This window comes from Pleurodeles waltl, chromosome 5, assembly GCF_031143425.1.
Source record: "Pleurodeles waltl isolate 20211129_DDA chromosome 5, aPleWal1.hap1.20221129, whole genome shotgun sequence".
NCBI classification, from domain to species: Eukaryota; Metazoa; Chordata; class Amphibia; order Caudata; family Salamandridae; genus Pleurodeles; species Pleurodeles waltl.
Genome location: NC_090444.1, coordinates 450,007,963 through 450,152,141, shown reverse-complemented (window position 1 = coordinate 450,152,141; position 144,179 = coordinate 450,007,963).

Genomic DNA, 144,179 nt, shown 5'->3' with positions numbered 1-144,179 from the left:
AATTCAGCTCCTTGATCACCTTCAGGTTACGTCAAAGTACTGACTTGGAACAAAAAGATATAAACTTATTTTGCCATTCGTTTGTAGTTGCATATACCCATTCAGGACCTGCGTAACCCCGAATTGCTATTCTCTTTGTCAACTTTCAATCACCACTTAGTTCTCCTTCACTTAATTCTTCTTTTCTCGTAGTATTTACTTCTTCCTCTATTGTTTTGTTTATGACTTTGGGGGTCATTCTGACCCTGGCGGTCGGTGATAAAGCGGCGGCCAACCCGCAAACAGTCCGGCGGTCAAAAAAATGGAATTCTAACCCTGGCGGGAACCGCCAACACAGGCCGCCACTTTAACACTCCGACCGCCACGGCGGGACCGACAAACAGCGCGGCGGTCACCGCCAACAGGCAGGCGGCAGACAATGTACCGCCTACCCTATCACGACTCACCAATCCGCCACCTTTTCCGGGATAAAAACACGGCGGAAACAGACTACGAACGGGAAAACGCTCACCTATACACACTCCACGAGGAAGGAGGACAGCATGGAGCCCGAATTACACATCCTACCAGCTATTGTCTACCTGCTCATCTACCAGGAGTACGAACGCCGGTGCAGACGACAACGGTGAGTACTGCACCTACGACACAGGCGAGGGGGGAGGAGGAAAGCTTACGGGCACACACATGCGCCATACACCCACCCCCCCACCACAAATACCTACACCCCAATGCAGAGCAACAAGTCAGAGTGACACCACAGAAACACCCCGGAATAATGCAAAGACACCATTTAAATGATCTATAAAATATATGTATAAATAGCTCCATTTAAGGAATGGCAAATATGCCATATAAAAGATACAAAAATAAGGAATGAACATAGTCCACAATATATCCATAGGCAAAAAGTCCTGCACATTCCGTCAAAGTTCCATAGTCCGTGGGCCAATGTGCACAAACACATGGGCAAAGCCCACACAGGAGACCAGATACCATTGGAGAGAACACTGCAGGGGCATTAGATGATAAAACTACAGGCACCTCAGGGGGAACGGAAGGGGGGGCACCTCAGCCACATGAGTCCACGACGCCAGATCCACGAGGGGCCTCCATGCCCACTGTCCCATCCTGGGGAGTGCAAAGCCACAGTCTCACAAGTCCCTACAGTGGGTGGCTTGCCCACTGTCCCATCCTGGGGAGTGCAAAGCCACAGTCTCACAAGTCCCTACAGTGGGTGGCTTGCCCACTGTCCCATCCTGGGGAGTGCAAAGCCACAGTCTCACAAGTCCCTACAGTGGGTGGCTTGCCCACTGTACCATCCTGGGGAGTGCAAAGCCACAGTCTCTCAAGTCTCTACAGTGGGTGGCTTGCCCACTGGACCATCCTGGGAAGTGCCAAGCCACAGTCCATCAGATGGATTACCGACTCCACTGTTATTGGAGGAGGCATGGTGCCCAGAGTGCTTCCAGAAGCCCTGCTCAACACAGAACCGGCACTGACAATGGGCCAGCGGTGCTTGAGATGAAGGGCCCAGCGGAGCGGTGCTTGAGATGAAGGGCCCAGCGGAGCGGTGCTTGAGACGGCGGGGCCCAGCGGAGCGGTGCTTGAGACGGCGGTGCCCAGCGGAGCGGTGCTTGAGATGAAGGGCCCAGCGGAGCGGTGCTTGACAGGAAGGGCCCAGCGGAGCGGTGCTTGAGATGAAGGGCCCAGCGGAGCGGTGCTTGACAGGAAGGGCCCAGCGGAGTGGTGCTTGAGATAAAGGGCCCAGCGGAGCGGTGCTTGACAGGAAGGGCCCAGCGGAGCGGTGCTTGAGATGAAGGGCCCAGCGGAGCGGTGCTTGAGATGAAGGGCCCAGCGGAGCGGTGCTTGACAGGAAGGGCCCAGCGGAGCGGTGCTTGAGATGAAGGGCCCAGCGGAGCGGTGCTTGACAGGAAGGGCCCAGCGGAGCAGTGCTTGAGATGAAGGGCCCAGCGGAGCGGTGCTTGAGATGAAGGGCCCAGTGGAGCGGTGCTTGACAGGAAGGGCCCAGCGGAGCGGTGCTTGAGACGGCGGGGCCCAGCGGAGCGTGCTTGAGATGAAGGGCCCAGCGGTGCGGTTCTTGTCCCGGTGGGGCCCGTTCAGCGGTTCTTGTCCCGGCGGGGCCCTGTTCAGCGGTGCTCCTCCCGGCGGGGCCCGTTCAGCGGTTCTTGTCCCGGCGGGGCCCTGTTCAGCGGTGCTCCTCCCGGCGGGGCCCTGTTCAGCGGTGCTCCTCCCGGCGGGGCCCGTTCAGCGGTTCTTGTCCCGGCGGGGCCCTGTTCAGCAGTGCTCCTCCCGGCGGGGCCCGTTCAGCGGTTCTTGTCCCGGAGGGGCCCTGTTCAGCGGTGCTGCTCCCGGCGGGGCCCTGTTCAGCGGTGCTCCTCCCGGCGGGGCCCGTTCAGCGGTTCTTGTCCCGGCGGGGCCCTGTTCAGCGGTGCTCCTCCCGGCGGGGCCCATTCAGCGGTTCTTGTCCCGGCAGGGCCCTGTTCAGCGGTGCTCCTCCCGGCGGGGCCCTGTTCAGCGGTGCTCCTCCCGGCGGGGCCCGCTCAGCGGTTCTTGTCCCGGCGGGGCCCTGTTCAGCGGTGTTCCTCCCGGCGAGGCCCGTTCAGCGGTTCTTGTCCCGGCGGGGCCCTGTTCAGCGGTGCTCCTCCCGGCAGGGCCCTGTACAGCGGTGCTCCTCCCGGCGGGGCCCTGTTCAGTTGTGCTTGTCCTGTGTGTCTAGGGAGCCAGACCTGGGCAAGACTTCCCGCTCATTCACCATCCGAACTTGCGGTCGCGGCGCCCTCCTGTGATGGAGTCCTGGGCCCGTGGGTGTCGTCCGTCACACCCGGAATGGGGCTGGTGGGGCCCTCCTGGGCAGCTCGCCTGCTGCCTGACTTCTCCACCCTGCTGCCCTTGCCCTCCTTCGCTGGAGCTCTGTGGCCCTTGCCTCTCTTGGATGATGTGGCAGGTGACGGGGCAAGGCTACTGTCCTTGGTGGCAGCAGTCTCAGGCTTGTCGCGCCAGGCCTTTTTCTTTTTTGTCCTCTTCCCAGGGGGGGGGCTGGCTGTCCCCTTGCTGCTGGCCGATGTTCCTGCCCTAGGATCTGGTGGACTCCAATAGCCCTGCACTATGGTCACAGAAGATGCAGGGCTGGTGGTGGCTGAGGTGCTTTTTTTAGTCTTACCAGATGGAGGGGGTGGGTCAGTGATTGGAACGAGCTCAAGGTTGGAAAGGAAAAGGACTTTGGAAGGACAGGGACGGGTAGGTGTAGTGGGTTTGGGAGTGGAGGAAGAGGATGTGGTTGTAGGAGAGTCAAGTGTGCTGTCTTTGGGTGCAGGTGCTTGTGACGGAGGTTGACGTGAGGTGGATGGCTGTTGGGTGGGTGGCTGCCTGCGTTTGTGTGCTTTGGAAGTGGGGGTGACAGACACACTGGGAGAGGACACAGGGGACGTGTAAATGGCAGTGGGGGTGGTGACTGCACGTGTGCGGACTGTAATGGAGGGTGTGCTGGTGATGGAAGTACTGGCTGATGGTGGTGTGCATGCAGGTGTGAGTGGAGACGTCACAGGGAGGGAGGCGGGAGATGAGGAGGTGGGGAACACAGAGGTGTTAGTGACTGTTGGCATGTCTGCATCTGGATGTTGCTTGGGTGAATGCTTGTGGGATCTGTGGTGCTTATGTCTGGATGAGCTGCCCTTGGGTGTAGAGGTGTGTGCAGGCTGGTCTGATGGTGTGGATGGGATAGGCAGAGGAACAGGAGACTGGGACTGGGTGGAGGGAGTCAGAAGAGGGAGGCTGGAGACAGGGACAATGGCTGCCGTCAGTGCTGAGGCCAGAGCGTTGAACGATCGCTGATGGGCAGCCTGACCCGAATGAATGCCCTCCAGGTATGCATTGCTCCGATGCACCTCCCTTTCTACACCCTGGATGGCATTCAAAAGGGTATACTGCCCAACAATGAGTGTCCTGAGGAGGTCAATGACCTCCTCACTAAGGGCAGCAGGGGTAACTGGGTCATGGCCTGCGGTGCCTGGGGCGAAGGAGATGCCCAACTTCCTGGGTGAGCGGGCACGGAGCGAAGGCTGAGGGGCTGCTGGGAGGGCGGGGCTGGTGCGCTGGGTGGCTGCTGTACCTGTTGTGGCGGTGGGCACGGATGTTGCCGCCACCACTAGGGAGTTCCCTTCCGAGGACGTGTCGGTGTCACTGACGTCTCCACGGGTCCCAGTTGTGGAGCTCCACTCGCCCTCCGTCTCACTGGTGTACTCGGAGTCTGTTGTATGGCCCTCTGGGTCCATGTGAGATGCAGCTCCCTCGTGCGCCGATGCCACTTTTCCTCCGCCTGATGATGCAAATGCACACATGAACAGGAAGACAAAGAAAATGGGGGGGGGGGAGAAATGAAGACAGGTTGAGTGCATGCATTGGCAACACCATTGTCGGAGAGGACAGACACAGAAGCCCCCTGAACTAGGCCGCGCAATGGGGGTACACTACTCAGTTATTGTGACTAGGCCTACGGGTCTATGGACGACAAATGCACACATGGGTGAGGCCGGACCATGGATAGCTGTACTTGGCACCCTACAGAGGTGGGGGGCGGGGGCACAGGGCCGTGTCTAACGGAGGGGCCTAGCCTACAGAATGCGCCCTGGCCTGGAGATAGCCACAGCCCTCCTCCCCCACCCAGACACCTTCACTGCGTGCAAAGATAGCAGAATGTGCTGATACTCACCCCCTTGTGTCTGCTGTGATGTCCTCACGCGCCCATCCAAATCGGGGTAGGCCACCGCCAGGATCCGGGACATCAGGGGGGTCAATTGGCGGCTGGCACCCCTCCTACGTTGGGAGGCCATCCCCAGCAGAGACTCGGCAGTCTTTCTGGTCCCGCGGCGGATATCCTCCCACCTCTTTCGGCAGTGGGTGCCCCGTCTGTTGTGGACCCCCAGGGCCCGGACTTCCTTGGCGATGGCACGCCAAATGTCGATCTTCTGATGGGCGCTGACCTATGTGACATGTACAGGGTGGTAAAGGACATCGCATCAGTTTTCTGCCTGGTCAATGTGAGTGGCCCCCCCTCCCCAACCTTGCCATGTGGCACATGCTCTCATCTTTCGTGCGTTGCACTCCTCATTCGCTCCCCTCCCCACCATCTTACATACACCCCACTCAACACAGGCATAGCCCATTCAACGTGCACACTGTGTACTAACCTGTTGGTCTGGAGGACCGTAGAGTAGCGCATACTGGGGGAGGACCCCATCAACAAGTTTCTCCAATTCTTCGGCAGTGAAGGCAGGGGCCCTTTCCCCAGTCGCAGCAGCCATTGTATCTCCCAGACCGAGGTCACAGCAGCACTTGCAGTATAGGTCCTCTCCTGTGGATGATCAGGTCTCGAGTGATTAATCAGATAGAAAATGGCGGTCACGCCCGCGGCGGTGCGTACCGCGACCGCCGGAGCACATCGTCATTGGCTCCTGAGACCCATAGGGTTCAATGTTAACCAATGCTGCTTTGCGCCGCGGTCTTTGACCGCCTACCGCCACGGTGTGCCACGCCAGCGCAGTGACCTCACATCCCACTGTCACACTTCACAGGTCAGGCAGCCGCCATTTCAAGGGCCCACATGGCATGATTTCTACTGCGTCACACAGGCCTAGGCCTTGCATTGCCACTCATACAAGCCTTTCAATGCATAGCGATTCGTGTACTGTGCAAGCTGTGTGAACTAACCTGTGGCTTGCTTGACTCTGTGCTCCATGTTGTCCTTCCTAGGCACCGTCCGCTGGGGCTTGCGAGGAGAAGGATGAATCCTCCCGTGTACCGACCGCTGGTGGACCTGTCGACAATGGAAGAACGACATATCATACTTACATACCGGCTTGACTATGTGCCCAGCTGGAGCCAGACCTGATGTCCCCCATCCGCCAACCCACGGGGATTCCCCCTCTGGTGCAGGTTCTGTCAGTACTCCATTTTTTGGCAAGTGGGTCTTTTCAGACAACAGTGGCCCTATCATCTGGGATGTCTCAGCCTATGTTTTCTAAGGTTTTGTCCAGAGTGTTGTCTGCCCTGATGAAATACATGCAGAGCTACATTATTTTCCCTGAGGTGGGCGAATTGGCTACAGTGAAGGGTGATTTCTATGCCCTTGGACATATCCCCAACATCATTGGTGCCATTGATGGGACCCATGTGGCTTTGGTTCCCCCCAAAGAAAGTGAGCAGGTGTACAGAAACAGAAAAAGTTATCATTCGATGAATGTACAGGTGGTCTGTTTGGCTGACCAGTACATCTCCCATGTAAATGCCAAGTTCCCTGGGTCAGTGCATGACGCGTATGTCATGAGAAATAGCAGCATCCCTTATGTGATGGAACAGCTACAGAGACACCGTGTGTGGCTAATTGGTGACTCTGGTTACCCCAACCTGTCGTGGCTACTGACCCCAGTGAGGAATCCCCGGACCAGGGCAGATGAACGGTACAATGAGGCCCATGGGCGATCTAGGAGGATCATAGAAAGGACCTTCGGTGTCCTGAAGGCCAGGTTTAGGTGCCTGCATATGACAGGGGGATCCCTCATGTACTCACCAAAGAAGGTGTGCCAGATCATCGTGGCCTGCTGTATGCTTCACAATCTTGCATTGCGACACCAGGTGCCTTTTCTGCAGGAGGATGGTCCAGATGGTGGTGTTGTTGCAGCTGTGGAGCCTGTGGAGAGTGAAGAGGAGGAAGACGACGGGGACGACACGGACAACAGGGAGACAGTCATACAACAATACTTTCAGTAGCACACAGGTAAGAAACAGCCACCCCAATTTACATTTACTTGAGGCCTCATGCGTCTCCACTGTCTGTGTTTCCCCCCAGTTCCCGTTAACTGATTTGTGACTTTCCCTTCCCTTTTCAGAGCTGTATGACCCACTGCCTGACTTCAGCTTTGTTTGCCAATGGACTAAAGCTTATTGAAATTGGTATGTTGTCATCACAAAGTAACTGGACATTATTGCACCGTTATGTGTAATACATTTGTTAAGAATACAAGCAGACTCCTGTTTTTTTATGTGGAATAAGTGATTTATTTTAAGTGCTACATATAGGTAAATGATTGGGAAGCGGGGATGGGTGGGGGTGGAGTAATGTCCATGGCAGAGTCCAGTTCTCAGTCGCACAGGTGCATTGTCCATATGCCTGTGGAAGGATGGAGCAAGGGCAGTTCAAGGTTGGACAGGGTGACAATGTGGGACAGTGGGATGACATCAGGGGGTATCTTAGGCTGGCGGGGGTCTTGCAATCCTACTCTGTCTTCTTGTGAGATCTCAGGTTCCGCTTGCGGGGTGGTTCTTCTTCTGCAGGAGGTGGGGTTCTGGTGGCCTGTCGTTGTGTGGGGGCCTCCTGTCCACTAGCGCCGGCGGAGGTGGTAGGCTGTTCCTGGCCTGGGCTAGTGACAGGGGCCCTTTGGGGTGCCACATGGTCCTGCAATGTGGTGACGATCTGGGTAAGGGCCAGGACGATGGTCCCCATTGCGGAACCGATGTTCCTCAGTTCCTCCCTGAACCCCATGTACCGTTCCTCCTGCAGTTCCTGGATCTCCTGGAACCGGGCCAGTACCGTCGCCATCGTCTCCTGGGAGCGGTGGTATGCTCCCATGATGGAGGAGAGGGCCTCTTGGAGAGTCGGTTCCCCGGGCCTGCCCCCCCCCGTCGCACAGCAGCCCTCCCAGTTCCCCTGTGTTCCTGGGCCTCTGTCCCCTGGACGGTGTGCCCACTACCACTGCCCCCAGGTCCCTGTGGTTGTTGGGGTGGTGGGTCAACCTGGGTGCCCTGTAGTGGTGGACACACCGCTGATTGACGTGTCCTGGAGACAGAGGCATGGGCCCGCTGGGTGGTAGCTGTGCTGGTGTTCCCAGAGGGGGTTGGGTCTGGTGTAGCCTGTGGCTGTCTGTGGGGAACCGACTGTCCATAGGTCCCCGATGGGCCGGGCTGGTCGTCTGGCTCCAGTGAGACAGAGCTGCTGTCATCGCTAGGGACCTCTTCTGGGGGTGGGATGGACATCTCTGGACCCTCCGAGGCGGTGTGCTGGCGTTCGGGTCCTGCAGGGGTATAAAGGTATGGTTATTGCTTCGGTGTGTGGCATTTCGTGTGATGGGTGGGTGTCCGTGTACCCATGTGCAGGCATTTCCTTCTGGGGGCTTTTGTGAGGGTGGCTTGTGGGGGTGATGTGTCTGTGCAGTGGGCATGCTTTGGTGATGGGTGTCCATGCTTTGGGGTCGCATGCAGGGCTTGGTGTTGGGATGGGTGGGTTGTGATGGTGAGCCTTTTCCTAGGGGTTGGTGTGATGGGGGAGGGGGTGAGGGTGGGGGGAAGATTTGGCATGCAGGTGGGGTGGGGGTGGGAAGCAGTAGTGAAGATTTGCCTTACCAGAGTCCATTCCTCCGCCTACTCCTGCGAGGCCCTCAGGATGCAGGATGTGCAAGACTTCCTCCTCCCACGCTGTAAATTCTGGGGGAGTAGGTGGGGGTCCGCCGCCAGTCTTCTGCACCGCAATATTGTGCCTTGATACCATGGAACGCACCTTCCCCCGTAGGTCATTCCATCTCTTCCTGATGTCCTCCCGATTGCGTGGATGCTGTCCCACCGCGTTAACCCTGTCCACTATCCTTTGCCATAGCTCCATCTTCCTGGCAATTGTGGCGTGCTGCACCTGTGCCCCGAAGAGCTGGGGCTCTACACGGACTATTTCCTCCACGATGACCCTGAGTTCGGCGTCACTGAACCTGGGGTGTCTTTGGGGTGCCATGGGGTGGTGTGGTTGAGGTGTGGGGTGGCGTTTGTGGTGATGAGTGTGGTGCGTGTGGTGGTGTGTGGTGTTTGGTGCATGGATTCTGTGTGGGTGATGGTGTTGTGTGCCTCTGTGTTGTGGGATTCTCTGTTCTGTGCTCTCTCTCTAGCCTTCGTCAATGATTTCGGGTCGTATGGGCTTGTGGGTGATGTGGGTGTGTGTTTTATATTGTGTTGGGTGTGTGGGAGTGGTGTTAGTATGTGTATCAGGTGTGTGTATTTCGAACTGACCAATGTTGCTGAGTTTTCCATGTGTGTGTGTATTTTGACCGCGGCGGTGTGTACCGCCAATGGAATACCACGTTTGAAAGACCGCCGCGTGGATTTGTGGGTCGGAATGGTATGGGCGTATTTCTGTTGGCGTGACGGTGGAGGTTTGGTCAGCGCCATTTTTTCGCTGACCTTTGGTGTGGCGGATTTTTGTGGATGTCGGGTTTTTGGCGGTTTGCCAGTTGCGGGTCAGAATGACCGTGGCGGTTTACTGCGGCCGCGGCGGTGTTATGGCGGCCTTCTGGCAGAATGACCCCCTAAATATTTTTTATTCCCTATCTGTGCCTCAGGCCAATTATGTCCTTTTCTTGATCCATATGTCAATATTCTTTTCAATATTGGGCTCTTCTCTTTCTCTAAGGTGTTTTCTCTTGATGGACCTACATCGGGCTCAGGAGGAGTCGGATTACTTTGACTTTGATCCATCTCAACTCTTTCCCCATCTTGGTCTGACACTTGCTCTGCCTGCTTTTCAACACCATCTGCTTCTGGGAGAACCTCTACTGAGCTAGGCCCTCGTCCTATATCCATTGAGATTGATCCTTCCGAACCCTCCAGTAATTCTTCACTCTTGTCTCTTACAGAGGTGATAGAACCATCTTCCACCAGCTCTGGTTCAATTTCAGGCTCTCTTGGCTCTTTTTCTGGTTCATGTGCGGCAACCTGTTTCACTGTTGTTGGTGCTCTCAACATCGCTTCTTCATGTTCTTGCGGACATACCACTCTTTTTGTGTGGCTCGCATGTATTTAGTTTGGAAGTCCCGCACTCTTCACAGCTGTCGTAGTTGTCAAGACCACCTGAAATGGACCTCTCCAGCTTGGCTCTAGGCATGTCTTGTGAACATGTTTTCGGACAACGACCCAGTCTCCGGCTTTCAAATTGTGCCCTGGATCATGGATGGGTGGCAGGGTGGTGGCCTGCACCTGCTGAGAGAAAGGGTGAACCACATCAGCCAGACCCTTGCAGTGGTCCAACACCATATCATCTTTAATATTAACCGGTACGGTGCCTTGGACGAGGTGATCTCGTCCAAGGCACTGGTTCCCGGATGCCTTGGACGAGATCACCTCGTCCTGCAACCGGGAACAAGTGGGATCGCTAGCGCTCCCCCAATGGGCCCCCCACCCACACTCCCCTGTCATGGATGGAAGGGGAAGCCCTTCCCCTTCCACCCCAACCTCCCCCCCTCGGCAATCCAATGACGTCAGCGCACTTACAGCGTGTCGACGTCATCAAATATTGCTGAGGGGCGCGCTGGAAGCCATTTGCTTCCAGCGCGTCGAGAAGAAAGGAGATAAAAGGTAAGTACTTTCTTCTTTGGGGGTTGGGGGGAAACAGACACGGGGGAAAGGAAAGGGTTTTTCCTTTCCCCCTGTGCCTATTTTCAGTGGATTCCTGCTCCACGATCGGGGGCGGGGCCCGCGATCGTGGAGCAGGAATTCCCACTAGGCACCAGGGAGGTCTTTTAGCTGTTTAGATTTGGGAGCGACCCCTTGGGCAAGGGTTGCTCCCATGGGGGGCTAATTTTTTCTAAATTTTGCCCCCCCCCCTCCCGGGACAGATCAGCCGATTTTTCGGCCGATCTGCCCCCGTGGGGGGGGGGGGGGGGGAGAAATCCACTAGACCCCAGGGACATTATGTTTTTGAATGTTTGGAATGTTTTTTAGGGAGCAACCCCTTGGGCAAGGGTCGCTCCCATGGGGGGCTAATTTTTTCTGAATTTCGGCCGCCCCTGGGGGCAGATCGGCCGATTTTTCGGCCTATCTGCCCCCAGGGGGGCCGAAATCCACTAGGCACCTGGGAAATCATTTCTGGCATAAATTTTAGGGAGCTACCCGTTGGGCAAGTGTCGCTCCCATTGGGGTCTAATTTATTCCATATTTCGCCCCCCCCTTGGGGCAGATAGGCCGATTTTTCAGCCGATCTGCCCCCAGGGGGGCAAAATCCACTAGACACCAGGGAAATTATGTTGGGCATGTATTTTAGGGAGCGACCCCTTGGGCAAGGGTCGCTCCCATTGGGGGGCTAACATTTTTTCTTATTTCGGCCCCCCCTGGGGGCAGAAAACCACTAAACACCAGGGAAATTATATTTTTTGTTTTAGGGCAACGACCCCTTAGGCAAGGCTCGCTGCCCCGGGGGCAATATTTTTTTTATATGTTTCGGCCCCCCCGGTGCTAGATAGGCCATGTTTTGGGCCGATCTGGCCTGGGGGTGGGTCGAAACCCACTAGGCGCCAGGGACTGTGAGGTGTGTGTGTGTTTTGTGTGTTTGGGGGCACCCCTTGGGCAAGGGTCGCCCCCCCCAAAGGGGGGACATTTCGTATTGGCCATCTCTGCCCCCCTTGCAGATGGGCCTATTTTTGTAGGCCCATCTGCCCCCAAGGAGGGCAGAAACCACCAATACGGCAGGGATTTTTTTTGGATTCCCCTTTATTTGTTTAGTGCTCGGGGTGCCCCCTGTATGCCCTCTTTGGCAAGGGTCGCGAGTTGTTGCCCATTTCTGCCCTCCTTGGGGGCAGATCAGCCAATTTTTTTACGCCCATAGGGCAGAATCCACTTAGGCACCAGGGATCCTGTGTGTGTGTGTGTGTTTTGTGTGGGGGGTGGCACCTTTGGCAAGGGTCACCCCCCAAAGGGGGCACATTAGTGATGGCCATTTCTGCCCACCTTGAAGGCAGATCAGCCTATTTTTTTTAGGCCCATCTGCCTCCTAGTGCGGCATAAGCCTCTGAGGCACCAGGGACAATTTCTAAGTTCTTGGTGGCGGGGTGTTTGTCAACTGGCGAAGTATTTGTATTTGTGATTATAACAGTTTATTTCTTTTTTTTTGTTCTAGTTCAAAGCTTTTGCTTCCTTTGCTGTGGATCCTTGCGGTTTTGGCAGTAGTTGTCCTGTGGTTTGCATAGTTGCATGTCTTAGGTAAGTGAAAGCAATTTACTGCAAAGGAGTATTGTTGACATGCATGAATGCCATGATTGTAGGTGGTGTACTAAATGCAGTATTGTGTGTGAAATTGTCCTTAGATTTGAGCACAATGATATTTGCGTTGTCATATGTCTAATTTTCTTTTTTCTTTTTAGTGGGATGTCATTGGTGTTTGCTGTGTCTGTGCAGAGTAGTTGCTGGTGAGTACCTTGTTTAGGCAAGGGAGTGGTATAGTTTTTTAGTACATAACTCTTTGTGATAAAGCTACACTTTGTTTATTACTTATTTTAGTACTAGTTGTTGTTGGCAATCAATTTGTTGTTAGTGAGGATCATGGCTAGCCGCAGAGTGACTGCTCAGCAGGGTGTTGGCATGCTCTTTGAGGCGTCTTCAGACCATGATTACGAGACTGACTCTGCATCTGAGGCAGAGGAGGAAGTGAGTGATTCTGGCAGTGAGTTTTCTGTCCGAGAATATTCTGATGAGGAAGCTACTCTCAGTTCAGATGAAGGGCCTGTTTTAGAGGAGGACATTGATGTGCCAAGAGTGCAGAATCCTGGGGCTGAAGGGTTTCCCATTAGAAGACCTGACACCTGGATTACCCCAAACATGGAGCAGCCACAGTTACCTGCATTTACTGGTCTCCCAGGGTGTAGAGTCAATACGGAAAACTTTTTGCCTGTCCATTTCTTTCACTTGTTTATGGACAATGTATTTTTGGAAGAGACTGTGGAGCAGACCAATTTGTATGCAGAGCAATATTTGAGGGACAACGCTGCCAGACGTAGGCCTCAGTCTAGAGCAACTCAGTGGGTTCCCACATATCTGGAAGAGATGAAAAAGTTTTTAGGTTTGACTTTTTTGATGGGGTTGATCAGGAAGCCGTCACTGGCTTCTTATAGGTCTACTAGTCCCTTGATGGCAACGGCTATATTTCCTGCAACTATGACACGTAATTGATATTTGCTTATTCTTCGTATGCTGCATTTTGTAGACAATGCTTTAGCCTTGCCGCGAGATGACCCTGATTGTGACCGCCTTTTTAAGATTAGGCCTGTCCTTGATCATTTTGTAGATCGTTTTTTAGAGGTCTATGTTCCAGGCAAAGAGATAAGTGTGGATGAGTCTTTGGTCCTTTTCAAGTGGCGTTTAGTTTTTAAGCAGTACATTCCTAGTAAGAGGGCACAGTATGGGATTAAATTGTATATGCTGTCAGAAAGCAGTACAGGATATGTGTATAATTTCCAGGTCTACACTGGTAGGGATTCCAGTATTGACCCTCCTGGTTGTCCGCCCACTTTTGGAGTTAGCGAAAAAATTGTGTGGGAACTTGGTAGACAACTGTTTAACAAAGGTCACCATTTGTACGTAGATAATTTCTACACCGGAGTGCAGTTGTTCAAGGAGTTGTTTAGAGTGGACACTGTTGCTTGTGGCACAATCCGTTCTAACCGGAAAGGATATCCAAGGGATCTTGTCTGTAAAAAACTTGAGAGGGGACAGTGTAGTGCCTTGCGGAATAATGAGCTGCTAGCTCTGAAATTTTCAGACAGGAGGGATGTGTACATGCTATCTACCATCCATGATGAGAGTACTTCCCCTGTGACTGTTTGGGGTGAGGTTGCGGAAGTGCGCAAACCTGCGTGCATTTTGGACTACAATAGGCACATGGGTGGTGTTGATAGAGTAGATCAGAGGTTGGAACCTTACAATGATCTTCGTAAGTCTTACGTGTGGTATAAATGTTGGCCCTACATTTATTTCATTTGGCAACTTTTAATGCTTTTATTGTGTTCGAGGATTGTTCACCTGAGTCAAGGATGACATTTGTTAAATTTCAGGAGTCAGTGATAGAGAGGCTTATTGTGGTGGAACGGGCAACAGTTCCTAGAGTAGAAGTGGTGGAGGAAGTGGCTAGATTGTAAGATCGCCACTTTCCAGATCACATTCCTCCGACTCCCAAAAAAGACTTGCCCACAAAGAAATGTAGAGTATGTGCCCGGAGATCAATCCGGAGGGAGAGCGGGGGCAGCCGGATGTACTGCCCCGAATGCCCTTCAAAGCCTGGGCTGTGTGTGCCCGGCTGTTTTAGAAGTTACCACACAAGGAAAACATTTTGGGAAATACCGTGAGCGTAAACGCCTGTTTTATATTTTCATATGTTCAGTTTCACAGTTGGCATTACTGTCATGTATTTAGTTAGAGCTTTTGTGTTTGTAGTTTTGTACTTATTTTATAATTAGTTAGTGGTTTCTTTGTTGTTTATCAAAAGTGATGGCAGTGTGCGTGGGGTGGCGCTTGGCTGGCGGTGTGCGTGGGGTGGCGCTTGGCTGGCGGTATGTGTGGGGTGGCGCTTGGCTGGCGGTGTGCTTGGGGTGGCACTTAGCTGGCGGTATGGGTGGGGTGGCGCTTGGCTGGCAGTGTGCTTGGGGTGGTGTTTGGCTGGCGGTGTGGGTGGGGTGGCACTTGGCGGGCGGTGTGCTTGGGGTGGAGCTTGGCTGGCAGTGTGTGTGGAGTGGCGCTTGGCTGGTGGTATGGGTGGTGTGGCGCTTGGCTGGCGGTGTGCTTGGGGTGGCGCTTGGCTGGTGGTATGGTTGGGGTGGCGCTTGGCTAGCAGTGCCAACCAAACGCCAGTCCACACACTCATCAGCTGGTGTGATTGCTGTATCAGGCATGTGGGAGTATGAAAGTGATGGGCCCTTGACTAGCGTTGTCTGTCGATGCAACTGTTGTAATGTGCTGGGCCCGTGGCTAGCGCCGTGAATGGTCTTGTGCATGTGATGTATGAAAGGTGTGTGAATGGACTGTAAAGCTGTTGGTGCCTTGCCGTGGCTTCACAGCTCACGAGCTGTGAGTCATTGGTTTAGTTTTTTGGCCTTTCAGTTATTACCATTGCATTTCACTTTTGTGAAATCTCTTGTCAATAAAATTTGATCTACTGAACCATCACTCACCCTTGTGCCAAATCCAACCAGTATGTGTGGTACAAATGACAAAACCTGCTCCGCTGTAATCAGGCGTCGCAGCACACTTGTGACACGCTAGGTGTCTCAGGTGGGACCCCGATGATGAAGCATGCCACCAACTTGGTTGGTGGGTGAGGGGTCTTTTTCACATAACCTAAGTGCGTTTCTTTTCACAATTTTAGTGTTTGGCACATCACAGACGTATGTGGACACATCAAAATGATATATTACAAAACTACCTGTGTTTGGGGGTGAGGGGGGCACCTATGTTTTTGGTCCTGGGTGCGGCCTTCATCTAGGGAAACCTACCAAACCTAGATTTTTTTTTAAACTAGACACCCCAAGGAGTCCAGGGAGGTGTGGCTTGCGTGGATCCCCCAACATTTTCTTACCCAGACTCCTCTGCAAACCTCAAAATGTGCTTAAAAAAGCATAGTTTCCTGACTTTCGTTTGTATAATCACCTCTCCAGCACAAAATTCCTACTCCCCAGCGTTCCTCCCAGTCTCCCAAGTAAAATGACACCTCAATTGTGTAGGCCCCCAAAAGCAGAGTCAGCCTAAAGATGTATAAAAGAAGAATATGTGCTTATCAACTCGCTGTAGCCTTTTTCTGTTGCAGGCACCTGGCCCACCCACACAAGTGAGGTATAATTTTTATTGGGAGACTTGAAGGGAACACTGGCTGGAAGGAAATTTGTGGCTCCTCTCAGATTCCAGAACTTTCTGTCACCGAAATGTGAGGAAAATGTGTTTTTTTAGCCAAATTTTGAGGTTTGCAAAGGATTCTGGGTAACAGAACCTGGTCATAGCCCCACAAGTCACCCCATCTCGGATTCCCCTATGTCTCTAGTTTTCAAAAATGCACAGGTTTGGTAGGTTTCCCTAGGTGCCGGATGAGCTAGAGGCCAAAATCTACAGGTAGGCACTTTGCAAAACACACCTCTGTTTTCTGTCAAAAAATGGGATGTGTCCACGTTTGTTGCGTTGCGGCGGCCCATGGCGTCTCCTGGCCGGGCCGCGGGGGAAGCTGCGGCCCGTGTCAAAGGTCGCGGGGCCTGCAGCAGCCCTTTTCTCCGGCTGCGCACTGTTTTCGTGATGCAGCGAGGCCAGAGGCCCAGAATTGGGCCTCGGTCCTCACCTCGCACAGCGCGTGGCCCGAGTATTGTTGTAGGGTGTCTGCGCCCCCCCAGCATCACTTACCGGTTACACGTTTTCAGGGACTTCCTTTTCCTCCTGCATGGATTTTGAGCCATGCCTTCTCCTTCCTAGCATGCCTTGCACCTCCCTTTTCCCTGCATGCATGTGTTCCCTTTGTACTATGGTATATTTTCCTATCTCTTGCTATAGCCCCTTCCCAATCCAAAATGGTGGTGTTACTTCTTCCTGTCAATCATTTCCTGTCTAGGAGTACATAAGGGGAATCATTTCTTCTTCTCATTGCGTTGCAACACTTCTGCTGTGGTGGTCACGCTCTGGCTGGTCTTCGCTTGGACGCCAGTTGTTCCTGTTTTGTGTTCAGCCTTCCAGTATTTCCAGCCTCCTGAGTGCTAATTCCTTGTGTCCTCCTTCTGTTCCAGGGAGTTCCTGTTGGAGGTTTTTTCCCCTTGGGGTTTTTCCTCTGGGACTTCTTCTGGAGGGCACGGACTGTGGTGGCGTACTATTTCAGCAGCACCGTAGCTACCGGAAGTGGTCGCCCCTACCTCGGTCAGAGCAGGACTTGCAGGAACCGGGGCCGCACACCATCCCTCTCCGATACAGACGGTAAGCCCAGGGTGAATTGTGACAACGTTGTGTTTTGGGGCATTTCCTGTCACGGGCGCTAAGCCTACCCACACAAGTGAGGTATCATTTTTATCTGGAGACTTTGGGGAACGCTGGGTAGAAGAAATTTGTGGCTCCTCTTAGATTCCAGACCTTTCTGTCACCGAAATGTGATGAAAACTTGTTTTTTTAACCACATTTTGAGGTTTGCAAAGGATTCTGAGTAACAGAACCTGGTCAGAGCCCCACAAGTCACCCATCCTGGATTCCCCTAGGTCTCTAGTTTTAAAAAATGCACAGGTTTGGTAGGTTTCCCTAGGTGCCTGCGGAGCTAGAGGCCAAAATCTACAGGTAGGCACTTTCCAAAAATCACCTCTTCTTTCTGTCAAAAAATGGGATGTATCCACGTTGTGTTTTGGGGCATTTCCTGTCGCGGGCGCTAGGCCTACCCACACAAGTGAGGTATCATTTTTATCGGGAGACTAGGGGGAACATAGAATAGCAAAACAAGTGTTATTGACCCTTGTCTTTCTCTACATTTTCTCCTTCCAAATATAAGAGAGTGTGTAAAAAAGACGTCCATTTGAGAAATGCCCTGTAATTCACATGCTAGTATGGGCACCCCGGAATTCAGAGATGTGCAAATAACCACTGCTCCTCAACACCTTATCTTGTGCCCATTTTGGAAATACAAAGGTGTGGTGTATTACTTTATCGGTGCCGCGCGAAGACGGTTTCCACGGTGATGCCGTGAGAGAATCTTCGCGCGAGCCCCGTGGGGAGAGCGGCTCGCGGAAGGGGGACGGTTGGTGAAAAGGAAAATGACAGAGATGCGTTATTGATGGCTGGGGCATTTATGTAATAAACTCACCTTTAAAGATCGGTAAGACTTTGTGGTAATTCAAGGCCCGATCTCACACTGGCGACGAGGATGGCGAAGGTGGGATAATTATTGCCCCAACATCAAAGGGAACTTCTATTACGGCAAACACGTGAGTCTTTCAATGCGAGGATCAATTAACAAGGAAAAGAAGGGAGTACACTGGAGTCGTGTTGAGGAGGTGTAAGACTCTGGATTTATTTGAGTTCCTGGAGGCGGAGTTTCATTTAAAGGCATGGAAGTGGAACAATTTTAAAGGGGAGGTTTTCCTCTCTACTCAGGAGAAAAGGCAATGATTTAAAGATTTCCTGGAGGCGTGGCTTTAACTTAAAGGGATAGTTGTGGAACAGTGTTAAAGGGGAAGTGTTGCACACTGTTGTACTGCATTTTCAAGGAAGGATTCCATTTTAAATGATGGTTTTAAAAGTTGAAAGATCTGCAGTATCAGTACACGGTGATAGGCACACCTTTCACATCTAAGCGCACTTGCCTGTCAGGTACATTGCACAGTGACAGGCACACCTATTGGAAGTGAGATTTTGAAGAGTTCAAACACGTATTTTTTAAAAATTCAGTAAATTTGCCTGTCGTGTATATTTGTACGGTGACAGGCACACCTTTGGGAAAGGGATTAATTTTATGAGTTTAAAGGCGCAAATAATTTGAAAATGTGTTTTGATGAATATTAAATAAGAATTTGAGGATTTAAGATTCTGTACAAAATAGCACAGGTAGTGTTTGTGTTAGTTATTTACAATTTTAATTACTTCAAAATGCAGAATGTAACACCCCCTCCCTTTTTCTTAAGCAGTCCAGGTGATCCTACATATTCTTGGTCTAAATGGAAGAAAATGTTTGTTCACTATGCTAGAGTGTGTGGACCGACACTCAGCGCAGAGAGGAAACACGCACTTTTAATGCACTGTTTAGGGGGTGAAGGTCAAGAGGTACTTGAAAACCTACCAGATTTAAGTCTTGAAGAATCTAGAAATTTAAATGAATACGAATTGTGCATTAAAAAGTTGGACAAACATTATATACCAAGAATCAGTACGATAATGGAGAGGTACTATTTTGGGAGAAGGGAACAAGGGAAAGATGAATCGGTGGAAGAATACATTACTAGTTTGAGAAAACTGGCAGCCTCTTGTAAATTTGGATCTTTAGTGGATGAAAGAATTAGAGATCAGTTTGTGCTTAGGTGCAGTAGTGACAAAATAAGGGAAGAATTGTGGTTAAAGGATGAACCACCTTTAGAAGAAGTAATTTTGGTAGCTAAAGGGGTTGAGCATATGCTTAAAGGCGTTAAAGAACTAGGTAGTAACAAAGTTATAACTGGTGATTCTACAAAGGTTGATGAAGTGATTTGTGAAGTAAAAAGTACAGAACTTACTACTTAAAAAAAAAAAAATGATGAGTTTAAGTTTAAAGGAGAATGTTTTTGATGTGGGAGAACTGGCCACAAAGCTAATGCTAGCAATTGTCCAGCTCTAAATGTGGTGTGCAATGGCTGTGGGAGAAAAGGTCACTACCATAGATGTTGTCGTAACAAGAATAAAAAATATGGCAACAGTAGCACCATGAAAGAGATTAAAGAAGTGTCTCAGGAGGTTGTTTTTCAAGTTAAAGCATGGGAGAAATGTAAGGAACATCCAAGTGAAGTGATGAAAGTAGAGGGAGTTGATCTGTTGATGAGGTTTGATTCATGTTCACAGTTAACAATAATTTCAAAGAAAAACTTTGACCTAGTAGCAAAGAAAGTTAGAGTTTTGAATAAAATGGATGTATGTCCAGGTGGATATGGTGGACAACCAATAAAAATGTTAGGATACTTTGAGGGTCATCTTGAACTAAAAGGGAGACATTTAATAGGAAAAGTCTATGTGTCCAATCAAGGGGACAATCTTTTAAGTTGGGCACATCAAAGGTTGTTGGGGGTAGTATTAAATCCCAATGCACAACCACAAGTGCAGGTACAGTGTGTTAAGGGTGTGGAAGAAGGGGTAATCTCTGAATTTCCTGGAGTGTTTTTGGAGACGTTAGGTTGTCTAAAAGGATACAGACATAGAATTAGATTGAAGAAGGGCGCCACTCCGGTAGTAGCCAAAGTGAGGAAAATACCTTTGGCGCTACAAGACCCGGTGAGGTCAGAGCTCAAAAGATTGCAGGATTTGGGCATAATAGAGGAAGTGGAAGCAACAGAATGGTTGGCACCCATAGTGGTAGCAAGGAAGGGAGATGGAGACATCAGATTATGTGTGGATCTTAGGGCTGTAAACAGAGAAGTTGTAGTGGACAGATTTCCTCTTCCAAATATTGAAGAAATTGTGTCCACGATTGGAGGAGCAAAATATTTTTCCACTTTAGACTTAACGTCAGCGTACCATCAGGTTGAGCTGGAAGAGAGTTCACAGGAGTTGACGGCATTCATCACTCCTTCTGGCGCTTTTAAATTTAAGAGGATGCCTTTTGGATTAGTATCAGCAGCTTCTGTTTTCCAAGGCATTATGCACAAGATTTTGGGGAATGTAGAGGGTGTGAAATGTTACCAGGACGATGTTTTAATCTTTGCAGATACAGTGGGAGAACATTGGGAGCGTGTAAGAGTAGTGTTGAGGAGGTTAAGTCAAGCTGATTTTACTCTTAAAAGGAGAAAATGTCGGTTTGGTCTAAAGGAAGTTGAGTATTTAGGACATTTAATCACAGGGGAAGGTGTGAAACACAAACCTGAGTTAGTCTCGACAATAAGAAAATTATTAGCTCCTCAAACCAAGGATGAAGTGAGTTCATTTTTGGGGATGGTAGAGTATTATGGGAGGTACATCAAGAACTTGTCTGAGAAGACTACGAACGTGAGACTTCTTTTAAAGAAAGGGAAGGAATTTATTTGGGACACTGATTGTGAAAAGGAATTTATTAAGGTTAAGGAAGAATTAGATAATGCTCCTTGTCTTCAGGCTTTTAAACCAGACAAGTCCACTTTTATTGTCACTGATGCCAGTGCGAAGGGTTTGGGTGCAATTTTAATGCAAGATGACAAAGGGAAGAAGTGTTTAATTGCTTGTGCATCTAAAGCTTTGAGTGGAGCTGAAAAAAATTACTCTGTAATTGAAAGGGAGTCATTGGCCATTCACTGGGCACTAAAGAAATTCAAACATTTTGTTTGGGGGACAGAATTTGTGGTGCTATCTGATCATAAGCCTTTAGTTGAGGTATTTTGCAACAAAGGTTTGAATTCTATTTCTGCAAGAATCCGGAGATGGATTATTTCTCTACAAGAATTCAGATTTAAAGTGGAATATCTGCCAGGGACGTTGAATTTTAGCGCAGATTGTCTATCCAGATTGGTTGTGGAAGATGATAAGGAGAATGGGAAAAGATTACAGGGACAGGAGGATAAAGACTATGAATTATTCTCTGATGTATGTGAAATTACATGCGGGGTGATATCTAAGCAAGAGTGGAAAGAAGCGATGAAGGATGATGTAGAATTGCGGGGGGGTGTGAAGCACTGGAGAATGGAAGATTTAGATCACTAAATAAAGGTGGTTTTTGATAAAAAATGAATTAGCAGTGGATAATGGTATGTTGCTGAGAGGCACAAGATTGGTTCCACCTGAAGTATTAAGTATTAAGGACCAAAATAATGAACCAGGCTCATGAGGGTCATATGGGAATTGTTAAGACAAAAGAAAGTTTGAGAGAGTGTTTCTGGTGGCCAGGAATGGATTTGGAGGTGGAACGTGTGGTTAGAGAGTGTACACAATGTTCGCAAAGTGACAAAGTATTGAGGACTCGCAATGTACCTATGTGTTGTAGGCAATTGCCTTCTAAACCCTGGGATGAGGTTGCTATAGACATTGTTGGTCCATTAGCTGGTGAACATTCTACCCCATATTTGATTGTATTAATTGATTTATATTCCAGATGGGTGGAGGTAAAAAGTGTATGTGATGTCTCCTCTTCCAGTGTAATGTGTTTCTTAGAGGACATTTTTAGGAAAGAAGGTTTTCCTAAATCTTTGCTATCTGACAATGGTCCACAATTTTGTTCTAATAGCTTTGAGGAATTTATGAGAGAGTGTGGCATCAAACACAAACAATCAGCAATATATCATCCCGAGACAAATGGCGCGGTGGAGAGATTTAATAAATTTATTAAAGAAAGTATCCAACTGGCAAAGGTGAACTCATTGAATTGGAGGACAGAGCTTTTGAAGAGGATCACAAGTTATCGATTTTCGCTGCATGCCACCACTGGAAAGTCTCCTTTTGTGTTGTTCAAGAAGAGATTACCAAATACCAAGTTGTGTCCTGGTTGGATGGAGTGGAGGAAAAATTGTTTCAATTTAGATAATTCTGATTGGCGGGACAGAGAACTAAGACTTTTGGAGAAGAGGAAACAAGAATTTGATGCAAGAAAAAAAGTTTCAGAAATTAAGCTAGCTGTAGGTGATGTGGTAAAGATTAAGGCACGCACAGGATGTGTAAAAAATTCAAGTTTCACAAGACCTTTTGTAGTGATCAAACTTTTTTAAAATGCTATAAAAACTTCTGATGGCAGAATTTGGAACATGAACCGAGTGGTTTGCATTAATGATGTGGTGCGACCAGAGTCAAGTATTGGAGTTAAAAGCAGTGACAGCTTGTGTGGTGATACTACGTGTGAAGGGATAAGAAGAAGTTGTAGGAGGAAAACTTCTCCTGAACACCTGAAGGACTTTGTTCTAAATTGAATGTAATTCTTTAACACCTGAGAGACTATTTTATAATTGGAATGTATTATTCTTTGATTTCTTAGAGCAATATTTCATACATGAGATAAAAGTTGTGGGGTCTCTGTTTGGGATGCAATCATCTTTTGGGAAACATTTACTGTAGTTATTGGTCTATGTTCATGATCTTTCATATAGTTATAATACTCTTCTATGTTGAAAAGTTTGTTCATTATAAGGGAGGGAGATGTGTGGTGTATTACTTTATCGGTGCCGCGCTAAGACGGTTTCCACGGTGATGCCGTGAGAGAATCTTCGCGCGAGCCCCGTGGGGAGAGCGGCTCGCGGAAGGGGGACGGTTGGTGAAAAGGAAAATGACAGAGATGCGTTATTGATGGCTGGGGCATTTATGTAATAAACTCACCTTTAAAGATCGGTAAGACTTTGTGGTAATTCAACGCCTGATCTCACAAAAGGTTTTCTTGATAGCTATTTTTCACTCTTTATATTTCAGCAAATGAATTGCTGTATACCCGGTATAGAATGAAAACCTACTGCAAGGTGCAGCTCATTTATTGGCTCTGTGTACCTAGGGTTCCTGATGAACCTACAAGCCCTACATATCCCCGCAACCAGAAGAGTCCAGCAGACGTAACGGTATATTGCTTTTAAAAATCTGACATTGCAGGAAAAAGTTACAGAGTAAAACGTAGAGAACAATTGCTGTTTTTTACCTCAATTTCAATATTCTTTTTTTCAGTTGTTATTTTCTGTAGGAAACCCTTGTAGGATCTACACAAATTACCCCTTGCTGAATTCAGAATTGTGTCTACTTTTCAGAAATGTGTAGGTTTCTGGGATCCAGCATTGGTTTCATGCCCATTTCTGTCACTGACTGGAAGAAGGCTGAAAGCACAAAAAATCGTAAAAATGGGGTATGTCCCAGTAAAATGCCAAAATTGTGTTGAAAAATTGGGTTTTCTGATTCAATTCTGCCTGTTTCTGAAAGCTGGGAAGCTGGTGATTTTAGCACCGCAAACCCTTTGTTGATGCCATTCACAGGGAAAAAAACACAAGCCTTCTTCTGCAGCCCCTTTTTCCCATTTTTTTGAAAAAACTAAATTTTCACTGTATTTTGGCTAATTTCTTGGCCTCCTTCAGGGGAACCCACAAAGTCTGGGTACCTCTAGAATCCGTAGGATGTTGGAAAAAAAGGACGCAAATTTGGAGTGGGTAGCTTTTGTGGACAAAAAGTTATGAGGGCCTAAGTGAGAACTATTCCAAATAGGCAAAAAAAGGCCTGGCACAGGAGGCGGAAAAGGCCTGGCAGCGAAGGGGCTAACAAGTGCATTGGCTGGAACTGCTGGTAATCCCATTGATCTGCCCATGAGGATCTCATGAGGTGAAAGCCCTGTCTTTCTGTCAGGTGTATTCCTCATCGATATCAACACCAAAGGCAATGCATCTGGCTATTTCAAATTCATAGCTGCACACATCTTTGTAATTCTTGATTTCAAGGTACCATTCATCTGTTCCACTAGTCCTGATGCTTCAGGGCGATAGCTAAAATGCAACTTTTGCTGAATGTTTAGTGCTGCACATAAGAGTTTAATCACCTCATTGTTGAAGAGAGTTCCCCCATCTGATTCTAAAGAGATCGGAAACCCAAAATGTGATATCAATTCCCTAAGCAACAACTTTGCTACTGTGAGAAAGTCATTCCTCCTTATAGGGTATGCTTCAATCCAGTGACTAAAAACACACACAATTACCAACACATACTTCAAACCTCTACACGTAGGCATCTCAATGAAATTCAATTGCATTCTGCTGAATGGTCCTCCTGCTCTTTCAATGTGGCTCAAATTGACTACTGTTCCTTTTCCCACATTTAGCTGCTGACAAATTATACAGTGATGACATGCCTCTGCTGCCTGCCTAAATTTAGGATTAAACCAGTCGATCTTGAACAAACGAACCATGGCATCCCTCCCAATGTGTGCCTGACCATGATAATAACGGGCCATTTGTGACAATAAACTATTGGGCAGGACCATCTGACCCTCCTCAGAAACCCAAATCACATCAGGACGTTGGACACATTTTAATTTGGACCAGAGTCATTTCCCTTCTTTGTCAACATTACTTTGCAATGTTTTCAATTCTTCCAAAGTATCGATCACTTTCAATGCAAAACTTGTACATGGGTTATCTTCTTCTGACATCAATTCCCACTTGTCTTTGAATGATATACAGTTCAATGTGCAAAACCTTGTGACATGATCTGCATATCCATTTCCCAGTGAGATGTAGTCCTGTGTCTTTTGATTTGCACTGCATTTTACCACGGAAATTTCTTCAGGCAACTGTATTGCATACAGCAATTCTTTTATTCTGTCGCCACAAATGACAAAAATCATGAACAATTCCAAATCCATATTGACTGTCAGTATAGATTGTGACTCTCAGTCTCAAGAAACATGGCAATCTCTAGTAAGAGCTACCAATTCTGTTACTTGAGCAGAATATACGCCTCAAAGCCAAGAACCTTCTAAGGTACCCATAATTGTGCACACAGCATGTCCTGCTCTTAACCTCTTAGCTGCTGGGCCTTTCCCCCCCCCCCCCAGTGCTGAGCCCTTTTTTGGCTATTTGGGGTAGTTCGCGCTTAGGCCTTCATAACTTTTTGTCCACATAAGCTATCCACGCCAAATTTGCGTCCTTTTTTTCCAACATCCTAGGGATTCTAATGGTACCCAGAATTTGTGGTTTCCCCTGGAGCAGACCAAGAAAATAGCCAAAATACAGTGAAAATTTCATTTTTTCCCAAAAAATGGGAAAAAAGGGCTGCCGAAGAAGGCTTGTGGTTTTGTCCCTGAAAATGCCATCAACAAAGGGTTTCTGGTGCTGAAATCACTATCTTCCCACCTTTCAGGAACGGGCAGACTTGAATCAGAAAACCACATTTTTCAACACAAATTTGGCATTTTACTGGGACATACCCCATTTTTACTATTTTTGGTGCTTTCAGCCTCCTTCCAGTTAGTGACAGGAATGGGTGTGAAACCAATGCTGGATCCCGGAAAGCTAAACATTTCTGAAAACTAGACAAAATTCTGAATTCAGCAAGGGGTCATTTGTGTAGATCCTACAAGGTTTTCCTACAGAAAATAACAGCTGAAATAAAAAAATATTGAAATTGAGCTGAAAACAACAGCCATTTTTCTTTATGTTTTACTCTGTAACTTTTTCCTGCGATGTCAGATTTCTGAAAGCAATTTACCGTTTTGTCTGCTGGACTCTTCTGGTTGCGGGGATATAAAGGGCTTGTAGGTTCATCAAGAACCCTAGGTACCCAGAGCCAATAAATGAGCTGCACTCTGCAGTTGGTTTTCATTCTATACTGGGTATACAGCAATTCATTTGCTGAAATACGAAGAGTGAAAAAGAGGTATCAAGAAAACCTTTGCATTTCCAAAATGGGATAATGATAAGGTTTTGAGGAGCAGTGGTTATTTGCACATCTCTGAATTCTGATGTGCCCATACTAGCATGTGAATTGCAGGGCATTTCTCAAATAGACGTCTTTTTTACACTCTCTCTTATATTTGGAAGGAAAAAATGTAGAGAAAGAACAGGGGCAATAACACTTGTTTTGCTATTCTATGTTCCCCCAAGTCTCCCGATAAAAATGATACCTCACTTGTGTGGGTAGGCCTAGTGCCCGCGACAGGAAATGCCCCAAAACACAACGTGGACACATCCCATTTTTTGATAGAAAACACAGCTGTTTTTCCAAAGTGCCTACCTGTAGATTTTTAGCCTCTAGCTCAGCCGGCACATAGTTAAACCTACCAAACATGTGCATTTTTGAAAACTAGAGACCTAGGGGAATCCACGATGGGATGACTTGTGGGGCTCTGACCAGGTTATGTTACCCAGAATCCTTTGCAAACCTCAAAAAGTGGCTAAAAAAAAGGTTTTCCTCACATTTCGGTGACAGAAAGTTCTGGAATCTGAGAGGAGCCACAAATTTCCTTCCACCCAGCGTCCCCCCAAGTCTCCCGATAAAAACGATACCTTACTTGTGTGGGTAGGCCTAGCGCCCGCGGCAGGAAATGCCCCAAAACACAACCGTGGACACATCCCATTTTTTGACAAAATACAGAGCTGTTTTTTGCAAAGTGCCTACCTGTAGATTTTGGCCTCTAGCTCAGCTGGCACATAGGGAAACCTACCAAACATGTGCATTTTTGAAAACTAGAGACCTAGGGGAATCCAAGCTGGGGTGACTTGTGGGGCTCTGACCAGGTTCTGTTACCCAGAATCCTTTGCAAACCTCAAAAAGTGGCTAAAAAAAAAGGTTTTCCTCACATTTCGGTGACAGAAAGTTCTGGAATCTGAGAGGAGCCACAAATTTACTTCCACCCAGCATTCCCCCAAGTCTCCGGATAAAAATTATACCTCACTTGTGTGGGTAGGCCTAGCGCCCGCGACAGGAAATGCCCCAAAACACAATGTGGACACATCCCATTTTTTGACAAAATACAGAGCTGTTTTTTGCAAAGTGCCTACCTGTAGATTTTGGCCTCTAGCTCAGCCGGCACATAGGGAAACCTACCAAACCTGTGCATTTTTTAAAACTAGAGACCTAGGGGAATCCAAGATGGGGTGACTTGTGGGGATCTGTCCAGGTTCTGTTACCCAGAATCCTTTGCAAACCTCAAAAAGTGGCTAAAAAAACAAGTTTTCCTCACATTTCGTTGACCGAAAGTTCTGGAATCTGAGAGGAGCCACTAATTTCCTTCCACCTAGCGTTCCTCCGAGTCTCCCGATTAAATTAATACCTCACTTGTGTGGGTAGGCGTAGCGCCCGCGACAGGAAAGGCCCCAAAACACAACGTGGACACATCCCATTTTTTGACAAAATACAGAGCTGTTTTTTGCAAAGTGCCTACCTGTAGATTTTGGCCTCTAGCTCAGCCGACACATAGGGAAACCTACCAAACCTGTGCATTTCTGAAAATTAGAGACCTAGGGAAATCCAAGATGGGGTGACTTGTGGGGCTCTGACCAGGTTCTGTTACCCAGAATCCTTTGCAAACCTCAAAAAGTGGCTAAAAAAAAAGTTTTCCTCACATTTCGGTGACAGAAAGTTCTGGAATCTGAGAGGAGCCACAAATTTCCTTCCACCCAGCATTCCCCCAAGTCTCCCGATAAAAATGATGCCTCACTTGTGTGGGTAGGCCTAGCTCCCCCGACAGAAAATGCCCCAAAACACAACGTGGACACATCCCATTTTTTGAAAAAATACTGAGCTGTTTTTTGCAAAGTGCCTACCTGTAGATTTTGGCCTCTAGCTCAGCCGGCACATAGGGAAACCTACAAAACCTATGCATTTTTTAAAACTAGAGACCTAGGGGAATCCAAGATGGGGTGACTTGTGGGGCTCTGACCAGGTTCTGTTACCCAGAATCCTTTGCAAACCTCAAAAAGTGGCTAAAAAAAATAGTTTTCCTCACATTTCGGTGACAGAAAGTTCTGGAATCTGAGAGGAGCCAAAAATATCCTTCCAACCAGCGTTCCCCCAAGTCTCCCGATAAAAATGATACCTCACTTGTGTGGGTAGGCCTAGCGCCCGCGACATGAAATGCCCCAAAACACAAAGTGTACACATCACATTTTTTCATAGAAAACAGTGCCTACCTGTGGATTTTGGCCTCTAGCTCAGCCGGCAACTGGGGAAACCTAGCAAACCAGCGCATTTGTGAAAACTAGAAACCCAGGGGAATCCAAGATGAGGTGACTTGTGGGGCACTGACCAGGTTCTGTTACCCAGAATCCTTTGCAAACCTCAAAATGTGGCTAAAATAACACGTTTTCCTCACATTTCGGTGACAGAAAGTTCTGGAATCTGAGAGGAGCCACAAATTTCCTTCCACCCAGCGGTCCCCCAAGTCTCCCGATACAAATGATACCTCACTTGTGTGGGTAGGCCTAGCGCCCGCGACAGGAAATGCCCCAAAACACAACGTGGACACATCAAATTTTTTCATAGAAAACAGTGCCTACCTGTGGATTTTGGCCTCTAGCTCAGCCGGCAACTGGGGAAACCTAGCAAACCAGTGCATTTTTGAAAACTAGAAACCCAGGGGAATCCAAGATGAGGTGACTTGTGGGGCTCTGACCAGGTTCTGTTACCCAGAATCCTTTGCAAACCTCAAAATGTGGCTAAAATAACACGTTTTCCTCACATTTCGGTGACAGAAAGTTCTGGAATCTGAGAGGAGCCACAAATTTCCTTCCACCCAGCGTTCCCCCAAGTCTCCCGATAAATATGATACCTCACTTGTGTGGTTAGGCCTGGTCCCCGCGACAGGAATAGATCACACAACGGTCAATGTTGGTCCTTACGTGAGGCAGCTGTTGACCCTGGGGTGATCCATTCCTGACACAGGCACTAGGTGTAGGCACTCAAGTGGGGTAGTGTTTTTATCAGGACAGGTGAGGAGTCACTGGGTGGTAGGAATGTTGTGGATCCCAGCATATTCCTGTAGTTTGTGTGACAGAAATGCGAGAAAAATTGAGTTTTTTTTTCAACATTTCAGCTTTGCAGGGTATTCTGGGTAAGAAAACTTTGGGGACTCCACACAAGTCACACCTCTGTGGACTCCCCCGAATGTCTAGTTTCCAGAACTGTTTGGGTTTAGTGTGTTTCTCTATATGGCCGCCGAATCCAGGACCAAAAACACAGGTGCCTGCCTTACAAAACCAGTTTGTTTTGCCATAGATAATTTTGATGTCTCCACAATATGATTTGGGTGGTGGAATTTGGGGCTGAACTAAATTGGGGAGCTCCCAAGAAAGCACTCTCTCTCTCTCTCTCTCTGCTTGCCGCCGCATTCACCTGCTCTCTGGGTTGGCCTAACCCACTATTACCCAGTTGCACGAACAGCTTGCGAAGGGACAGCAGGACTGTCCTCATCACCTCCCTCATAATGTACTGGAAGAGGAGCTATCGAATGGGACTCCTCTGACTGAAAAATCACTCCCAGAGTCTGCGCCATTGTCCTATCCCTCAGATGCTGTCCAGTATCTGATGTCTCAGTCTCTGATCCTATGTCAGAGTGGTCCTCTATAACCCGAGTGCAGGCAGCAGTCATCCATCAAGATGCCATCTCTGCTATTGGCTAAACTGTTGCTCTAAAACACTAGCCTATGTAGACAGTCACAAAATCGATGGTGTGTGTGAGATACGTGCAACAGTAGAGGCCACCTTACCTGCGCTTCTTCCCTCAATCAGCACGTACTTTGAAGACACTCAAAAAACACCTTGTCACATACCATTCGTCACAGTCTTTAGCACCTCCTGCGCCCAGTCTAACAATCATTATTGGTGCTCCCACTCCCTCCTCCTCGGATTCCCTCATTACCACCGAGCAAAAGTGCCCTTCATCTCTCCATAGCCGCCCTCCACCCCGCACATACATTTCATTGGTATTATAGCGCAGGTAATGGCTGACTTTACTAATGTACTCAGCTATTTACATAAAATACAGATTTGCTCATTGCAGTAGGCATATAAACCTTCTGCGCTTCTTTATGGCACTAAAACTGCCACTAGACAAGTCGGACCCTTTTCCCCCCAGGGAAACCACACACATATTGACAAAAGTGATATATATATGACAGCCAACCACCTGGAACTCAACTGAAGCAAAACCAAAATAATCCTCTTTGGCCCACACAAAAACACCTGGGACCCCTCATGGTGGCCCACCACGCTAGGCCCTGCACCCACCCCCTCCAACCACGCACGCAACCTCAGCATCATCCTAGACTCCTCCCTCTCGATGACCCAACAAATCAACGCTCTCACCTCCTCATGCTTCAACACACTCCGTATACTGAAAAAAACATTCAAATGGATCCCCACAGAGACCAGAAAAACTGTCACTCACGCACTCATCAGCAGCAGGCTTGATTACGGAAACGCCCTCTACGCCGTGCTGTGCTGCGATCGGGGGCCAGGAAACACTTTCAGGAAGGCCTCGTAAGAAAGGGACGCGGGGAAGGCCGTTTTCCCCATTGAAGCAGGAAGCGGCCTCAAGGCTGCTTCCTGCTTCGATGGGGAAAACAACTTTGTAACGTGGGGGGCAGAGGGGGAGACACGGAAGCTTCCGTGTCTCCCGGGAAAAGAAAAAAATAAAAATCCTCGGGTGCAACGCACCCGAGGATTTATTAACACCCTCCCTGGTGTCGGCCACTGGTCGTGACCCGCACCAGGGAGGTAGTGCGGGCGTCGGCCAGTGGCCGTCGCCTGCATTTAAGGGCTTAATGTTCCTGTACCATCTCTGAGACATGAGCCATCAACAAATCCAATTTGGTAATTTTCTTCCAATCCTGTATCTCTGATATCTGGTCTCGGTTTTGTGCACAGCTCAGTTACCTCGAAACAATCATGCTCAATGTCTTCCTCTTTTTCAATTTCAACAGTATCACTTGGAAGTAATGTTGCCGGGTTCAACACTGTACATCTTTTCAATGTTACATGTGGAGCACCTAGAATGTTAGTCTGGCACCAGTCAAATGCTGTGTTTTCGTTCTTGTCAGTAAAATCTCAACAAAGTGAGGAACCATTACCGTCAGAGGGTATCCCATCACTACTCCCTCAAATTTAGAAAGACTTTGGCCAACTGTGGCAACGGCACACAGACAACCTGGTAAGGCTGCTGCCACAGGGTCCAAGGTAGCTGAAAAATAGGCTACTAGGCCATAAGCACCTCCATGGACCTGTGTCAAGACAGACAAAGAACAAGCATCACGTTCATGACAAAACGATGTGAATGGCTTTGTGTAATCAGGCATTCCCAATGCTGGAGCTTTGCACAAACTTTCTCTCAACTCAGTAAATGCTTTAATATGATCCTGATTTAATGTAATCGGATCTGCAACCTCCTTATATGTTAACTGCTGCAATGGTTTGGCAATGTCAGCAAAACTTGGAATCCACTGACGACAATACCCCACCATTCCCAGAAACATTCTGACATCTCTCTGTGAAGTCGGTAGACTTCTCAGCAGTATCATTGTAACCTTCTCTCTGGAAATTCTCCTTGACCCCTTCTCAATTTGGTGTCCCAGGTACTTCACTGATTTCTGACAATACTGCAATTTCAAAGGTGAGACTTTATGACCAAATTTTCCCAAATGTTTCAACAGGGCAATTGAGTCATACTTACACTCGTCACTTGTCTTGGACGCAATCAGTAAGTCATCAATGTACTGTACTAGAGTCAATTGGTACGGTAATTCCAACGACTCCAGATTATTTTTCAAGATCTGATTGAACAGAGACGGTGACTCCATGTACCCTTATGGAAGCCTGCACCAGCTGTAGACTCTGTCTAGGAATTAGAAACTAAAAATAAACTGACTATCCTCATGAAGAGGCACAGAAAAGAAAGCTTGTGACAAGTCAACCACTGTGAAACCCTCTGCATCACATGGAATCTGAAACAATATTACTGCTGGGTTTGGCACTACAGGACAACACTTGACCACTATGTCATTCACTTTCCTCAAGTATTGCACAAATGCTCTCTTTCCCACACTGCTTCTTTAAGCCCATTATCTGTGAATTACATGGACTGCTCAACACTTCTTTCAAAACCCCTTGTTTCAGAAAATCTCCATTTATTTGTGTTACTTTCATCAGAACATCTTGTGCCATGCTACACTGTGGAAGCTGCAGAAACACTACATTCGGTTTCAAAGGGATCTTAATTGGCTCCACTCCCTTGATCAAACCCACTTCTTTACCTGTCAGGTCCCACGCATTTTCCTGTACTGTTCCCTATAAATCTGCATGCAATTCTTTCACAGTAAACATCTGGAAAATCTCAATCAACAGGTACTCTTCATTAATGCTTTTATTCTCAGTTGCAGGAGTTTGTTCTTCCTCATCATCCCTATTTGTCTGAACCGCTATTCCAGCAGTGGAACAATTGATCGAACATCTGGTCTTGCACAATAAGTCCCTTCCCAGTAGGGATACTGGACTTAAATCACATACTATAAACTTATGCAGTCCCTAGAAGATGCCAAGCACAACTTGTACTAGATCTGTAATCGGATTTATTAACTGTGTGCTGCGTGCATCCCAACTAATACTCATCCATTTATCGTTTAATTCATTCTTACTATATTATGGGAATTGGTGCACTGTGTCACTACTTTCTGTCTTGTCTCAGACCTGTGACCTGCTGAGTAAGCCTCATCTGTTGCTGTTCCATCGGCACTTGAGGTATCTGCATTTGCTGTCTAGGTACCATAGGAACCTGATGCATTGGTTGCAACTGTGTCATTTGCACCTGCTGCATGGGTTGAAAATTCTGCACTTGATTCTGAAGATTTGGATTAAGTCTTCTCATTCTAGGGACTTTCACAGTTTGAAATGTATTGACGTCACCACTTTGCTGAACAACACCATCCTGCACCATCAACGGACATTCCCGCTTCCAGTGTCCCACATTTCCACACAGATGACATGGTAACATATTTTTCATCCCTTGCACATCATTCTGAACCACTACAGTATTCAAATCTGGACCATGATTCATATTGGCTCCACCACCCCTACCTCTCATCTGAGATTGGAACTTAACAGTTCCCTGCTGCTGTAGCATCTGTTGCACTAAAGCTCACTGCACTCCTGTTTGAGCTGCCTTAATTTGCATCACCATTGCCTTTTCCTTCAACTTTTTCTGCTTCAACTCAATCTTATCACTACAGTATTTCGAATACTGTAACACCTCATCAATCGGTTTTGCTTGCCAACAAATCAAATGACTCGTAATCACCTGGCCTACTTCAAGTCTCAATGATCAGAACCATCCTCTGCTACCAAAAACTGCTAGCGTGCCTGGTCCTTAGTAAGTAAACTTACAAGGGGACGCGAATAGGCCAATGAACCTTTTGATTTGCATGGAGTATCCTAGTCATGTAGTGACTAATGTTATCAATAATCAATATAACCACTAAGAAAATCATTAATCATTAGTCAATTATATAAACAATTTATGAATAACCACTACTCGAAATACAGTTTAACAATTTTTATTTCCCTATTAGTTACAATTCTAGTCCATATAGTCAATTCAAACTTTATTCAATCAGCTCAAAATTAGTTCATTAGTGACCACCAATAACATAACCTAATCAGAACTTGAGAAAACATATGCTCTAATGCTTCCGCATAAGCCAATAAAGATGAATATAACAACATTAATAGCAGAGTTCAGCAATCAGTTTGTAAATCATTTGTCACTGTCAACGTCACCCAAAGGAAACTTTCCTAAATCAGCTTAGCATTAGCATGTGGGACTTCATGCGAAAACAATTTGGAACATGAGAGAAAAACTATTTAAACAGTGCACTTGGTACCTTGAAAGAAAGGCAAAAAAGTTAATTAGTCACATTGTCATAGCTACCTATCCCCAGAATGGATCAGCAACAATGTCAGTCTTTGTCTTTGTCTTCAGGTCATCAATTGATCAGCAACGCATCAGGCTCTCAAGAGCTTGAGCCCAATGACAGAATCCGGAATCGTATCTTCCGACATCAGTTCTACCCTCACATCTCGCATCTCACATCTGACATCTGATCTGATGTTTTCTCCCCTTGTCATGACATTTTATTACGGTTACCCAGCCCATCACCCTAATTCCTAATTGGTCAGTCAATCACCAGTTATTACCCTAACCAATAATTCTTATTTTACGAATCTATAAATTCTGGGATTACGCAGTTCTCAGTTTGTTGATTGGTTCACTGAATGATGTCCTCATCATCCGGCTCATCAGGTATTGAAAATGTTGCATCTGCTCCTCCAGTCAGTGTCTCTATTATTCGAGTCCGAGGAAAGTACATCCAGTCTACTCTACACAGTCTATGTATCAATTTGATTCCATCATCTCCTGTTCATCTGTACATTGCAGAAAATTCTAGCTTAAGCAGACTTTATAAGCAGTTCAAGTAAAGCTCAACACATTTGCTTCTCTACAATACATGATTATTCTGCTGCTGCACGTGGCCTGGCAAAACTAGGCCACAATATCGGCTAAATTAGCTCTACAGTATAATGCAAAATAAAAGTTATACATCTTAATATGACATAGGACTACGTTATTATGGCACATTTTCAATATTTTATGCATTTTTTAATCATTTTAGTACAACTTCTTTTAATCTGACAGTCACTCTTCGTGGGCACATTTTCAAACGTGCACATTAAATTTTTGTATGTTTAATTTTTCTATCATTTTCTGATAAATCAAAACGCATAAACATTCATTAATAATTTCTAATTAACACGTCTGCTTCAGCATCTTTTTTTTATAGTTTAAAATATTACATTGTCAATGAACATTTAATCTAACTACACCAAGTATAATAAGATCAAAATTAATTCATCGAATGTTTCTCTCAAATTGCCTTTGAAATTGCTCAATAAGTATATTGATGTTTTCTTCCCTGCAAAATAATGAATCAGGATTTTAGTGTGCGAATTGTACTCTTTGATCTATGCAGCTAATGATTTAAGTTTACTTGTTGAAAGCCAACACAAAGTAACTCTTCTGTTTCAATCGATTTCAGAAGGTCATGTGACCCTGCCTCCTTTTCAAAAATCACTTTCACATATGTACATGGTGGTCAGAAGGCTCGTGTGCCAAAACCCGTTACCATTTCTACCAGTATTTGCACGTTTTTTGCACTTTTGTTCAAATTAAATAAATATTTACAGTTACGTTTGCAATATATTCACAACATAGCTGGTTGTGCTATCGTCTTTCTCCCGCAGTAATAATTGACGATAAGGTGTAGGCAGTGAAGTCAATTGTTTCAGATTACGTGTGGTTATCGGACCATATGGGAAGTGGACCGAACGCTATCGAAGATTCATACCGGTAATCGTTGTTTTGTTGTTAATGTAGTAATCCTTGCTCTTCCCTGGGACACAACGTACACTGGGGGGGCCCGCGGAGAGAGAGACTCGCTCTAGTCTCTCCGCGGGTCTTTTCGGGACGACAGGAAGTGGCGCGGGTGCGCCAGGATTGGCGGACAGGTAAGTGGGGGTGGGCGTTAGGGATGGGTTAAAAGGGGGTAGAGGGGTGGGGTCGGCCTCTTTCCAGGCCGACCATTACAGGGAGGAAGTTTTGGAAGGGAGGATTTCGCGGCGGGGCCCAGGCCAGGTTAGTCAGGCGTGTCGGGGGGAATCGGGGAGGGCACCCGGGCTCTTTCACCTTCCCCTTGGGGGGCCTCGGTGGGAGACGGGAGTGTGTGCACGCCAGGGGTTTTTCCCTGGCCGTGCAAGGGAAGGCACGGAGGCGGCGTGCAAGGTTTTTTGCGGTCGGCGCGGGCCGCAGCCGCGCCCCGGTGCGCGCCCTCTGAGGACGCGGGGGCGCTCCCTGCTCAGGCAGGGAGACAAATGATTTTGTAGATACAGGCGTGAAGGCCTGTTTTCAAGTGACCGCGGACATCAACGCGGTGCACGAGAGGACGCGCTCCAGGCCACGAGACGGCCTCGGGCAACGCCGGGGGTTTTAAGGCCCCCCCCCCCCGGCCAGATTAGATATAATTTCCGGCGCTTAGACGCCGGGGGCCCACAACGACACGCGCGCGCGTCAGAAACGCGGCGCAAAGTTCCTAAATAGGGCCAGGCCACTAGGGCCCTCATGGAACACAGCGCCTGGGCGGGCCCTTTAAAAAAAAAAAATAATAAAAATATATATGTATATGTATATATATATATATATATGTATATTTTCTGGGAGCCTGAGGCGCGGCAGCCCACAGCAGATGTATATAGGTAACGGACACACGGGCCACACCACAGGGACTAGAGTCACAGCATTGGGGGCCCCTAAAAAAATAAAAAATAAAATAAAAAAAAAAAAAAACATATATATATATACATTCTTTAGGTTTTTTCAATAAGGAAGGGCTAAGGGCAGTGTAGTGGGGGACATGGCCAACATTCATGATGCAGAGGCGGCCAGGGCGGCGCTCCGGGTCCTGGGGGAGGCCTGACGGGCGGACTTGCTTAGGCCAGGGGTATTAGATCAGGCCTGGGTGGGCATGACACGTCCTACGCGGGCCGCATCAAGCAGCGTAGCGGCGGCAATCGCAACATGCGACTCACAGGTTTCTGAAGGGGACAAGGATGAAGTCCCAGTGAGGCAAGAACAGGCTACAGAGGTACGGCCAGAGTTCCCTAACACATTTAGCCCACTAATGTTCGGGGGGGAGTCGCAGGGCACACAGGACCCAGGTACAGGTGACACAGGAACGGGCTGCGCAGGCCCGTCCACATGGGACCTGGAAGCTAGAATTCGCGAGCAGCGCAGGGCCGTGGCGAAAACGGAGGCCAGGTGGGCAAAGTTATGCAGGGACAGGGAGGAGATGGGGAGGCGGCACGAGAAGTCACAGACAGGAAGGGGGTACAGGCAGCAGGGGCTGGAGCAGGAAGCTGGGTCTGGGTACCGCAGGCAGGAGAAGGTAGGGTTCAAGAGGCTGGTGCGGCCGAAGGACAGGTTGGCTTGGGAAGCCCCAGTGGTTCAGGCAGCCATGTGGGGAAAGGCAGCACAATGTCAACGTCAGAGGTTGGCAAGGTAAAAGGGGTGCCAACGGGGCGCAACACGGCCCAAGCGCGTTGGAACGAAGCAATAGAGGGGTCTACGGCGGCCTTCTCTACACCGTGGGAACGGGGACAGCAGCAGGTTGGCGGACGCCATGTGGGGCAAAGTACAACAGAATCACCGGCGACCAAATCTCAAGGGTATAGGGAAAACAAAGGAGGTTGGGAAGAGGAAGATGAGTTGGAATTGGTCTATGACGAAGAGGAAGGAGATTGGGAGGATGGAGAATTGCGTGATGAGAATGTGATCGGGGTGAAGAAAGGGGGGGGGGAGCGGGGCGCAAGTGCGGCGCAACCCCTTGCCTCTGTTTTTCTTTTCCAGGACGACGTCATGGCCGAAGGGCCGTCAAGTGTGAGGCCAGCAAGGCCATGGGGCGGAATGACAAGGCAACCACCGCGTTACGTGGATGAACCAATTGGAGGTAAGGGGAGATGGTGGTCAGTCTGGGGTGACGGGGTGTAGCTAGCAAGGTGACGCGCATGGACAACTGGATGTCCGCACTTTTTGATTTTTGCTAGTATATGCTGCGAAAAATACCCAGACCGGGCCATAGCGCCATTCAAGTACATGGACATTATTAGAAAGGCCCAGATGTATTTTGGGGGTTTTTGCATGGCAAAACTATGATGAGAAATTTAGGGCCCGGGTGAGCATCAACCCCGAGAAACCATGGGGGACGGGGATCCGGAGCGATGGAGGCAATGGATGGCGTCAGCACAGGCAGCGGCATCCACTCATACGGCGAGCGGTTTGCCGGCAACATATAAGCCCTTTCAGGCGCGCCCCGCCTTGGGAGGGGCGGGAAATACCAAAAAAAAATAAAAAATAAAAAATAAAAAAAATAAAAAATAAACGCAGGTGGGTAACACAGGGGCTTGTTGGAACTTCAACAAGGGTTGCTGTTCAAGGGCTCAGTGTAGGTCAAACATGACTGCTCCAAGTGCGGGGGTCGTCATCCAGTCATACAATGTTTCTCCCTCAACAGCCCAGCAGAGCAATGGAGGGCGACAAGAGGAAGAGGCTCACAAGGTGCTCCTGCGTCAAAAGGGGCCTACACCAGTTAGGTTAGAAGTTTTTTGTTGCCGTGGCAGCACAGGTACCCGGACAAGAATAGGGCCAGACAATTGGAATGGGGTTTTCGAGAAGGTTGTAGGGTAGGTTATCAAGGTCCTCGGCAGAGGCGATGGGCAGACAATTCGCGGTCTGCAAAAGAGCAGCCGCAAGTAATACGCGACAAAATAGATAAAGAGGTGACACTTGGGAGAATAGCAGGTCCATTCCTCAACTGGCCATCGGATCAATTGATGATATCCCAACTAGGGGTAGTACCTAAGAAAGCGCCAGGCGAATTCCGGCTTATACATCATCTGTCATGGCTTGAGGGGGCGTTGGTAAATGATTTTATCGCACAGGAAGAGACCAAGGTAATTTATGCGTCTGTGGAGGATGCAGTAAAATTAGTATTGAGGTGCGGTTTAAAAGCGGAGATGGCGAAATGCGATATACAGTCTGCTTTCCGTCTGTTACCAATTCATCCAGCAGATTTCGACCTGCTAGGCATGCAGTTAGATGGAGCCATATATGTGGACAGGGTTCTACCTATGGTTTGCGCGATATCATGCGTGCTATTTGAAACTTTCAGTACCTTTTCTGCAGTGGGTTTGTTGTGAAAACAAGCGTCCACGAAGCAGTGACACACTATATGGATGATTTTCTGTTTGTAGGGGAAGCGGCATATGGGGCATGTGGACGGGCTTTGGCAGCCTTTCCAGAGTCTAATGCAGCAGACAGGAGTGCCATTGGCACCGGAAAAGACAGAGGGCCCGCTGTCAATCATGACCTTTTTTGGGCATTGAGCTAGATGCGGAGCTAATGGTGGCAAGATTGCCAGCGTCAAAAGTGAAGGAAATACTAGAATGCCTAGCATCTGTGCGAACTCGGCACAAAAGGGAGTTACGGACTACAAAAAAACTACTAGGTTATCTCAACCGTGCTTGTAGAGTAGGGAGGGGAAGACGTATTTTTGTGGAAGACTCGGACTGTCCATGTCAGGGGCGGTGTTACCTCACCATAGGATGAGTTTCTTTGGGTCTGAGGGAGGACATAAAGGTATGGGAGTTGTTCCTGAAGAAATTTAATGGGGTACCAATGTTTTTGAGATGCGGACACAGTATGGCAAGTTCAAATATTTTCAGACGCAGCAGGCGCGTCGGGTTTTGGCATTTACTGGGACGGTAGGTGGTGCGCAGAGACATGGCCACGGCAGTGGTTGCAACAAGGGAGGAGTATTGCGTTTCTGGAGTTTTTTCCTTTGTTGGTGGCACTGGCAGTCTGGGGATGGGAACTGGCCAACAGGACGGTAGTTTTCCAGGTGGACAATATGACAGTAGAGGAATTGGTAAACAGACAGAGAGCCAGGGATTTAAGAGTTTTGGGTTTTTTGCGTCAATTTATGTTGCAATGTTTATCTCTCAATGTTATCTTTAAAGCTGCACACATACCAGGGGTATACAATGAGATTATAGACTCCCTATCTCGTTCGCAGTGGCGGCGTTTCGCGACCTGGCGCCAGGAGCGGAGCAGTCCAACATTACGTTCCCGGCAGACATTTGGGAGTGGGGGGCAGGATGATCTCGGGGTTGGTGGAGATGTCTTTGGCAGTCTCTACGCGGCAAAGTTACAGGCTGGCATGGTTGGACTTTCAATCTTTTGAAGAGTTTGAGGGCAATTTCTGGGCTCAGGGGTCTGAGCGTTGGAAGCACGGGCCTTACGCTTTGTGCTGTATTTGATCAAGGAGGGGCTATCCCCGGCCACGATAGGCGGGAAATTAACAGGTGTCTCATTTTATGGGAAGCTTTTCTTCGGTACGGATCCAGCACGGAATGATTTACTTGAAAATTTTTTGAAAGGATGGGGCAGGTTTAGGGCCGGGGAGGGAAGTAAGGCAAGAGAGCCCATTACCTGTGGGATAATAAAAAAAAAAAAAATAAATAAAAAAAAAAAAACAACTTTTGCATGTTTTGCCAGTATGTGGCACAGATGAACACGAAGCAGGACTCTTCAGGTGGCGTATGGTGTGGATGTTTTTCGGGGTTTTTAGGGTATCTGAATTGTTGGGTATAGGCAAGGACTGCGGTGTGAAGGAGAGGGAGATCGGCATGCATCAAGGGAGATTGGGCATATGGCTCAGGAAGTCCAAGACGGACCAGTTAGGGAAAGGGAAGTGGGTATGGGTGGAGAAAGGAGGTGATGATCTAGCATGCCCAGTGAAGGAGGGGATGGTTTTCAAACAAAAGTGGGGACAGGCGGGGGAAGCAGGGGTGTTGTGCATGCTTCAGGAAAAAAAAAAAAAAAAAAAAAAAAAAACCACTAGCTATCAGTTCCTGCAGGTTTTGAGGACGGCTTTGGATAGGACTGGTCGGCAAGCAGGGGATTTTGGAACGCACTCCTTTAGGATCGGGGCAGCAACAGCAGCAGCTCATTTAGGATGGGATTGGGCTAAGATTAAAGCAATAGGTAGATGGAAATCCAGATGCTGCGAGCGCTATGTTAGGCCATGATGAAACCCAGGGGTGGGGGGGGTTTAGAAGTACATCACAGTTGTTATAGTGTTTTTTCTTTACAGGGTGTGTGGCCGGACAGAGGAACGATAAGACAGTGACTTGGCTGGTCGGCCATTCATTCGTACATTGGGCGGCAAAATTCGCTGAGAAACAGATATACGGCAGATCAATGGGACTGCCCAGCAGACACCAAGAAGTGCGTTGGTGGGGAAGAGCGGAATGAGGTGGGGGAGTGTACTACCATATATTACAGGGAATTTGCTGCAGTGGGGATGCCCGGATTTGTTGCTGATACACTTGGGAGAAAATGATTTGGTGAGGCAATCAGGGCCCACATTGATACAATTTATGTAAAAAGATTTGGTGCTATTGAAGCAAAACCTGTGCGGGGACATGTCTGGTATGGACAGAGTTTATACCCAGGCGGGTATGGAGAGGGGCAATCAATCATGGAGCCATTGAGCGGGCTCGGAAAAAGTTGAATAAGGCAATGAGGGGATTTTGCTGGGCACAAGGGATTAAGGTGCGGAGGCACGAGGATATTACGGAACATGAGGGGACATTGTTCAGAGATGATGGAGTACATTTATCGCAATTGGGAAATGCGTATTATTGGATGGGTTTGAGGCCGATGCTAGAGAAGTTATGCGGGGAGAACCTGTGGATTACAAAATGAGTAGAATTCAGGGGGCAAACGAAGATTTGCCGGGTGGGGCAGAAAAACGCCACATGGGTTTTTCTGGGTGGCAGGAAATGGGGGAGGGGGGAGAGCCAGATGCGGGCTTGTTCCCCCCTTCCAGGGGGAAAAATGAGGTGAAGGATCAGAATGGGGGGAGGTTTGTTTACAAACAAGGAGGGCATGGAAGGAAGAGGGGAGTGTCTAGGGGAGGGGATTGGAAGAAAGCTATTAGAAAAGAAGGAAGGGCATGAGGAAGCTTTTAAGTTGAAAGTTGGGCGAGAAGGGATTTCATACAGTTCAAAGTTGTTGTTGTTTATGTTAAATCCTGTCCTAAATAAATGACCTTTTGCACTAGAAATGAGTGTCAATGTATGTTTGTCCCGATGGGGGGGCCCGCGGAGAGAGAGACTCGCTCTAGTCTCTCCGCGGGTCTTTTCGGGACGACAGGAAGTGGCGCGGGTGCGCCAGGATTGGCGGACAGGTAAGTGGGGGTGGGCGTTAGGGATGGGTTAAAAGGGGGTAGAGGGGTGGGGTCGGCCTCTTTCCAGGCCGACCATTACAGGGAGGAAGTTTTGGACCACCCACCCACCCTGCATAGAAGGTAGGCAGCAGGGGAGGGTTTGTCAAGGGAAAGGCGGGATTAGGTAGGTAGGGTTAGGTTTGACGTCAGTTAGGACAGGTGCGGTGCATAAGAGTTGGCAGGAAATGGGGGAGGGGGGAGAGCCAGATGCGGGCTTGTTCCCCCCTTCCAGGGGGAAAAATGAGGTGAAGGATCAGAATGGGGGGAGGTTTGTTTACAAACAAGGAGGGCATGGAAGGAAGAGGGGAGTGTCTAGGGGAGGGGATTGGAAGAAAGCTATTAGAAAAGAAGGAAGGGCATGAGGAAGCTTTTAAGTTGAAAGTTGGGCGAGAAGGGATTTCATACAGTTCAAAGTTGTTGTTGTTTATGTTAAATCCTGTCCTAAATAAATGACCTTTTGCACTAGAAATGAGTGTCAATGTATGTTTGTCCCGAAGGATATTTTGGCGCAGGACGCAAAGGAGACGTGGTAAGTGTGATTTGCAGGCACAGGGTAGAGGCTGTAACTGAATGTCTCGGAGAAGACACTCTCAGGCAAAATGCTCACTGCACTACTATATGTAGTCAAAATGAAGCATCACGGGCTACGATAAAGCTTGTTACTTTAAAACTTGCTAATAAAGTGAAACTATGACAAAACATACAGAGTTGAAGTTTAAAGTGACTTTTGCAGTGTAATGATTATTTATGGCTGAACCTGTGTCCTACAGTCAGAGGCATAGTCCACAACAGGAGTAGCTGAGTCTCCCGAAGAGTACTAAAACAAAAGTAGTATTGCACTCAGAGCTCCTAATTGTTGACCTGGTTGTCTGCAAGGGGTTGTGATCTCATTGACCCAAAACAAACAGTTCAAATTAAAATTACTGTGCAGATGCTGTGCTGAAAAGTATATATATGTTTTCTCCTACTTTTGAAACCGGAGAGCCACGACTGAAGAATTAAATATGGCCAATAGGCTGGCAAAGAGACAGGAAGTCTTTAAACTGTTGTTTTATTAAATAAACCTAAGGGCCCCGTAAATGGGGCCATCAGACAGAAAAACGATCATCCAACTAAGCTGTTTAAAGACTTAGAAAAGGGACGAATAAAAGAAGCAAGTAAGTGGTGGGAGAAGGCAACACTACAGAAATACATAGAGGTGGCAAGAGTGCCACATGGTCTTAGAATCTTTGTGTTGCCCACCTTAAGTGATATGGATTCAGATTTATTACAACAATGGCAAGATGACACAGTGGAATGTTCCATGAAATTAATGAAAACTCTTATCCATGCTGAACGTACATTAGAATTATTAGCAAAGCAGAGCAAATTAGATGCAGAAAAGGAAGAAGTTAAAAAAGTTCTTAAGGAGATGGAACTAAAAATTGCAAAACATGAGAAGGCGGTACAACTCCAAAAGGCAAAAAAAAATCTTGGGATAAGACAGACTATGAGACTGGGAGAATCTACACTTTTGCTAAGAAATATGATACCCTGTACAAGAGACACACTGTGGACAAGGTGTTGGGGAACAGCTGAGGAGCCAGTTCGGGGGACGAGAACCACTTAGTGGGAGTAAGAAAACTGGATTTTCCAGAGGAATTACAGCTCCTACAAATACAGACAAGAAACATGGGCAGAAGGGAGCAGGGCAAAGCCGTCCCAAGAGCAAGTGCACAAGAAGACCCCAAAGGAAGAGGACAAGGAAAAAGAAAAAACAAGTAGGATCAATGATCAGGAATAACAACCTAATTATAAACTTGTCCTCAAAAAGATTGAAGAAACATAATTTAGACCTCCTAAATAAGGGTCTATCATTTGTACCTATGAACAGAACGAGCTTATCCAATGTGAGGAACAGTTTGTATAAGTTTTGTCAGAAATGAAAACTGAAAAAGTACTTTGAAACAAAAGTGAATCCAAGAAGGAAATCTAAGACTTAATCACATATCTCATCAATAACTGTTGGACTTTTTTGCTTATGCAGGGTCATTCCCAATCTTTGTGCCTCCTATTTTTTCTGACCTGTTGCTGTTGGCTTTTGAACTCTGAGCACTTTACAACTGCTAACCAGTGTTAAAGTGCATATGCTCTCTGTGTAAATAGTATGGTTGAATGGTTTATCCATGATTGGCATATTTGATTTACTAGTAAGTCCCTAGTAAAGTGCACTAGAGGTGCCAGGGCCTGTAAATCAAATGCTACTAGTGGGCCTGCAGCACTGGTTGTGCCACCCACACAAGTAGCTCTGTAATCATGTCTCAGACCTGCCACTGCAGTGTCTGTGTGTGCTGTTTATTAACTGCAAATTCTACTTGGCAAGTGTACCCACTTGCCAGGCCTAAACCTTCCCTTTTCTTACATGTAAGGCGCACCTAAGGTAGGCCCTAGGTAGCCTCAAGGGCAGGGTTAAGTGTATGGTTAAGGTGGGACATATACTAATGTGTTTTATATGTCCTGACAGTGAAATATTGCTAAATTCGTTTTTCACCGTTGCAAGGCCTGTCCCTCTCATAGGTTAACATGGGGGCTACCTTTAAATGTGATTAAAGTGTAGATTCCCTTTGGGAGCGGATGGACGTGTGGAGTTTGGGGTCTCTGAGCTCACAATTTTAAAATACAGCTTTTAGTAAAGTTGATTTTAAGACTGTGTGTTTGAAAATGCCACTTTTAGAAAGTGAGCATTTTCTTGCTTATACCATTTCTATGACTCTGCCTGTTTGTGGATTCCCTGTCTGGGTAAGTTTGACAGTTGGGCTGGTTGAACCTCACACTAGACAGTGACACACAAGGAGCTGGGGTGTAGTCTGCATTTTCTGATGAGACATCTGTGCTAGGAGGGAGGGGAGGAGTGGTCACTTACACCTGAAAGTGCTGTGCCTGTCCTCACACAATGCTGTCTCCGATCCCCTGGTGAGTGTCTGGGGCCTGGCCTGGGAAAGGCAGGATTTGACATTCAAAAGAGACTTTTCTTTGTTGTAGGCCTACTTCAAAGGAGAAATTGGGTATAAGAAGGGCACCCAAAACCACAGACTTTAGAACACTTCTGGAAACAAGAGGAACCTCTGCCTGGAGAAGAGCTTAAGAGCTGAGGAAAAAGAGCTGCCCTGCCTGTGACTGTGCTTTGTGGAGCTATCCTGCAGTTGCTGCTTCTGCCAGAGTAAGAGGGCAAAGAATGGACTTTGTATGCCTTTCATCTTGTGAAGAAATCTCCAAGGGCTTGATTTAGACCTTGACTCCTGTTGTTTGAAGTCTCAGGGACAGCAAAGACTTCTCCCTGCCAGCACCTGGAGTTTCTGGAGAGACTCCTGCTCTGACAAGTGGTGACCTATCCAGTCCCTGGGCCCAGGAAAGCTAGTGGAAATTAGAGGAAATCGACTTCGGACCGACGCCGCTGTTGAATCCGTTGACGCCTCCTGCACCCGACTCCGTGATCTTCACTGGAACGTGACGACCTTCGCAGGCCTGACATCGCTGCAGTGCCGCCGAAGTCCTTGACTCCGTGGAAGTCGCCGCACCACGCCGTGACTGACGCAGCTCGAAGTGCGTGGATTCAACGTTTCACACAGACACCGCGATCCCCGACTTCGCGCATTGGCTTGTTTTCATTTCTTCACCAAGGTACTGTACCTGGGGTTTACGCGACTCCATGTCCGGTGGCACTGGTGTCGGATTGTTGGGAACTACTTCGTCACGATGCTGTGTTAACACCTCATTGAAGCATTTGGTGTTTCTGAGCACAATTTTTTAGTTAAATCTTTAAAAATTCATAACTTGATTTGTGTATGTCAGATTTTTGTTGTTATGGTCTTGTTTTGTTTAGATCAATATTCCCTATTTTTCTAAACTGGAGTTGTGTCATTTTGTAGTGTTTTTCATTAAGTTACTGTGTGTGTTGGTACAAATACTTTACACCTAGCACTCTGAAGTTAAGCCTACTGTTCTGCCAAGCTAACAAGAGGGTAAGCAGGAGTTAGCTGAGGGTGATTCTCTTTTACCCTGACTAGAGTGAGGGTCCTTGCTTGAACAGGGAATAACCTGACTGTCAACCAAAGACCCTATTTCTAACAATAACCTTGAATGACACAGAAGATCTAAGAATCTTAGTAAGTCTGGAGCAAGAGTCACTTGGTACCCCAGTGGCAGGTGACATTTCAGTGAGGGACATTTGTGATTTGGTTAAACCGGACACTGGGAGTACTGAGTAGTGGCTGTAAACCAAAACCTTTATTCTGTCCACAACTCTCCCCAGGGAACAAAATAAACCTTTTCCAGGAGATAATGGTGGCAGAATTGACAAAAAGTGCAGTGAATGCATCAGCGACCCAGGAAGGTCTTCAGAGTAAATTCAAGATGAATATTAACATAGAGTATTGGAGAGCCTTGAAGAAGATGCGAGAGGATGGGAAGATCTTTGTTAAACCCTCCGATAAATGAGGTAAGATCGTTGTGATGTATCTCACCAAGTATATTAAAGAGGTAATGAGACAACTCAGGGATAGGGAAAGTTATCATCTTTTGATCAAAAATCCAACAGAGGAATATGCTACAGAATACCATTCCAAATTGCAAGAGTGGCATAATCAATGCCTCATTGATAAGAATGATTATCATTATCTAAGGAGTGATCAACCTGTGAGGCCAACAATGCATTTTCTGCTTAAAGTCCATAAAAACCTTGAGAATCCACCAGGCAGGTCGATTGTCAGTGCCATGGGCTCCTTGTTAGAGAACTCTTCAAGATTCATAGACATTTTCCTCTTTCCAAATGTACCAATCCTGCACTCATACATCAGAGATTAGATTGGCTTTCTGAACCACGTCAAGAGCATTCCATGGAAAACAGGATGCCTTATTGCCACTAATTATGTTGTTTCACTTTGCCCGTCAATTCAACATGCTGGTGGTATGTAGGTATTACCTGAGATCTCGCTCTCTGAGTCATCTTGAGCACACAGAAATATTATTAGAAATGCTACACTTCTGTTTGATAAATAACAACTTTATGGTTGATGTAAAACATTATTTGCTGCTGCATGGGAGTATCAATGGGGACATAATTTGTACCCACTTCCGCAAAGCTTCTGATGGGTCATTGGGAGATGGAGACGATCTGGACCAAAAAGAATAACAGAGGCTTGTAACACATCATACTATGGTCACGATTCATTGATGAGTTGTTGCTTATATGGTACGGAGATGAGCATGAGCTGATAAGCTTCATTGAGTCATGGGAAGACAACCCCCAAAGATTGAAATTTACATATGAAATTAGTGCTACTTGGACATAACTGTGTTTATCGATGAGGAGAAGGTGTATACATCTATCCACAGTCTGCTGCTTGTCAACAGTGAACATCCACAGGTCTTGAAATGGAGCATCCCATATGAGGACCTATTAAATGCCAGAAGGAACGGCTCAGAAGAAAGTGATTTTCACATGAAGCATGAGGGATGTGTGAAAGATTGAGTGCTGGAGGTTACACCAACAGTGTGTTACAAGATGCTCTAAAAAGGGCTTCCTCCCAAAACAGAGATGATCTACTCACTGTGAAACAGAAAGCATGTAGAGAAATGGAAGAATCATCCTTTAGATATATAACAGAATGCAAACAGTTCAGTGCTATTGTATAGCAAATCCTACAAAAGAATTGGGGAATTTTGGGACTGGATGAAACCTTGAGATTGGTACTTCCGGAACAGCCAAGAATAATACAGTAAAACAGCCTCATTGGGAGATCACCTGGTACATAGCTACATGCAGAAAGCCCCGAGCACTGATCTGAATTGGCTGAGGTATAAGCAACAGGGCTTTTAGACATGCCAGAAATGTAAAGCCCGACTTTATGGAAATAACACTTGTGAATTTCAGTCTATGACTGGGAAGAACTTTACTGTTAAAAGTAGCATCACTGTGAAACTCCTTATGTTGTGTATGTCCTTGAGTGTAGATGTGGCAAGATATATATATATATATATATATATATATATATATATATATATATATAGGAACTACTGTTAAGCTGAAAATTCAGATCCTACAGCACATCTGGGCCTTTCAGAACGGAGACATGACATATGCAGTGGCCAAACATATCTGTGAAGAACATGATGGGAATAAATCGGGGCTTTGCTGCTTTTGAGTCCACCATATTATTAGAACTCCGAGGAGGAAATACAGTGGTATGGCATACTGCTGAGGAAACATAATTGACGATGAGGCAAAGGGAGTGAAGTCAATTGTTCCATATCTAATATATACAATTTATTTATTGATGTATATTTATTTTTAGGGTATTTTAATTATTTACACATTTATATTTTAACTCATAATATTTACAAATGTCTGTGTGTAATGAAAATTGATTATAAAGAGCCTATTCAGGGTGGAGAACATGACATAGTCATACCTTTTACTGTGTATAATTCCATAAACATGGCAGTCAAACACACTGTATTGTATACTTTGATGTCACAGTCCTCTATTTATGCTAATGAGAGCTCTCAAATGAGAGCAGTTTGAAGCCTTAATACTAACCCACCTTCATTCATTTACAGAGCAAACAAATTGAAGAAGGCATAAAGCCAAAACGCATCTGTTTGCAGAGCTATTTTTTCCACATATTAAATCATTGATGAAATCTTGTATGGCATCTTTGATATTATCACTGGAAAACTGTGCATGGCAAAGTGGCGAGTTATAGCTAGATTAGGACATGAGTTATAGTTACTTTAAAAGCATTCTAACTATAACTACTGAATTTCTATGGTTTTGTACGAGTAAATTCAGAACCTAACTATAATGTCCCTGTAACACTTGTTTTGTTCAGTGAGTATATATATATATATATATACATATATATATATATATATATATAGGTCACCAGTAGGTTGTTATAATTAGGGCCATGTTTCCATAGGAAAAGCGTTTATTGACTTGCCTAAATCTTTAGCATCATTTGACGAATCTTCACAAAATTTCACCAAACAAAGTGCCACAGTGATTTTTGTGGCACATGGAAAGTTTCGGGGTGATCCGTCCAGCAGGGGCAGAGAAAAGGCTGCTTTCCCATGTTAATTTCCACAGGATTCTTTAGACGCGACTACAGGATGAACCACTGGACAGAATTACACCAAATTTGTCAGAAAGCTAGCAGTCTGTATGCAGATTACGATTTTGCTTATTTGGTGTGAATCCGTTCAGTAGTTTTTGAGAAATTTAGGGAAATTCAAATTTGTATATCTTTGGTGGCAACGTATTCGCAAACAAAGGTGAGCTTGTGCATGGAAATGTACAGCTCTGATTGTCTGCCAACACTTCAAACAAAGAAGTGCTGGCAGCCATCTTGGTACTCAGATTCAGCCACGTCCCAGAACATAGAGTAAATATAACATAAAAGGGGCCAGGGTAGAGACACCCTGACCCCTTAGTGCTGGTGGGGGGTTCCCAGAGGAACAACTCCAGATTAAAAAAGCATTGTTTAAATTATTTTTTGCACCAAGTGTTCAATATTCACAAATTTGTGGCAAAAATAAAATAAAAAGTGTGGACTTCCTTCCTCCCTTGTTTTTTTTTTAGGCCCCCGGGTGGGCCAGGACCCAGGAGATTAAAAATGTAGTGAGGGGGGCCTTCCGGGCCCCACACCATTCCAGGGACCACCACCTCCACAGAGCTTTCATTTTTTTGTAAGTGGGGTGGCCTGCAGCACCCCCTGCTGCCCTGGGGACCGCCACCTCCCAAGGGCTTTCCTTTATGAATATGCAGGGGGCCCTGCCCCCGACTACTCTGGCGACCGCCACTTCGTCAGGGCTTTCCTGTATGAATATCCGGGGTGCCCTAGCCCCTCCGATGCACTGAGGACTGCCACCTTCCCAGGTTTTTCAATTAAAGTATTCTGGGGTCTTGCACCCCCCACTGGCATGGGGACCACCACCTTCCCCATGCTTTCAATTAAATTATGCAGGGGGATGCACCCCTCAAACCCCAGGGACCACCACACCATGGGGGCAAAGTATAAAAAAAAAAAGAAAGAGGGTCCCTTTGGGACCATCAAGCCCAAGGGACCAACACCTCCACAGGGCTAAGTCCTTATTGAAGTGGGGCTGCGTGACCCCCTCATGGAGCCTTTGATGGCCCTAGGGACCACCACCCCCCAGGGCAAGCTCCTGCTATGTCCCGGATACCCACCCCGGGACATAGTTGTTTGCTGTGGCTTGGCTGCAGCGCTGTAGCCAACCCAAGCCACAGCAAAACCTCTGCTGACACTCGCGTCCTAAGGTAACTATAACTTGCGCCTTTACCATGCACAGCTAATTACTCCACATGTTACATAATTGATGGCATATTCTATGCTATCTTTTATATTTTGTCACTGCAACATTTGCAATAAAATTATCTATGGTTTTGTATGAGTAAATTCACAACCTAACTATAACATCTCTGTAGCCTTTGTTTTTTTCAGTGAATATATATATATATATATATATATATATATATATATATATATATATATATTTCTTTTTTTTTAACCTGGTGGCGGTCAACACAATCATAGTTGAAAATGGAGGGTTCTAGTTAAAACTTGAAACAACAGTTTTTATTAGTTGTCATCAGTAAGTTGGTACATACAGGTAGTTAGTGATATTGTGAGAAAAGAAAGTAGATGTGGGATTGGCTTTTGAGAAAAAAAGTCAAACACATTTGCTATTTTTCATATAAAAGTAAGGATGGTGCTTGCAGAAACTGTTATGAACATGTGACCTAGTGCTGCAAGAGAATGTAACAAACCTTGTTACCATGGTAGGGCAGATAGAAGAGCATGGGGAAGGTATTAAAAAAATACTAGAATGTTACTTGGTAGTTAGAGTTCCACTGGGAAAAAAAGTGTTTGAATGTATGATGAGTTGACAATCAATTTGTTTATTGAAACAGGGCTATATATAGTATTATTTTACATTAAATACTAAAAATACATTTCCATGTGGATCTGGTGATGAAAAGGCAGGGGTGGCACTGAGCTCTGCGATCCAGCGAAAACTGGTATGGAATTGGGCTATCTTTTGAGGAGTGTGGAAAAGGGTTAGCTATAATAACCAGTGAGAAGATGCATAGCATAACTTACATGTAAAAGAGAGATTCTGATTGGATTTGTGGTTGAGTAACACTGAAAGCAAAGTTGAAAAGGTTGCCATTAATGGCATCCTAATTTGAGAGTAATAAAATCTTTTGAATTAAAATGTGTTAGCACATGGATAATTGTATAATAGATGTATGAGAATAAGTAGTATGTTCATAAGAATTAAAAGGGGATTTAAATATTATCTATAGAACAATGAAGAAAGGTCTAGTAATCAGAAATAAGAATACAGTTAGGGGCAGATTTAAGAAAAGTCACTTTCCTTGTGCCCCTTAGAGCCCTCCTACTGCCACCATGTGTGCACCGTATTTAAAATACGGTGTACCATGGCTCGAGGTAGGTGGCAATAGCATCATTTTTCTTTTTATGCTATTGATGTACTCTGTAGGAGTAGCACCAAACGTTTGGTGCTACTCCTGCAGAGTATATAAGGGCTCATTATAAATTATGGAAGCCCCCTTTTAATGCCTGCTCTGAGCAGGCATTAAAGTGCTGAAAAAAATGACTCCAAGAAATCTGTTAGATTTCGTTGCGCCATTATTTCAGCCCCTCTAACGGGGGAATGCCCTATTTGCATACATTATGGCTGGCACAAGCATAATGTAACTCAATGCATGCATTGTGCCACTTTGTAAATGTGGCACAGTGTTTTTGGCCTCTTAGCGCCATATTAGCATAAGATAATTATGCTAATGTGGCGTTAGAATGGTGCTAGGCACTCTTAAATATTCCCTTAACGTTTTACCACAGAAGAGTCAACCCTCATATAGGGTACAGGTTGCCTGTATAGTAGGGTAGTTTGTTATTAATTGATGAATCATGTTTACCTTGGGGGGGTTCAAAGTACGCTACATATCTATCTACTTGAAACAGACATGGAGTTGCGATCACTAGAAAAGAACTGGATACCATGGGCAGTTGGCTTGAACTCCTTCGGTCACTAGTTGCACAACACAAAGAGACAGAGGCAATACTGGGTAAGCATGACTACAAACACCATCTTCATTGACAACATGCTGAAGGCGATTACTCGGGCATGTTGTTAACATGGTTACTTAAGGAACGCCAACAACAAACAACAATTGGCGTGATCCAAAGAAGCGAAGGATCATTAACCACATCGCAAGTGGACATAAATGATGTGTTTCGCCGTTACCATCTGCTTTATGGGGAAGTTACCCATCCAACCCTTGTTTATTACAGAGATTCTTGTATGACATTATGCTTCCTTATTTATTCCCACTGCAAAGAGAGGAACTGGGCAAACCTCTTCAGTTATCTGAAATTAGACTGGCTATCACTCAGATGGCCAGAAACAAAAACTCCTGGTATGGATGGGCTACCCATTGAAAGCTACCCTGCTTTCTCAACACATCTGGTTCAACCCGTTTTGGAAGTACTAAACAAAGCCCATTTTCATGGCTGCTTACCAGACTCACAGCGAGAGGCATTGAGAGTGGCACTTTCCAAGCCAGGATGCTACCCTCGAGAGGTAAGATCCTATCGTCCATTATCCTTACTGAACCTTGACTGTAAGATTCCAGGTAAGATATTAGCTAATAGACTGCATCCAGTGATAGGGTCTTTGGCTTCTGAAGACCAATTGGGCTTCATACCAGGTACCTTTCTCAACATTTGTTGTTTGTTAGGAATTATCCATGACACCCCTGAAGGTGTATAGTAGGGTGACGTTATCCCTCGATATTGAAAAAGCCTTCAATACCATATGTTGGGACTTCCTCATATCCACATTACACTGTATGGGGTTTGGGGAGAGATTTATTGGATGGGTGTGCACTTTATACTCGGACCTTGTAGAGTATGGATAGGGCAAATAATTTCAGATAGTTTCCCGATCATGCGAGGTACGAGACAGGGCTGCCCACTGTCTCAGTTGCTCTTTGCAATCGCAATGAAGCCATTGGCTTGTCCCCTGCCACATCTAATATGGGTTTCAAGACATTGACGGGTGGCCCTGAGACTAGCAAAGTGCCCGCTTCTTGCAAGGGTCATGGGTGCCCCTAACTTCTAATTCTGTTATGCTGTGGCCCAGTTGAAGGGGCAGCTACACTGGCTGTGGAATCAACCTACTGCTGAACGCACTGCTGTCCTCTCACGACTAGACATATTGAGTGTGTATACTTGGTCAACGGATCACACTTGCCCACCCCGCAAGGGATCGAGGCTGATGACTGCTGCCCCAATGTGTTGGTGGCAGTATGTCCACGGTACTGCGCCCACTATTCCACACACACCCTTGATCCTCCTGACCTAGCTCCCAGTTATAAGGGGCATGGCTAACCAACATGATCTGACATCGTGGAGAGATATGGGAATAGAATCATTATGTGATTTTTTTCCAGGATGGCACTCATGACATTTGAGGATATATTGGACATGTATAACATAGCAGCGGGACATTTCTTAACATATCAAGCTATTAAGCATGTAGTAAGAATTACATGGAACAATGGCATGATGAAGCCATCTCATTCCCCACCCCTCCAAATTTTGCTCACACAGGGCGGCGTCTGCCGGGCGATTTCAACTGTATACAAGGTCCTGTTACTCAACAGCCTAGTGGATGTAAACCGAGCCCTGACTCGCTGTAACAAGGTACCTCCGCAACTACTGGCAGACAAGGCATGGATACGGGCACTCCAGAGCATCAAAGAAGTCTCTTGGAATCCTTGATTCCAATATACACAACTTAATTACGTACATCACTCATATCTTCAATGCTGGAATGCCCAAGATGTAAGCTTGTAGAGGCTAGATGTTATCACATGGTTCAGGAATGTCCTCCCTTGCACTGCATGTGGGTTGAGGTTAGTCATTGTGTCTGAGACTTCAGAGCATGTATTGGACTGAAAGGGATGTCACAGTACAATAAACACCAGCCCTAACATACTGGAGTATATATGACCTCCACCAACTCACTGTGTTACATAGCTCATGCACACAGGAAGCAAAGGTGCTCTCCACTTTTTACTCTTTCCTATAGTTTGTTGTGTCCACTACCACCCACTGATGACAGGCTGCCACACCCATATAGCTTGTTACCTCCACTTACCCCTATATACCCACTACCATCATATGGAGTTGAGGTTTGGGTACCTCTGACCATCCTTGCATGTTCTTTATCTTTTATTTAATGCATTTTCCAGCTAACATGACTGTCTCTTTCTTTATTATGTATCACAACACTGATCAACATGTTTATGCATGGAATATTCCCTTTGGCGAGCAAGGTATCCTATATATGGCTTCTTTCTTTTCTTTGTTCCTAATGTAAGCTAATAATCAGAGATAAATCATGTTGTTCTAATTTTAACTGAGATATGTGGTCTTGAAGAACATTATGCTCACATATGTATTCACTCTGATGTAGACACTACAACTCATATTACTATTAACAGAGTGATAGAGCCTGTGACATAACACTTACATACTTAGAGGGGCGCCTAGATATTCATGCATACAACCAGACAGTAGTTATGTTTGCAGCAGTATTAAAGTCAGTTGCACAGATAGTTAGATACCCCTGTACTCTGCATATCTGTTTTAACATCTGATGGGACATTCATAGACATACTGATACAGTCAGACAGATATGTAGGTAAATAGTGACACAGCCTACTCACCTATCCAGACAAGTACCAGTTTGAACATACTTGAGGCCTACTTCTAGAGACTCTGAGGGCCAGATGTGCAAAAATGCAATTTAACATTTTTTAAATAGCAACTTTATAGAAATCGCTATTTAAGAAATGCTAAATGCTATGTACAGTGTTACCAATTTCCTAATAGCGATCCCTACAAAGTAGGAATCACTTTTAGGAAATTGGTATTAAGAAATCCCATTGCATTTTAGTCTGTGGGCTGGCTTTGCATTCCATAAATAGTGATTTCTTGTTTAAAAATTGCTATTTAGGAAATGCAAAACCAGGGATGGCAAAGGGCAAAAGGCCCCCCTCGGTGCACCTCAAAAATAGGGGTGCACCTGTAGAGCACACATATGTCTAAGGGGCATGTGGGTGCTCCTTTGCAATGTAAAAAAAAGCACCTCAGGCACTTTTTCAAAATCGCATCAGGTTACAACCGACTTCAAGTCGGGGGTAATTGCATCTCCTAACTGCCCAAGCCACATTTAGGAAGTGCTTTGTACATCAGAATAGGACTCCCAAATAGTAAATCCCTACTTGTGATTTCCCATTCTGGGAATCGCAAATTGCGATTTCTACAAGTTAAAAATCACAATTTGCTATTCCTTAAGTGCCTTTGTACATAAGAAAATACTATTTTGCATTTGTTAACAGCCAGAAATGCCAAGTCAGACCGTTAAGAAATGAAAAAGGGCTTTGTACATCTGGCCCTAAGTGTGCACTTTTATTGTCTGCTTTAGTAGCCATTACAGAGGATGACTTAGAATTTTTAAACTGTGTTTTTACTACAGTAAATTGAGAATTCAGGGCCTGATTACAACCTTGGCTGATGGGAAACTCCATCACAAAGGTGGCGGATATCCCGCCTGCAGTTTTACAAGTTACATAGCATATAATGTTTGTGACGGAGTATCCCATCCACTAAGGTCATAATCAGGCCTACAGTCTGTAGATAGGCGGTAGAGGACGGTGCTTTATGGTTAAACATTGAACATGTACCTCTATGCACTTCCACATTCCTATTCTCAGTTGTGTAATCAGTGTCCCACCCAAAGTTCACCTCATACATCTATTAAGAATAGGATGTAGCCACTGTCACAGCTATGCAAACTGTGAGAAGGCTAGTTTTTTATTTATATGCACATGGGGGTAGCAGTTATGTTTTCAATAGACTGTGAGTCAGTTGCACATGAAGATACATATGTCTGTACTTGCTGTATTTATTGAGACATTTGGTCAGACTCTGATGGAGGTACTGATACATTCACTCAGATATGTACCAAATACTGACATCATCTGCTCATCCGTCCACAGAAGTGCTACTTTAAACATGCCTCAGGCCTAGTCCTGTAGACCCTTAGTTAGCAGTTTTACGGTCAGGAAAACTTGCCATTACAGAGCCTACTTGTTAATCCTTAAATATCATTCATGTATACACCAAGATAGCAGTTATGTATCCAGCAGTTTTGGGAGCAGTTAAACACACATTTACATACCCCTTTATTCACTATAAATATACTTATATATGTTGTGGGATACTTATAGAGGTACACTCAGTCAGATATGTACTAGAAACCAGCCCAACCTAATTAGCTATCTGCACAAGTACTATTAAAAATATGGCACTGTAAACACTGAATATGGAGTTTTACTGTCAGCTGGAGTATCCACTAGAAAGGCTACTTGTCAGTGCTTATATTGCCATTTTAGTGGTCAAAGTTCACTTCTTAGGTTGGCTGTAAGAAGGGCATAGGCCAGGGAACTTTATATTTAAAATATGAAACATGTCCTTCTAACTTTCACTGAGTTAGATATTTATACTGTAGAGTCTTAACCTCACTTAAATATGTAGTATGTAAGTTGTACTACAACTCATAAATCTAAACAACACAAGCAGTCCCCACTTATTTTCTCAATAGTATTGGGGCCAGTTGCACGCAGTTACATATCCCTGTGGGCAGCATATTTACTTAAACATCTGATGGCACATCCATAAAGGGACTCATACACTCACTCAGAATCATATCAGGTTTACTTGCTTATATCATGGAACACTGATAATTTGAGCACAGTGGAATATCAGGCACTTAAGGACCTCAAATTAGATAATGACATTGTCATCAGACAATCTGACAAAGGAGGCAATGTCGTTATCATGGACAAAAGTTGGTACATAAAGGAAGGTTTGAGACAGTTGGGGGATCCCAAATGTTATGCCAGATCTAATTTTGATATGGTAAAACAATCTAATAATACCTTTAGAGACATGCTGCAGAATTGGAGAGAACAGGGGCTTTTGGAATGGGATGAGTATCATTTTCTTACATGTGAACGTCCCAGAATCCCTGTCCTATATCTTCTGCCCAAATTGCATAAGGATGAGATTAACCCTCCTGGAAGACCAATTGTGTCGGCCATTGGGTCCTTATTGGAGAACACGTCTAAATATATTGATTTTTTTATTCGAACCTTTGTAGAAAGTTTACCTTCTTACATTAAGGATGCAACACACTTCCTTATAATTATAGAAGGGATACATTGGGAGCAAGATTTCCTACTGATGACGATGGATGTGGCTAGTCTCTATACATGTATAAAACATGATTTAGGTCTGGCTGCAACAAGACATCATATGAGGGCAAGATCTATCTCCTTTCTATTACACACAGAGACGATATTAGATATGATCGACTTTTGTCTCAAGAATAATTTTTTCTTGTTTGACAATATTGTCTATAAACAACTACAAGGGATGGCGATGGGCACTTGTTTTGCACCCAGCTACGCAAATTTATTCATGGGCTGGTGGGAGGAACAGGTGTCCAACGACCTACCAGATTTTGAAAGACATGTAGGCTTGTGGTGCAGGTATATTGACGATGTGTTTGTCATCTGGAAGGGAGACAAGATCTCAGCTTGTAAATTTATTTCAGAGTTGAACAAAAATAATTGCAATTTGGTTTTCAGTGGAGTAATCAGTGACACTTGTATTGCATTTTTGGATGTTGAAGTCACTGCAGAAGAGAAGGGTCTTACCACTAAGTTATTTAGGAAGAAAACAGCAGGGAATAGTCTTATTAGTGCACAGAGTGCACATCCTGGAAGTCTTATATATAGCATCCGCTATGGGGAATTACTACGTTCCAAACGGATATTTAGTACTATAAAGGATTATGAGCAGGAACGGAACAGTATGTGTAAAAGATTTAGAGAAAGAGGACACAGTGAACAATTGATCTCTCAAGCCATAGTAAAAGTGAGTGCTATTATGAGAGAAAGCCTGCTGTTTGATACCCGAAGGAGTGAATCTACAGGAGATGATAATATAAGATTTATTACCACATTCTCTAAACAATCCAATAAAGTCCACTCTATATTACACAAAAGCTGGCATATTCTTCATGCAGACCCTGTGCTGGCACAGCATGTACATGAGACACCACAAATTACATTTAGAAGGAGTAAATCTTTGTAAGACACTCTAAGCCATAATATGATTACTCAGGATGGCTCTGGACGTGAAAAAAGCAGCACAGGATTTGTTTGTTGCCTTAATTGTAAAGCGTGTGGAAATAGTGAAAATTGCAGTTCTTTAACTATAGGGAATAGACAATTTACGATCAAAGGACTTTTCAACTGCAACTCTGATCATTGTGTGTATTGCTTGATCTGCCCATGTGGTAAAATGTACATGGGTAGTACGATCCATTGAGCGAAAAAAGAGGGTACTTGAACATATGAGAGCCATTAGGCATAATGATCACAAGTATCCGGTGGCAAGACATTTTCATGGCATGCATGATGGAGACGAGAAACAGTTAACATTTGTAGTGATAGATCATGTAAATAGAGATTTACGTGGTGGAGAAAGAGTAGTAAAACTGAGAATTTTAGAATCTAAATATATTAGTGATTTTGAAACTCTTGTTCTGCAAGGATTACATTTGAGTGAGGAGCTAGCTGTGCATTTGAGAGAATAATGTTTTGGTACTGTAGGAAGTGGTTCTTCCCCCCTTCCTTTGAGGAACTCTGGTCACATACTCAGTTGGATACGATTTTAGGATAAAAGTTTACACTAGTCACTTTATTGTATGGTGGTGAGTTAGTTGTCATGCTCATTTTCATGTGTATTTATATATTTATTTATTTATTTATATTTATAGGAATTTTAGTAGGTACTTGACCTGTGCATATGTCTATTTATGTTTATGTGTTTATATATTTATATATGTATACATTGATATTGATAGACATTCCTCATAGTAAACTGATAGTATTAAGAAGAAATCATATGTAAGAGACATCAGTTTTGGTTAATACGATAGATGAGAGACATACTCGGGTCAATATACATTTATCTCCTATAGTACACATGGCTATGTTAAAGTAAGGTGATAAAAGGGCAAGGGTTTGTTTGTTTTATTTTTCTTATTTTTTTCATTTCTAGTCACTTGTTCTTATGAGAAAATATTTTTAGGACTTATCCTTTATTATAAATGTGGATGGTTCTGGACCAGAGTAGAAAACATGTTTTTTGAAGGAATTTAATAGGCAACCGTATTGAGCATAATGCCAGCCCACTTGAGCAGGAGTGAGGGTCAAGTAATGTCACACTAGGACATGATTATTATATGATACCCATGGGGGGTATACAGTTGGAAGGTAACATATCTCTGGTTGGGATATAGCTGTATTGACTAGTGGTGAATTATTACTTTGGTCATAGTAAATGTTTATTTAGACATTAAATTCATGAATATTCTTGAAGAATTATAAGATCGGACAATTATTCAAAGGTAAAAAAATAAATTAAAAGTATAAAATTAAAGATGAGTACGATGCAGCACCCTATGATGACATGATGTTATGATGTTAATAATTGGAAAGCTCTGTAAGATTTAACACAATGTAAATCTACACTCCAGTGTGGCTGCCATGATAATTTGATCTGCTTAAAATTTTTTTCAAATTGGTCCTTTGTTTATGTTTACACACTGGGTTATTTATGTGTTTTGAAGGGTAAGGGATGTTATTGTGAACAAGGCTACGGCCGAAACGCATCAATAAATTAGGATTGCATTGCCACGGTGTCCGGATTCCTTTTCCAATTATTAGGAAATTGTTTGTCTGAAATAACTGGGTTTCCGAGACCCGTACCGGACCGCTCAAGAACTGGTTCGGGATTTACCGGAACTGTGTTTATTTTGATTCGTATATATATATACATATATATATACTCTCTCAGATATGTAGAGAAATACTGACTGATCCTACTCACCTATCTTTTTTTTTTAATAAACTAATTTTTCTTGTTTTCCAAAATATATGTTTTCAAACATTTAGTACAGACAGAACGAGGCAGTTAAATATTATGCGTTAGTGACATTTGTATACATAGCTTCTTGGGGAGTATATGTGTTGCTTCAACAAGGCACAATAGAGAGGAGATTGTTTCAGTCCGGCCTATGACAACGCCCCAAGCCATGGACCCCATATCTTTTCATATTTCCGGGGACATCCTCTCAATTCGTATACTCGCCTCTCTTGATTTTCACACCAGTCCATTCCTTTTCTCCATTTTTGTAGGGACGGGCCAGAGGATGAGGTCCAAGCCGCAGCAACATCTCTTTTTGCCACTAGTAGGGCTGTTCCAATGAAAGCACGGTTAGTCTGTGATCTCACTACCCCCTCCATGACCCCTAGTAGCACCATGCTGGCAGAGAGCTGTAGTTCAGTCCCTAATGTCTTGTTTAAGTCATCTAGCACCCTTCCCCAGTAGATCTGCAAAGTTGGACAGGACCAGACCATATGGAAGAAATCTGCGTGGTCCCTGCTACAGCGAGGACAAACGCTATTTGGCCACAGTCCAGCTCGGTGGAGTCTGACAGGTGTTAGGTATGCTTTGTGTAAGTAGTAAAACTGTACGGTGCGTAGTTTGGCCGATATGGCTAGGGTCCTGGGGGCCTCTAATGCCTCTGACCATTCCGAGTCGTCTAGGATGCCTACCCACGTCTTCCACCCCGTCCTTGTCAGATCCGTACCCTCTGGTGTGTTGTTAACTAACATTTTATAAATCTGTGAAACCCCTTTCCCTCCCAGGTTCCCCATAAGTAGCTTAGCTTCGAGGGGGCTGGATTCCGGCAGTGGGTTTTTCAAGAGATGTGTTCCTATGGCATGTCTAAGCTGGAGGTATCTGAAGAACTGTGTTCGGGATAACTGGAATTCTGTCTGTAGTTCCTGGAAGGACTTTAGTGCTTCTCCTTTCCACACATCACCTACCAAAGAAATCCCTAATAAGTCCCATTCCACAAATCCCTCCAGCGCAGCGCTAGCACTCATCCATCTCCCCCTCCACAATGGAGTCTGCAGAGTAACCACAGCATTCCAGTGGGTGTATCGTAACGCCGCTCGCCATGCCAGAAAAACTGCTTTAGTAATCACGCCCATGCAGTGGGTGATAGGTGTACCATACAACATGTCAAGGATGTGTGGGAAACCCAGAATACCTAGTTCCACCTGGTATGCCGGGTCTGACCAACCTCTGTTAAACCAATCATGAATTACCAGTAACTGTGTCGCCTGATAGTATAGGTATGGATCGGACGCCCCCAGGCCTCCCTCGTATATTCCTCTCCTACAGTACTTCGCTGCCACTCGATGTCTGGCTCCTCCCCAGAGGAATAGTGCTGTGGCTGCTTCCAAGATCCAGAACCACGAACAAGGGATTGGAAAAGGGAATTTCTGGAAGGCATACAGTAATCTGTGTAGAATCATCATCTTATACAGGGCGACACGACCCATTATATTCAACAGCAGTGTCTGCCATCTCTGCAGGTCTGCCTTAACCTGTGTCAGTAGCGAATCTAGGTTCTTCGCCCAGGTCAGTTCCGGTAGTAGGGTCACCCAGACACCAAGATATTTAAAACTCAGTCTACAGAGGGGTATCATGTCCTGCCAGTCGAAACAGTCCCAGGTGTTTGTCAAGGGAACTAACACTGACTTTGTGGGGGTTCATTTTCAGGCCTGATGCCCTTATGTAGCTTTTAAGGAGTTGAAGACTGCGTGGGCCGATATGCTTGGTGTGCCCATGTAGAGTAGCACATCATCTGCATGTAGGGCTATTCTGTCTTCCCTGGCGTGTCCTCATTTCCAGCCACAATACTCTGGGTCTGTCCAGAACATTTGGGCCAGGGGCTCTATAACTAGAGCAAAAAGAAGGGGGTATAGTGGACAGCCCTGTCTCGTACCCCTTCTGACTTCAAAAAGTGATGACATTATCCCATTGACCTGCACCCGGGCCGAGGGATCAGCATATAGCGCTCAGACTAGGCAACAGAACCTCGGTCCGAAGCCCACCCTCTGGAGCACCAAGAAGAGGAAGCTCCAGTCCACTGAGTCAAAGGCCTTCTCAAAGTCAATAAAGAGCAGTGCCAGATCCCGGGGCAGCCTATGTCGCTCATCAAGAGCCACGTGAAGGCGATGGATACAATGACGGGTGCTTCTGGTTGCCATGAATCCGCATTGGTCTGAGTGGATCAGTTGTGGCAAGGCTCTTTTAAGGCGCGTTGCAAGAATGTTGGCAAGGATTTTAACCTCGCAGTTAATCAGCGAGATTGGCCTATAGTCCGTACAATGCAGGGATGGGGGTTGGGATTTGGGAATCATCACTATGGTGGCTTCGTCTAGTCCTTTCGGAAAGAACTCTTGTTGCTCCACCTCTACAAAGAGCACCATCAAATGGTGTATCAGTTCTTTTCTATATTTCTTATAGTATTCTGATGGGAAGTCATCATGGCCCGGGGTCTTCCCAGCTCTCAGCCCCGAGATGGGTCCATTTATCTCTTCCTCACTAAGAGGTTCGTCAAGGATCGGCACCTCTGAAGGGGGCAACCGGGGGAGGGAGATGTCATCTAATAGCCTATGAGCACGGACCGGATCGACCAATTCCGAGGCCCTATATAATGCTTTGTAGTAGCGGGCAAAGGACTCTGCTATGTCTTGATGTCTCTCAACCTTACCATGGTCTCCATCCCAAATTTCTGGAATAATGCTCGAGGCTCTATGGTGAGAAACCAGCCAGTGGAGTAATTTCCCTGTCTTGTCCCCCCACCCATATATTTTTGCAGTGCTTGCTACCTCTAGGGATAGGTCTCTGATTTCCTCCCGTATTAGGGAGATCTGTTGTGCCCCTTTCTCGCTGGGTTCTTTCTCTTGTGCATGCTCGAGCTCTGCCGCTTGCTTCTCTAATAGTTCGATCTTGTGGGTTTTTAGGCGCTTTATCTCTCTTATTAGGCCTTTGGCTGAACCCCTCAGTACAGCCTTACCTGTGGCCCATAAGGTGCCAGGAGAGGACACTGATCCATCATTAAGGCTAAAATAGTCGAGTTGCACCTGTTACAGTTGCCCTACAAACTCTTCGTCTTGCAAATACTAGGCGTTTAGCCTCCACATGGGGCGGTTCGCCGGTTGTGCATGGCCTATAGCAAAGTGGAGTGGTGCGTGATCAGGTATGCCTCTCGCTAGAATCTCAATGTGATTTAGGGCACTGCAGTCTGTGCTAGGCAGCAGTATCAGATTAATTCGATGCTGTGAACCATGTGGCGCAGAGCTGTGGGTGAATTGCCTATGTCTCGGGCGCCACAGCCGCCATGCATCGCAGAGCCCCGTTGCCGTCAGCCAGTTCGCAAGGCATGTCACCATTTCACGCCTGTGAGTTGTTATTGGGCCCTCTACATCTAAGGCCGGGTCTGGGACTGCGTTAAATTCACCCCCCAGCATAGTGAACCCCGGAGGTAGGCCCAGGAGAAGCTGAGTCAGCTCCTTGGTGGTTCCACACGCTGTAGCGTTGGGGGAACATATACACTGACTATGTTGACCGTCACCCCTTCCACTCTACCAGTGATGGCCACAAACCGACCCTGACTGTCTCCAGACCTGCACCATCTTCAAAGGAAAAGAGCGGTGCAGAAGAATTGCAACACCTCGTGAGCCTCGCATGAACCCCGCATGGTAAACTCTGTCAAACCCTCTACACGCCAGGAAGGGGCATTGTTCCCCAGGAAGGTGTGTCTCTTGCAACAGGAGCACCTCGGGTCGGTATCTATGTATGAAGGTAAACACTGCAGTGTGCTTGATTTTATCTAAGAGTCCATTGACATTCGATGAGATGGCCTGTACTGGGTTCATTGAGATCTGTGTAAGAAACTGTCTTGGCTCTGCCCCTCGGGTGCAGTTGCTCTGGGTTTGAGGTGTCTCCCTTCCTATTCCCCATGTGTAGATATGAGAGCTTTATTGTAACATTTAGGTCTTCCTGTCGTTTATCTCGTACTTTAACAAAAACTAAAACCGACAAGCATGTCAACTTGACATTGAACAGTAGTAAATCCCCTACTAATGGACTTAACCTTCCTACCCCCCAAACTCCCACCCCACCCCATACTTCCCCCCAGAAGCATCTGTCGACCTTACCCGTGAACATCGCTCCCCTGAACCAGGTGGGTTGGTCACAGTAACTGTAATTAAATGAGCAGTGGTGGACCCCTCCATAGCGACGGATCACTGAAATAAAAGCACTTAATGAAGATTAGTTATCTATAACATTAATACTTCATCGTAGCAAACATCCCGCTCCCCCCTGGAGATCTCTCTCTCTGGGTGTCAAGTTATATGGCCGGGCTGCATGATAAATCTATGGTCCCTGATGAGTCGGCACCAGCCCGGGACAGGTTCAGCTGCTCCGAGTCTCTCTCATCCTCTTCAGGTCTCTGTGGCGGCCGGTGGTCCTTCGAGTTGTCAGATGCGGCCAATAATGGGGAGGTCGAGCGGGAGCCGCGACCTACCCTGCGCCTCCTCGACTGCGTGCAGTGTCTCTTAGTAGTTGGTCGTTTCGGCTGGGTGTTGTTTCAGTTTCCACCCTGTGACCAACCAGATTGCTCGCCAGTCAGTCCGAGCGGCAGTTACTGCGTCAGCCATGTCCATGCCGCGGTCAGTTGCTCAAAGAAGTAGGTTTTGTTTCCATGGACCACTCTCGATATTGAATATCCATTGCTCTCAGTTTTTGTTTGACTTCAAGAAATGAGTGCCGCAATTGTTGTACATTTTGTATGTAGTTGAGAAAGAGGAGGACCTTGACCCCGTTGCACAGGAGGTCCCCTTTAGAGCGGACCTCTTGTAGGATCATGTCTCTGTCTTTAAAGTTAAAAAGGGGGAGTATCACCGGTCTCGACGGAGACCTCAGCGGGGGCTTCATTTGTAGAGTTCTATATGCCTGCTCTATGGCAAACCATGGGGTGAGACGTTCCACCGGGATCCAGGAGCGAAACCACTCTTCCAAGAACGTGGCAAGAGACGCCGCAGCCGTGGCCTCCGGAAGGCCAACCATCCTGAGATTGTTGCGTCTTGACCTATTCTCTGTGTTTTCAGCCCTTCGGTATAGCTCCGACGTATGGGATGTGAGTGTGGATACCTGTGCCTTGAGGGCATTCACTTTGTTCTCCACTGCGTATATCCTGGTCTCTGCCTCCGTAATACGAGCCGTGGCTTTGCAAAGGTCCTGCCGGACCAGGGATACCTCCTCCCTGACCTCTCCCACCCTGGCCTCCACCGCGGCCTGGGACGTATGGATGGCCCGAAGGATCATCTCCAGATCTCCAGATGTCGTCGGTTGATCTTCGTTTTTGCCCGGGGTGCGGGCCTCTGTTCGGGGCCCAATTGCACTTGTGGCAAATTGTTCTATTCGTGTTTGGGCTGTCGATTGTTGCATTGCCTTGTTTGTACCTCCGGAGCAGCCCCACCGAGACAGGCACCGCTTCCGGGGCCCTCGGCACTCTCGATACCCTCGGCCGCGTTGCGCCACGCCACTCCGCGCAGCCGGCTCCGGGCTGCAGATCCTCCGGGCTCCGCCGAGCCCCCCGCACCGATCTTTGCCGCCAGTCCCGGGAAAGGAGAGTGGCGAGGTCTTCCAGGCAGGCAGGGGTAGTCTACAAGGACGGATTCTGGGTGGATTCAAGGCGGATGACAGAGGGGTCCAGAGCACTACAGAAATGCGTCCGCCATCTTGACCCCTTGGCCACGCCCCCTCATACTCACCTATCTTAACAAGTACTAATTAAAACATGGGTCAGGTCTAATTATGCAGAATGTTAATGTGCACTTTTACTATGAGATAGACTTCCATTAAAAAAAGGCTTCTCAACAAATCTGAAAGTATCAAAACTGATCACTCAGCTACTATGTACATAGATGATACAGAAGGGTTGTTTCTGTATTAAAAATTATATATATATTTCTAAGTCTGAGTGAGTTACAGAGGCACTTGCAGAGTTCTGTGCTCACTTCTAAATGCAGTGTGCAGGGTATTGTAATAATGTAATAGTTATTAAGAAAAGGGCAGATAAACTGACACATCCAGTGCCATACCCACAGACACACTCTAACATCCACTCTCACATCCAGAAATACTACCTCACACACATGCGCACACCCAGAGAGACACTCTCACACTCACTCTTACAGACACATAGGGGGTGATTACAAGTTTGTCAGTCTTAGGATCGCTATGTTGGCAGTGGTGGTCATACCACCAACAGTCTGGCAGAGAAGACCACCAAATTATGACCAGGGCGGTATTCACAACAGAATACAGCCAAACCACCACCATCACCTCCAGGATGATGATAGCCACCTGGAAGCTGGTGGAGACCTTGTTTATACCACACAGATTACAATGCAGCACACCGCCAAGGTTTCCAACGCGGTCGCACCACCAGGGAAACCCATGAGAAAACCAACTGTATAAAAGGAGGCACTCACCTTCAGGAACAAATACTCATCCACAGCCACCATTGAATCAGAACTACATGTCTTCTTGCTGCTCCCGGCGACGACAGCAACCGTGAGTACACACACTTACCTGTCACTGTTGTAAAATGTCAAAATACCTACTGTTAGACCTGGCATCCTTGGCTTAGTGTCCCCTAACTTTTTGCCTCTGCTTCCCAGGTTGTTGCGATGTGCTGGACTCTGTTTTTACTGTTTTTGTTACTTTGGGCACTTTACCACTGCTGACCATTGCTAAAGTGCAAGTGCTCCCTAAGTGAAATTGTATGTGTAATTGGCTTTTCTATAAGTGACATATTTGATCTACTAGTAGGTCCCTAATAAAGTGTACTAGAGGTGCCTAGGGCCTGTAAATCAAATGCTACTAGTGGGCCTGCAGCACTAATTGTACTACCCACATGAGTAGCCCTGTAAACATGGCTCAAACCTGCAACTGCAGTGCCTGTGTGTGCAGGTTTAAGCTGCCAATTCTATTTAGCATGTGCCCACTTGCCAGGCCTAAACCTTCCCTTTTTACACATATAAGGCACACTTAAGGTAGGCCCCAGGTAGCCCCATGGACAGGGTGCACTGTTTGTTAAAAGTGGGGCATGTACTGATGCGTTTTACATGTCCTAACAGTGAAATACTACCAAGTTCGGTTTTCACTTTTGCAAGGCCTATCTCCCTCAGAGGTTAACATGGGGACTGCCTTTAAATACTCTTAAAGTGCGGACTCCCTTTGAGAGCAGCTAGAGATTTGGAGTTTGGGGTCTCTGAACTCACAAATTAAAAATACATCTTTTAGTGAAGATGGTTTTTAGATTGTTATTTTGCCACTTGTAGAAAGTAGGCATTTTTTTGCTTTCGCCATTCTGTGACTCTGCCTGTTTGTAGATTCCCTGTCTGGGTCAGACTGACAGCTGGGCTGTTTGTGAATCTCCTCTAGACAGTGACACAAAGGGAGCTGGGGTGTAGCCTACATATCCTGATGAGCTATCTGGACCAGAGTGGTGGGAGGAGTGGTCACTTACACCTGAATGGGCTATGCCTGCCCTCACACAATGCAGTCTCCAACCCCCTGGTGTGTATCTGGGACCTGGACTGGGAAAGGCAGGATCCTGTAAACAACCAAGACTTTTCTTTGAAGTTGGGCCACTTCAAAGGCAGAAATGGGTGCAAGTATTGGACCCAAAATCCCAGACTTTATATTCCTTCAAGATTCACTTCTGGAACCAAAAGGAACCTCTGCAAGGAGAAGAGCTGAAGAGCTGAGGAGAAGTGCTGCCCTTGCCTGTGACTGTGCTTTGATAGGGCTATCCTGCAGTTGCTGCTTCTGCCTGTGAAAGGGGACAAAGACTGGACTGTGTGGTATATTCCTGCTTGAGAAGAATCTCCAAGGGCTTGGACTGAGCTTGCACCTTTTTCTGAAAGTCTCAGGGCCATCAAAGGCTTCCTCTGCCAGCACCTGGACTCTTTTCTGAGACTCCTGCCCTACCAAGTGGTGCCTAATCCAGTCTCTGGGCTCTTGAAAGGAGAAGCTGGTGCAAAACCAAGAAAACCAAGTGCACCGTCTTCGGATGACCCCGGAATGATGCTGATGCTGGATTCCATGATTCCACCTGCACCTGAAGCAGTGGTCCTCTCTGGAGTGCAATGACCCTGCAGGCCTGACACTGAAGCAGCCCTGATGAAGTACGCAACTCCATGAGTCCAGAAGTGTTGTGTCACTGACATCTGAAACAACCGACTTCACTGCACCATGCCGTAGCTACCAGAAATCGACCTCACCGGAAGTGCATGGATCCAGTGCCTTGCACTGACGCCATCACCTTCACCACTCCACAGAAAGGACCCGATGCCTCTTTGTGATACCTGCGCTCCTCCACTCCACAGCCCCAGAACTGACGCCGCATCGGATCCAGCGACGCCGCGATCCCCGCCTCCAAGCATTGGCTTGTTTCCTCATTTCCGCAAGATACTGTACCTGTGGGTCTGTGTGACTCGGTGACCGGCGATATTAGCGTCGGATTGTTTGGAACGACTCTGTCACAATGCTTGTGATATCACAATTTGAAGCATTTGTGTTCCTAAGCGTTATACTGAAGTTAATTTTAAAAAAAATCATAACTTTGCTTGTGTATATTGAATTTTTGTCATTTTGGTCTTGTTTTGTTAAAATAAATATTGGCTATTTCTATAGCCTTTTGTTCAGTCAATTTGTGGTGTTTTCACTGTATTACTATGTGTGTTGGTAAAAATGCTTTACATATTGTCTCTGAGTTTAGCCTTTCTGCTCATGCCAAGCTACCAAGGGGGTGAGTGGGGGTTAACCAAGTCTGTTTTTCCGTCGCCCTGACTAGAGTGAGGGTCCTTGCTTAGGAGACTGCCAACCAAAGATTCCATTTCTAACACCTATGCACACACAACATACAAATCGGTAATGGGTGGCGAGGGCTTTACACACACATAACCTCACACTGACACACACTCACAGACAGCCACATACATACCCGCGCATACATAATACATACTCTATGGCCATCACACACATGTCAAAAACATGCACAAACCCCCAGAACACACACCAACCACCAGATACACAGTAACCGCATAGTCACACACAACACCACCAAATGACACTACCACACCACAACCGCAATACCAGCAAAGCATTGGCAAGTACCCACAAAAGACACTACCCCTTGACAAATCATACATACAACACCATGTACCACCACCAGGGAATGAACACACACTATCACACAACCATCCAATGTAGCATACAACATTCCCACAAACACACAACGCATCTGACACACCATTCTCCACATACACTGATGCACAGAGTCTCACCACACAATGGCACACAACACTGCAACTAACACATGTCAACAGAAACACCACTCAATACCATCACAACATGACCCTAACATTCACATGCCCATTACATAACACACGCATCACTAGGGAAAAATGCTCTGCACACAACCTCACATTCTGCACAGACAAAACAGGTAGCACAACCATCACTCACACACAAAGGCTCACAGTCAAACAATGTCAGCCAAGAACACATCTGCCCTAAGAACAGAAATGCAGGACAAAGATGTAAAATTGAAACCAACAACAGGTAGGGAAAGGGGCATGGGTACTTGCAGGGAGGGCAGGGGAGGTCTTGGAGATGGAAGGGCCGGACTTGGGGAGGGACACAAAATGTTTAGGGATCTCATAGAATGGGAGAGGAGTAGGGAAAAGGGCAACCTCTGAGAGGAAAGCTTTCTTTGACACACGGGGACGGTCATGGCAAAAGGGTATAGGTACGGAGGGAAAGGGAGTGGTTATCTGAGGTGTTGTTGTGATGTCTTGGGTGCATGCTTGTGCGAGGCATGCTTGTGGGTGTCTGTTGGGTGGGTGATTGTGGGCGTTTATGTGTCTGGGGAGGTGGGGGTGCTAGGAGATGCCGTGGTGGATGGGTGACTGTCTGTTGGGGTGGTGACTGCAGGTATGGTAGATATGTTGCATGTAGGCATGCCTGTGGTTGTGGTGTCTGCAGATGTGGTGACTGGGGTGGATGTCTGAGGGTCTGCTGTTGTGCTGTCTGTGGGTAAGATAGGTGTAGTAGCTGATCTGTTGATGTTGTGTCTGGAGGTGTGTCCGGTGTTGAGTCTGTGATGCTAGAGGTGGGTGGGGGTGTCAGGGCAGGTTGTGACTGTAGATGTGTCTGCAGGTGTATGTTACTTGTGTGCATGCCGGTGGTGTGTCTTGTGGTGCTTATGTTTGTCTGAGCTATCCTTGGATTTTGAGGTGGATGCATGCTTGTCTGTCTGTGTGCTCTGGTTGGGTTGGGGAAGAGGGTTTTAGGATTGGGAAGACGAAGGTGGAGGGGGATAGAAGACAAAGGGTGACTGGCTGCCATCAGTGTGGAGGCCAGAGCCTGAAATGATCTCTATAGGCCAGCCAGCGCACCGTGAATGCCCTCAAGGAACGCATTACTCTGTTAGACTTGAGTTGCATGTCCCTGGTTGCATTCACGATGGTCAACAGACCCACAGAGATTGACCTCAGGAGGTCAATAGCCTCCTCACTGAGGGCAGCAAGGCTGACAGGGGCAAGGGCAGAGGGTCCCCTGTTGGGTGAGCAGGCATGGCCAACTGGGTGGGGAGCTACAGGAAGGGCAGAGGTAGAAAGCGGGTGGCAGACAATGATGGTGCTGTGGAGATCCCATGTGAGTCCACCACCGCAAGGGAGTAACCACTGGAAGAGGATGCTGAGGAGGATGACATTGATCCTGTCTCCCCTGTGGCATCCCCCTTGCCCTCCGGGCAACTGGGTTCCTCGCTGTCAGTGGTCGCAGCACTCCGGGCCCCATGGTTGGCAGCTTCCCCACTCTGTGTGCCCCGTCTCCTTCGCCTGTCGATGCTGGTGCACACAAACAGAGAGAGGGACAGAGAGGGTCATCACATTCTTCACACACACATAATACAATATGCAAAAAAGTAGGCATGTATCTCCAGCAGGGAAATTCCCTGTTAAAAACCCTTCAGATCCTACATCATGTCAAAAGACGATACTTCCAATTTTCCTATTTGCTATCTGTCTCACCAACAACATAACCCAATTATTTGAACACTACTTGACCATCCCATCAAATCACTTGTAGCTCTGAGGCATCATGCACGTTTTGGCCTGGCTAAAGTAAAATTTTCATCCCCATACAACTCATCACTGTCCATCATCATATCAGGCTAAGGAAATGCAAGTGACAGATAACACAATATCATGCCTTTTCTGACTCCACACCTGCCCAGTCCATCAACAAAAGTCATGTTCCATGTAAGGAAAGTCATCTCACTTCACGTATGACACAGCACCTTGTCTTCCAATCACATGCCTAGCTGATCATTCAGTACATAACTCACACAATGGCGCAACCTAACAATCTCTGGTGAATACACTACATGTGGCAGTCCCATACAGTGGCCATCACAATTTAACATTCCATGTCTGGGGAACATCTATCTAAATACTATTAAAAGCTTTTTCTGGAATTTCTACACTCACTATTCAGATGCATTGTCACATACACAACAACTCCGTGTACTGTAATTGGGGGCTACCTAGCACACATGATACATCCACAGACAATCACAGGGAGCATAGTTACAGCAACAAAACTATGAACAGCATAAAATGTGCTAGGAGGGCTCATAACATTCCACCTGACAGGCTGATTCAGAGCCTCTACATGACAGCATGAGTACACTTACATCGCACACAGCTGTCCTGACATGTGAGTCTCACCACCTTTGTCCTGACTAAACACTTACACAACTGAAAACCAATCTACCCATGAATGACACATGCACCTAGATTGAAGCTATTTTACTGACAACATATCCCACAACACCAACAGGTGTATGTGATATGAAACATCTGCTGCACCATTAAATCAGGCTAAATTGAGCAGAGCCAAAACCATACCTGTCCAAACAGCCTCAGAACAGCTAAGGTAAAGCTGGAAAAAAAATGCCTAAAATATATGATCATGCACGTATCAATTGAGACATGATGTAAGCAGCAAATAGCATAGGTAGCACTCATAGGTATGGCATTGGTCTTTCTAGCATGGACAATATACATGGGCAAAGGGATAAGCAGCCAAGCTACTTGCCTTCACTACAACAAACACATTGGGATACAAGTTATTTGTAAACATGTCAATGTAATACCAATAAATGTTAAGGGCTAATTGACAACATGAGTACCCCATTGTGAGTACCCCATTGTGGGTTCCATCCTTTTCAAACTTCACATACCCCATTGTATGAATATGACATGACAATGAAGACACCTCCTCAAACCTCATACGGACAGTACTAAATTGGCCATGCCAAAAGCCTGATTTGGATGTCAGCCTCACATGAAGTCTCCAACTGTTTCAGGACACAGGGTAACTAGGCCCTGTAACTAATCTGTCAAACTCAATGCTGCACATTGCGCAGATACATTGAAATAGGAGGGGTCTGACACTTTAGAGCTACATAACACACCATTCGGATGAATGGACCTGGGGACACCAGGTGAGAAGGATGACACAGCAGCCAACAAACATATATGGCTGAGTAGAGTCACACATATGGCTCAGTCACATGTGCATCTCCACATGCAGTCATACATGTTGCTGGACACAGGTAATCAACATGTTTCCATGCACAATACAAAGGCCACATCTCTCTGTATATTGGGAACTGGAGTACCATGTATTCCTAGAAGTCAACACCTGTACCTACAACATCGTCATAGCTGCAATGCGGAGACTGCATACAACAAACTATCAGGAAAGTACATGGGTTCTCTCAGTACTCACCCCATTGTGGCTGCTGTGCTGCCCTCAAATGCCCATCCACCTTACTTGGCGATGGCACATCAAATTCCCTTCTCCTGATGGGTGTTGACCTGCATGGATAACACAGACAAAAGGAGAAAGTCATGTCCGCATACACCATGCCAATAGTAGTGGATAGAACACATCACTCAGGGCAAGTTGGCACACATTCCCATCCTCTCAGGTCAAATGCCTTCACAATAGACCATCTGCATGCAACAACTTCTTCACTGGTTTACATTAATGGTACACCATCAAACCGCTCACCTATCACACATTGGTATGACATTGGACTCATTTGCTCCTCTGGTGCACCATATAGCTGTCAATAGAGAGGTATGACCTCCTCCACTAGCTTCTCCAGGTTTTCTCTGGTGGAGGCAGGAGCCCTCTCACCTGCAGGACGTGGCATGATAGCTCCCAGAGGCAGTACAGAGCAGCTCAGGTCATGGAGGTCTAGCTGACAGCAGTGAAGTGAACAATACTACAGAAAATGGCGGTCACAGCTGCCACATACATGACAGTCACCACCGGCGGAGATCACCATTAGCCCAACTCTGTCAAAGGAAGCAATGTGTTCCAATGGCAAGTTACACCGCGGTTGTGACCGCCTACCACAATGACAACCTCCACCGACACACTTAGGTCACTTTCAACTGTACAGTACAGTAGGCCAGGTGGCTGCCATTTTGAGCACATTTCATTTATAGAAGTGTTTCATAATCTGCGGCATTCACTTTACCCCATATTATGCTGTACATCTGTAAGTACTGCCCTCTTGTTTAGGTGATTTTGTGTGCATCTGTGCTGTAAATGCTGTGTTGGAGGACATGTGGTGATAGCTATGTACAGCTACTCTGAGGTTCCTAATTGTCAGGAAAATGTCAATGAAGTCCAATAATATGTGTGAATCGTGTATAACAGATTTGTTTTACACACACATTGCCAGTGACTGTTGATTTCATAAGTTCAACCCCAATTTTATAATAGGCAATGTGCACCAAGGAGGGTTTAATCAGATGCATAGCGATGTGCTGTCCTGAATATGTCAGATTTAGTAGCCATCTTCTACAGCTGTTAAGTGTGAGGAATGTAATTAGCTGTACATTATGTGTGCGTTTTGCATTTCACATACTATGTTTACATGTTTTCACATAGTTACCCTGCCATGAGGAGAGTAAGACAACCACCAGTATACTGTCCACTAGTAGACCTGCACACCATGGATGAAAGACATTACATACAGACATATCGTCTGAATCTTCACACCGTCATGGATTTTTGTAATAATTTGGAGCCAGGTTTGATGCCTGCCATTCGCAATCCCTATGGCATAGCTCCCAGCTGTCATTGTGTTCTTACTTTTCAGACCAAGGTGAATGTCACTGTAGACTGACATAGATGAGTGATAATCCTACAGGTATGGGACCAATGTAAGTAGAAGGTTTCAGTACTGGGTACCTCAGTTTTCACCTTTTTATGTTCCATGGGCTATGTAATTTTCAAGCTATGGTATGGGTATGTGATGTGGCTATACCAGGTGATACAGTGGACCTATCAGTTTTGCCCATGCCTTGTAGGTAGATTACTATGACCCTGACTTCTGAAACCTGTGTAACACCTTAGCATACACCCTGATGCTACTCTCAGTCATGCTCTAGGTGCTGTTTACAATTCTACCTATAAATATGTGTAGAAGTGGATTTCAACCTCTTTGACATCTGTCCTGTAACATTTCTGTTGTAATGACTCTCCTGCTGATTGAGTCCCAATTTGATGTCAATTGCAATGGCTGCACAATACAGTGGGACATGACCAGACCAGAGTTGGCATGCATAACTATTTGTATATGGATGATAAAAGACACATACACAGGACCTGTGTTTAAGTGTGATTTATTGTGCATATCAAAAGAAATTCTGTAACAAGAAAGGAAAGAAATGATCATAAAAGTGATGGGTGAGGTCATGGTGGATGAATGCATCAGGGTAGCTGCTACACCAGTTGGTAACACAAGCCTAGTGTCCTTGTAACATGGTAAAATGAAGTTAGGTTTCAGAACAGTCAACAGGGTGTATCTGTGGCACACAGGAGACCAATCAGGAGAGGTTCACTTCCTGGCAGAGGGTTTGGTCTTGGCATCTGCTCCTGCTGGATGCCTGGTTAGACTCAGGTACATGTGCTGTGGGGCACACAATAGATGACACAGTCCTTGGTACACAGGTTTGGGGTTGAATGGTTGCCTGTGATGTAGATGCAACAAGCTTGGGAGGGGTTGATGTGGGCAGGGTGAGGCAGAGAGTCGTTGATTGACCAGGTGTCCCAGATGGACCAGGTTGTTTGTCAGTGTTCAGACATCCAAAAGTTTTGCCTCACTGGGGCCTTCATCCAGAGGGGGAGTGGCAGTCTCTGGTATCCTCTCCAAGGTGGCAATGGAAGGAGTGATGCACAGAGTTCAGGTTAAAATGGTTGTTTTGTTGCATTGGTGTGAGATGCAGATAGTGCCTTAACATGATTCCCTGCAATGACACTGACAGCTGCTGCAAAGCATACCTTAGTTGCACATACAACTCTGTGACTTGATTTCCATACTCCATATTAAGAGTTGTTAGACTAGGTTGGTACTGATTGCACTGCAAGTGGCATCTGATAGTGGCTGATTATCGACATGACTGTTCACCTCTGTTACCTAGTGAACAGCCAGACTTGCTAGATGGCACGAATTAGAGCTGCACAATGGTGTCCTGGAAGGAACACTGTATGTGAGTATGCAAGGGACATTGACCTGTATCTGGATGTAAGGCATGTGCATCAACTTAGCCATCTGACTTTCCAACCCAGGCTTGGGATCTTTGATCTGTGACCATTATGAATGGTCACTCAACCATAGTTATGTTTTGCTTTGGTCACTATTGTGAGTGAGCCATTGCATTGCTGTCATTGCCATGCACAGTTCCACACTAGAACAATCTATATGGTGTAGCTAATAAATTAGTTGTGCATGCACGACAGGTGACATTTTGTGCACATTCCAGGTTTTCACAATGATGAGATAGTGCCTTTTGGGAGTTGTAGTGATACTACTAGTCAGTAGGTCATGTGTATTTTCTAAGGGCTGTGAGGCCAGTTGAGCTCAGTGGAGAAGTGGCATGCCAGAGAAGGGCATTAGGTGATTTGGAGAGAGGTGTACAGGGTAAAAAGTTCATTAGGGTGGGTTTAGGTGGTGATGGAGCATGCATGACAAGACAATTGTGTGACATGAATGTTGTGGTACTTACCAGATTCCAGTCCCCCAGGTATGCCTGTCAGGCCCTCAGGATGCAGGATGTTCAAGATCTTCTTCTCCCTTGATGTGAAAGTAGGGGGAGGAGGTGGGGACCCACCCCTAGTCTTCTGTATGGCTAGCTGGTACTTGGATGCCATAGAATGTAAATTCTCCCGTAGGTCATTCCACCTTTTACTGATGTACTCCTTTGTGCATGAATGTCTGCCTACAGAAGTGATCCTGTCGGCTATTCTTTGCCACAACTCTATTTTCCTGGCAATAGATGTTTGTTGGACCTGTGCTCCAAATAGGTGTGGCTCTACCCTTACTATTTCATCCACCATGACCATCAACTCATTATCAGGGAAATGTGGGTGTTTTTGTGGGGACATGGTAGTGGTTGTGCAGACGGTCTGCGTGTGTTTTGTGAGTGAAAGGGTGCAGTGTTTGGTAAATGGCGAGGTGTGGGTTCTAAGATGTGAGTGGGAGACAGTTGTAGCAGATTGTGTGTGTCTGTGATGAGTGTATTGTGTTTGTTGTACTGATGAGGGTGTGCTGAGTGAAATATGTTTGTCTGCCTATAGTGAACAAGTGCTAAATCTAGTATTTTTGGCTTCTCTATGTATGTGTATGGCGTTCTGAATGCAAACGATTGTGGGTTGTGTACGGGTGTGTTATATAGTGCAGTGAGTAGGTGTGTCGGGTGTGTGGATGTGTGTCAGTTATGTAGTATTCAAACTATCCAATGTGGTGTTGTGTTTCGACAGAAGTGAGCTGTGACTGCTGTTTTTCAGACTGACAAAGGTTTTCTGCCATGGAAGAACCGCTGTTGTGCTTTGTGGATCGTAACTTGATGGGGGAAATTTTGTCAGGCTGGCGGTGCTGGTGGTGGAACCACCTCTTTTCCGTCCTCCAGTGTCCTGGTGGTCTCAGAAAATTGGCTGTCTTTTGGCAGACTTGACAGTGTGACTCTTAATGCGGTGGTCAGATTGCCGCCAACATGGTGGTATTTTGGCGGCCACCACCACGGCAACTTGCCAAAAGACTGCCAAACTTGCAATGAGGCCCAAAGTCTCACCCAGGCGAACTCTGTTTCACTCACTCTCACAAATATACAGTTCATCTATTAGTCACTGTCACACCTGGACAAAGAGTCTCACAACTACTCTCACACAGCACAAACACTACAAACCCATTGTTATACCTAGAGAAAGTCTGTTTTACGTAGTCTCATGCTCAGACAGATGCTCTTACACCCATTTTCGTATCCATACATGCAATCTTAGCAGTTCTGTCACTGTGGCGCTGTCAGACACACTTTCATAGTAAACATGACTCTCACACATTGATGCCCATACCCAGACAGTGTCACACCCAAGACATACACTGTCACACCCAGTTCACACCTAGAGAGTCTGTCACAAGCAGTGTCACTTTGAAACTGTCTCACAGACACTCATACACACACAGATTCCGACTAAATCTAAGATCTGGACAGAAAGTCCCACATCCAGTCTTACAGTGACACAAATAGTTTTATAGTGATTTTAGATAGATAGTGAGATGGTTACTTATAAATTCAATCACATACCTACATAGGTAGCCAATAGTATTAGAGTGAATTGCATGAAGAGTTACATGCTATTGTACTTACCAACATCGGAAGTAAGTTATGTATAGAGTCACCAAGAGATACATTTACAAATTTATCGAGTGACTAAAAGAGCTAGTGATAAAGGCGGTCATTACAACATTGGCCGTAAAAGCCGCATACCGCCGTGCAGAAGACCGCCAACACACCGCCGCGGAAAACCGCCACAGCTATTATGACCCACAGCACGGAATCCGCCAAAATTCAGACACCCACACAAGTCCGCCACACCAAAGGTCAGTGATAAACTGGCGAAAACAAAAACTCTACCGCCACGCCAACAGAAATACGCCCACACTATCACGACACACGAATCCAAGCGACGGTCTTTCAACCGCGTTATTCCATTGGCGGTACACACCACTGCGCCCAAAATACACACACATATACAAAACACAGCCACATTGGACAATTCGAAATACACACACCTGATACACATACACACACCATTCCCACACACCCAATACAATATAAAACACACACCCACATCACCCACAAACCCCTACAACCAAAAATCACAAACGAAGGCCAGAGAGAGACACCACCATCAACAATACCAGCATCCACAGGCACACAACACCATCACCCACATAACTTCCACGCACCTCACACTACACACCACTACATATCATCACACTTATCACCCCACACACCACCCCAGACATCACCTACACCACCCCATGGCACGGCAAAGACACACCAGGTTCTCGGAGGAGGAGCTCAGGGTCATGGTGGCGGAAATCATCCGGGTAGAGCCACAGCTATTCAGATCACAGGTGCATCACACCTCAATTGCAAGGAAGATGGAGCTATGGTTAAGAATAGTGGACAGGGTCAACGGGACAGCATCCAAGAAATCGGGAGGACATCAGGAAGAGGTGGAACGACCTACGGGGGAAGGTGCGTTCCGTGGTCCCAAGACACCACCTTGCGGTTCAGTTCAGCAGACTGGCGGCGGGCCCCCACCTCCTCCCCCACAACTAACAACATGGGAGGAGCAGGTCTTGGCGATTCTGCATCCTGAGGGCCTCACAGGAGTAGGTGGAGGAATGGACTCTGGTAAGTCAAATCTTAACTATTACGTCCCCCACCCTACCTGCATGCCAGCACATACCCCCACCCTCACCCCCATCACTCTAACTCCTCACAAATGTCCCAATATCACAAACCACACATCCTAACCCCAAGCCCTGCATGCAAGAACAAAGCATGGACACCCATCACTAAAGCATGGCCACTGCACATACCAATACACCCCCCTAAACCATCATCACACAAGGTCCCACACAGGAATGCAAGCACTGGGGTACACGGTCACCCACCCATTGCACACCATGGCACACACAGATGTAATAAACATCCCTTTATACCCCTGCAGGACCTCTACCTAAAGACACCTGACAGGAGGGTCCACACATGTCCACACCACCAACAGAAGAGGCCCACAGTGATGACAGCACCTCTGTCCAACAGGATCTAGATGACCAGCCCGGCCCATCGGGGACCTCGGGACAGTCGGTTCCCCTCACCCAGTCACAGGCCACCACAGAGCTTCCTCCCTCTGGAAACACCAGCACAGCACCCACCCAGCAGGCCCACACCTCCGTCCCCAGGACACGTCAATCAGCTGTGTGTCCACCACTACAGGGAACCTAGGATAACCCACCACCCCAACAACAACAACAGGGACCTGGGGCAGTGGTAGTGGGCACACGGTCCAGGGGACGGAGGCCCAGGAACACAGGGGAACTGGGAGGGCTGCTGTGCGACAGGGGGCGGACAGGCCGAGGGAAACCACTCTCTACAAGGCCCTCTCCAACATCATGAGAGCCTACCACCACTCCCAGGAGACGATGGCAACGGTACTGGCCAAGTTTCAGGACACCCAGCGCTTGCAGGAGGAACAGTATTTGGGCTTCAGGGAGGAACTCAGAGCCATCAATTCCACCCTGGGCACCATTGTAGGGGTGCTGAAAGAAGTACTCAACACCAGGAGGGACACTGTGGCACTACAATGGGCCCCTGACACTAGCCTGGACGATGAACTGCCCACCACCTCCGCCACCGCTAGTGGACAGGAGGCACCGTCACAGGACCACCACATCAGCACCCCACCCCCTGCAGAGGGAGAACCACCCCGCAAGTGGTCCCTGAGATCTAGGACAAAGACAGAGAACGATGCCAAGACCCCTGCCAAGAAATGAGACCACCCTGATTGTCATCCTACTTTCCCACTTTGTCACCCTGTCCATCCTTAAACTGCCCCAGCTCCACTTCCAATGCCCATTTGGGCAATGCACCTGTGAGACTAATAGACTGGACTCTGCCATGGACATTCCTCCGCCATTACCCCTCACCATTTTGCTACCCCTTCCAATTTTGAGCACTAAAATAAACACCCTTAAAGCACAAAACAATCTGGAGTCAGTGTGTGATTTTGGAATACTGTATTAGCAATTACTGTGGCAAAAAGCTCCTTCATTTGTAATGTCAACATACCTATGTCACACAGCTTTAATCCATGAGGAATTAAAGGAGATGCAACACAGTGGGACCCACATCTGTGAAATCGTAAGGGAAAGTGACAACTCAGTGACCATACACTTGGTGAAAATGACAGACAGTAGAGAGTTAGTAGTGTTAAAGTACATGTAGTATGCAGGTTTGTATTCTTACCTGCGTTTCACTGGAAATATTGCTGGATCACTGAGTCCCTGTTGTCCATGTCTTCTTCTTTTTCTGCTTCCTAGTCTTCACTGTCCACAGGCTCCACAGCTGCAACACCGCCATCTGGACCATCCTCCTTCAGAAAAGGCAACTGTTGTCGCAAAGCCAAGTTGTGAAGCATACAGCAGGCCACGATGATCTGGCACACCTTCTTTGGTGATTAGAATAGGGATCCACCTGTCATATGGAGGCACCTGAACCTGGCCTTCAGGAGGCCGAAGGTCCGCTCGATCACCCTCCTAATTCGCCCATGTGCCTCATCGTAGCATTCCTCTGCCCTTGTCCTGGGATTCCTCACTGGGGTCAGTAGCCATGACAGGTTGGGGTAACCAGAGTCACCTGCAAATGGCGAGGGACAACTGTTAGACACACACTAACCTGGAGGGATATCCCCAGACAACCATTCCCACTGACTAGCTTCCAGGTGCTCACCTTATAGCCACACACTGTGCCTCTGGAGTTGACCCATCACATAAGGGATGATGCTATTCCGCAGGATGTAGGTGTCATGCACTGAGCCAGGGAACTTGGCATTCACATGGGAGATGTACTGGTCGGCCAAACATACCATCTGTACATTCATCGAATGATAACTCTTCTGGTTTCTGTACACCTGTTCACTCCTGTGGGTAGGACCAAAGCCACATGTGTCCCATCAATGGCACCTATGATGTTGGGGATATGTCCCAGGGCATAGAAATCACCTTTCACTGTAGGCAAATCCTCCACCTGAGGGAAAACGATGTAGCTCCGCATGTGTTTCAGCAGGGCAGACAACACTCTGGACAACACGTTGGAAAACATAGGCTGGGACATCCCTGATGCTATTTCCACTGTTGTTTGAAATGACCCACTTGCAAGGAAATGGAGCACTGACAGCACCTGCACTTGAGGGGGGATTCCTGTGGGATGGCGGACAGCTGACATCAGGTCTGGCTCCAACTGGGTAAACAGTTCCTGGATTGTGGCATGGTCAAGCCTGTATGTGATGATCACATGTCTTTCCTCCATTGTCGACAGGTCCACCAACGGTCGGTACACCGAAGGATGCCGCCATCTCCTCACATGTCCCAGTGGACAGTGCCTATGAAGGACAACAGCGAGCACAGAGTCAAACTACTCAGAGGCACGTACCCCCAGCTTACACAGAACACCAATCATAATCTAAAAAGTGGCCTGTATGTGTGTTGAGTCTAGGCCTAGGTATGTGTGACGCAGTTGAAAATGAAGCCATGTGGGCCCCTGAAATGGCGGCTGCCTGACCTGTAAAGTGGGACAATGGGATGTGAGGTAACTGCGCTGGAGTTGTACACCATCGCGGTAGGCGGTCGAACACCGCGGCGCAATACTGCATTGGTTAACATTGGACCCTATGGGTCCCGGGAGCCAATGAGGATGTACGCCGGCGGCGACGGTACGCACCGCTGCAGACGTGAGCGCCATTATATCACTTCAATCACTCGATACCTGATCTTCGACAGGAGAGGACCTACACTGCAAGTGCTGCTGTGACCTCGGTCTGGAAGAGACAATGGCTCGAGTGTCTGGGGAAAGGGCCCCTGCCTTCACGTCGGAGGAGTTGGAGAAACTCGTGGATGGGGTCCTCCCCCAGTACACGCTACTCTACGGTTCTCCAGACAAACAGGTAAGTACACTGGGAGCATGCTGTATGGGCTATGCCTGTGTGGAGAGGGGTGGATGTAAGAAGGAAGGGGGGAGAGTGCGGCGTGCATGAAATGATGGTGAGTGCATGTGCCACATGCCAAGGGTAGGGATGGGGGCCAATGGCTGTGACAGTGCAGTTGGTAATAAGTTTCTCTTCTCCCTGTACAAATCACGTAGGTCAGCGCCCACCAGAAAAAATATATTTGACGTGCCATCGCCAAGGACGTCCGGACACTGGGGGTCTACCAGAGACAGAGCACTCACTGCCGGAAAAGATGGGAGGACATTCGCCGCTGCAGCAAGAAGACGGAGGAGGCTCAGCTGGGGATGGGCTCCCAACGTGGGAGGGGTGCCCGATGCACCATGACCCCCCTGATGTTCAGGATCCTGGCGGTGGCGTACCCGGAGTTGGATGGGCGCTTGAGGGCATCACAGCAGCCACAAGGGGGTGAGTACACTCTCATTCTGCTGATTTTGCACGCATTGGAGGTATCTGGGTGGGGGAGGTGGGCTGTGGGTTTCCCTAGGTCAGGGCGAGTTCCGTAGGCAAGGTCCCTCCATAAGGCAGGCCATGTGGCACCCCACCACACCTCTGTAGAGTTCCAACTACACCTAGTCATTCCCCTGTGTCAGCCATGTGTGCACATGTCGTCCATCGCCTAGTAGGCCATTTCCCAGGAATTGAACAGTGGAGCCCAAGAGCGCGGCGTAGTGCAGGGGGCTTCTGTGTCTGTCGTGTCCGCCAGCGGTAGCGGTAATGCATGCACTCAACATGTCTTTCCTCTGTCGCCCCCCCCCCTTTTTGTGGTCTCCCTGTTCTTGTGTGCATTATCATTATCAGGCGGAAGAGCAATGGCACCGGAGCACGAGGGGGCTGCATCCCACATGGCCATGGAGGGCCACACTACGGAATCGGACTTCACCAGTGGGACGGAGGGCGAGGGGAGCTCCACGGCGGGGGCAGGAGCTGAGATCAGTGACACAGACTCGTCCTCTGATGGGAGCTCCCTTGTGGTGTTGGCAACATCTGTGCCCCCCCTATCTACAGGTACAGCCGCCACCCCCCTTCCAGCACCACCCTCCCAGCAGCCCCTCAGCCTTTGCTCTGTGCCCGCTCACCCAGGAGGGTGGGCATCACCTTCGTCCCAGGCACCTCAGGCCCTGCCCCAGTCACCCCTGCTGCCCTCAGTGAGGAGGCCATTGACCTCCTCAGGTCCCTCACTGTTGGGCAGTCTACCATTTTGAATGCCATCCAGGGTGTAGAAAGGCAGTTACAACAAACAAATGCATTCCTGGAGGGCATTCATTCTGGTCAGGCGGCCCTTCAGCGAGCTTTTCAGACTCTGGCCTCAGCACTGATGGCAGCCATTGTCCCTGTCTCTAGCCTCCCCCCTCCAACTTCCTCCACCCAGACCCAATACCCTGTACCTCAGCCTATCCCCAGCACACCTCTAGACCAGCATGCACACATGTCAACACACAAGGGAAGCTCAGGCAAACATAAGCATCACACATCCCACAGGCACTCACGCAAGCATCACACACATGCAGACACACCAACATCCACTGCCTCCACTGTGTCCCCTCCTCCTCGTCTCCCTCCTCCCTCCCAGTCTCGTCTACACTCACACCTGCATGCATTACCTCTACAGCCACTACTACCATCACCAGCACACCCACCACCACACCCCGCTCACGTGCAGTCACCACCCCCACTACCATTCACACGTCCCCTGTGTCCACTCCCAGTGTGTCTGTGAGGCCCCCTCCCAAGATACACAAATGCAGGCACACACCCACCCTACAGCCATCCACCTCACGACAGCCTCCAGCGCATGCACCTTCACCCAAAGTCAGCAAACGAACACCTCCTACAACCACAACCTCTTCCTCCACTCCCAAACACCCTCCAGCTACCCGTCCCAGTGTCTCCAAGAAACTTTTCCTGTCCAACCTTGACCTCTTTCCCACACCTCCCCCACCCCCTCCGTCTCCTATGTCCCAAACTAGCACCTCAGCCACAACATCTCCGGGACCAGTGTTGCCTGTAGTCACCGGAATCTGGAGTGCACCAGCCACCAGGGAGGCCAGTGTGGCACGGAGCCACAGCACAGACAGTCCCCCACCTGTCAAGCATCAGAAGTTGGCCAGTGCCCGGCGGGAGAGGGGGAAGACTCCAGCCACCAAAGCCGCTCCCACGGGTACAGGTGGGAGTGTGCAGTCAGCTGCGACACATTCCAAGGTGGGGAATGGGCACAAGAAACTCAGCAACTCTGGGAAGAGCAGCACGGCGGAGAAGACCGCCATCATCCCCACTGCCCAGGAGGCCAGCACCAGCCCTGCTGCCCCGGAGGCCACCGCCAGCACCAGCCCTGCTGCCCAGGAGGCCACCGCCAGCACCAGCCCTGCTGCCCAGGATGCCACCGCCAGCACCAGCCCAGCCCAGCTGCCCAGGAGGCCACCGCTAGCACCAGCCCAGCTGCCCAGGAGGCCACCGCCATCATCCCCGCTTCCCAGGAGGCCAGCATCAGCCCAGCTGCCCAGGAGGCCACCGCCACCAGCCCTGCTGCCCAGGAGGCCACCGCCAGCACCAGCCCAGCTTCCCAGGAGGCCACTGCCAGCACCAGCCCAGCTGCCCAGGAGGCCACCGCTAGCACCAGCCCAGCTGCCCAGGAGGCCACCGCTAGCACCAGCCCAGCTGCCCAGGAGGCCACCGCCACCAGCCCTGCTGCCCCGGAGGCCACCGCCAGCACCAGCCCTGCTGCCCAGGAGGCCACCGCCAGCACCAGCCCTGCTGCCCAGGATGCCACCGCCAGCACCAGCCCAGCTGCCCAGGAGGCCACCGCTAGCACCAGCCCAGCTGCCCAGAAGGCCACCGCCATCATCCCCGCTGCCCAGGAGGCCAGCATCAGCCCAGCTGCCCAGGAGGCCACCGCCACCAGCCCTGCTGCCCAGGAGGCCACCGCCAGCACCAGCCCAGCTTCCCAGGAGGCCACCGCCAGCACCAGCCCAGCTGCCCAGGAGGCCACAGCTGTCATCCCCGCTGGGCTAGAGAGGACCACCAGCACAAGCCCCGCTGGGCTAGAGAGGACCGCCAGCACAAGCCCCGCTGGGCAAGAGAGGACCGCCAGCACAAGCCCCGCTGGGACAGAGAGGACCGCCAGCAGCTGAGTCACTGCAAAGGAGCCCGCCGCTACAAGCACCGCTGAACAGGGCACTGCCGTCTCAAGCACCGTTGAACAGGGCACCGCCGTCTCAAGCACCGATGAACAGGGCACCGCCGTCTCAAGCACCGCTGAACAGGGCACCGCCGTCTCAAGCACCGCTGAACAGGGTACCGCCGTCTCAAGCACCGCTGAACAGGGTACCGCCGTCTCAAGCACCGCTGAACAGGGTACCGCCGTCTCAAGCACCGCTGAACAGGGCACCGCCGTCTCAATTTGTGTATCTTGGGAGGTGGCATCACAGACACACTGGGAGAGGACACAGGGGACGTGTGAATGGTAGTGGCGTGGTGACTGCACGTGAGCGGGGTGTGCTGCTGATGGCAGTAGTTGCTGTAGATGTAGTGCATGCAGGTGTGAGTGTAGATGAGACTGGAAGGGAGGACGGAGATGAGGAGGAGGGGGACACAGTGGAGACAGTGGATGTTGGAGTGTCTGCATGTGTCTGATGTTTGCGTGAGTGCCTGTGGGATGTGTGGTGCTCATGTTTGCCAGAGCTTCCCTTGTGTGTTGACGTGTGTGCATGCTGGTCTATAGGTGTGCTTGTGATAGGCTGGGGTACAGGGGATTGGGTCTGGGTCGAGGTAGTTGGAGGGGGGAGGCTAGAGACTGGGACAATAGCTGCCATCAGTGCTGAGGCCAGAGTCTGAAATGCTCGCTGAAAGGCCGCCTGACCAGAATAAATGCCCTCCAGGAATGCATTTGTTTGTTGCAACTGCCTTTCTACACCCTGGATGGCATTCAAAATGGTAGACTGCCCAACAGTGAGGGACCTGAGGAGGTCAATTGCCTCCTCACTGAGGGCAGCAGGGGTGACCGGGGCAGGGCCTGAGGTGCCTGGGGCGAAGGTGATGCCCACCCTTCCGGGTGAGCGGGCACGGGGCAAAGGCTGAGGGGCTGCTGGGAGGGCGGTGCTGGTAGGGGGGTGGCGGCTGTGGCTGTACCTGTAGATGGGGGGGGGCACAGATGTTGCCGCCACCACAAGGGAGCTCCCATTAGAGGACGAGTCCTTGTTGTTGGTCTCAGCTCCTGTCCCCACCGTGGAGCTCCCTTCGCCCTCCATCCCACTGGTGACGTCCGAGTCTGTAGTGTGGCCCTCCAGGGCCATGTGGGATGCAGCTCCCTCCTGCTCTGGTACCACTGCTCCTCTGTCTGATGATGCTAATGCACACAAGGACAGGGAGACCACAAAAAGGGGGAACGACGACAGAAGAAAGACATGTTGAGTGCATGCATTACCGCTACCGTTGGCGGACACGACAGACACAGAAGCCCCCTGCACTTCGCCGCGCTCTTGGGTTCCACTGTTCAATCCCTGGGAAACGGCCTATTAGTCTATGGACGACATCTGCACACATGGATGACACAGGGGCATGACTAGGTATACTTGGCACTCTACAGAGGTGGGGTGGGGTGCCACATGGCCTGCCTTACGGAGGGACCTTGCCTACGAAACTCACCCTGGCCTAGGGAAACCCACAGCCCACCTCCCCCACCCAGACACCTCCACTGCGTGCTAAATCAGCAGGATGAGAGTGTACTCACCCCCTTGTGGCTGCTGTGATGCCCTCAAGCACCCATCCAACTCCAGGTACGCCACCGCCAGGATCCTGAACATCAGGGGGGGTCATGGTGCGACGGGCACCCCTCCCACATTGGGAGGCCATGCCCTGCTGAGCCTCCACCATCTTCTTGCTCCAGCGGCGAATGTCCTCCCATCTTTTTCGGCAGTGGGTGCTCCGTCTGTGGTGGACACCCAGGGTCCGGACGTCCTTGGCGATGGCACGCCAAATATTTTTTTTCTGGTGGGTGCTGACCTACATGAATTGTACAGGGTGAAAGGAACAGTAATTACCAACTGCACCTTCACAGTCCTTGGCCCCCATCCCTACCCTTGCCATGTGGCACATGCACTCACCGTCATTTCATGCACGCCACAATCTCCCCCGTAGAGTAGCGTGTTCTGGGAGAGGACTCCGTACACGAGTTTCTCCAACTCCTCCAATGTGAAGGCAGGGTCCCTTCCCCCACACACTCGAGCCATTTTCTCTTCCAGACCGAGGTCACAACAGCACTTGCAGTGTAGGACCTCTCCTGTCGCAGATCAGGTATCGAGTTATTGAACAGATAGAAAATGGCGGTCACATCCGCGGCGGTGCGTACCGTCACCCTCCGGCGTACATCGTCATTGGCTCCTGGGACCCATAGGGTCCAATGTTAACCAATACAGCATTGCGCCGTGGTCTTCGACTGCCTACCACAACGGTGTGAAACACCAGCGCAGTTACCTCACATCAAATTGTCCCACTATAGAGGTCAGGCAGCCGCCATTTCAGGGGCCCACATGGCTTAATTTGTAACTGCGTCACACATACCTAGGCCTAGACTCAACACACATACAGGCCACATTTTGGAATATGATTTGTGTTCTGTGTAAGCTGTGGGTACGTACCTCTGAGTTGGTTGACTCTGTGCTCGCTGTTGTCCTTCATAGGCACCTTCCGCTGGGACATGTGAGGAGATGGCAGCATCCTCCAGTGTAGCGACCGTTGCTGGACCTGTCGACAATGGATGAAAGACATGTGATCATCACCTACAGGCTTGACCGTGCCACAATCCAGGAACTATGTACCCAGCTGGAGCAAGACCTGATGTCAGCTATCCGCCATCCCACAGGAATCCCCCCTCAAGTGCATGTGTTGTCAGTGCTCCATTTCCTGGCAAGTGGGTCATTTCAAACAACAGTGGCCATAGCATCAGGGATGTCCCAGCCTATGTTTTCCAACGTGTTGTCTGCCCTGCTGAAACACATGCGGAGCTACATCGTTTTCCCTCAGGTGGATGATTTGTCTACAGTGAAAGGTGATTTCTATGCCCTGGGACATATCCCGAACATCATAGGTGCCATTGATGGGACACATGTGGCCGTGGTACCCCCCGCAGGAGTGAACAGGTGTACAGAAACCGGAAGAGTTACCATTCCATGAATGTACAGATGGTATGTTTGGCCGACCAGTACATCTCCCATGTGAATGCCAAGTTCCCTGACTCAGTGCATGCCGCCTACATCCTGCGGAATAGCAGCATCCCTTATGTGATGGGTCAACTCCAGAGGCACCGTGTGTGGCTATTAGGTGAGCACCTGGAAGCAAGACAGTGGGAATGGTTGTCTGGGTCTGGGGATATCCCTACAGGTTAGTTTGTGTCTAACAGTTGTCCCTCACCATTGGCAGGTGGCTCTGGTTACCCCAACCTGTCATGACTACTGACCCCAGTGAGGAATCCCAGGACAAGGGCAGAGGAATGCTACAATGAGGCCCATGGGCGTACACTGCGGATAATCGAGTGGACCTTCAGCCTCCTGAAGGCCAGGTTCAGGTGCCTCCATATGACAGGTGGATCCCTATTCTACTCACCAAAGAAGGTGTGCCAGATCACCATGGCCTGCTGTATGCTTCACAACTTAGCTTTGCGACAACAGGTGCCTTTTCTGCTGGTGGATGGTCCAGATGGTGGTGGTGTTGCTGCTGTGGAGCCTGTGGACAGTGAAGATGAGGAAGCAGAAGAAGAAGACATGGACAACAGGGACTCAGTGATCGAGCAATATTTCCAGTGAAACATAGGTAAGAATACAAACCTGCCTACTACATGTACTTTAACACTACTACCTCTCTACTGTCTGTCGTTTTCACCCAGTGTATGGTCACTGAGTTGTCAATTTCCCTTACGATTTCACAGATGTGGGTCCCACAGTTTGACATCTGCTTTGATTCCTCATGGACTACAGCTGTGTGACATAGGTATGTTGACATTACAAATGAAAGAGATTTTTGACACTGTAATTGCTAATACACTATTCCGAAATCACAGACTGACTCCAGATTGTTTTGTGCTCTAAGGGTGTTTATTTAAGTGCTCAATATTGGAGGGGGTAGCAAAATGGTGAGGGGTGAAGGTGGAGGAATGTCCATGGCAGAGTCCAGTCTATTAGTCTCACAGGTGCATTGCCCAAATGGGCATAGGAAGTGGAGCTGGGGCAGTTTAAGGATGGGCAGGGTGACAAAGTGGGATAGAAGGATGACATTCAGGGTGGTCTCATTTCTTGGCGGGGGTCTTGGCATCATTAACTGTCTTTGTCCTGGATCTCAGGGACGTTTGCGAGGTGGTTCTCCCTCTGCAGGGGGTGGGGTGCTGGTGTGTGGTCCTGTGGCGTTGCCTCTTGTCCACTAGCGTCAGCGGAGGTGGTGGGCAGTTCATCGCCCTAGTGTAGTGCCACAGTGTCCCTCCTGGTGTTGAGTACTGCCTTCAGCACCCCTACGATTGTGCCCAGGGTGGAATTGATGGCTCTGAGTTCCTCCCTGAAGCCCAAATACTGTTCCTCCTGCAGGCGCTGGGTGTCCTGAAACTTGGCCAGTACTGTAGCCATCGTCTCCTGGGAGTGGTGGTAGGCTCCCATGATGTTGGAGAGGGCCTCGTGGAGAGTGGGTTCCCTTGGCCTGTCCTTCCCCTGTCGCACAGCAGCTCTCCCAGTTCCCCTGTGTTCCTGGGCCTCCGTCCCCTGGACCGTGTACCCACTGCCACTGCCCCCAGGTCCCTGTTGTTGTTGGGGTGGTGGGTTAGCCTGGGTTCCCTGTAGTGGTGGACACACTGCTGATTGACGTGTCCTGGGACAGAGGTATGGGCCCGCTGGGTGGGTGCTGTGCTGGTGTTTCCAGAAGGGGGAAGCTCTGTAGTGGCCTGTGACTGTGTGATGGGAACCGACTGTCCCGAGGTCCCCGATGGGCCGGGCTGGTCATCTAGATCCTGTTGGACAGAGGTGCTGTCATCACTGTGTGCCTCTTCTTTTGTGATGTGGACATGTGTGGACCCTCCTGTCCGGTGACGTTGGGTAGAGGTCCTGCAGGGGTATAAAAGGATGGTTATTACATCTGTGTGTGGCATGGTGTGCAATGGGTGGGTGGCCGTGTACACCCGTGCTTGCATTCCTGTGTGGGACCTTGTGTGATGATGGTCTACGGGGGTGTATGGGTATGTGCAGTGGACATGCTTTAGTGATGGGTGTCCATGCTTTGTTGTTGCATGCAGGGCTTGGTGTTAGGATGTGTGTATTGTGATGTTGGGACATTTGTGAGGAGTTAGAGTGATGGGGGTGAGGGTGAGGGTATGGGATGGCATACAGGTAGGGTGGGGGATTTAATAGTTAAGATTTGACTTACCAGAGTCCATTCCTCCAGCTACTCCTGCGAGGCCCTCAGGATGCAGAATCGTCAAAACCCGCTCCTCACATGTTGTTAGTTGTGGGGGAGGAGGTGTGGGTACGCCGCCAGTCCACTGAACCGCAAGGTGGTGTCTTGAGACCACAGAACGCACCTTCCCCCGTAGGTTGTTCCACCTCTTCCTGATGTCATCCCGATTTCTTGGGTGCTGTCCAAATGCGTTGACCCTGTCCACTATTCTTCGCCATAGCTCCATCTTCCTTGCAATGGAGGTGTGCTGCACCTGGGATCCGAATAGCTGTGGCTCTACCCAGATGATTTCCTCCACCATGACCCTGAGCTCGTCCTCCGAGAACCTGGGGTGTCTTTGCCGTGCCATGGGTGGTGTGGGTGATGTGTGGGGTGGTGTGTGTGGCGATAAGTTTGCTGATATGTAGTGGGGTATTATGTGAGGTGCGTGGAAGGTATGTGGGTGATGGTGTTGTGTGCCTGTGGATGCTAGTATTTTTGATGGTGGTGTCTCTCTCTGTACTTCTTTCTCAATTGTGGTCGTAGGGGTTTGTGGGTGATGTGGGTGTGTGTTTTATATTTTATTGGGTGTATGGGAGTGGTGTGTGTATGTGTATCAGGTGTGATTTCGAATCGTCCAATGTGGCTGTGTTTTGTAAGTGTGTTTGTATTTTGAGCGCAGCGGTGTGTACTGCCAATGGAATACTGCGGTTGAAAGACTGCCACGTGGATTCGTGTGCCGTGATAGTTTGGGCGTATTTCTGTTGGCGTGACAGTGGAGGTTTTGTTATCGCCCGTTTATCACTGACCTTTGGTGTGGCGGACTTGTGTGGGTCTCTGAATATTGGTGGATTCTGTGCTGTGGGTCATAATAGCTGTGGCGGAACGCCGCTGCCGCGGCGGTGTGTTGGCAATCTTCTGCACGGCGGTAAGCGGCTTTTACTGCCAATGTTGTAATGACCACCATAATGTATTACTCCATTAGATAATCACTACAACACATATATTTAGTAGTCAACACCCTGGCAGAGCTAATTGGTTCAGGTATATCATTTTATTCAGTTTCTGTAGAGATACATTTATTTTCATTTGATTTTTTTTTAGATATTCATTTGTACTGGAAAAGAAGAATCAGAATTCCTAGTAAGAGAGAAAGAAAAAGGAAACACAGGAAACAATACTACCTAATTCAAACTGAGAGTAAGCAGCCAGATAAAGTGGACAATGTAGAGAAGAAAAAGAGAGCAGCGGGTAAGAGCACTAAGTACCTTCTAAAAAACATATGTCAAAACTTGCAAACTGAGAGATAAGAGTAAAAATGTGTGGAACTAGAGAAATACAAAATTTGTTTAAAAAGAAGAAGCAGTATGGAAAAAGAAATGCTATGGTTACGCAGAATCAACTTGTTGAGAGTAGTAGAAAAAGAATTTGTTTTGAAAAGGGAGACTTTTTTCCTAATATTGAACAGCATGAAGACACTAGACAAAACAGTAGTCTGAATGAGAAAAAGAATGTTAAGGAAAAGGTTTATTAACAAGTGGAATTTTTGTAAAGTGTTTAAAGGTGAATGGGTGCACACATCTAGCACAGAAACATTGTTTAATGAAGAAAGCTACTTGCAAGAGAACTCATTAGTGCATGCAGTTGACCCAAGTGTTTGTTGCTATGAAGTGAAGAATGGCAGTCCCAAATAAAAAGAACAGATAGTTCCTATGACTGTAGAACAAGTGATAGCTGAAGAAGTACAATTGAGGTGTGAGCAACCTTGTGTTTACAAGTGTAAGTGTAGCAATAATTGTACTGTCCATCAGGAATCAATTGATAAATTGAAAATTGTTCTCATAAAGTTCACATGGAGGAGTTTGAAACAAAAAATTAAGATGATTCAAAACTTAGATCCATGCAAAGTCAGAAATATACGAACTTACAAGGTAATTCGTTGGCATGTCTTTTGAAGAATATGTGCAAAATTACTTTTCACCACTTTAGACTGTTAGCTGTGCATCATTCAAAAATGTGCAATCTAGCTAGGATACTTTATTTCGTAATAAGTCCAACTTTATGTTTAGGAGGTTTGAGTAGAGCTTTGCTATAAGGTACTGTGGCAGAGGTTGAGAAAGTTTCAGAGGATATTTAGTTCAGTTTCTTAGGCCTGAAGAAGATAATAGAGAAAATGTGGAGGAAGTGTTGAGAGGTGTAGAAGAAGCGGATAGACAGATAAGTACTGAAAATTTTATACTGAAGTTTGAAAAGTTCAATGCAGTGTATTCTGAGATACCTGAGTATGTATGCATCTGTAGTCGCCGTACTCATTACAAAAACCAAACGCTTAATGTAGTTCTATTTTCTAAAACTGAAGAAAACAGCAAAGATGAGTGGAAGGAATTTGGTGCATATCTATTTGAAGAACAACGGTTTAATTTAGACACAAAAGAAACAATATGTAGGTATTGCTATAACAAATTGGAGAATGATATAAAACCAGCTAGAACAATGCATAATAATTTTGCGTTAGTTCAAATTACAGAAGAACTTAATGAATGAAATGTGTATGAATCAATTCTAGTCCAAACTGTGCACCCATGGCAAGCAATTATTCGAATGGAGCCAAAACAGGGAAACTGCCATCAACAGAACTACAGAAAGGAATTAAAGGAAGAGTTGTTTATTTAATACTAGATTTCAAAACAAATGTTGATACTGTTGGTGTTGGAAAATATATAAATTAACCACTCACTATTCTAATAATTAGAGTACCTACCAAAAGTAAACAAATCTGGCAAGAATTGATGGATGTGAATAAAGTAAAAAAAGCTACAATATATTTGAAGGAAAATAAGATTTTTCAAACGTGGATATTACTGGAGAAGTGTGTTTTGTTGGTGAGGAAGCAATGTAATTATGTGGACAAATACAAAAAGTGGATAAGCAGAATTCAGAAGAAATAAATGAGCACTCTAGTATTCATCCACTACATTTGAAAGAAGTTGTTGATGCTATTGATCTGTTTCAAATGAAACAAGCTAGAGGAACTCTAATGAGTGTGCGGAAAAAAGGTTTAGAGGTTCACTGTTTTCCAACAGCTATTTTCCACAGGAGCGGGTGGGTACTATGATGAGAGACCTATACAAATACCAGCAGCTAAATATAAGTCAACAACACTATACTCAGAGGACCCTAGGTTTCAACAATCTATTCCCTACATATTCTATATGTTATTTGAAAGTGACTTGTCAGGACTCTCTTATGCTGTGAACCATATTCTTGAGAAATGGAGTCAACCTGCAAAATCTTTCTGCAAAGGAGTTTGTTGATAAAATGAAAATCTAGAGTACAGCTTAATTAAATTGATGGCATGTCTGTGTGGGACTCATAAATAGTGGTACCATTGGCATGTAAAACTTAAATGTATGCTCTGCAACTTAGGCCCACCTACTTTGTTTGTAACACTTAGTTCCACAGAGTGTGCATGGGATGATTTGCTACAATTCTCAAGAGAAGCAAACTCTAATATTGAGGACATAAATTTGAAGACAGCAGGAGGACTTTACTCTTTGAATCCTGCTAATAGTTGTGGGTATTTAATTCACACCTTTCAAGCAATGATGAGTTTTATATGCAATAAAACAAATCCTCCTCTTGGAAAAGTCACAGATTTTTTTGGGGAAGAGAATACTAGGCAAGAGGTGTTCACCATATACACATGTTCTTATTGATAATGTATGAACCAAAATTTGGAACTGATGCTGATGAGTGTGTACTATCTTTCATACAACAGTATGTGACATGCAGCATCCCAGATGAGCATAAAAAAAACTGCAACAGCAAGTTGTACGCATCCAAACACATAGATGTAACAAGTACTGCCGCCGAAGGTACAGATCGAAGGGGAAGTTTTATACAAGGTGTCATTTTGGATTGTCAAAATCTATAATTTCAAAAGGAAGAGTGAACAGTATTTTATCTGCAGTGAGGCACACGTTGACAAGAAGATACAAAAAAATATGTATGATTTAAAAAGATCAGAGGCCTCCCAATATTTTAATGATTATAATCCTGTCATCCTAAATTTATGGAATGCAAACATGGATATTTAGTTTGTTGCTGACAATTCCATTGCTGTTGCTAGCCATGCAACTTCATACATCACAAATCAGAAAAAACGGAGATGAAGGAAACATGGGAGGAGATTTCGACAGAAAAAACTCTATAGAAGAAATTGTATAGTTTCATCTTGAAAATGCTGTCAGAAAGAGAGATAAGCTGTTACGAGTGCTATGATAGGTTGAGTTCAGCTAGTTAGTTCTCAAAATCTAGAGGAATTATTTGGGTTAGTCTAGGACTTGCCAACATGCAAAACAGAGTCTTGAAATCTTTTCCAGAAATTCAGTACTTAGCAAATGCTGGATACTTACTATCCAAGAGTCCACACCTAGAACATATGTGTCTTTACAAAATTCTGCAGCAAAATAAGTACAAAAATAATGTTTCAGAAAACATTGATAGAGGAAAATGTGGTGTAGCTGGTTGCGATGGTTGTTTGCTTTGCTATGCAAAGGGTAACTTAATAAATCATAGAAAACGTACTTGTCAAAGTGCTGAGAAAAAATCATTTTTCTACTTAGCATTTTTCCAGTTATTCAAATCTTGGCATTCTGTAAAGAGTTACTTGGACAACACAACTCCTATGAAGACTCTTTCAGTGCTGTACAGGACAATATTTCTGAACTATCTAAGACTGTTGAATGAGGAAATTGAACAAGCGGTGACAATTGCTACTGAGTTAGCAAAGGACAGCTCACAAAGCAGCCAGAGTTCAGTACCTCTTAGTCAAGATCCCCTTGGACAGCCAATAATCGAAAATGAAGTGGAGACAGTAATGCAACAGGCAAGAGAAGAAAATGTTGACTTGGAACAGTTAAAAAAACAACTCAGTGAAGAACAGAAAGAAATGTACATGGAAAAAATAGAACATGGATTCCTCCGTGAAAAGAATCTATGTAAATGTTCAAGTTATAAGCCAATTCTTTTATATGTAAGCGGATAAGCTAGGACTGGGAAACATTTTTAATACAAGATCTCACCACTTATCTGCATAGAACTAAAAAAAAAAAATTATGGAGTGTAGTAAAGGCCTCTACTGGATTGTCTACTCACAATATCAAAGGAATTACCTTACATTGTCTGCTTATGCTGCCTCTTAAATACAATAATTAACTGGAGTATCACAAGTTATCTGGAGAAGCTTCTCATGAAGTTTCCAGAGTTTTGAAGAAATTGAAACTTTTAATCATTGATGAGGATCCATGGTCTCAAACTTAATGCTCACCTTTGTACATTTAAGAATGCAACAGATATCAAAGACAGAGTATGATGTCCTTTTTTATGGAACAAATGTAATTGTTTTGGGTGATTTGTTACAACTTACCCCAGTAAAAGGACTGCCTGTATTCAGGACACTCTTACATGAAGAAACTCGTAATTCTCTATGAAGTGTTGGAAATTACAACATTTGGTTGAAATTCCACTGCAAAGAACTAATTAGAAACATGTGTCAAGCATCTAATATGCAATATGGAAATATTCTAAAGGATATCAGAGTAGGAATCATATCAAAAGAAGGGAAACATTGCTTGGAAACTTGACTTATAAAGAACATATTTCCTTCGAAAACATCTACAGCACAGTTAATATTTGAATTCATTTAACAAGGAAAATCCATTGTGTGTTTAATGCCTACTGTTAAATGAACCTCTTTCAATAAACAATTACTAAAACTGGTGAAAGAACAAATATTGGAATTAATATGAATTGATAAAATTGAACACCAAGGAGTGACAATGCTGTTGAGTGAAAAACTACAATCAAAACTCAACTCTTTAAAAAAGTCTGTTTCCAAAACTGCAAGATTAGAAAAGTGTATACGTGCTTGGAAGAACTGTAGGGGGATTTTGTGGTGTGAAATAAATGTTGAAAAAGGATTAGTTAATGTAGCCATGGAAAAATAATAGAATTCATTTTGTATGCTAAGAGAAATGCGGTTTAATATCTAGCAATTCAATCTGATCTTGAAGGTGTAAAACAGATAGTTAGGTCTGTTACACGTTTCTTACTTGTAAAAGACTTGTATTTTTGCAGAAAGCAGTTCCCATATCTCTAGCGTTTGCTGTGACAATACATAAGCCTTGAGACTTACGTGTTGATGCAGCATTTATTAATATTGGCAGCACTGTGTTCAAAGAAGGTATGTCATATGTAGCATTGTCTCGGTTTAGAACTTTATCTTATTTGTATCTGATAGAGTTTGATGAGACTACACTAAGTGCTGATTCCACTTGCATACTGGAGTACAACAGTTTGTAAAGCCTATATGCTCCACAACTAGGGCAGCACCCAGTTTACAAACAGCCTTTAATTTTACCAAAATGAAAGATTTCAAAGGATCAGACTGATGTCGTATTGGAGAAAAAGAATATTAAAACTGATGCTGAAACTGTAGGTTACCAATTCTCAAATATCTCTGGAGTCAACTGCTATCCTAATTTATTTCCTAATGTACTGTTTTGTTTAGCTACTCTGGTTTATGAAAGCAAACAGAGAAAGGAACCCATTTTGCAGTGATAGAACAAAAATATACTCTGCATCTAGTATTAGAGATCTTTCAGATCTGTGCACTGGATCAGTGCACTTTACTCAAACACTCAAGAAGATGCACAAGAATTGTTGATGGTCCTATTAGGTATTTCAGATGAAGAGGGTGTACCTATTGAGGAACTATTTGGGCGGAGTTATTCATGCAGCTTCATTGTGAAAATGGTTGCTTTTCTACAAAAACTGAAATAGACTCATAAGGATTTATCTACCTAACTCTACAAGACTCTGAAACTGTCACTTGTGATACATTGTTTAAATATGCATCAGAATAATACCTGCACAGAGTGAAAATCTGACCTTCTGTCAACTTTGAACATCAGAAGAAGTGGCAAGTATATCATCTTAATGCTACAATGATGCAAAGCAGATGGAACTAAATTAGAAACTCAAAATACAATACCAATTTTAAAGCTGGACAAATCTCTATTTCTAGAAAAATATACCTTTAGAGCCATTATTTTCCATGAAGGAGGCATTGTTATGTCTGGACATTATACTATCTATATAAAAAATACAACTGGATGGACAGAGTGTTATGATAGCAAACGCTTATTTAAGCAGAGTTCATACTATAAATTACCAAATTCTTACCTCCTGTTCCTTGAGCCAAAGATACAAGAAGGATTGATACTGGAGAACTGGAATGTCTGGCACTTTCAATAAAACAAAATAAGACATCATGCAGCCTAACAGGGGTGATTTCTTTCTGAGGAATTTTAGATCTTCAAATCTTCTTACTCTTGGAAGGAAACCACATACGTACTACTAAACTGGAAGTAGAGATCCGAAGGTTTCAACTAGGACAAACATCTACAGAAGATAAAAAGAAAAGCATCCGTTTCAAGAAGATCTGGAATATAATAACAATAATAATACTACTAATGTAATGTACTCTTGTTCAATTGATTAACGGACTATGACATCACGGGGCCTACTAAAGATGATGTATTTATACACCTTGCTAACTACTTTGATTCATACACATTAATTATATTCTGAAGCTATAATATACTTTATATTATTTAACAAGTATATGTAAAAACATTTGATAAATATTTGTGCTGAATGTAATATATATAGTAATGTTAACTTGAAATAACATGTTATGTTGTTATGGGTTTTTCTATGGCCCATATGACTGTTTTCCCCCCATTGTTCCACGATGAGTACCTATACACACTTCATTTATAGTACAAAAGTACAGAAGCTGAGAACTTTGGACCAGGGAGTGAAACTTACCTAATTAATATTTGTGATTGCTATACTGTAAGATAAATTTGTTGCATCTTGCAATTAACAATATCATTTTTTATTAAAGATTGTGAAGTTTTAATAGATAACTTAATAATATGAAAGTTAAACTTTTATTTGTGTTATGTCTCTTTTTACATATATTGAAAGACCTTTTTATTGCAGTTATGTAAGTAACTAATTAGATATTTGTTCTTTGAGACACAATCCGTAAATATAGCCAAGTACACATAGTTAGTTATACTGATACACAAACACAGTAATGTGAATAGAGCTATGGATACAAGTAAGCATACACTAACACACTCAGGAAACAATGATTCGTAAAATAATATAACTAGACATACTTTAATGCATACACTAACACACACCTCTGCATACACCAACACACACATCCATTCACTGATGCACACAGTAGGATAATCATGCACACACTGACGCATACACTGACACAACCAGGAACACACTGATACATACATTAACACACTCAGGGACACACTAATGCATACACTGATACATGTGGGTATATACTAAAGCCAACACTCACACCCTCAGACAGACACTGATGTATACACTGGCATATCCAGGCAAACAATAATGCATACACTAATATACCCACGCACACCTTGACATGTATGCTGACATACCCAGACAGACACGGATACATACACTGACAAATTCCAGGCAAACACTGATGCATGCATTAACATAGCCATGTACACACACATCCATGCACTCATATAGCCAAACACATACAGATGTATAGACTAACACACCCAGGCAGACACTAATGCATACACTAACAGACCCAGGGAAACACTGACACATACATTAAGACACCCAGGCACACACTGATGCATACACTGTCATACCCCAGACACACACTGATATATACCTTCACATACCCAGAGATACACTGCTCTATACACTGATACATGCAGGCACATACTAATGCAGCAAGGAACACACCCACAGAGACAGTGATACATATACTGACACACCCAGACAAACATTGATGCATACACATACGCAGGCAAACAGTGATCTGTTCACTAACACACCCAGGCACAACCTGACATGTATGCTGATACACCCAAACAGACACTGATACATACACTGACATACCCATGCAAACACTGATGCATACACTGACATAGCCAGGTACACACTCATCCATATACCTTCACTAATCCAGAGGTGTGGTTGTCCTCTTTCTTTCTGCTCTTCTCCAATATTACTGAAAATGATGCAGTGTATCTTATTTCTATTTCACGAAAATGCTAAATAAAGATGTCAAATAAAGAATTATCTTATCCTCCCCCTTTGTCAAACAAATTAAGAATAAATCACGATTATTTCTAATTAATTCAGCAAGAAAGAGACTAGGATTGGGGAGATTCAAAGCTACACTTAGACCATTAATTTTAGTTTTAAGACAGGCAATAAAATTATTTGAACAGCTGATAATTGACAATGGGAAAGAAGATTGAGCTACTAAGGAATTATGGTCTTCAAAATTAAGATCCATATTTTTCCCATGAAGAAAATATTTAATTAACCCAATAGACAAAAAGATGTAATCAATCACTGTTGCACAACCTCTCTTATGAAAGGAAAGAATATCTCTTGCCCTGCATTGTGCAGGCTCCTGTACATTAATTAGATCATATGGAGCAATTTAATTGGTGAGTTCCGTCATCATTACGTTTACTAACTACAATGGTGTCATAAAATCCAGTGTACAAAGAAGAACATTAACATCCTTGCAGAGAACAATATGTACCTGCTGTGAGGTCTGAGAGTATTTGCCCTATAAATCTTTCATAAGCCTAAACAATAAAGAATAATTAACATTAATTTACAAGATCATTGTTAACAAGTTAAATAAATACAAATGAAATATTATTTTGACCGCTTTCAGATAAAATATGAATTTCAGCGCTATTAGATTCTATTTATTTTACAGTAATCTTCAAAAGACATCTTGATCCATGCTAACAAATCACACTAAGCACGCCCTATATGAGAAAGGGTAGCGAAAACTGAATAGCATGCAAAACCATTTCAGAACCCATATTAGATTTTGTGCAATGGCAAATGCAAGCTCCGGACAATTTAAACAGTGGTATCACATTTTAGACACTCATCTGCATGTTTCTGGCCTGGCTATGATGCACATGCCCTTGTTTTTTAATTTCACAGGTCTCCAAATGTAGTCTTACAAACATTTTGTTATTCCATTTTCCCCTGCAGAAAATGTTACATTTAAGCATAGGGAAATGAACACAGTTATAAATGCAATTGGACTGGCCTGTAGACCATTAGACACTGCCCAATGGACTGACAAAGGCTCCCCTTCCTTAGGGTAGTCGCCCACATGTGGGAGAGGCCGGGGCCCGAACGGCGTTGTGGTGCAGAACACCGCGGCCTTCCATTGAAGTCCAGGGCAAATTGCCTGGGCAGGGCGTGGCCCCAGAAGCCCTTGAGTGCTTCTGGGGTTTCTCTCACTGAGAATGGCAGTCCCACCCATAAAAAGCGCTGTGAGGCGGGTCTCCGTCTCCCGCTCACTGCTTCGACTGCACATATGTCTCTGCAGGGCCCTTTCAGCGGCACCCCCAGTATGCCTCTCTAGACTAGATGACTCCGTTGCTACATGAGCTGGAGCTGGAAACTCTGCTAGCAAAATAAGACCTAGAGTCGGCCTTCCACTTGCTCTCTGCACACCCAGAAAACTTTCATGTGATGGGTAGTCAATTCAAGGGCTCCTTCTATTTTGACAGGTGCATGTCTATGGGATGCTTGGTCTCATGCACCTATATCAAGAAATTCAGAACTTTCCTTGAGTGGGTTTTCAGGCAGAAGTTGGGGCAACAGTTGGTTTTGCTCTACTTGGATCATTTCTTGTTTTTGGCACTCCCGGGGATGGGTGAGTCTGCTGGGGTCTTCTAGTCTTTTCAGGAGTTGATGGGAAATTTTGGGGTGCCCTTGGCACAGGGTAAGATTTTTGGGCCTGCAACATCCATTGAATTTCTAGTGATTGAATTGGACTCCATCGCCGAGGTCTCGAGGCTCCCCTTGGAGAAGCTTTACACTTTTTTCCATGCCTTAAAAGCATGTTTGGGGCCTAGGAAGTTTACCTTGTACCAATTGCAAGTGGTTTTTGGCCAGCTGAATTTCTCTTTCCTTACTATTCCTATGAGCTCCTTCTTTTCACAGTCAATTGCGCAGGCCATGTCTGGTTTGAGGGAGAGGCACCAGCACATCAGATTGTCATGTGAGGATCTGGGCAGTGTTCCTGCAGGATCTCAATGGAACAGATGTTTGGCCCAGCCCACCCAGGGCTAATGAAGGGATAGGTTTGTTCACAGATGCGATGGGCAGCGAGGGGTTTGTGCTATTCTTGGTCCATCAAGGTGTGCCCAGATTTGGCCAAGGGATGGGGTGCAGTCTGGGCTGGTCATGAATATTGGCTTTCTTAAGGGTTTTCCCATTCTGGTTGGCCTCACCATTTGGCCAGAACAGTTCATTAACCAGTCTGTAATATTCTGGTCAGATAACATGTCAGTGGTGGATTTCTTTAATCAACAGGCAAGTGTAAAATGACCCTTAGGCTTTTGAAGGAGATTGTATTGCTCTGTCTAACACTGAATGTACTGTTTAAAGCCAAACACTTCCCAGGTGTACTGAACAATACACCTGATGCTTCATCTCATTTCAAGATGTATAGTTTCAGGGACCATCACCCAAGAGCAGTGGAGTTTCCTACACCTTTCCTGGAGCAACTGTGCCAGCTCAGTTTCCCAGCCTATCAGATTTTGTGTCAGCTAGTCTAGCTCCTAGGACGAGGCGGGGGGCATTTGGCACATATTACACATTCCTGGGGCAGGATGGGGATGGGAAGTGGTTCACACCTAAGTCATGTATGGCATTCCTGGGGTTCTAAGGGATGAATGGCATCCAGTTGAATACGCCAGGTGCCACCACACTGTGATATGCTTTTTTGCAAGGATGCTTGGGCGCACAGATGGGACATAAGTTTTCCTCATGCAGAGGGCATTAAGGGGTTGGGCAACATTTTGAGGGGACCAAACCTGAGTCCAGGCACCCCACTGACATGGGGAAGCTAAAAGCAGTCATATCTAACCTTAGGAGCATTTGTAGGCCATTGGATGAGGTCTGCCTTTGTAAGGCTGCATTTGCCGTGGCATTTTAAGGGGCCTCAAGGGTTGGTGAATTGGTAGCCAAGAACAAGAGAGACACCTATAGGGGTTTGCAATATGCTGACATCCAGTGGCTAAATTGCCACTTGGCGATCACAATTCCCCACTTCAAGATGGATCAGACCTGTAGGGCGATCACATCCTCTTGCAGAGGGTTTCAGGTAATGAATGTTGTCCACTCGGGAATCTCGGGGACTTACTGGCACACCGACCCCAGGTATAGTGGGGACCACTCCTGGTGCATGCGGATGAGACACCTTTGACCAGGTTCCAGTTCTGTTGGATATTTAACTGTGCCCTGAGGGCTGCGGGTTTGGATCCCACTGAATATGGGCCACACTCTTCTAGGATAGGGGCTGCCACCACAGCGACAGTGATGGGGCTTGCGCGTCTTGCAATACAAATGAATGGCAGGTGAACTTCTGTTTATTACAAGTGTTATGTAAGATTGTACTTGTTGTGGGGCTTGCTGCTTATTCCTTATTCTCCTTGCTCTATTCTCCTGTTGTCACGCAAATGGAAGGTGTGGGGACTTGAGTTAGCCACTGGATTCTTTGACGAATCTTGTCAATGTGGGGGCAACGGGGGTTACATAAGGGTTGCTTTTGGGCCATTCTTAGGTTCCGAAGGCAAAGGCTTTTTATTCTGCAGGTAACTTCGCATACAGGATATCAGCTGACTTTTTGCAGTCAAGGGGGACTGCTCCTGGCCCATTTGAGGTCTTCTTTGGACAAAATGTTGCCTTGGGGGTGTATGCATCTGGGATCATAGTGGTTTATCTTGGCGGAAATGACTTGGTGGAGATCGGTAGGAAGGACCTGTTTGAATTGATCAAATTCGAGATCAGTTGGCTTGCGAGGAAGTTCCTGCAAGCTGTACTAGTGTGGCCCACCATCATTCCCAGGTTACAGTGGAGAGGTCGTAATTCAGTCAGGGTACTCAACGACTTATTGAAGCGAGTAAATAATAAGATTAGTAAGTTGTTTAGGTCAACTAGGCTTTCGTCTATACCTCATGGCTGCATAAAAGGTGAGCGGTTTTACTTACAGGACGGGGTTAATTTCTCAAGGGTTGGTAATGAAATGTCCTTGGAGAACCAACTGACGTGGTTGATTCATCACCCACGTTAGCATGTGTGGGGGTGGGGGACAGATAGTAGGTGAACTATACTGGCCTGTGGCGAGTGAGGTCATGATTGGTGTGACAGTTATGGTCCATGTGAGGCATCCTTTTCCTTTTAGACCAAGATAAAAGCTGCTTCATCCGACACTCCAGGGGGTGCTGGCGTCGAGTTGAAAGGAGGTTGCAGGGCTGCGGGGTGTTGGGAGCAGTCACTAGCATGCGGTCCTTACCGGCTAAGCACCCAAGCAGGCGCACTGGCAGTAAGCTGACACAGGTCCTGGGGGCAGAAATGATGGGTGGCGGGCGTGCCTGAGGTAGGTATCCTAGCGGGCAGATACGCCCCTTGCCCAGGAGTGTCCCATGACGGGAGACAGGTGGGTGGGGTCTTCCAATGAAATAAAACATTATCCTACGTGAGAAGGAGCCCAAACAGATCAATTTTCATTAGGCAGGGATGTTTGGCGCAGGGGACACTGAGACCAGTCATGATCTCACTCAAAGCATTTTTTGAGGATGCACAGTAGCAAGATGTTTTTATTTATAGCTCGAAAAATACCTGCATTAGCGTCTCTGTTAAGGTGAGGCATTTAATTCTTGTAAAGAAAACTGTACATTTTCACCAACTTTTTTGTTACAGCATCTGAAATTTGTAAGGTGAACTTTTACACACTCCTTACCCCGCTCACTTCCACCTTTCCTTTGTCATTTTACATGTTCCACATTACCTACTTCTGTTTGCTGATCAAAGAGAGGAAACCAAAGATGTTCGTTATTAAAAACCATGTCCTTGCTTCCAGAGCGAACACAAACATGATGTGGTTTCACCCAGAGCAGCCTGTCCTTAATGAGACAAAGATTCTATTATCAACAGAAGCAGCAGCCCTGGCTCCGAGGCAGGAATATGTTGTAACCGCCTACGTGACTGAAATGCGCATTTTTGAGCTCCGTTTGGCAGTACCTGCAGAGTGAGTGATATCAGCCAACGCCGGAGCCGGGTCTTTTCAATACACAAGCACAGTATTTCCTAATTTGATTTAAATCATTTATACTATCTCTCACTGGAGCATTTACGAGCTTCGAAATACAGCGTTTAAATGGAACCAGCTGCTGAGGAAACTCTTTTCTTGGGATAGGGTTTATTGAACTTTAACAACTTTTCTTCTGCATTACAAAATTGTCGTGAAGGACTTTAAAGTGCCGTGAAGTACCAAAGGGTTACCAATTAGGTTAGGAAAAGAACATAAACCTGAAACTTTTCTGTTGTGGCGTGCCCTCTCTTATACCCCGAGGAAGGATTAATTCACTGAATTGGGTGGAATTGGAAACCGATGTAGCTATTGGCACCGCATCTGACAAATGTTTTCTTCGTAGATAATTACCAAACTGTATAATCTTTATGACTGTGAAGAAGCTCGCAGCTTTTATTATTCGGGTATAGAATGTTCTTTTCTCTGCGAAAGAGCCCTGCGATGGTGCTGGTTAAACATTAATTGAAATAAACTTAACAGGAGCGATGCGACTTTGAACGATGATGCCTCTAAATGACACCGTGTGGAACGTATGTGTCGATTGCCTGGAATATATTCATGAAAAAACGTATGCACTACTGATATGGAGCTTCCCATAGAGAATCTGAGGTCATTACAAACTCAGTGTAGATTTCATGTATACTGCAAATCATGTGCATGTTGTCAGTGACTTGAACAGAGTGGGGTGTGTTTCCAGCCCTTCCTACCAGCACATGTAAAACCATGACTATCTCTTACCAGGCTGTGTATATTATGTCATCACATCACACACTAAAGTGTAGAGGGTAAAGGGTAGAGCAGATGTGAGTCATTCACCAAAATTCAGGATATACCCTGACTGCTAAAACCATGTTTTGCTACTCTCAATTAGAGGTGAGCGGATAGCCTGGTTCCAACAGTGAGGCTCAAATTACTTCAACCACTAGAAACAGTGAGCTGGACCCCAATCCAACATAGGGTTGGTACATTGTACAGATTGGAAGGTGTATACTTATTAGGGCGGGTTTCTTCTTTGAGGGTTTATATATGTAATAAAAAAAGTGCTGGCCCCCTTTGAGGTTTTGTTAAAAGTGCTCCTGCCCTGCCAGCAGAAAAAGATCCCTGCTGAGCTGGTAGGGATTATTAAATAGGCCGGGTAGTCCTCTAATCGGCTTGCAGATAATGAGCCTTCCCTATGCTGCACAGGTGAATTTACAAGCCAATTGCCAAACTTAAAGTATGCCCTTAAAATACACCCTTAGTGCCTGATTTAGAGTTCAGTGGTAACTGAAAAGCCTTCGGATTCTGGAGGATATGCTAAAGGAGGCCGAATTTCACACATCATAGGTTTGGCATGGTGGAGGAAATTGATTAGGTTCTACTTTGCATCCGCCAGAAATTGCAGGATTTTCAATTATCCATGAGCTCTTAATCTGGCCCTATATTTTCTGTAGGAACTTTCTAACTGATAAAAGATGGAACTGATGTTAGAAGTAGTGCATTTTTAAAGTATTTTTTAAGATATCCCCCTTTCCTCAGTGGATCAGCGCAAATATCCAAGGAGTAGAGGTGTGACTTTATAACTGTCAATATTACTCATCGATGATGCATTCTCTACTCACTCGGTATACATTGTTACTCAGACATTGGTTCTTTATGCACAGCAATGGTGTTAAGCTATTGACAGTTTTTGCACTGAATAGGCAGTTAGCAGATTAGTCGGTGACGAGATCAGTGCATATTTTTGTTTGCACTTGACTATTTGTCTAATTTTGAGTAGGTTGTGTTAAACTCATGTGCTAGACAGCGTTGGTTAGTGCCGAGTGTGGGCGAGTTTGTGCAGGCATTTACATTTATTTTTTTTTAATTTAGAAGCACTTTAATATATCTTTTTTTATTTACAATGGCATTTGTGATTAGTGGTTTCAGTTGATGGTGAGCTTTTTAACCTGAGTAGGACAGTTGAGTATGTGAGGGTTGACATACGATTGGTTGCAGAATTTAGTAGAATTTTAAGTAGCTGTGTGTGAAATGAGGTCTGAATTGCAGAAGTTAATTTTGTGGGTATCTGAGTGTGAATAGAGTAATAAATGTCAGAGAATAGCTAGAACTGAAGGTGGCTGCTAATGAGTGAATTTGTTAAGTGGTTTTTAAGTAGTTATTGTTTTTTGTGTGATACGTGATTGTGCATGACTGTGACATTAATGAATGACATAAGTGGAAGGGCAGTACTGTAAATTAACTCACTAGTGCTGTGAGTGTCTGAAAAGTGGCGATCTAGTAAGCCATAGAAGATGAGTGGTGTAATGTGTTACTGTGGGGCGTAAACAACTGACTAAGTTTCAGCTGTGATATAAATGGCCTATGGTAAATGGCTTATGATAACTGGTAGTATAAGTTACTTAAAAAGAGGTGCAGCTATGGTGAAATGTATCTTAAGAAAATGAGGGTGATTTGTGTTGCAAAGGGCTGAGAAGGAGTGGCCTAGCAGAAAGATTGATGTCCGTTTTGTTGTATTGTACACGCTGTGTGCTGGTAGTAGTGGGTAAATGAGAGGAAGTGATCTGGTAGATTTGTACAAAAGTACTCTCCACAGTTAACCCACACTCTCAACTGACAGCAAAATCAGGATCACTCCAGGTGCAGAAATAACTGAATTATACCGGAGATCTGCTCACCCATAGAGTAATCCTCCCAAATATTATGTGGAATGCAGAGAAAAAAAGCGATCTATGATTGTAGCAACATAGGTGGAGATGAAAGGGTGTGGTTAAAACTATTAATAGAGGCAGCAGGGGTGGTGTTCCTCAGGAGAGACCAACATGAATACTTGGACAGCGGAAAATAACATAGAAGAGAGAGGGGCCACTGAAGACAGAAAGAATAGGGTGAAAGGATGGATTGCATGATAGTAAGATTTCTTCTAAAGTCACTCAGTAAGGCAACTAAACGTGAAATTAAATGACGTACTCAGGAATTTTTACCACTTTAAGTGCTAACAACTTCCACCCAATTGCTTACAACCTTCATTATTAGAATAGGATATCCTCTATCTGTTCAGTAAATACACTATTTTCTGTTCTATGTATAGATTTCAAATTCAGCCAAGATTCAGGGAATATGAACTTTTCCCTAACCATAAACAAAAATTGTGCACATTTGAAGGAAGCTGGCTCTGTGTATACTATATCAAAATGAGATATAGTGCACACAGAGTCCAGGGCTTCCCCAGAGGCTTAAGAGGCTAAAGTAGATAATACTAATGCCCTATTTTGTGGTAGTGTGGTTGAGCAGTTAGGTGTATCAGAGGGTAGTGTAAATCATTTGTTGTACACACACAGACAAAAGGGAAGCACACACGCAATTACTAATTCCAGACCAAAGGTTTTTATAGAGCAGAAATAACTTTTGTTAATTTATTTCTAGAACCACAAGATTCAAGTAGCAGGTAAGTTCATGAACAAATACTTATTCCACATATGTATGAAAACCACTTTGGTTAGAATTGGAAAGTTGTACAGTTTTTGAATAAATGGCAGTAATCTGTTTTAAAAGGTGACACTGCAAAATTCAGAAACAGTTTCTGGGGGGAAGAAAGGTTAGTATGATTTGGAGGTAAGTACACGATTTACAGTTCCAGTCTTTAGGGATTAGGAAGTCCACAGGTTGGAGTTCAAGTCAACCCCAAACACCCACTACCAGAAACATGGGGCTGGCCGTGTGCAGAGGTAAAAAATGAGGTAAATTTAACATTGGCTCCTATGCAGAGTCGGGGCAATCGGAATCAGGCCTGCTTGCAGATAAGTACCCATGTCTTTGGATGGCAGACCTGAGGGGTTTAGAGGAGCAGCAAAGGGCCACGGGTCAGCACCAAACACACACTCTCAGCGGCAGAGGGGCGGCCAGGTGTAGGGTGCAAACACAGTGCCAGGCTCCTAATGCTTTCCTATAGGCAGAGACCCTGGGGGGTCACTTAGATGCTGCAGGCTGGGTCCAAGGGGTCGGTTCCAGAAAAACACAGACTGGACAAGTAGTAGGGTCGCCTGCTGAATGTTGCTGCACTGGAGATCGGGTTCCGTAAGGCCAGGGGGGCTGTGGGTGTAGTATACCTTTTAGCGGCGGGCATCTTCGTCAGTGCTGTCGCAATCAGGGTTGGTCCTCTGGATTCACACTGCATGCGTCGTCGTTGTGGAATGGAGGGATCAACCCAGGGTGGGCATTTGCTCAGAATTGCCTGGGGATCAGCTCTAGTCTGTTGTGCCACCTGGACTCAGGCCGTGGGCATCGGGTGCAGAATGGTCACGACTCAAGGATCCTGGGAGGCTCTGGAGTCCTTAGGTGTAGTTTTTTCCTGGACAGGGTCACTGCCCACTGGAGTTCTTGGTCCTCTGTGATGCAGGCAGTCCTCTGGAGGCTTGACAGAGGTCGCTGGACCCGCAGGATGCGTCACTTTCTTTTGCACGGCTTTTGAAGCTGGAGACAGGCCAATAGGGCTGGGGCCAAGTCAGTTTTCATCTTCCGTCTTCTCTGCTAGGGTTTCAACTAAGCAGTCCTTCCTCTTTCTTCTTGTGCAGTCACCAGGAATCTGACAAACTGGTTTCAGAGGAGCCCTTAAATCCTGGATTTAGGGGTGGTACAGGGGTCAGAGGGCAGTAGCCAATGGCTACTGTACCTGAGGGTGGCTACACCCTTCCTGTGTCCACTCCCTTTGAGGAGGGGGTACAAACCTAACCCTATTGGTCCCTGTCTTCCAAACTAAGATGGAGGATTTTGCAAGGAGGGAGTCACCTCGGCTCTGGAAACCTTAGGGTTGGTCCCAGCTTAGGTGGTCACTCCTCCTTCTTTTCCCTAATATTCCAACTGGACTTGCCACCAAAAGTGGGGCTTTATCCCAGGGGCGGGCAACTCCACTAGCTGGAGTGCCCTGGGGTATTGTAACAAGAGGCCTGAGCCTTTGAGGCTCACCACTAGGTGTTAGAGTTCCTGCAGGGGAGAGGTGTGAAGCACCTTCACCCAGTGCAGGATTTGTTTCTGGCCACCGAGAGCACAAAGACTCTCACCCCCACGTAATCAAAAACTCATCTCTTCTTGGCGTAGGCTGAGACAGACCAGTCAATCCTGCACTAAAGGACTGGGCAAAATACAAGGGACCTCTCTAAGATGCCCTATGGGTACATTGTTCAATAAATCCAAAACTGGCATCAGTGTGGGTTTTTGTGCTGAGAAGTTTGATACCAAACTTCCCAGTATTCAGTGAAACCATTATGGAGCTGTGGAGTTCATAATGACAAATTCTCAGACCATATACCCAATATGGCCACACTGCACTTACAATGTCTAAAAATGGACTTAGACACTCTGGCATATTGCTCATGCAGCTATGCCCCTATAGTGCACCACCTTAGGGCAGTAAGGCCTTCTGTGCCACAGGCAGTGGTTTGTGGTGATGGCACCCTGAAAGGGATGCTATGTTGACTTTGTCTTTTTCTCCCCTTTGGCATACACAAGCTGCAGTGGCAGTGTGCATGTGCTTAGTGAGGTGTACCCCAGGGTGGCATAATAAATGCTGCAGCCCTTGGGGAACATAACTGGCCACAGGGCCCTTGGTACCATGGGTACCCTTTACAAGGGACTTAACTGTAGACCGCTTTTAAGTACGTAATTACATATGTGTTTTTCTTTTATGATTTTATATTATCCAAGACAAGCAAGACCGCTAAGGCTGTCTTTCGGCCAGACCTAGAAAAGTGGGAAGGGTTATAAACAGTCAGTTATTCAGATAACAAAAAACGTCCGGGTGAACATTTGATGACACTCGTTGCCAAAATGGGCTGGGTGTATGGGTTGATGTATTGTAGTTGTCAAGTTACACCTTTTTCCGTGTTACTAATTAAAACAAATGTGTGCAGCAATAATAATTTACATGAAATATAGTTGTGTTCATGTAGTGAATAATGTTAACTTGTTTTCAATTTTTAAATTAGTTTTTACACTGTGTCTAGGTAATGTGTATAACCAGCAAGTGCTTCAGCTGTTTAAGTAGCGCTAGGAACTTCCTGAAGGCTGCACATTAAAACTAACCCAACAATTTGATACTGTCCTTATCTGTTGTAACTTTCAGGTGGTGCTACAAACCCACAATCATTGCAAACAGTGAAATATGTGTACAATTTAGCAAGGCTTGAGTTCTTAGGCTGGTGCAACCTGTGTTATCCCATTAGAGAATATTGTATTTAAAGCCTAGCAGCGCTAGTGTCCACGTTGCTTAGGGGGAGAGCAGAAAGTGGGCTAAGAGCGATGCTTAGTTTACAGTGGCTGCCGTGCTCAAGGAGATCTCATGTTAAGACTAAAAAATATTTAACAACTAGTGTTTTTTTTTGTCGGAATTTCGGTGTTGGTAGAAATGTCAGCGGCATGTGCTCGATAACAGTTTTACTGTCAATGTGGAGAGGTATACAGTTGCTATAATGGGGGCAAACTAATATATTGTAAGTCACTAATTAAGTTAGGGCAATGTTGAAAATACTCTCTGTATGACAATATGTCTAGTGATCTAATAGTCAGATGCTGTGTTTATCATATAATATGAACGTAAAAGGAGCAGAGAAAATGTGTTATACAAGTCTTGCAGTAACACTGTTTTTAACTGATACATTGAAAAAAGATGTGTTTATGTGAGTCCGAAAATGTGGTGTGGTTAAGAAGGCTATTGTCACGGATTGAAAAACTATCTGATATTAATTACTTAAGGTTACTATGTTGATTATTTTAAAATGTATGCATAATGTTGAATATAGTGTTATGGAAGGACCTTAACATAATCAACAAGTGTGGGCCTTATTGGCATTTTGTTCTGCTGGCGTTTATGGTAGAGTGGCTGGCAGAAGAACGTATTAACTTTAACCAGAATAACGTGATAAACTCCAATATGCACGATACTGTATTTTTACAATATAATAATATTTTGAATGATATTCTAATTAAAATACATCATATTTTTAACTGCACAAGTTAGCGTTGTGTTTGTGCTGATGCATTCAGTTGATAATTGTTTTCTAACATGATAGTGTCTGCATATCTATAACCTGCAAATGGAATCATGGTTATGAATATTCGGACAACATTACAGTAATAGCCCCAATAGCACAAGTGTTCATTATGAACCGTGGTTAGAAGGAGACCTGACAACATTTATAGAAACTTTACATGGTTACTAGAAGGTATATATTACTTTTTATTCATATATTAAATGTGGTTGCTGATTCATAGCAAGCTCACATGTCATTACAAAGGAACCTGGAAGAAAATACATACATTTAGGTATTTCATTTCTCTTGATAGCAAATGTTTCCTTAGGAAAACGTCACACCTTTCTTAGAAGGCAGTAGAACCATCACATTTTTTTTGTTTAGGCCTTGTCTCAGAGTATTCAAAGTAATAATCTAGCTGTTTTCTCTTTGGCGCTGTTTCCGTGTTTGATCTTCAACTGTGGTTTTTGTCTGTATCTATTCAATTGTTTAAAAGGTGAATTGTCTCTTACAGTTATTTTGTTCCATAAAATGGTCCACCATTGAGTGTTCGGGGTAACACTTAAGAATGTTTCTGCAATGTTTCTGAATGCTCTTCATGGTGGTTTGCTGGTAAGTCTGACAAGCAGATGTTGCTGAAAATGGTATGCTATCATAGTCAATTCATTATTTGATGATGTACTGGGTAGACTCCTTTGAACTTATGCGTCAAATTTTATTTAATTCTAATTTTCAAATAGAACGTTCGTGACATGTATAAAACCCTATTTTTATATATGTCAGAGATTTTATTACACTGTCTTTGAATTTCAACAAGCATTGAGTGTCCTTGGTGTTAATGGGTCCTCTGTAAGTAATTGACAGAAATGCTTCTAATATGTGAGACAGAATTGGATTTTGTTGAATAAAGTGCTAATGTTCTAAGTCCTTTTAATGTGGCGATCCTCTTTGTGAAATTATGGCATGGAGCACACTTTTTGTTATTACTCTTGGTATGAGTAAGTTATTTCTATATGTTTCTGTTGCATAACTCGTTATGACTTCTGTTCTATATATAGTTCTTTGAATGAAATTGTTGATAGCAGTGTTTATTGTGCAGATATTTATAGTTCACTGAAGTTTCTTTTAATTATTAATAACGCTTTTCATGGAATATTGTGGATTTGGAATATGAGGTGACTATACCCTTAACTTAGCACTGTTAGCTTGTAAAGTTCCTAGAAACTTTGACAGGTAGCCATCAAACTACTGTACTTAATGAACATGTATGCAATTGTGACTACTTATGTAATGTTGTCTCATTATTCATATCCTAGTTTCCATATGCAAGTCAAAGTATGCATACATAATATGTTACAAAGCAATCATCAGTTGATGGCATCAATACATGTAGCAGATCGAAGCAATAACCAAGCAAACACAAGTAAATGCTTCACAAAACATTTTGATATAGTCAACTGAAAAATACACTGATACTGGTTATAGTATTTATTGTATGTCTAATGATATAGCAGTCATATCCCAATTAACAATAGAGCCACTTATAGTTTCATGATAGCTGACATTGGCACAGTGTCAAATTAAATACTAATGTCACACTGTAGTGCAGACACACTTCATGGGTTGCTGTACTTCCAGGTTTTGGAACCACTTTCAATTTATAGGAGATAAGGAACTGTACAGATCAGTCCACATAATTATCATTGTGGTCAGAAGAAGTCCAGCAGCACTATTTTCCATGGGTGAAAACCTGCTGATTAGGTACAGTACCCATGAATGAGAGGCCATATTTACAAACTGCCTTTTGTAGTACATAGGATATATGCCAGTAGAACTACTTACTTACTACGAAATGCAATTCCCAAACATACGGGTAGAGAACTCCATCTTTGCCCCCTATCATTTCTCTTTGTTTGCAGAGATTATGCATAGGTAAGTACACTATTTTGTGGTAAATGTGGGAGGGACAGTGGGAGTGATGGAAAAATAGGGAATACAATACTCAAAAAAGGTGGGTTTAACAGAAAATTAAGAAGGAGTTTTGGGAAGACCATGCTAATACAGAAAACACACACACAAAACAGTGGAGTTATTGCTGTTTACAAAATGCACTTCTAAAGTTACTACAGCCATAGCAATGGCGATCACTAGGTGGCTATAGTTAGGATCCAGTTTCCATAGAAAGTGTTTTTTGACTTGGCTATATCTCTGGTACCATTTCACAAATCTTCAAGTTGGGTCTTGTTGTGCATGGAAAGCTTTGGGGTGATCTGTCAAGCGGTGGCCAAGAAAAAGGGAAGTAAAAAAAAGTGCATTTCCTATGTTATTTTTCATAGGGATTTTGAACACACCTACAGCCCAAACCAGTGAATGGAATTACACCAAATTTGTCAGAAAGGTAGCTTTTGGTCCAGAAAGCACACCTTTGGTTATTTGTTGTAAATACATCCAGTCATTTTCAAGATATTAAAGGAAATCCAAATTTGCATATCTAGATGCATGAATAAGTAGCAAATTCTCACGATCTGATTGGCTGCCAACATTTCAACCAGGAAGTGTTGGCAGACATTTTGGGACTCGGCTTCAGTCAAGTTTATTAATAATAAACCACAAAATATTAATACGACTATGAAGCAATCATACATATAATTTAGGCATTTTATTTTCCCTTTTCTACTGTTCTCAACTTCCGTACCTTTGCACTATAAACTATGTGTGGTAATCAGACTCATCATTGAATCATTGAACAGTGGGGAAAAACAATCATATGGATTGTGGAAAAAAAATAACTGCATAGTATGTCACTGTAAATTAACAACACTATGCATTACCCTCACTACAATTAATTATTTTTTTTACCTATACTTTTTAAACTTTTGTATTAATCATGTGCTTAAGGTAAGTATTTTCTATTAATTAACATTGTTATAATACAATTGATATGTATGAAAGATAGTAGCATATGGAAAGCTTTATAAAGACATCACCCCTAGTAGGCCGCATGATGTCGTAGAAACTGGTAATCCATCAACTAGGAGAAGAGTGTACCAAATCAATGAGGTTTTATAACTATGTTGCTCTTTTTTCAATATCTTTTTGATTCTGACATTTTTCTTGTGATATTGTGGCCATCCAGTTTAACATTTTAAAAACATATTCAATATCCATAAATCTTTTTACCTTTAATAATTTTAGCAATATTTGTTTTTCTGTGACATAGTTGTTTATCCTAGTTTTTGGTTTGTGATGTCTGTTTCCAATTTAGTGGTATCTCTGTTGTTTTGTTCCAGGAGTAAGTGCATATCAATATTTGGAATTCCTTATGTAGACATTACGCTTGGTAGGCCGTATTATGTCTTAACTCATTCTATTAGAAGTCCCAGAAGTGTACTATTTCATTTTTTCAGTAGTAATCCTCCGTAGAATGTTATTTTGCTTCAAGAAACAGAAGGTAGGAATGAATGGAAGGTTGCTGTTATTAAACTTGGTCCATCCAGTTGTATATTTTATGTAGATGGGGTAGTGTCCAGATGTAATTCTTAGTCCTTCATGAACAATATTATCTATACAGCTACACATTTCACCAGAAATTGAGATTTGTCCACCTTTAAAATTTATAATTTGTGTTTCCAATTTACTTCCATCTGCTGTGCATTGCTATAGCATTAGGATGATATATTTGACAGTTCTTCTTATATTCAAAGTTGATAGAAGATCTGAGTGACATTTTGTGCAGGTGCTATTCTGTGATGCATCCTTTAACAATTTTTCAAAATCAATAATTTTGCTGTCTGGTTGAATTAAGTAGATACATCACTCTGAATCCATTTGTGTTTTTGATGCAAACGTCACAGTCATGCTGCCATGAGTAACTAATTTCACATAAGTCATCAATAGGTACCATCTCTTCTTCTAAGATCCCGAATAGTACCATCAGGAACTCTTGCACATCTTCTTGAGTGTTTTGAGTGAAGTGTACAGATCCAGTGCTCAGATCTAAAAGATCTCTAATATAAGATGCAGAATATGTTTTGTTCTATCATTGGACAACTGGTGTAACAAAGCAAAGAGTACAGAGCATGTTCTATTTTGTTTTTTTCTGATCAATTGCATGAACAAGATGAGGTAAAGAGAACAGTGCATTGAGAACTACACTGGCATAGCAGTTGACTCCAGAGGGGTTTGTCAACTAGTAACGAACAATATGACTGGAATTCTTAGTACTTTTTTTCTTCAAAAGTTTCTTATTGTCTTTCTTGCACATTTTCTCAGGAACGTCTCTCTGTGATCCTTTGAAACCTTTCTCTTCACTAAGATAGTAGGCTTTTCATAAACTAGATACTGTCCTAAATAAGGTGCATAGACACTTCTCAAATGGTTATACTCTTTGACACAACTTGAATCAGCTTTATTTTACTGTCATCAACGTCTATGAGATACAAACTGGACAAAGTTCCAACCTGTGATAATGATACATATGACATACCTTCCTTAAAGACTATACAAAAAATGTTAATGAATGCTACATCTATACTTAAACCTTGAGACTTATGGATTGTTGCAACACATGCTAGAGACAGTGTTAACTGCTTCCTTCTAACATACAAGTCTTTTACAAGCAACAAATGAGCAAGAGACATTGCTATATGTGTACCACCTTCAAGTTCATCAAATTTATTTGTTAGGTATTCAATCTCACTCCTGTTTGGAAATAAAATGAAATCAATTATTTTACCCAAAGCCCCATTTACTAATCTTTCCTCAACATTAAAATGATGCCGCAAAATTATCCTATAGTTTTTGCAAACATGTAAACATCTTTCTAATTCCACAGCTTTGGAAACAGGCTTCTCCAACTTTGATTGTAGTTTTGCAGTTAACAGTACTGTCAATCCCTGGTGCTCCATTTTATCAACTGGTGTCCGTTTCAAAATTGCTTCTTTCTCCAGTTGTAGTAATTGTTCAATAAAACTGGAGCACTCTTGAATAGTAGGCATTAGGCACAGGATGGATTCCCTTCTTCAATAAACTTGATCATTAGCTCTGCAACTGCCTTCTTTGGAGGAAAAGGTTCTTCATAAGTTGACTCTGCAAGCAACATTTTCCCTATTTTGTCAAAACTCATACTCTTATATCCTTGAAAACATTTCTGTATTCCATGTCGGAGGATTGATGCATATTCCTAAGTAGTTCCTTGTATTGGAAGTTTAACCAAATGTTTACATTTCACATACTTCCCAAACAATTTTGTGTTTCTTCATGTAGAAGTGTCTTGAACACGGGCTGTTCTTTCACATGGTTAAGTGTAATAGATCATGAAAACAATTAAGTGCTTTCCTCCAAACAGTACATCAAAATCTGTCTTCAGTATCTGTTACATTTTTGAGTGGGCAAAGGCACGCATTAAGTTTGAGACCATGCTCACCTCATCAATGATGGAAATTTTATTTTCTTTAAAACTATGGAAACTTCATGATAAGCTTCACAGGATAACTTTTCATACTCCAGTTTATTGCCATGTTTTACAGGTAACATAAATAGTCGATGTAAAGGAATTGCTTTAATGTTATGAGCAGCCAATCCAGTTGGTACTGTTGCTACACATGACAAAATGGAGTCTGTAGTCCTCTATAAGTGGTGAGAACTTGAATTAAAAAGCTTTTTTCCGGTGCCAGCTTGACCGCTGACATATAATATAATTGGCTTAAATGTTGAACATTTAGATTAATTTGTTTTGTGGAGGAACCCATAATATATATTTTTATTTTACTTCCATATATATTTGTTTCTGCTCATCATTCAGTTGTCCAACTAGCTGTTCCAACACAACAGTTTCTTCTCTTGCTTGTTGCATAAGTCTCCATCTCATTCATGGCAGATTTATTTTGAATTATTGGCTGTACAAGATGCTCTTGACTTAGAGGTCCAGAACTTTGGCTGCTTTGTAAATTGTCCTTTATTATTTCAGTAGCAATTTTTTCTTCATGTGCAATCGCATCATTTAACATTTTTAGGTAGTTGGGGAAGACTGAACCCTTAATGCTGTCTTTGGCAATGTTGAAGAATCTTCACATCATCATTCTGTTCAAGTAACTCCGTTTCAGAATGCCAAGGCTTTGAACAGTTGCAGAAGTGCTAAGTAGAAAAACGGTCTTCTCTCTGGAGTTTTAAAACTAAGTTTTCTGTGGTTAATTAAACTACCTTTTGCATGGTGAATCAAACAACTATTGCAACCAACTACAGCATATTTCCCCTCATTTACTTTTTCTATCCCATTGTTTCTGTACCTAGAGTTTTGCAGAATCTCATGAACGCACATGTTTTCTAGATGAGGATGTCTTCTTGGATAGTAAGTGTCCAACATATAATTGTTTTTACTATATCTGTACTCTCTGGATAACATTCTGCTAGGTACTGTATTTCGGTGAAAGACTCCAATATTGTTTTATTAGGTGGCAAGTCTAGACTGCCCCAAACAGTTCCCCTACAAACTGACTGAGCTTAACTTATCACAGCACTCATAGGAACTTATCTTGCTATGCAAAACCATTTTCAAGCTGAAGCTGTATAACCTCTTGGTTAGAGACTTTCCTGCAGAAATCTCTTCCCACATTTCCTTAATCTCTGTCTTCTCCCATTTTATAATGTATGAAATGACATAACGAGCCGCTGCAATGGAGCTGTCTGCAACAAACTGTAAGTCCATTTTTGCATTTTACAATTTCAGAATGACAGGATTATATTATTAACTGATATACTTGGAGGCCTCTGCTGTTCTCAGATTATACATATTTTTGTGATTTTCATGTTACTGTATGTCTGACTGCAGATAAAAAGCTGTTCACTCTTCCTTTGGAAATTATAGGTCTTGGAAATCCAAAACATCACCTTGTTTAAAATTTTCCTTTACATCTGTATTTTCAACAACAATACTTGCCACAATATGTATTTGAAATCATTGAACTTTCCGTTGTAGGCCTTTATCATCATTATCTTTTGAGATGGTGCATATAAGATAATGAAAGACAGCACAGAGACATCACTGTTGGTTCAAAATTTCGGTTCACTTTTTATCAATAACAGCATGTGAATATGAGGAGCACCTCCTGTCTGGTACTCTTTACATCAAAAGAAATCTGGAACTTCACCAAGAGGAGGAATTATTTTTTTTGCATATGAATGCCAGCATGGCTTGATACTGTGTTAAAATACCAACAAACATTAGAAGAATCCAAAGAGCAAAGTTCTCCTGGTGTCTTCAAATTAATATCCTTAATGCTAGAGTGTGCTTCTCTTCTGAATTCAAGTAAATTATGCCTTGTATAATCCGTGCAACTAAGTAGTTACAGATGTTTAAGTTCTCCATGAGGACAATACCAATATTCGTTGGTACCAGGTTCACGTGCCAAATTAATTAAGTTGTATTCCAAGTTTTCATTTGTATCTTGTACTTTGTCAGCAAACGCCCTTGCAGAGAGATTTTGCTAATTAACTCCTGTCTTTAGAATGTGGTTTACAGGAAAAGAAAGTCCTGACAAGTCACTCTCACATAATAGATGGACTGTATAGGAAATGTACTGGCAAAACCTAGAGCCCTCTGAATATAGTCTTGTTGACCTGTACTCCACTGCTGGTATTTGTACATGCCGGCCATCATATCGGCCACCTACTCCAGTGGGAAATAGATGTGGGAAACAGCAACACTCTCAACCTTTTCCCCACACACTCATTGAAGCTACCTTAGCTTGTTTCATTTGAAACAGATCAATGGCACCACCAATAGCTTCTTTGGAATGAAGTGAATGGATACCGTAGTACTCATATATTTCTTCTGATTTCTGTTTATCCTTTTTTTCAGTCTGTCCTCTTGATTGTAATGTTGCATCATTGATACAACTTACATCTCTAATAATATCAACATTTTTGTAAAAAATATTATCTTTCAAGCATAATGTGGCTTCTTTTACTTTACTAACATCTTCTAACTCTTGCCAGATTTTTCTATTTTTGGTGGGCACACATTTACTAGAATTATAGGTGGTTCATCAATATCTCTCGGAACAGCCATAGTCATCATTTTGTTAAAAATCAAAAAATACATAGACAACTCTTCCTTTAAGCCATGTCTGTAGCTCTATTGGTTATAGTTTCCCTGTATTTAGTTTCATTTGAACTATTGCTTGAAGTGGATGTATAGTTTGTATGAGAATTGTTTCATTAACATTTATTTGTTGAAGTTCTTCTGGGATCTATACTAATTCTAATCTGTTATATATTGCTCCAGCTGGCATTTTATTATCCTCTAACTTATGAAAACAATACTTAAATATTGTTTCCTTTGTTGACAAATCAAAGTATTCCTCTAGAAATAAATATACACCATATTCCTGCTATTTATCTCTGTTTTCTTGCTCATTATTAGAAAATAAAACTGCTTTGTGAGTTTGGCTTTTGTAGTGAGTGCGGCGACAACAAATACAAATACAAACACTGTTTGGTTTCTCTGAAGAAACTGTGCTAAACTTTGCTCTTCATTGTGTAAATTGTTCAATAATAATCTCTATCTCCTGCTGCTCTACAGCTCAAGTCACTAACTCCTCATCTTCCCTACACTCCTCTTCAGGACCAGAGAAACAAAACTGAACAGCTTCACAAAATGTTTCTACCTCTGCCAGAGTATCATGCAACAGAGCTTCATTCATCGCTCCTAGATATAAAGCTGGAGTTTTCACAACGTAAAGTCTCCTAACTAAAGTTTGCATTTTTGAGTGATGTACAGCTAACATTCTAAAGTGATGAAGAGTGCTTCTGCACACTTTCTGTGATAGACATGCAATCGAATTCCCTTTGACGTTAGTGTATTTCATAACTTTGCATGGATCTATTCCTTGCAACATTATATGGGGCCTCTCTACACCTTCCTTGTACCTCTTCAGCTATCAGTTTCTCTACATTCCTAGGAACTATCTCTTCTTTTTGAATGGGGCTACCATATTTTATGTCATAGCAACAACCAGTTGTCTCAGCTGCATGCAATGATGTGTTCTCTTGTAAGCAGGTATCTTCATTAAAAAAAGGTTCTGTAATAAATGTGTCTCCATTCACCGTTGAAAATTTTACATAAAATACTTTTAGGCCTTCATCTTGATGTTCTTTTCCACAAACTCAATACTGTTTTGTCAAGTGTCTTAATTCTGTGAAGTATTAAGATAAAAAGTTTCCTCTTCACAGAAAGTGCTTTCTCAACTACAGTATCAATATGTTCCTTTTGCTTAAGTACAGCACTTCTCCTCTTACACTTCTTCATCTTCTTTAGCAAATTCTGTATTATCCTAGTTTGAAACATTTGTAGTCTTATCTCCTTAAGCTGTTTCTGTCTCCAAGTCAAACTCTCTCTTATTGTATTACATCTCCCACTTTTAGGAACATCTCCTCCTTGCTGTTTATCAGTTGATTTCACACTTCTGTATTTACTGGACAATTTTCTTACATTTTGCAATTTGTTGCATATTTTTTCAGAAACGTCTTATTGCTCTTAACAGATGTTCTTTTTTTCTTATCCACATTCTCCATCTTATCTGTCTTTTTACTCTCAGTTTGAAATAGGTAGTATTGTTTCCTCTGTTTATTTCTTCTTTGTCTTTTATCAAGCATTTTGATTCTTCTTTTTTAATTACAAGCGGACATCTATAATTAAAAAGAATACTCTATTGAGTTCTACAGGAAATAGTATTAAATTACATACTATAAACAATTAGGTGTGTTAGTGTGTTCATTAGGGTGTACATGGTTGTGTCACTGACTGCAATAGTGTTTATTGGGTGTACAGTCTGTCTTCATTTGCAATTTTTTTCAGTAAATACCTGTATCATTGTGGGGATGAATGTTTCAATGTCTACATAAGTATTTTGTCCCTTCTATCAATACTAGCATTGATTTGTTACTCCATGAGTGTATATCTCAGTGTCTCACTGTATGCATGATGGTGTGTTTAGGTATGCTATTAGGTGCATTAATGATTTGGGGGATGTGAGTGTCTGCATTGTTGTACACCTGGGTATGTCAGTGTATACATCATTCTGTGACTCAGTGTGTCAGTGTATGCATCAATGTGTGCCTGGGTGTGTCATTGTATGTGTTATTGTGTGCCTAGCTGTGAAATCTTATACATGTGTTTGTGTTTGAGTATGTTAGTGTATGGATTAGGGAGTGAATTATGGAGTAGTAAAAGGAGAGTTAAAACATGGCAAACCATTTTTAGTGCCAAGATAAGCTGACAGTAAAACTGCACACACAGGTTTAAAGCCATGTTTAAACGAGTACTTGTCTAGGTGGGTAACTATTTGTGTCATTACTTGACTCCATATCAGAGTGTGTGCATCAGTCATTCTATGGGTGTCCCACCAGATGTTTAAGTAAGTATGATGGATCATTACATTACTGGCTCTTTTAGTAACTCTATGAGTCTCTAAATGTGTATGTAAGTGATTCTATGAATGGATTACTGGCTGTGTTAGTGAGTAGAGGGGTATATAACTATGTTTGTAATTAGCTCTGATACTGATGGACACATAACTGCTGTCTGGGTGTGTGCATGAATGTAAAAGTGCCTACTTTGCTGTTTGACTGAGTGTGTGAGTGGCTCTATACTTGTGTAAATAGGTATGTGAGTTGCAGTATGGGTGGGAGACTGAATGTATAATTGGACGTAGGCATGTGCAAGTGCCCTTGTAACTTGGTGAAACTCAAAAGGACATGTCTAACCTTTTAAACAAAAAGCACCCTGCCCTATGGCCTACCTACAGCCTAACTGAGTGGTGAATTATGTATAGTAAAAGGAGAGTTTAGATCTTGGCAAAGGGGTTTTAAATGGCAAGTCAAACTGGCAGTAAAACTGCACACACAGGCTCTGCAGTAGTAGGCCTGAGCAATCTTTAAAGAAATATTTGTCTGGATGGGTGATTAGGTTGTGTCAGTACTTGACTACATATCTGAGTAAAGCTATTAGACCCTCTATGGGTGTGCCACCAAATGTTTAACTATGGCAGTATATGACTGGCTCTTTTAGTAACTCTATGGGTCTGTTGATGTATATGTAAGTAGCCGTATATCTTACTCACTGGCTGTGTTGGTGAGTATAGGGGTATGTAACTGTGTATGCAACTGGCTCAGATACAGCTGAATACATAACTCCTATCTGGGTGTGTGCTTGCATGTATAAGTGCCTCTTTCACTTTCTGACTGGGTCTGTCAATGGCTCAATGCTTTCGTAAATAGGCATCTGAATTGCAGTATGGGTGGGAGACTGGATGTCTAACTGGTCATAAGAGTCTGCAAGTTCACATGTAGCTCAGTGAAACTTAAAAGGACTCCTTACCTTTTAGGCCTATCTACAGCCCAGGTGAGGGGTGAGTTATGTGTAGCAAAGTGAGAGTGTAAGGTTTGGCAAAGGGGTTTGAATGCCAGGTCAAGCTAGCAGTCAAACTGCATACACAAGCTCTGTAGTAGTAGGCCTGAACCATGTTTAAAGGACTACTTGTCTTAATGGGTTAGTAAATTGTGTCAGTACTTCACTACATATCTGGGTGACTGTATCAGTCCCTCCATGGGTATGCCACCAGATGTTTAATTAAGTATGCCGGTATATCACTGGCTCTTTTAGTAACTCTATGGGTCTCTAAATGTGTAGGTAAGTGGCTATATGAAAAGATTTCTTGCTGTGTCTGTGTACAGGAGTATGTAACTGCCTCTGCAACTGACTCTGATACTGCTGGATACATAACTGTGTTTTAGTGAGTGAATAAATGTATAAGTACTTCTGTTGCTGTCAGACTGGGTGTATGAGTGGCTCTTTGCTTTTGTAAATAGGTATGTGAGTTGCAGGCTGGGTGGGAGAGAGCATGTATAACTGGGCGTACGAATCTGAAAGTGTACTTGTAACTCAGTGACCCTCAAAGGGATACGTGTAATTTTTTAAACAGAAAGCAACCTGCCCTGTGGCCCACCTCAAGTATGAATTGTGTGTAGTAAAAGGAGAGTTTAAGTCTAGGCAAAGGGCTTTTGAATACCAAGTCAAGCTTGCATTAAAACATCCCACTCAGGCTTTGCAGTAGTAAGTGCAATCTATTTTTAAAGGACTACCTGTATGGATGGGCCACTACGTTGTATCAGTACTTGACTACATATCTGAATAAATGTATCAGTCCCTCTATAGGTGTGCCATCAGATGTTTAAGTAAGTATGTTGCTATATCGGTGGCTCTTTTAGCAACTCTATGGACCTATAATAGGGCAGGATACATAACTGTGTTCTAGTGTGTTTATGTATATGTTAATGTGTCTCTGACTTTGTTAGTGTGCGCATAAGGGTAAGCATAGGAGTATCAGTGTATAGACCACTTTCTTTGTATTTTTTTAGCATATATGTACACATTAGTGTGTGACTTTAATACCTTCTTTTCTGATCATTCCACTTTTCTTTATTTTCATCACATACCCTCCATTTATATTCCCTTTTTCTGTTTATCAACATTCTATTCACTTTCATTCACCTTACATACACCCATGCATTTACTGACACATTTAAAATTAAACACAGTTTAATTCATATCCATGTTAAGTGTGTTTGTTGGTCTGTATGTTTGTCTCTCAGTATCAATTAGAATTTATTCTTACTAAAAAAACATGCAGAAGAATAGTATTCCACTCTTGTACAAGGCAACCATTAATGGCAACATTTTCAACTTTGCTTTCAAGTTTACCCGAGTGGAAAACCAATCACAACCTCCATTTCATATTTCACTTATATAATACCACTTCTGACTGGTTAGCATAGTTAACCTTTTCTAGCACTCCTCAAAAGAAAGCCTAATTTCGTTGGGGTTTTGGCTAGATCTGCAGATCTACTGTGGTGCTCAGAGCACACCCCTGTGTGGATAAATACATATATTTACACCCAATTACATAATCAATTTATTGCATTAGAACTGTGACTACAAATTCACAGTCTAGTCTTTTTTACTCCCTGCCTCATGCTGTAGTATCTGGGCTCCCATGGTAACCTATTTTGCATCATTCACAACAGTTTTTGAGAACACCATGCTTACTTCTAAACCAAATATAGCAGGTGTGGTTGAGAATCTTTCTATTATTAACATATCTCAAAGACCAATACTTGTTCTTATTACTTCAAAGCCAACAACAAATGTCCTTACATTTATCTTACTAACACTACCTACTTTTAGGCAACACAATATTTTTAACATCCAATCACAGTTCTTCTTTTCATTTTTAGGAACTAGGCTCCATTTGAACTGCCTTTTATTTCAAATATCTCTCATTCAGCTTCAGTCTTCTCCTGTATGGTAGTCCAGATTCCCTCTCAAATGCTCAGATTGTCGATTGTGGATAATAGCTTTGTGTTTTGGCCGAAGAAAGGGCTAGAAAGAGAGTTATTGGTAGAGACCTGAATTTACCGATTCTGGATATTACTTGGATTAGCCAGAGAGGGTTAAAGTGGCAGCATCCAGACTTCATCATTTTGCACTATGCTGGCAATGACCTAGGCGCAGTTACTGGGGTAGGACTGGAAATCCTAAGGAAAGATACCTTTGGTAAATTAATGGTAATTTTTCCATACTCTGCCTTTGTTATGAGGTGTGAGACAAGGTGTGGAGTGTCTGCCTGCATACGAGAGTGGGTGTAAGAGTGTCTGTCCAGGTGCAAGAGTGGGTGTAAGAGTGTCTGGGTATAAGAGTGGGTGTAGGAGTGTCTGTATGGGTGTAAGAGTCTGTCTGAAAGTGGGTGTGAGAGTGTCTGTCTGGATGTGATAATGGATGCGGCCTAAAGCAACTATAACTCGCACCCCCGCCATGCAGTTTTTTCTTCAATAGTTTGACTGCTAATGTTTCATTGATATTTTTATTGACATTGTAGAGGTTGTCATGAGTGCTGCAATATCTGGGGTATTTAGTAGTGCATGGCAGAGGGACAAGTAATAGTTACCTTAGACCACGTGTTATATGTAAGAGAAATATCTCTAACTATAACTGTGGAATTTGTGTGGTTTTGTGGGAGTAAATTCAGAACTATGTTGTCCCTGTAACCTTTGGTTTTTTAAGTGTATTTCTGTGTCTTTTTAATGCTATTTCCTAACTATAACATAAATACCTATAACCCCTGTACCCTTTGTTTTTGCAGTGAATTTCTATGTTTTTTTTTGCGTAAAGTGATGTTCAATACTATACGTTAATCCAACTACAGCTGTGCACGGCCTTCAGCTGTGCATGATGGGGGTTGGCCCAAGGTCCTGGCCTGCAGCCAGTCGTCCCTGCAGCCAACCCACCTAACCATCCAACCCCACACTGAGAAATATTTTGTGACGATCTATCAAATGGTGCCAAAGATCAAGATCAAGTCAAAAAATACTTTTCCTATTGAAAAATGGCCCTAACTATAACTAACTACTGGCAACCACTAGAAGGTTTTATGTGTGTGTGTGTGTATATATATATATATATATGTACATATATATATATATATATATATATATATATATATATATATATATATATATATATTACCTAGTGATGACCGCCACTAGGTAGTTATAGTTAGAACTATGTTTCCATAGAAAACACATTTTTTGACTTGCCTATATCTTTGGCACCATTCGACGAATCTTCACAAAATTTTCCCAAAAAGTGACATTGTGATTCTTGTTGTACATGGAAAGTTTTGGGGTAATCTGTCATGCGAGGGCCGAGAAAAAGGGGACTCAAAAAGCATTTCCCATGTTAATTCACATAGGATTCTTTGGACACTACTACAGGCCGAACCACTGGACGGAATTACACCAAATATAGCAGAAAGCTAGCTTCCAGTATGCAGATTATGTTTTTCATTTATTTGGAGTAAATTTGTTCAGTAGTTCTTGAGAAATTTAAGGAAACTCAAATTTGTATATCTCTGGCCGCAAAGTATTCACAAACAAAGACCAGCTCATGCAGGGAAATGCACAGCTCTGATTGCCTGCCAACACTTCAAACCAGGAAGTGTTGGCAGCCATCTTGGGACACGGCTTGAGCCGAGTCCCAGAAAAAAACAGTACAACTGAAATAAGAGGGGCCAGGGTAGAGACACCCTGACCCCTTTGCAATGGTGGTGGGGGGGACACAGAGGGACACTCCCAGAACAAAAAAAATATATATTCTTTTTGTTTGCTGTGAGTTCCGATATTCGTGAATTGGCAGCAAAAAACATAAAACAAAAAGAAGCATGGCTCCTACGCTTGTTTTTGTAAAGGCCCCCGGGGGAATTAAAAATTCAGTGTGGGGACCTCTGGGCTCCCTCACAGCTCCAGGGACAACCACTTCTCCGGAGCTTTCATTTTTTTCATATGTGGGTATGCCCGCGGACACCCCACTGCACTGGGGACCATCACATCCCCAGGGCTTTCATGTTGAAATAAGCGGGAGGCCTGGAGCCCCCAGTGCTCCTTGGACTTCCAACTCCCAGAGCTTTCATTTTAAAATATGTGTGCAGGGGACAGAGATGAACTGCTTCTGCAAACAGGAAGCTGCTATCAAAGCAGCTCCCTGCTTGCTGAAGCAATGGAACTGTGGGGAAGGCCTTAATGCTTCCCCCGCAGTGCCAGATTGCCCGTAAAGGACATTTTTATTTATTTTTTAAGTTAAAAATATATATATGAAAACATATATAGGGACCACAAGGGGGCCCTTGAGGAATTCCGTACGGTGCCAGATAGCCATTAAAGGGCTGACAAAAAAAAAAAAAGGAAGAAAAACCCTGTAGCTCAATGTGAAGGTTGCACAGTTTTTTTGTCAAAAATGTTACTGCAAACATTACATTGATATTATCAATGATGTTATCAAAGATGGCATTAGTGTTGTAATTTGTGGGGTAATTAGCAGTGCTTGGTGAGGGCGCAAGATATAGTTACCGTAGGGCACGAGTTATAGTTACTTGAGGTAACTCTAACGATAACTGGTGAATTTCTATGGTTTTGTGCATTTAAAATCTGAGCCTAAATATAATGTCCCTGTAACCTTTGTTTTTTTCAGTGGGGGTCGCCACTAGGAATTTATAGTTAGGACCTAGTTTCTATAGAAAAAGCTGTTTTTTACTTGCCTATATCTTTGGAGCTGCTTGACTAATCTTCACGAAAAATCTCCCAAAAAAATTCAAAAGTCACTTGAGCTGCTGTCTGGAAAGTTTCAGTGTAATCTGTCAAGCGGGGGCTGAGATAAATGGGGGTACAATTTAGAGCATTTCCAATGTATATTCCGATTTGAAAAATGTAACAGCTATATTGCCAAAACCACTGGACAGAATTACACCAAATTTGGCAGAAAGGTAGCTCTTGGTCCAGAAAGAGCCCTTTTTGTTTTTTGCGGAAATCAGTCGAGTAGCTTTTGAGAAATTTAGGGAAATTCAAATTTGTATATCTAGGGATGTGAAGGATTTGCAACCCCTCCTGATCTCGTACTGAGATCTGATTGGATGTCAACTCTTCAACAAGGAAGAGTTGACAACCATGTTTGGGACTTGGCTTCAGTCGAGTCCCAGAAAAAAAGAAGAAAAAAAAAAGAGGCCAAGATATGAACACCTTGACCCCTTAGCTCTGGTGCTGGAGTTCCAAAGGGACCTCCCCTAGGGATAAAAAGCATTTTTTTTTTTTTAAACATTTACTGTGAATTCATAACAGTACCGAGAATCTGTGGTGAAAATGTAAAAAAAAAAAAAAAAAAAAAGGGGTCGCCCCTGTGCTTGTTTTTAAATAAGCCCCCAGACAGGCCAGGTCCTGGGGGCAGTGTTTTGTTTTTAATAGGAGGGCCTCCCCACAGCCCCAGGGACCACCTCTTCTTCAGGGTCATTAATGAAATACATGTGGGGGGCATGTGGCCCTTCCGTGCCCCAGGGAGAACCACCTTCCTGAGACAAAATGTTTTTATAATGTGTGAGAGGCCCAATGGCCTCCCACACAGCCTAGGGGACCACCACCTCCCCGGGGCGATATTTCCACATATGTTCGGGGTGAGCCACATGGCCTCCCACACCCCGGGGACCACCACCCCCTGGGGCATTGCAGATATTGGGTGAGGGGCACTTGAGCCTCCCAGCAGCCCCAGAAACCACCTCCTCCCCGGGGCAGTTAATTAATAAGGGGCAGGGGCCCTGTGGCCCCTGTGCAACCTTTGGGACCACCACCTCCCCAGGGCAAATAGAATATGTAAAGGGGGTCGTTTTCAGACTACCCTTTGCCCCTGGGACCACCATCTTCTGGAAGGGGCTGTGAAAGTGAAGAAAGTTAAAAATGCCAGGGCAAGACCTGGCTTCTCTTGAAGGCCATTGGAGAAAGTGACTGAGCAGCTGGAATGAAGCTTCTGAATACAGAGAGCCAGTGAAGCTGTAGAGGCCACTGCATGCCACCAAACTAGACAGAGCAAGTGTTATGGTTTGGGCCACTGCAGCAGCTCCCAGTTAAGAAGAAAGGGTGAGCAGGGGAGTATTGCATATACAAACACAAGGACCATTGTATAAGTTTGGGTGCGCTATGTACTCAGAAGCACCTGAAAGGTCTTCTCCCTTGCTGCAGTTTCAGCGGCACACTTCCTTGTAAGTAAAGGCCAGATGGTATTTGGTGTCTGGAGGCACTGCTAAAGTTGCTGTACAATCCCACAGTAAGAAAGCGTTACGGAGTAGAGAAGTGACTCACACTCAGTAATGGAAGTGCAATAGCAAATATATACGCAATAAAGATGGCAAAAATGGCTGGTCATGAGTATACAAATATAGAGAGAAATACATATATGACTACACGTCCTCCTTCAAGAAACCGTAACTGTGGTCCAAGGATCAGTTCCCTACATAGTGGAGTCCCAAACTTTGACCAAAAAAACTACTGATGCCAGGATGCCAGGGCCCAAAAGGAGGGGAGTGAGGTGTCCAAGTCTAATAGGACAGTAACTCCTGTGCGACTAAGCAACGACTTCCAGCAGTGCAGGGTTGTACCTTCAGATGAAGTTTGCAGTTGTCTTATTGTAATTTCCAAGAAGTGTGCCACAAATGGGTCTTGTCAGCCAATGATGGGTCTGCCTGTCCCACAAATGGGTCTTGTCAGCCAATGATGGGTCAGCCTGTCCCACTTCATAGTTGATGAATATTTTTGGCACATTGGCTCAGTGCTGCTGACACAGGTCCCCAGCTATCCCATTAATCTTCGAATCATTGTGTGTGAGATAGCAAGAAGTCAAGCAAGTGCTTCTGTCATGGAGGTAAACTCATTTTTTTAGGCCTACCACTGTCACCAATCCTAGGAAGAATATCATTGGAAGAGTAAAGGAGTTTCCCTTGGCACTCATTTTCCTTTAAAACTTTGACCAATTAGGAGTGCCAACGTAAGAATATGAAAGCAGAGAAAAATCGGACCTAGTTTAGTTAGATCTTCCTCCTTTAATGTAAGGGCCTTATTTTGATAGTTGAGTCTTAATCAATCCTTGAGTTTATCCTTCATTACCATCAGCCCCATCAAATTTGCACCACTGTGAAACGAACCCTTAGAGAAAAAAAACCTTCCCGCGCACTTGACGATGGAAGAAGTAAAGGGACAGTTAGCAGGCCAACATACCAAGAAGGCCTGCATCCAAAGCAGATGAGAGGAAAGGTACAGATGCTTACAGTGAAAGTAATTGGTACTTGATCAAGCTATTGGTGAAACGCGTACAGTAGTAACCTTTCCATCGCCCCTGCCAGCTGGTTTCCCTTTGCCAAGTTTTTAGTGTATAATTATTCCACTGAGAAAACAAGCCTCACGCAGGATGGGCTGGTGGAACAAGTCATAAAATAAACAGTTTCCTTGCCAAGTATTTCATCTACTGTTCAAGTGTGCGCGCCCATTTGAAAGACGATAGCCACATTGTCGTCAAATGCGGAATCGAGCCTTCCAGGGGAGCTAGATTGTTAAAGGAGGAGGCAGAGCTCGCTGTACAATTAATCACTCGCTACGAGGAAGGAGCTGTGCAGACGTTTGTTTGAAATCGTTCTTCTTTTCCTGTGAGGAAAAAAATCAACACTGTAAATGTTTATTGAAATAAACCTTGAAATCCTTTGATTACGATGGCTCAGTCAAATTTGCTCAGATCAGTGAAAAGGAAATCCCTCGATTGAAACATGGTGGAGTGTGAGACGTTTATGAATTATTTCTGTCAACGATCAAGTCTGAGCCCCGAACAAGTGCATCACCTTATTTTTCATGTTTTCATAGTCTTTTAAACATGTTCCGGGGAATCCTAAAATATTTACATTACTGCCAGGATGTGCATCCTGGATCCGACTGGAAAATAACTCTTTTCCTGCTAAGAGGAAACTTTGTGCCAAATTACGAAGTATTTATGAAGCAAATATCAAATGTTCACAACGGCTTAACAGATGTATTATGCACTTCCACACTGGTGCTGCCCTTGAGTTCAGCGGCGTTTGTAAGAGAGTACTGGAGGTGTACCAACGTAAATATATTTAAAAACTACACAAAAAGGACTGCTCTTTGGGTACTGCGCCAGTGCTGGTGCAATTTTGTATCATCAACTTTTAATTGCAAACATTACACTGTTGCAGTTTTCACCCGCATTTACACTGCCTCACAAGTGAAAAATAAGCCTTTACATTGATGAAATTTAGCAATTTGCACTTGGAATTCAACCCAACTTTCAGTTCAAAATTGCACAGGTACTGGGGCAGTCTAAGTAATCTGGAACTGCTGGCACCAAATTTCACCAGCACTGGTGGAACGTTTGCCATGGCTTCGAGTGCTCGCTCTGAGTGGCAGACTATTCCTTTGTCATTTACATTTATGTACCCTAAATCCTGACCATGCCTAGCTTCTTTCATGACTTGTGAAAGAGCTTTTTATCTAAAATAGAGAGCAAACACACTTAAGTTGACAGTGGGGTCAGAGGCATGGCACAGCTAAATCCTGAGCCTTTCCCACAGTGCAGTAGAACAATCACCAAAAGACATTCCAATTTTGGGTATATGCGCAGCTACTGCTTATTACCTTTGCATGAACCTGCATCTCATGCTTTGCTACTTCAGTCTCTCGTAACAGCAAGGATCCCCATACTGAATTCAATCAATCAATCAATTACTACTTTTTAAACATGCTAATCACCTCAAATGATATCCAGGCACTGTGTGAGGTGGGGCTACTTGAACAGCCAGTCTACTCCTGAAATCGGTGCAGGAGGCGGAGGTTGGGAGGTGGAGGGGGAAGTCGTTCTAGGCTTTGTCTGCGAGGCGGCAGAAGGAGCGTTCTCTGGCTCGGATACAAAGGATCCGGGGCATGGTGGCGAGGGGGCAGGGAGACAAACCAAAGGTGTCTGATGGGCTGGTGACGGTCAGGCGGTTGTTCAGGTATTCTGGTCCTGTGTTGTGGAGGGCTTTGTAGGTGTGCATGAGCAGCTTGAAGTGGCATCTATTTTTGACAGGGAGCCAGTACAGCTGCGTATGTGGGGGCAATGTGGGATCATCCTGGCAGGTGCAGGATGATTCTGGCTGCTGTGTTCTGGATTCTATGGAGATGTCTGAGGAGGAGGGTGGTTTTCCAATGTAGAGGGTGTTCCCGTAGTCCAGTCGACTGGTGATGCAGACCTGGGTGAAGGTTCTTCTGGTGTCATTTGGGATCCATCTGAAGACATTACAGAACATTCTGAGGGTGTTGAAGCAGGTGGAGGAAACCGAGTTGACCTGTCATCTCATGGAGAGCTTGCTGTTGAGGATCATTCTGAGGTTTCAGGCACGGGTGGGGGGGTGAATGCTGGTCCGAGGGAGGAGGGCCACCAGGAGTCATCCCATGGTGAGGGAGGAGTCTTCTGAAGAGGAGGACTTTGGTTTTGGGGGTGTTGAGTTTGAGGCAGTTGATTCTCATCCAGTCAGTAACGTCGGTCATGGCGTTCTGGAAATTTGCTCTGGTGGTGTCTGTGTCTTCAGTGCGGAAGAGTATGAGCTGTGTGTCATTGGAGTAGGAGATGATGTTGAGACCGTGGTTGCAAGCAATGGGTGCCAGTGGAGTCATGTAGATGTTGAACAGTGTGGGGCTGAGTGAGGAGCCCTGGGGTGTGCCGCAGATGGTGCTCTTGGGGTGGGAGGTGTACAGCGGGAGACAGATTCTCTGAGTGCATCCTGTAAGAAAACAGGATAGCAGCTTGTTGGAGTTGCTGTAGATGCATATGTGGTAAAGCCTTTAGATGAGGAGGTGGTGGGAGATGGTGTTGAAGGCCACTGACAGGTCACGGAGGATCAGGGCTGCTGACTCACCATGGTCAAGGATGGCTCTGACGTCATCCGTGGTGGCTATAAGGGCAGTTTCTGTGTTGTGGTTCGAGCAGAAGCCGGATTAGGAGGGGTTGAGCACATAGTTGGCTTCCAGGTTGTCTGTGAATTGGCAGTTGACAGCTTTCTCTACTACCGGCTGTGAAGAGGAGGAGCGATATGGGGCAGTAGTTCTTGAGGTCGGATGGGTCTGATGTGGTTTTCTTCAGGAGGGGTTTGACTTCGGTGTGCTTCCAGGTTTCCAGGAAGGTGGTGGAGCTGAACGGCAAGTCGATGATGCTGGTGAGCGGGTGTCTGATTTCTTTGTGTCCGAGGTTGAAGGTTTGGTGGGGGCAGGGGTTAGTCGGAGCTCCGGATCGGATGGAGGACATGATGGATGTGATGGTTCGGTGCAGAGGGGAGTCAAGTCGGTCAAGGTGTAGGGTGGGAGGTTAGTGGGAGGAGAGGGGAGGTCAGGCTGTCGATGTAGATGTTGGTGATCTTGATGTGAAAGTGTTGGCGGTGAATTTTAGAGGGACTGGGAGGGCTATATGGAGGTTTCAACAGAATCTGGGGAGGAGAATTCTCTGACGATGTGGAATAGTCCTTTAGTGAGGTTGGGGGACTGCAGGGTGGTGGTGAATGCTGCTTTCTTCACATCTCAGATGGTTTGGTGGAAGGATTTGAGGGCTACCTTGAAAGCTAGTGCAGTGTCATTTACATTATGTACACGTTGACATTAGGAGACCAGAAGGGAGTAAATTCAGGGATTTATAAAGCAATACAGAACAGCACTCACTCCCCCCTAACTAAACTCAAGTCCAAATGGCAGTTAGATCTTAACACAACATTGGAAGACTCTCAATGGGCCAGAATCACAGCTCATATCTATGCAGTATCTAGGAACGCTAGATTTAAACTGATAAATCTGTACATTTATCATAGAGCCTATTTAACCCCCCACAGGATAACCAGAATATATAACACAAATAATTCCGGTTGTCTCCGGTGCGCAGAACTAGCAGCAGATTTAATGCACATGATATGGAATTGCCCCCAAGTTACCGCGTACTGGATAGAAGTTTTCAGGAAAATAGCAACCAGCACTGGAAGACCTCTAGTTTCAACCCCACTAGTGGCAATCCTAGGGGATTTCCCTCGCCCTTCGGCGCATAAAATTTCAAATAAATTCACCGATTTGGCACTGATTTTAGCAAAAAGAGAAATAACCTCACATTGGAAGACCCGGGCGGCCCACTAATAAATAGATGGCAGAGTGCACTGGAAAAATGGTCTGAAATAGAGGGCGCAGTACTACTGAGAGAAGCACTACGGGGCCTAAGACCCAGAGACAATGCCACACAATAGGACTTGATGTTGGAGAGCCTAAAAACAGCAGATGCCCCCTCCGAAGAGGAGGACAATTCAGCATCGGACTTGGACCCCGAACAGTCAGCTACAACTACCACATAGAATAACTTGGAACAGAGAGCTGATGCAGGACTTTGGGGATTTGTTGCAACATGATCCTTATATGATGTACTAAGTGCACGTAGGGGGGTGGGAGAGGTTGTGTAGTTGGGGATTATCTAAATAACTTTCTTGACTTTTGTGAACACTTTTATAAAAGCAATAAAAGATATTTTAAAAAACAAAATGTACACGTGGACATTCACACCCTTGCTAAGAAGAATGCTTTTAATGGCAAAATAGTAGGCAATGCTAGTTTGAATTGTTTTGCGCCCAATCTGTGATCATTTTTCTCTCACTAGAGCATATCATAGTAGATACTGCTGATTTCCACAGTGCACTTCTGGTGTTATTTGTGATCATATTTCAGCTATCCCTGGGGATTTACTATCATGGTGTCTATAAACTTTATGGCCTTATTTACGAGGCCTGTGGCGCAGGGCGGTGCAGCAAGTGCCTGGCTGTGCCGCCCTTCACCACTGGGAAAGGGTAGAAATGCACTATATTGACAAGATATGGTGCATTTCAGTCCTCTCCTCCTGCACTGGTGCACAAATTGCTGCCACACGCCAATACAGGCACCCTTGCACCATGGTGCAAGGGTGTCTGCATTGTGTGGATGATTGTTTTTTTGCAGAAAGGAACACTTTCCTTCACAAAAAATATCACAACATATTTTCCTCTTTCTATGTGTGCTGCATTCTGCATATATAAATAAAAATATTTCTCCTTATTGTGTTGCTCCTATGCCATCCCTGAGGTCGTTTAGGAAACTGACGCATTCCCAGACTAGTAAATCTGGGAATCCATCAGATTCCTTTGTCTTCCTTGGGTGTTGCTGCAGGAACATCTATAGCAACACCCATGGAACACCACGTTTATGCAGTGTTATGCATGAAATGGGTCCATATTTACAAGGTGATGAAAAGCCATTATTTTCACACTATTTTATCACAGAAATTTGACTAAGGAAGTCATTGATAGCCTGATTCCACAATTGTTTTTGGGAAATAACAAATCTTAATTTTCAGAAGCCTCACGACTTAGCTAAATGAGGGTCAGTGCAAAAATATAGAGATGGACATTACTTTTCATACCCTTTACAACCTGAATCTGTTTAGTCAATTGCATGGAATAAAAAGTATCTTAAATTCCGCCTTTTTATTTAAAAAATAATGATAATCATCATCATCCTTTTTTTTTTCTTTTTTTTATCCTCATTTACCTTCCAAATTTCCCTCACATGACTGGGGGGGGGGATGGAGCAGCGAAGGTTCTCACACAACTGCTCACCACCCATCTCCGACCTCTTCGTCCCTGTCTGGGACAAACTTTCTACCCAAGCTACAGAGCGAAAAGCAGAAGAAAGAGTATAATCATAGGATCACATCCTACCTATTCATTCTTCACCCCTTCCCAACCATTGCTTCAGAGGATTCCAAAATCTGATCCTCTTACAAACCTTATGACAGTCTAACTTAAGATGGTAAATTAGAGACTTTTTCCATTCAACAAAAGTAAGGGGAACAGGGCTGAATCATTTCCTACAGATCTCTCTTCTTGCCACAAGCATCATATAAAACAACAGTTTAGCTCCATCTTTACCCATCTTCTACGCCTCATATGAACAGCCAAACATCACTATCAGAGATCTTACCTTCGGGCTTGTGGGAAGAATCTCCTTAATTGCATCACCCACCTCTTGCTAAAACTTACGGAGTAGAGGCCAATCAATAAAGATATGTAGATCGTCAGCTGATGCAGAACCACACTTCTTGCACCTCACCACGTTATCCTGTCTCAGCCTGGACAATTTTTGGGGAGTCCAAAAGGCTCTGTGAATAGAAAATAGATGATTTCTCCTTAACGCAGCAGGTTTAACAGTATTATACAGAAGTGTAGTGGATACTTGCCAAAGGTCTTTAAGCTGCGGCTCCGGCAAGCATTCCTTCTAGATTTCTTCCGGGAGGTTGAATTCACCATCCACAATGTCCATCATCAGCCAATACCATCTAACCACTTCTTTCTTTATCGGAGCATCCAGCTGCATCTGGTCCACATGCCTGTTAGTACTTCCCACTTCCTCTGTCACATTCCCAACCCAAGTCTTCATCTGAAGGTATTTAAACTTAGACAGCCTTCCTCCTACCTCAGTATTAAGGTTATCAAACTCCCTAAGTTCACCATTATAACAGAGATATCTCCATTGCACAAAACCTGCCTCTTTCAGAGGAATAGCCAAGGCGTCTTTAGTCCACTCCGAGGAGCCAAGAGAATCCCAAATCGGCACATACTCATTATAATATGACAACCTCGTGACCTTCCTCACCTCCTACCACAACACTGCCCAATCATGTAATATCTTAAATAATTTTTTTTTTAAAGAACTTCGGATCCCCAAACTTATACAAAAAACTTCTCTGGACCTCCTGATCTTCCATCATAGCAATTAACACCTGCCCCAGTTCTGAATGATCTAATGCATTAAAACTCTGTCTTACATTTTTTAACAGATAAGCCCATGAGTAGTACTACATACCAGGAGCCCCCAGACCACCTTTTTCTTTTTTCCTCCTGAGCTTTTTCCATGATATACGAACACCTTTAGATGCCCAAATAAAACTGTAAATTTCCCCCTGCAATTTCTTTAAAGCAGCCTTGTTAAACATTAATGGAAATGCATTGAAAATAAAAGTTAATTTGGGAACAATCACCATTTTTACAACATTAATCCAACCTATTATAGTTAGTGGATGATTAAGCCATTTTCTCAGTAAAAGGTCCACCTCCCTCATAACCCGAGGAAGATTTGTTTCTGCCATTTTACATATATCATGTGTTACAGTGATCTCCAAATATTTAACTTCTTTCTTTACATTCACTGTATCGTTTAGTTCCATATTCCATGCCATAATTTCAGTCTTTTGATTATTAACAGCATAACCAGAAATTCCCCCAAAATCCTCCATTAGCTCTTATAAAACTGGTTTGGCCTGACTTAAATTCGCTGTATAAATCATTAAATCATCCGCATATAAAGAAACCTTCCTGACCAGATCTCCTCACCGGAAAGGAGGTATTCTCTTATCTCTCCTAATTCTACAAGCTAATGGTTCAATATAAAGGTCAAATAACAGTGGGGATAATGGGCACCCATGTCTCGTCCCTCTTTCTATTTTTACCAGAGGAGTGAGCATACCATTAACCAAAATTCTTACACTTGGGTCATGATAGAGTTTGTGCAATGTTCTAATAAATTGGCCTCCAATTTTATATGATTCACAAAACGTAATCAAATAACTCCAATTAACCCTGTTGAATGCTTTTGTTGCATCCACCATTACCACCGCCAAAGGTATATGCATCGGAGTGGCTAAATTAATCGACCCTACCAATCCTTGTGTCAATTCATGCATATGCCTACCCTTCAAAAACCCTTTCTGGTCTGAGTGTGTGAGTTTCCCCATAACCATCCCTAGTCTATCAGCCAGGAGGTAAGAAAATATCTTATAATCACAATTTAACAGCGATATTGGGCGGTATGAATCACACTTCCTGGGGTATTTGCCGGGTTTTAAAATTAACGTAATAATCGCCTCTTTCCAAGAAGGAGGAAGATTCTCATCCCCCCATAATATTATCACATAATTGCTTAAAAACTTTAGAAGTACTACTACCCAGAATTAAAAAAACCTCCATTGGTAACCCATCTGGTCCTGATGCCTTCCCCAATTTGCCAGCTAAAATGGCACGTTCTACCTCACTCTGCTGAAACGGATCATTAACTGCACTTCTCTCCTCTTCATTCAGAGTAGGTAAATTTAATTCCCCAAGCCACCCCTTCAATACCTTCAAAGGCGACTTCAAATCTTCTGTATATAAGTCCTTAAAGAAATTGAAAAAACCTTCTTCCACCTGCTCGCCACCTTTTCTAATCTCACCGAGTCTTCATCTCGAATTTCTGTCACCTGATTCCTAACCCTAAATCTGATTTTAACTTCCAAGCCAACATTTTACTGCTGTTCTCACTGTACTCAAATTGTATCACCATGTTAGCTTCACATCTCAATTTAATCCTACGGTCCAAAAGAGCTGCCAACTCCAAACTAGCTGTCTGACATTGCTTATAGAAATCGTCAAATTCTTCACCCTGCTCCTTACTTAACATTCCCTGCTCAAATTGTTGTATTTGACTCTCCAACCTGCTTATTTCTTCATTATATAATTTCCTCCTGTGTGCAGCTGTCCTAATCAGACATCCCCTCAAAAAGGCCTTAAATGTATCCCAAACTATCGCTAAGGGAGCTGAACCCAAATTTATCCTAACAAATTCCTCTGAATCCGCCCACAATTCCATAACCACCTCATCTTCCAAAAGCAGAGTTCTGTCTAAAGTCCACCTTTTTTCCCTCCTTTTCGTTGGCAACCTAAGATCTAAACTGACTGCAGAGTGATCTGATAAATGGGCCCCAATATGTACTACTTACTAAACAAAGTCCCTCAAAACACTATCCAAAAGGAAGTCATTAATTCTGGACTGATGCCAATACTTTTTATTATTTTAAGAATAACCTCTCTCTGACCCCCTCTTAATCCTCCAAACATCATATAACCCCCCTTCGGACATCATTACCCGAATCTGACCCTGCATTTTCTTGTTTATTTTGGACCTACTACCCGCTGATCTATCTAATTCATAGTTCAATACAACACTAAAATCACCTGCCCATATTATTGGATCTAAATATTGCAAAAGACGATCTGAAAGTTCCCTTAATGGGCCTACATCATCCCTATAAGGACCATAGCATCCTACCAAGGTAAAGACATATTCAAAAGCAGAGAGCTTCCCCAACACCCACCTCCCTAAGTTATCTATGGGACCTTCCAGAAAAGTAATATTGGCATGATTCTTAATTAGAACAGCCACCCCTTTACTACCACTCAAACAATTTGAGCTAGCTATCTGCTGAACACACCTGCATGACTTCAAAACTTCAAAACATCAAACAGGGCATCCTTCAAATATTGCACCAACCTTTTCTGCCTACTCTTCACCCTAAGACCATTTACATTCCAAGACAGGAGTCTCAAATTCTTTACTGCCATTTTCCGACATCAAAACCACCTACCTTCTTCCACCCCCCCCCACCCATCACTCCCCCGCCCCCCAGGTCTACCTTCCACAATGAGGATCTTTCTTTTTCCTATTATGCTCCCCACCCAGTGCTCCCCACCCCCACCCCTTATCCCCTCCCCCCTCCTCCCCAGGGAACCCACCCAGTCATTAACCTGACCAAAGTCAGAGGAGAGTCACCGTACCTAACTTGGGACATCGCAAAAAAAATAATAATAATAATAATCTCCTTACCGGGAAAAACAATAGAAGCTTAGGTCAGACCTTTTTCATTCCCGCTCCCTTTCTCAATTTTCCTGATCAACTCATCCACTTCCTTCCAGTCCGTAAAATTATACATTTTGTTTTTCACCATAACCCTTAATGAAGCGGCGAATTTTAACTGAGCTTTTGCACGCAGTTTTTTCAACATGTCTATTCTTTTTCCCAGATCCCACTGTTTATTTAAAGTCACAGTTGCTAGGTCTGACCTAATTTCAAATGGGGATCCATTTACTGACAATGATTTCTTTTTTAACGCCAGAGCCAGAATATGTTCCTTCAGTGAGTATATTTGAAAATAAACAAACATTTTCCTTGGTCTATCCCTGTTGGAAGGCATTTTTGCCAGGACCCGGTGCACCCTCTGAATATTTTTTGCAATGTCGTCCTCTGATTCGTCCACATTCACCTCCTGCTTTATCAATCGGACCATGAAGCCTTTGAAATCACCTTCTTCCAACCCTTCCGGGACCCTGAGAAACCTCAGATTATTCCTCCTCTGATTATTTTCTAGGGATTCCATTTTAGCCATTACCCCTGCTTCCCCTTCTTTTAAATATCTTATTTGCTCTTTATTTTCTTCCACCACCATCATTAACTCCCCCACTTCCTCCTCCAAAGCAGCTGTCCTGCCCGCCAAGTCGTCAATTTTCTTGCCTAAGTCTTCACAGAGACCCTTAACCTCTGCCGGGTTGGCATTAGAAGTCTCAAAGCCACCCTTCAGTTCCAGAGATAATGCTTTCAACATATCCGCAATTGAGTGCCCCTGATCCTCTCCGACAGATTGAAAATCTTGTACTGCATTTACCTCCTCTTGCCTCTCTACAGATCTCACAGAAAAGGAATACTACGAAACACCTCTCCCATCCACCTGGAGGTCTGGGCTAATGCCCTCTGAACTAGCAGCAGACTCTAACTCCTCTGATTTATCCAGCTCTTGCATACTCGCACCCCCGGTTGACATTCTAGGTGATCCTGGCAATACTTGAAAATAAGTCCTTACTGATGGGGTAACCCGGACTTTTCTATAGTTCAAACCTCCAACACTCTTCACATCTAGTCTCTTTTTAACAAAACTATTATAGTATTCCGCCTTACTTCTTGCTGTAGGGGGTTTCTGGAGGGGGACCAGACTTTCAACTTCCACTCTTTTCTTCCTTTTTTTAGAGCTGTGCAGGGAATACACTACTTGTCCCAAACTATTTTTAGATGCCCACTCCCCCCTTTCCTTTCTGGTCCCCACTAGCTCCTTTACCCTGTCCACCATATGGTCTGAATTAATTTCTACAGTGCTTATACCAAAAGAAGCATGTCCCTGGTGCACAGAACCTTCAAACCCTTTAAATCTTGTTTTTTCCCCATCAGTACTTGAAATCACCAAGTCCTCGATGTACTGAGGAATCCTCAAAATCCTGCTCTTCTTTCCTGAAGGATCCGGGCCTGTGCTGGCCCTGCCCTGGTTCCCCCGGTAGGGAACACAAGCTGCTGCCTCCCTGACCCTAAAGAGCTCCAGGGAGGCTCTCAACAACAGCGCTACACCGTGCTCCGAAGCGTCCCGTGCTCCCGCCAGCTCCTTTGCCTCCCTTGCACCGGCATAAAACCAAAAAACGCAAAGCGGTACCCCACTGACAACCCGTCAAACCTTCATGTTTCCCCGGTAAGACATAATTATTTCACTGCGTCATTCAAGGAACAGAGCCCTCTGCGACCGGCTCCTTTAGACGGCCGCCATGTTCCCTGAACCACTTTGCCCCCACATGCACTCTTGAAGTAATAAAGCAAAAAAATACAGCTGAGACTTCACCGCTGTTGCTGAAATGTGACTTTACACTCTAGTACACTCCTTCAGGAATTCCCACCTTCACAGCAATGTCTACGGTTGCCACATGACAGGTTTTCTCCTGGCACCACCAGTATTTTAATGTCCTGGTCGACACAAAGATAACATGAATTATCTAAAGCCGCTATTTTTAGCCTTGACCTGTACATACTTTAACAAAACATATAATTAGAAGGTACTTCTAAACTTCCCCCTGTCCCACCATCCAAAAATACCAGCAAAACAGAGCAATGGTTTCTTTTCTCCCTCCCTAGTGAGCTCAGCCCGAATCTGCAAAATATCCGTGCAGCAGAACTTCTCTTCTCTCCACCGTCACAGTGCTTCAAGCCCTGCTTGTTACCACTCGGCTTCAGCTTCCGTTCCGAGGCCAACTATTGTGCCTTCTCCCATGATTTCCCAGAGCTTCACTGTGTCTTTGCATGCTGCAGCCACCCACCACTCTCACAAGTGGCAGAAAGACAGCAAATCGATCACTGAACCCGATCACTGAACCCACCTTCCTCACTGGTTGGCAGTCTTGTGTGCATAGGACAGCTACATGTCATTGAACACCAAGCCCTCCATGCCCAGCGGTCAGAGGCACTCCCAGAGCTGTCGGGCTCCCCCGGCTATCCCGCAGCGCTCCCCCTGCACTCCCACAGGTGCTACACTGGCACATGAGCAAACAACATCCACTCCGCTAGGCGACGCGCGCACTCCCCTGGCTCGCAGGAGGAGGATCTGGAGCTCTGAGTAAAGACTCAAGTTAATTCTTAATTACGTTTATTTAATCGATGGTACAGAGAGCGACCTGCCACAAACTAACGACAAAGAACTCATAGCACCTTGTTCGGCTCAGCAGTGGAAGAGAGTCGTGTATTTACTCACTCTCACACAGTGCAGACAGCTTACCTAGAACTCGGCACGAATATGCCACAAAAATCCTTTTGTATCCTTATGTTTTCCCCCCTGCGCTGTGCACTCTGCTCTCAGATCGAAAACAGTAAAACAATCTTACCAGCATGCCCTCTACTGCACACTGGTCACACTTGCAAGCAGCTGTTCTCCTCCTGCTCAGCTCTATGAGCCAGACCACTAGTTACTTGTTGCACACAATTCACTGTGCGTAGTCTGCAGTCCACTTCCACCATTGATCTCCTGAGCTAGAATCAGCATTATGAAACAAGAGAATCTCTGCAGCTCTTTGGAAGGCACACTTTATCTTACTCCAAGTGCTGTTTTATCTGTATGAAGAAGCTCAAACCACCTCTTCTCACCTCCTCGGTTGCTCCGGGCTCCGGACTCCGGACGCGGCTCCAACGGCGGCCGGATACGATCCGAGCACAACAACCAATCATCTTCATCCTTATACAACTTCTATAAGGTTTCATTTCGTAGGAGACCTTCCAAGAGCTGTAAGCAGGCTGGAAATTAAGATCAATCAGAAAAGGCATGGTGTAAGTGTTCAAGGAACAGTAATAATTCCTGTGGTATCTTCAGCAGTGGTTAACCCATTGATAAAAATATCAATGAAAATCTTGGTGGTTGACTACACAAGTACAATTGAACCTCTTTTCGGGCTTCAAACACCTACAAAAACTCATTACAATAACATAATGTTGAGGATTGCACCTCAAGATCAGCCTGTTCTTTACTTATTTGATGTATCTGTGTATTCAGGAGAATTTCAATTTAGGGTGCCAAAAAGACACAAAACGGTGGTGGGTGGTATGCTTTCTTTTTCTAACTTTTTCTAAATGTGACACCCCAAGTGCAAAAAGTGTGCCCAAAACGTAAGTCCTGTGCTAAATATCCTATAGGAATCTAGCTTCACCTCAATGAGGATGCATCACCAGCCAAATCCAGTTTGGGGCTGCCTGTGCATCCTTCTAAAGGGGACATGGTCTGGCAGTTCGGACTGGTCTGCTTCTTTTGCAGCAGGCCTAATTCTAATTTACCTATGGTGGGTCTCTGTCTACAGTCTCATAGTGTGAAGGAAAACTGCAGTGAAATGGAATGTGGCTTGAGTACGTATTAGTACAGTGGTTCCCAACCTTTCGAATTCATTGGACCCCACTTTATCAATACTGGAACCCAGGAACCCCCAATGAATCATTATAGGAATTTGGGGACCCCTCACTCAGTCATTACTGGAAAGTGGGGACACCAGCCATAACATTGTCGATTATTTGAACTGCAAAACAATACACCTAAAGTACTCAAGTTAGCATTCATCAAATACTTACACAAATGACAATGCATTTT